Here is a 144,179-nt window from a genome sequence, read left to right on the forward strand (position 1 = left end):
TTTACTTTCGATTGATGGATTGATTGTTTCATTCATTCATTCACCAAAATGTATTTAGCACCTGCTATATGCAGATACTGTACTAAATGTTGAGGATTCAATAAGAAATGTGTCTATTGGAGAAGACAATTATGAGTGTAAGTGTTGTAAGCACAATAATAGAGGTGTGTACAAAATGCCATAAAATACAAAGGAGAGGAAATAATGCTGCTTGGGGAGTCTGGGATTGGAGCTAAACCAAAATGAGAGTCTTTTTATGTGAGGTTGTGGACACTGGGGATTTGAAGGAGATATTCCAAATAGGGGAAACATCCTAGGCAAGTGACAGGTATACAGAAGGGCATGGTGAAATCACAAAGTCATAGAGAATATAGAATTTTTCATAGAATTTTTAACTAGAAATTGGCCAGCTTTACAAGTCTGAAAAATATAAATTGATGACAAAAAGAAAAAAAACCATCAATTAATCCAACATTTCATGGTAGATCATAAATTTACAAAACTTTTTTTTTCTTTAAGAGGTGGTATAGGGTAGTGATATGCACACTTACCAGTAGGTTAAAGAGATAAATTCAAGGTTGAGAAATGTACAATGTAGAAAGGTTCTAGAGGTACATCTCTGGTCCCTTGCAATTTAATGGTTTGCTCAGAATATATTATTTGGAGATGCTGTCAAAGACATGGACTTTGAAGTCAGATAGACTTGGGTTTGAATCCTAGATGTAGCCCTTGCCAGCTCTACAGGGTGATTTTTGTGTCTTGGTGTTCCTTGTCTGTAAAACTGGGACATTGCTATTATATACTCCAGTATATCAGTTAGGCTTTGTTGCCCATAGTTTAATGGCTTAAAAATTATTTATTAGGTCATGGTTCTAAGAGTTGACAATTTCAATTGTACTCAGTTAAAGAGTTTTCCTGTTGGCCTCACCTGAATTCATGCATATGGCTATATTCAGTTATAGGATTAGCTAATGTCTATACTGACCGCATATCTGGTAATTTGTGCTGGCTGTCAGTCAAGGTCATGGGGATGAATGGACCATATGTATCTAGCGAATTAGTTTGGGTGTATTCAGATGGTGACAATCCCAAGATTCCCAAGAGTATATAGATAGGGCAAGACTCAATGCTTAAGTGATTTACAAGCCCCTTTTTGTCTCATGTTATCTCACTGGCCAATACAAGTCACATTGTTTCATTGGCCAAGCTCAGAATTAGTGTGAGAGTTGATTACCCAAGGCCATGGATAGAGGGAGAAAACACACACACACACACACACACACACACACACACACACACACTGGGACTACAACAATCTACCACATCCAACCATGGTGTTGTTGAATAAATTAAATACTATAATGTACATACTATGTTGATCAAATACTTACGTAGTAAATATTTAATAAATGGGAATGAAGTTGATAATGATTAAACATGGATCACTGACAATGTATAATATTTAACTGTCCCTTACAGTTGAGGAAAATGTCTAATGGGGAATAGGGGACCTGGATTCTAGGCTAGCTCAACTGTAATGTCATGTGAGGCAGGGAATTGGGACTAGAAGGACTAGGAGTAGTTTAGCCACAACAGTGGAAAAGTGGACAATATTTCTTTGTTAATTTCTGCATCATATAATTCTTTTACCACTAGTCCTATCACATACCACCCTACTATATTGTTCCTCAATACCTATCCCTTTCCCAGTTCGCCACAACCACCTTTTTTTCTTCCCAGCACTGTCACCATTGCACACATGGCTTACTATAGAACTTCTCACTCTATGTTAGATATCCTGGGTACTTTTTCTTTCTGAATCTGTGATTGTATTTATTAGAATGCTTATAGATACATGTAACTATATAATCAACTGAAATGGCTTACAACTGAGGAATTATATCTTATATAATAACTCTGGAGGAAATGATTCCCGAGTTGATTGATTTGGACACTCAATAAATGATGTCAGTTCTCAGAGATGGCTGCTCTGAGATTCTCTTTGGTCCCCCCTCATGCTCCCTCCTATACTGTTATTGCAAAATTGTAGCTTTCATTTCCAAACATCACAGTTAAAAGACATCCAGAGGCAAGAGAGAAGGGTTACTTCTTACTCCCACTTCTAGCCCCTTACACCCTTTTGTTTACTTATCAGAGAGATTAACTTCTCTCACAACCTCTTCCTTTATTTCACAATTGACTAGCATGTGGCCACATGATTACTTCCAAACCAATCAGAGGCAAAGGGGAATAAGATTATTGTTATCATAGTCAGATTAGATTTCTCATGATTTATTTACCAGAATAGAAAGGCAATATTCTTTGTATATATTGTTGCAGAATATATTGTTAAAGGAGAGTTGTTTTTTATTTATTTAAAAATTTTTTAACATTTATTTATTTTTGAGAGATAGAGAGAGACAGAGCACAAGCAGGGGAGGGGCAGAGAGAGAGAGGGAGACAGAATCTGAAGCAGAGTCCTGGCTCAAGGCTGTCAGTGCAGAGCCCGACGTAGGGTTCAAACTCATGGACCATGAGATCATGACCTGGACCAAAGTGGGACGCTTAACCAACTGAGCCATCCAAATGCCACTAGGATAATTTTTTTTTAAACTTTAACAATACTCTCGTAAAGATATAAAATGGATAGATGTCAAATATTTCATTTAACACATGAATTAAGAAGGAAACCAGAAAAGAAGTTACAATCAGTTCCAAAGAGATTCCAAGGACCAAACAAATATATAAGATCATCATAATTGCTGAAGTGAATTTATTTAATCAGTGCAAAACTAGCTTCTTCCACTGTAGGGGAGAAAAGTCAATTGAACCTCCATGGAACAGAATTTATTTGAATATCTATAGAAAGGAATAAAATTTTGGACTAAGGGTAACTTGTTCTAACATCTTGAGTGTTCTGCAAGATGGGCAAATGTTTCTAATAAATTTTAACTTGATAAACAAGCGATGTCTTGCAATGCAAGTAGTATGTGATGTTGAATGTCACATGACCACAACTGAGCCAATAGTTCTTGAAATTCGCTTTGATATCCAAATGCTTTGGATTACAAGCATGTTTCCAGAATGAATTACACTCACAAATCAAGGTTTTACTGTAATTTGTTTTACCATCAGTTTTCTACGAGTTAACTTCTATCTCTCCAGGCTTGTAAGATAGCTCAAAGACAATGAAAGTCACAACATAAAATCAGATGCCTTGGGAGAGTGGGCTCTAAAAAATACATAATGTGGGGCTCCCGGGTGGCTCAGTCGGTTAAGTGTCCAACTTCAGCTCTGGTCATGATCTCACGGTCTGTGAGTTCGAGCCCCGCGTCGGGCTCTGTGCTGACAGCTCAGAGCCTGGAGCCCATTTCAGATTCTGTGCCTCCCTCTCTCTCTGCCCCTCCCCTGTTCATACTCTGTTTCTCTCTGTCTCAAAAATAAATAACGTTAAAAAAATAAAAAATACATAATTTTCATTTGAAGACATCTTAGAATCTTTTGGTACATTTAAAAGTCTTTCAATTTTTTCTCATAATATGTGCAAAATCAGATTTTCTTAGCAAGGAATAAACACACATGACTCTTGGATAGACCAACAACATTGTCTGCCACAGTTACATTGCTGGAAATTAGAGAAATAAACATATTCTAATTTGCAATGAGACTTTCACACCTCCTTACAAGGATCATTTTGGAGGTAAATGGTGAAACAGGCAGTTTTGGCTGAGGCAGAGAAAGCCTGGTGATTTGTCCTTAGTCTAAGCCTGAGCCTGCAGTGGAATGGAACAGCAACTTGGTATCTTCATTCCTGAGGAGTTAGAATTGCACACTAGGAATTGCAGCCAGAGACACTTCTGCCATGAGGGACTGGACCATGAATGATTCCCTTTTGGAAGCTGCAGAATTTTAATTTTTCTAATGTGCATGACCAGTCTTTTCTCCAATTCCACCCTCTTCCTTGCTTCTTTCTGCATTTAGTGTAAATTGAATTCCAAGGGAATTATACCAGGGATCACATACTATTCATTTCAGTCTGTTGACAGGCAATTTTTTCCGTAGTATCCTGCTGGGGATTTGATAGTGAGAGGGGGTGGTGTGAAAATGTGATATCTGGTATTCTTACAGCTTTTGTCCCCAATCTGGTGTTTATGGGCTGCTTTATTCCTGTGTCTTATACAGTTTGGAATACTATATTTTTGTACCTTAATTAGTTTCAAAATTAATAAACCTTTTTTTTTTTTTTTAAGTTTCAAACCACCCAGTGTGCTTGTTAGTGGCTCAGCAAGCCTGTCCTGTCATGGGAAAGAAATCTAGTCAGGCTTTTGCTAACTGCTGCATTTCATACATATACATTTCACACATATACATCAGATTTTGACTGTAAATAAGTTGCTGCTTAAGAAAGAATTGCTCACACTTTAGAGGGATAAAAAATTTTTTTTCACTCTGTTTTATTACAACTATATAATGCCTGTTGACCATTTCCAAGCCAAAGTCTAGGTCTACCTTTGAAAATACTGATTTCTCTAGGCTAGTGGTTCTCAAACTTTAGCCTGCATCATAATCACATGGGGGGGGGTTATTGACACATAGATGTCTGGGAGTTTCTGACTCAACAGGTCAAGATAGGCTTAAGAATTGACATTTGTAAGAAGTTCCCAGGTGATGCTGATGCTGCTGGTTTGGGAACTACAATTTGAGAACCACTGTTTTAGAACATGTACCTTCAAGACATTCTTTCAGTCTCAGAGGCATCCCAAATGTACATTTGAGAGATAAGGGAAGTAATTTTATTATTTGTAAGAAATCTTTTTTTGCCCTTCAAAGGAGCCTATGTGATTTTCTATTATCGTCATCCATGAAAGTATTGATGTGAATAATCAAAAATGGCAGACCATTAAAAACTCATTGGATAGAAATCGCTCTAGTACTTCGAACTCTCTGTCAATGCATGACATAGATAGGTGAAAGAGTCTAACTGAAAATCAGCAGACATATAAACCTGAGTACTGTTCTTAGCATGCATGGCTGTGTCACTTTCGCCCATCACTGATTGTCTGTAAATTTTATCTGTAGACAAAGATTGTGGATGTGTTGATTGCTAAGTTCCCTTCCAGGGTGAATTTCCCATGAATCTGATCTTAAGCAGGCCCATCTGCTGGTATGAACATCTAGAGTAAAGGAATCCAGCAGGAGAGGGGCAGTACCTGTCTCAGAGTCCACAGCTATGGTTATGCCAACCCTGATAACAGAGAGTGAAGAGAAGAGCCCAGTGGAGTTACAAGGGACCCAGGTAAAATTGATATGATTATCATGATATTGACCTGCTCATTTGATAGAGCTGTCATCGGATTATCAATGATCTCCAACTGCCTGACACAGTTTTACACCTTCTTACACCTGTGCTCTGAGAATTGTTTCAACACCAAAGCTCTTCAATGGAAGGAAAAGCACCATTGCCTCTTTTCAGTAGAAACTCTGGGGGATTTCCTAGAAAGTGCTATGGATAACTAACAAGACTGCCTGTACTTCACTTTAGGCATCTGAAGGGTCACAGAAGAAAGGCAGAACACCTTCGGTTTCACTTCAGTATCCTTGAGTTCCATGTACAACCTGTTGTAAGTAGACAGGAGGTCAGAGACCCTTTGAAAGGATATGTATTGTGAGGCTTGCAGCTATTGCATATATGTGTATATGTGTTTCCTTTGCAAAACTGTGGGCTCTTAGGCTGCTGGCTATGCTTCCTCCATCACTGAGTGTGTCTATTGACAGAACCTGGAGCAGAAGTGCTTTATACAGGTATGCTGAATGGATAAACATATGGATATACATGCTTTGCATGAATAAAATGCTTTATGTGTGGAGGTAAATTTAAAGGTTGTTTTGTTGGTTTGTTTGTTTTTCTCAGAAAACTCTTCAGAATCAATAAAGTTATGAATGAATGAATGACTTTTATATGAAAACAGAAAGTTACATCTAAGGCAGAGCATCTGTTGTCTCAATAAAGAGTTATTTAATGGATGGATGAATAAATTCTTCAATAGAAGTTTTGATGAAAACAGGATTTTTTTTTGTGACTTGCAAAGCTAACATCTGCATATCTAAGTCTTGATAAACTTTCAGTGGGTCCCAAGATAACTATGCAATAAAAAATAAATAAGTAAACAGCTTCTCCCTGATCTTCACATGAATCATACATATTTTTATGTCTCTTCATTTTTTGGAATATTAATTTTATTAGGAAACCGTTTGATAGTTGTATTAGATCATTTAATCAGTCACTTAATTTTAATGTGGCCTGAGGACATCAATTAAAATGTGGATTTTTCATTGATTCAATAAACATGTGAGCATCTCCAAGTGCTAGGGAATGGAGATGCAGGCTAAGATCCTTGCTCTCAGGGAGCTTATAGTCTAGCAGGGAAACAATATTAAAGAAATATTTATGTTTCTCATAAATATATAAGACAGAGAAAATGGTTGGTGCTTTTCAAGAGCACATAGTGTCTAACCCAGCCCATAGAAGTCACAGAGACAAAAAGTAAGTGTTTCAGAGAAAGTACAGGCAGAGGGAATGTTAGGTGGTGGACCCTAAAGTGGGAAGGACTGTGAAGGTTTGAGGAGCTAGAAGTCTAGAACAGATGGAGCACTGAGTGTGGGGAAGAGTCAAGGAGATGAGACAGAAGAGGGGATGTGATGGTCACAATTATGGAGGGCATGAGGGGTCTGGTACTTCTACAGGGAACCCATGTGACACTGAAGCAAGGGAGCAGCATGACCAGGTGTGCACTTAGAACGGTCATCCTACTTCACAGTGATGGAGAGGCAAGACTAGCTAAGACTAGAAGCAAGTAGATCACTTCTAAGTCCTTTGGAGGTGAAAGACAAAGATAATGGGGAATTTAAGAGATAGTGAGGAGGCAAAATCAATCAACCTTGATGACTGAATCTGAGGTTCCTAAAAGACCACCAGTGCAGATATCCAGTAGACCCAAAAGATACACAGGTCTAGAGCTCAGGGAGAACAATGTCGACACAGTAATCATCTGCATTTAGATGGTTTCTGAAGCCATAAGAAGGGCTGAAATGACCAAGAGGGAATAAACATAACCATGAGTAACATATACATTTAAGAATGAGCCTGGGTGGCTTAGTTGGTTAAGCATCCAACTTCGGCTCAGGCCATGATCTCATGGTTCATGAGTTTAAGCCCCACTTCAGGCTCTGTGCTGACAGCTCAGAGCTTGGAGCCTGCTTCAGATTCTGTGTCTCCCTCTCTCTCTGCCCCTCCCCTACTCAAGTGCTGTCTCTCAAAAATAAATAAAAACATTAAAAAAAAACTAAAAAAAAAAAAAAAAAAAAAAGAATGAGCAAAGTGCCAGAGGAGGGGAAAGAGGGCATGCGGAGTTACTATTCAATAACAGAGTTCTGTTTGGAATGATGAAAAGTTCTGGATATGGATGGTGGTGATGGTAGCACAACCATGTGAATGGACTTAATGCCACAGAACTAACTGTACACCTAAAAATGGTTAAAATGATACATTTTATGTTCTATATATTTTAACACAATTTTTTAAAAACAGAACGAGGGGATACTTTCATGGTATCTTTGTATCTTTTAGAATAATGATCTATGTATGTTTTGCTAATGAAAAATCAGGACAAATAGTAAAGGGAGTAGGAGAGAAATCACCAGAGGAACAGGGGCAGGCCAAGGGAGACGTAACAAGAAGGGCCAAAGAGGTTGGCAGGAAACCTAAAGTTTCAGTCTGGAAGCTAAGGACAGCATGGCGGGGAGGAAGTATTCAACTGCACTGAATGCCTCAGAGAATTCAGTCAGATAAAATCAGAAAAGAACCCACCGAGCAACATGGAGGTAAACCTTGGAGAGGGCTATTGGCAGGGGAAGGCAATGAGGAGAAGGATGGAGAGATAATTGGTAGGAAATAGACCCCTGAATGCAGACAACAAGTCTGACTGTTAAGGGAAGGAGTAGTGGCTAAAAAGATGAGTAATAGATGCTTTTAAAAATTGTGTGTGGTAAAATATCACCATGCATAATCAGCAAAGCAATCATTTCAGAAGAAAAATGACTTTCTGTTAATAATCTCAATCATACCTGCAGTGTATAGGTTATGGGACTTTTCATGCTACTTGTGGGTTAGAAAGGATAACCGAAAGATATTCTTTTTTTTTATGGGTGGGAAAGCTGAACCACAGAAAAGTTTCTCGAAGAAATAGACAAGGAATTGAAGTTTATCAATAAATATCTTCATTGATTTTTGTTTAATGCAGAAAAGTATGATGCACTGTGTTAAGAAAACAATTTTGTCATAATAGCCACATGTTGGAAAAGTCTAAAATTTTAAGGCTACTCGTATATTAATTTTGGTACATGTCCAATGGAAGATGCTTCACACTCCAGTAACATCCTCAAGATACTGAAGTCAGTCTTCTGGATTGGTGCGTTGAAGGCTGGACTAATACTGAGACCCAGGACCAGTCTGGTGTCCACTGGATCAATAATCCTGTCATCCTACAGCCTTGCACTGGAATAGTAAGGGTTTCCTTCCTCTTCAAACTTCTTAATGATTGGCTCTTTTAAAGCTGCTTCATCTGCACTGGAGAATTGTTTTCCTTCACGTGCTCTTTGGTCCTTTGCTACTGTGGCCAACACATTGGCTGCCTGCTCTCCTCCCATCACTGAGACATGAGTGTTTGGCCACAGGTAGAGGAATCTTGGGCTATATGCTCTGCCACACATCCCATAGTTTCCAGCCTCATAGGATTCCCCCAATGATGACAGTTATCTTAGGCACATTGGCACCGGCTACGGCAGCCACCATCTTGGCACCATCCTTGGCAATTCCTTCTGCCGCATAGTCTCTACCAACCTAAATCTGGTAATATTTTGAAGGAACAGCAGAGGAATATTCCTTTGGCAGCATAACTGGATGAAGTGAGCACCCTTTTTTGCAGATTCAGAAAAGAGAACTCCGTTATTTCCGATGATACCTATAGGGTATCCAAATATTCTAGCAAATCCTGTAACTAATGTGTCTCCATATAAGGCTTTTGAATCTGCTTCCATCCATGATTCTAGCAATGACGTCTTGGATATCAAAGTTCCTCTTAAGGTTAGTGCCAACTATTCCATACAATTCACTAGCAGGAAGCAAAGGATCTTTAGAAGACTCAATGGAAACATCCAATTTCTTCTGATAATTTAGATTCCTCACAATTTTCCTAGTTATGTGAAGGGCATGAGGATCATCCAAAGCATAGTAGTCAGTTACTCCAGACTTTCTGCAGTGCAGATTGGCACCTCCAAGATCCTCAGCTGAGACCTCTTCTCCAGTTGCGGCTTTAACCAACTGGGGTCCTCCCAAGAAAATGGTACGCTGCTTGCGTACAATGATGTTTTCATCAGCCATTGCAAGCACGTAAGCACTACCTGCCATACAGGAGCACATGACCACCGCTATCTGTGCAATATTTTGAGAAGACATAATTGCCTGATTATAGAATATACGGCCAAAGTGATCTCGATCTGGAAATATTTCTGCTTGCCAATGTAAGTTTGCGCCTCCTGAATCAACCAAGTAGATGCAGGGGAGCCTGTTTTGCATTGCAATTTCTTGTGCCCACAAATGCTTCTTCACAGTCACGGGATAGTGGGTCCCTCCTTTGATGGTGGCATCATTGGCAACAATTATAATTCTACTCCTGATACTCTCCCAATGCCTGTAATAATGCCACTGGCACGCACCTCCTCATTAGCATATAACTGGTAACCTGCAAACTGGGATAATTCCAGAAATGGAGACGCTGGGACTATAAGACTGTCCACTCTTTCTCTGGCTAAAGGTTTTCCTCTTGATATGTGGCGTTCTCGGGCTTTCTCACTGCCTCCTAATCTTATTTTCTGTGCTTGTTCATGGAGCTGATTTACAAGTAGTTTCATCTGTTCATAGTTTTCCTGGTAGATGGCAGAACCTGAGTCCGGCTGGGTACCCAGTGTGGCCACTGAGTCCCTGTAATAAGTGCGCGGGCCCGGGACAAGGGCGCAAGCGCACCGCTGCAGGGCTAACCTCAGGGAAGCCCACCTGACAGCCTGTCCGGAGGGAAGAACTAGCGCAACAGAGCGGCCCGCGCAGGTTCAGAGTTGGCTATTTCCCAGCCGGCTTCCCTGATTCGGGATACAGCTCAGCTCACGTCCTTACAGACCAACGCGCCTGAAACACCCCAAAGTCTCAGGCCAGCCACAGTGTATGTCTCTTCATTTGTAACAATAATAACAACAAAAATAATGAGTTAACCCTAACTGGGCATTGTGCAAGCCTTCTTTTTTGTTTAAAAGTCATAGCAATCTGAGAAGTAGTCACTAGAATTATCCTCAGAAAGACTGTATAACTTACTCAAGGGCATCTAGCCATTGATGGGGGGAGGCAGGATTTTTGCCAAGGAAGTTTGACCACAGTGCCATGCTTCTCACTGTTGCACCATACTAGTAGCATTTATGATAAATGAGCCTGTGGGGAAACAGCTTGTGGCAGACCAAATAATGGCCCCCCAAAGATCTCTATATCCTAATGCCTTAAACCTGTGAATGAATTACCTTACATGGCAAAAGGGACTTTACAATGGTAATTAAATTAGATATTGAGATGGGGAGATTACCTTGGATTATACAGATGGTCTTAAAATAATCACAAAGGTTTTTATAAGCTGGAGGCAGGAGGATCAGAGTAAGAAAAGGTTATGGATAACAGAAGCAGAGGTCAGAGTGATGAGCAGAGGGGCCATGAGCTGAGGAATAAAAGCAGTCTTGAGAAGCTGGAAAAAGCAAGGGAACAGATTTCTCTCCTAGAGTCTCCAGGATAAATGAAGTCCCGTCAACGTATTTTGGACTTGTGACCTCCAGAGCTGTGAGATAATAAATTTACATTGTTTTAAACCACTAAGTGGTAATTATTAGCAAATATTTAGTTTTGGCAATTTGTTACAGCAGTCATAGGAACTAATACACAGCTGATGTAACCTGATGATAGTTACACCCTGCCCTTGTTAGGAAGATACCTACACAAGGCCTCAAATCTGCTTAACTGCTCCATAGACCTTACTCTGGAGTGAAATGCCCTCTTGGTTTTGAGGCTCCCAGATTTGCTTGCTGCTTTATTTATCAGTACATAAATACATGCCATTTCAGAAAGTGGATGCCATTCCCCAGCATATTCACAGCAATCAAAATAGCAAACAGACTGAAAATTGCCATAATAGCGCTTATTCTTGTCCTCACTTTGACTTATAAAATGACATGCTTACAAGATTTGTAAAAATCTCAGTTTTGCTTTGCTCCCTCCCTTTTTTCTAGATCTTTCTTTTCCCTCTCTGCTAAGAAATTTAGCCTCTTAGCATAAGGTTTCCTTACACTGACATATATTGTGAGCTTTGTTTTTCTTTCTAAGTGAGCATATTTTTCTCTTTTAATTATTTTTATGACATGTGTTGGGTTAGCAACAAAAGGGAGCTTTGAAATGGAAAACATAAACATGAGGAATGCAGAGTCTAAATTAATTTCCCCTCTGACTTAGGGGAAACCATTGTTGGTCTCTATTTGAGTATATCAAAATTATGTGGTAAAGAAAGCAGGATTATTTTAAACTTTAAAAAGAAGAGAAGGACATTAATATCCTTTGGATACCTACTATATGTCTAATGCCTTATGCATGCCATCATATTTACTTCTAATAATTTGTAAAGGTTAGGTATTTTCCCCATATTTTGGATGTGGAAGAGCAAAATAATTTACACAAAGTCTCACAGATTTGAAAGAGAAGAGCCAGATATTACATGAGGCCTAGACTATTATAAACCCCACAAAGAATGGTTTTCCTTTCTGTGCTGCCTCCAAGGCAAAGAGTGCATTTCCCTCATGGGTCACCATCAAGTAGCTTTCAGAGAATTTCCTGATACCTGGGAGCAGATGTACAACTATGGGTCCTACTTCTTCTGTTCATGCCATTTTCCTCCTACTTGGAAGTTTCCTGTCTGCCTTCAGTATCCCCTCCACTTCAAAGTCATCCTCCTGTTCTCTGAGTTCCTCATTGACTCAAATCCTTGCTTTCATTCTTTGTTTTTCATGAGCTTGTAATGTTTGATAGAGACAGAATGTTTGGCAGAGAAGGCCTTTGCAATATTACTATGGCAAACCTAGTCTATCCACAACACACTTCACCCCAAAATATCATGGTCTCCCATACACTTGGAAAACTGGATTGTTCCCTTGGCCATTAATTTCAAATGCTGGTGTCTGTTACAAATAAATCTGGTAAAGATGACACTTTTGTAATGTTATCTGATATAGGTAATATACAAAGAGGCAGAATATAAATTTGGATAATCAAGTATAAGGGGAGAGAAACAGAATAGTGGGATGAAGAAAGATCATAAATAGGCACCTTGGAAAAAGAAAAGCTTCCATGATTTTATGTTAAGCAAAGCTAGATAAGTTAAGACTGAGACACTTGGAGTTGTGGCAAATAGTCCCTTGCCAAGCATGGGGTTTTACATTTCCACTGCAGTTTGCTGGTGTAGGCCTCAGTGTTGCTTAAAACCAAAATATGATCCTGCTGAAGACAGGAAAAAGAACATTTGGTGGACAATAGCCTGCCTCAGCGTACTGTTTCCTTTTTTGTCCTCCCACATCCCCCTGATTCATGTTCTGCTATAACCTGAGCTCCTGCAGACTGAACCTATGGGGCACATCATCCAGGCTCCTTTGAACTCTCTTCTCATTGGGTTCAGCCATTGAAGGCACCAGCAGGAGATTTTAGCTTTGGAGGGCAAAGAAGTTGGGGCATTTCTTTCTTGCTGCTTCCTGTTCCATGCTATGGTTCTGGTAAGGTCTATACTATTTCATTACTATAGATACTATAGATAGGGACCGGTATATGAAGTCTCACTGGACTTCAGTAACACACTTTTCTTCCTTTGCCCCATCATATGTAGGAGCCATAATGACTCTCCACTCTTGCTAACTTCTGGGTGCCTCAACCTCTTCACTGGTCAGTTTAAATCACCCACTCTTGGGGCGCCTGGGTGGCACAGTCGGTTAAGCGTCCGACTTCAGCCAGGTCACGATCTCGCGGTCCGTGAGTTCAAGCCCCGCGTCGGGCTCTGGGCTGATGGCTCAGAGCCTGGAGCCTGTTTCCGATTCTGTGTCTCCCTCTCTCTCTGCCCCTCCCCTGTTCATGCTCTGTCTCTCTCTGTCCCAAAAATAAATAAAAACGTTGAAAAGAAAAGGAAAAAGAAGAAGAAAAAAAAAATTTAAAAAAAAATAAAAAAATAAATCACCCACTCTTAATATGAATAGTCCCCTCATCAAAACCTCTTCAACTCAACCATCTGTGTATAAGTCTATTTCCTGATGTTATCCTAACTGAGGACAATTTCCTTTTCACGACCTCCTGAATAGAGAGCTTCCCTGAAACCATGATTATTTCATTTTTCATTTTGTTCCAGTACCAGAGTCACCCATGTTTTTAAATCTCAAGATCATTTGTTTACTTGTTTTCCTTTGTATATAGGGAAATAATCCACCTGTTTCACAGGGGGAAATAAAGTAAAGTAGTACCTCCTTAAAAGTAGCATGGGTTTGTTCCTTTGGAGGATCAAATTAGTGCCTCCCTAGAAATAAAATCCACTGTTGAAACAAGACCCCACTTTATTTCCTTAGTGTAAAATCTGACAATGTTTTCCTTATCATAGAACATTGGAGTCACAATGGGGTTCCACTGTGCTTGTTTCTGAACCCTACAATGTCACTCTATGGGTGCACAATATCTATCTCCCTATATGTTCTAGACATTTTTAGAAAATTTAACATAGCTATCTGCAATAAAATGTTATGAAGAGTTGGAGTCTTACCTCAACCAGGCAAAAGCCTGATTAAAAAGATCTTGTGCTGGCCCTGAAGGTCAGTATTTATAGCACTATATTATTTATAAATAATGTGAGAATTATTATAGCAATAAAAGTTGGTGTTCCAAAGAATGGGCATATTAGGGATGGCTAAATTATGGTGACATTGAGACCATAGGTCACATCTGAAGCTTCCTTTCATACCAGTGGAAAATTACTACCAATTTGACTGCAAAGCTATAGGAAAGTCTTGAAAGACATAGAGAGCAGTGGGGAAATTTCTATACATTTAACTAGGGGGAGAAATGAGGAAGACTAGGTGGATCCAAGGGGGCTGGAAGACTTGAATGATCCAGCATTCTTGCTCAGTCTCAACGTTTCTGCCTAACTTATTTTTTCCTCTGAATCTGACTAAAGTCCTGCTTTCAAATAGAAATATGCAGCTGAAGAAACTCCTGCGAGAGGATGAGATTGGATACTGTGTCTTCTACTCTCTCAAAAGAGAACATGTCAGGTTAATCACAAATCATGAATCAGACCTTAATCCCCAAGCCCCTCCACCCCTCCCATAAAAGATCAGACAACCCTGTAGTTCCCTGTTCAAACCACTGCATGGCCAAGGCTCAGACAATTGACAAATTTAAGAGACAGCTATAGGAAAGTCTCATTCTCTTGAAGGAAAGTTTTAGAATTGTTGGAGCACTCTCAGGAACTATCCCTATGGAGATAGGGTCCACTTGATTGCCGGTGAACACAATCTTATCACAAGACCTGTGACTTTTTTTTTTTAATTAACACTCATTTTTGAAAGACTGTATTCTATATGATGTCCCTACCTCACCCCTTCTCTGATTTAAATGCTTCCTCCTCTCTTCCCGGTATCTCACCGCTGCATCAGTGCAGTTAGGCATCAGCAAATTAATGAGAGGAGAGAGGAGGCCCCTGCTCTTGGGCACCCGCAGGAACTTACTCCAGCTCCAGACACACCGTAAACACTTTCATCTAACGGAAGATAAGCTGTGAAATCGGATTTCTGAACCACAAGACACTTGTGTAAAAACTGCATTCCATGCCAGGCCTGAAATGTTCCAAAGCTCAGTTCGCTATCAGCATCCCAGGTGGTGCAATTAATAAAGAGCTAGCCTGGGGCCACTGGCACAAACAAGGCAGCTCCTTAGAACCTGAACTTCCTATTTGTTCCATTCCTTGGGTAGATAACGCCTGTTAATTACTCTGGAGGTTTTGTTAGAACATTCTATCTGGTCTTGCTGGATCAAGCTCTCCTCTCCAGATCGCCCTGTATGGGGAACTGAAAATAATCCTCCTTTCAATGAAATTATTTTGGCGAGGAGAGAGGGAAGATGGCGGCGTAGGAGGACGCTGGGCTCACCGCTCGTCCTGCTGATCACTTAGATTCCACCTACACCTGCCTAAATAACCCAGAAAACCACCAGAGGATTAGCAGAACGGAGTCTCTGGAGCCAAGTGCAGACGAGAGGCCCATGGAAGAGGGGCCCCTCCTGAAGTGGATCACCTAAGGAGAAGTGAGCTAAGCCTGCCCCTCCTGCCCATGTGCACCTTGCCTACCCACCCCAGCTAATACGCCAGATCCCCAGCATCACAAGCCTGGCAGTGTGCAAGTAGCCCAGACGGGCCACGCCACCCCACAGTGAATCCCGCCCCTAGGAGAGGGGAAGAGAAGGCACACACCAGTCTGACTGTGGCCCCAGCGGTGGGCTGGGGGCAGACATCAGGTCGGACTGCGGCCCCGCCCACCAACTCCAGTTATACACCACAGCACAGGGGAAGTGCCCTGCAGGTCCTCACCACTCCAGGGACTATCCAAAATGACCAAGCGGAAGAATTCCCCTCAGAAGAATCTCCAGGAAATAACAACAGCTAATGAACTGATCAAAAAAGATTTAAATAATATAACAGAAAGTGAATTTAGAATAATAGTCATAAAATTAATCGCTGGGCTTGATTTATTTATTTTTTTTTAATTTTTTTTTCCACGTTTATTTATTTTTGGGACAGAGAGAGACAGAGCATGAACGGGGGAGGGGCAGAGAGAGAGGGAGACACAGAATCGGAAACAGGCTCCAGGCTCTGAGCCATCAGCCCAGAGCCCGACGCGGGGCTCGAACTTACGGACCGCGAGATCGTGACCTGGCTGAAGTCGGACGCTTAACCGACTGCGCCACCCAGGCGCCCCCGCTGGGCTTGATTTAAATGCCTCTTAAACTGGAAGATCAGTTTTCATTCAAAAGCTGAGTTAACAGGTGTTTATTACTCTAGGAATCAATCCACTTTTAAAAGTTCAAGTCCACTTCTGGCTAATTCTGAAACATTTGAGATGGGAAAGAGCTCAGAAAATGATTTTCAAAACCAGTCGTCTAATCATACATACTGTTTCTGGCTATGGGCAAGAAACTGATTTGGTGAAGAAAAACCATTCTGTGGCATTTGTAATATAAGAACTACCAGGAGAGTCTCACTCTGCTGGAAGATCTCTTTGTCCAAAAAGTATCAAAGATGCAAGTACACTTCTGGGCAACTGGGGGGAAGTAAAATAACCTTCCCATCCTTTGATAGACTGCCATCTCTCTCTCTTTTTGTTTTGTTTTCCCCGTGTTTTAGCACTTTAAGTGTTTACTTTTTTTCCTTGAGGTTTGTTTCATATAGCATAAAATTTGTGTAAATATTTTTTTCTTTCTTTAGAGAAAATTCATTCTTCTGGAGGTCTGTTAAAGTTCTTAGGCAACCTTCAAACGACTAATTATGTAGAGATTATACTGGGAAGGAAGCAGATTCTCTTCAAGGGTGATTACCATGTAATCCAGACAGCATAAATAGTAATGTACTTAGTGCAGAAGAGTTTGCAAAATGCACAACCATTTTTTGGCTATGTGGCCTGGGGAAAGAAGAAGAACCCACACACTTGTGATTTATGATTCCTTCATTTCTGTTAGGAGCTATCTTATTTACATTTCTAATCTTTTCCTTATGAGAATAAAAATAATCTTTGGTATTGCATGTTTCTTCTTCCCTTGACATTCTGCATCCTTGGGTCAGTGTTGGACTGCTTAACCCTGGAGTTTGTAGGACAACATTGTGGAAGTAGAAGAAAAGCCACTAGATTTAGTTGGCTGGAAGGCAAGTTTTACCATGTATTTCTATAATCTGTATTCCTATATTATTTTCAGTTCCTGCCACACAAACTTTTGCACTTTGGAAAAACATAAAGATCTAGTTTTCCAGATTCAAGATTTAAGATTTCATGTTTGAAAATTCACTATGTACTTTCCTTTGGTTTCAAATTCCTCTACTCTTAAATTAATAGTGGATTGAAAGATACTAACAAAAGGTGTTTAAAAATTGACATTTAATTGAGACTTTTCCCCAAATGGAACCTGAAGAATTCCAAAGCACTTCCACAGAGAAAGTTGGCATGTGTCTCAAATACAGACCAAATTTTATGAATTTGCCAATCTTAAGTATTATAAATAGTCTATTCCATCTCACTTAATTAGGGAGGATAAAATATGTCTTCTATTATTCTTCATTGTGGTGACATTTAGTTGATCTTGAATTTATGGATTATTTCTCCAGTTGCTTCATATGTTTATTAACCACATGAACCATATCATTTAATATTTTGTCTCCACCCCAACACTGCACACATATTCTTATGTACTCAAAACTGACACAAACCTCTGAAGCTAAAGTTCATTGTAATAATTCTACAAAAGCATCATCAGTCAGAATAGACTAGAATATGCTGCAGCAACAACAAGTGAAAATATCATCAACTTATAACACCCTGGGATTCAAGTAAATACAGCATTCTCTAGATGGCATAGTGCTTATATCATGGCAGAAAATGAGAGATATTGAACCACGTGTGGGGTCTTAAAGCTGCTGCTTTGAGGGGACATGCATTGCTTTTGCCCACATTTCATTGCTCAAAGTCTTATGGCCACTCACTGAAGAGAGAAGAAGTGAAATACTGGGCAAACAATAACATAATCTCCACAGGAGACATAGGGGTTAGAAAGAAGACATATTGGAGCAATGTTTAGTCTGCATATCCTTCCAGCCTTAGGCCAAGCACTTAACAGCCATTATTCACCACTTCCCTGTCTCTCCTAACCTTGGGTATGATTAAATTAATTGGTTAAGGAAAGCTGGTATGTATTTCATGTGATTAATGCCTTGGAAAACAATTGCCATAGATTGCATTGATTTGTTTCATTTTACATACTTGAAATTAGAGGCTTATGAAGTCTACATGCAAATTTATGCAAAGTGGAATGCAAATTCATATTGTGAGCTATGAGTCCTGGCACTCCCCCCTCCCCCTAGAAAAAGAACTGCACCATTGAATATGCATGTGCTGCATATGGTGCTGCTCTTTTCAAATACCGACTCAGAGCCAGCAGCCAAATAAATCCCAGTGACATCGACTGAGCTACAAACAAAAGTTTAAAGTCATTTAAGAACAAAAATTGAGCTCCAAAGTCTCAATATTTTTAGGGTCAATATCTTCAAACAAGATTTGAGTTAACAAATGCACTATTCCCTGGACTGAGCTCTGTGTAGATGGGCAGAGGCATATTGTTGAACAAAAGAGGTACTGGCGGAACCCATCCTAGAATTTCATTCTCTTGATTACTTGCTTCTGGTGATCACTTGGCTGACTGGATCAAATAAATCTTCATTGCCACGAGCCAGTGCCCATGTGTGCTGACAATATTTCTCCCTCATTTGTACCCATCAGTGGGGGATTCTGGTTCCAAGATTCAGACAGGGAGTGATTATTAAGATAGTCTCAAAGAGAGGAACAAATTTTGCACCTGAGTGCTTTCAAGTCAGGCATAGGGGAAAAATTAACCACTTGTAGGAATGCCAATTAGAAACAATATTTTGATTGGCCTGCAGGTGGTACTCAGATGATTCTTTGGAGCTCATTCTGTTCTTGCGAGACCCCCAATTTTGCTTTGATACTAAATACATGTAAAATATTTTTGGTAAATGTTTATAAATAAACTGATAAGGGGCACAGCCTCAAGAGGGTTCTTCTAATTTGATGCTAATGAATTCAGTTATTTAGTTATTCATCCATTTATCAAATACTATTTTGGTTACTCTCCAAGTACCAGGCAGGGACCTGGGGGTACAAGAATGAATGACAAGCATCCCCTGTCCTTGAGGAGTACCAACCAACCTACTGAGCTACCTGAAGCTTTTCATAGTGTCAAGGACACTGTCTTTGGGTGGCTTTTAAAACTAAAGGCATATGAATCACATTAAGAAATATACTAGGTGGGAGGAGGAAGCAATGATAATTTTTTCATGTGATGTTTATGGAACAATCCTCCATTACAGCAACTGTTTTTATAAAAATCGATTCAGGAAAATATTTCTCAGCCACAGTTTAGGTTTCAAACAATATTTAGTACAACAAAATTTCAGTACAATAAATGTGTTTCAAATGTCCCCTGGAGTTTGTCATAATAGGATTTGATCTATGAATTTAAAAAATATGCCCAGTGGTTTAGATATTTTACTTATAAATAATTTCTTAGAGAGAATGGAAAAGGGAAATATAAGCTATGTTGGAAGCATAAAATGACCTAGGGGTTAAGGGACATACATCTTCTCTATTTACCTTTGGACTGTGGCCTTAAGACAATCATTCAAGGGGCTCCTGGGTGGCTCAGTCATTTGAACGACCAACCTTGACTCAGGTCATGATCTCATGGTTTCTGAGTTTGAGTCCCCACCGGGCTGTATGCTGACACCTCTGAGCCTGGAGCCTGCTTCGGATTCTGTGTCTCCCTCTCTATCTGTCCCTCCCCCACTCATGCTCTGTTTCTCTCTGTCTCAGAAATAAATAAATAAATAAAAAACATTAATTTTTTTTTTAAAAAGACAATCATTCAAAATTGGCATACCAGTGACAAATGTGGCACAGTCCCCCACAGAGATCAATTCAGGAGTGCAAGTTAAGTCATATAAGCTGAGAGGCAGTCTGATGAAAGAAACAATCAAAAGATGGCTATTTTTTTTTAAGTTTATTTATTTTGAGAGAGTGAGGGATGGGGAAGGAGTAGCAGAGAGAGGGAGAGAGAGAGAGGGAGGGAGAGAGAGAGAGAGAGAGAGAGAATCCCAAGCAGGCTCCACACTGTCAGCACAGATCCTGACATGTGGCTTGATCCCACAAACCTGTGAGATCATGACCGGAGCCAAAAATCAAGACTTGGACACCCAATAGACTGAGAGAACCTGGTGCCCCAGGCTATTATTAACAAAAGGAATAATAATCATTATAATGGCACCAAGTCATAGTGTTTAAATATACAGTAAGTACTGAGATAAGAGCATTTATTTGTTACATCAACTCAATATGTTCATTTTATAGGTTATGACACTGAGGCTCAGACAGGTATATAAAGCCTGGTATTCAGTTTGGATCCACATCCTCTTTTTTCCCCAGGTGTTAAACTTCTTCCTGAGGAGATCTTCTCTCCTTCAGCTGAGAACCAGGGAAGCTGTCAGAACAGGAAAGTACACATTAGCTTAACCTCAGTGAAGGGCAGTTTATAGAAGTCTGCTCATATGTGGCCTATTCAATGAGCTCAACTAATCCAGTCAAAGGACCAAAAAGACTACTTCTTCTTTTATTCTTTTTACTAGAAAAAAATCATGGAAGCAGGAGAATGGAAGTGACCCCTTTCTGGTTTCCCACATCTTAGCATGTTTCAAGTTTGTGGTTACCACATATAGTAGGTTGAACTGTACAAGTTCTAACTCCAGTACCTGTGACTGTGGTCTTATTTGGAAACAGAATTGTTTATATAGTTAACTAAGATGGGTTCATGCTGGAGTAGAGTGAGCCCTAAATCCAATGACTGGAACTTTTATAAAAGGAAGAAGATGGAGATTTGGACACAGGGAGAGACTACATGAAGATGGAGTCAGGGATTATTAGTGATGCAAGATATAAGCTACAGAATACCAAGGATTGCTGACAACAACCAGAAACTAGGAGACAGTCAAGGAAGGATGCTTCTCTAGAACATTCAGAGGAAGCACAGACCTACTGACACCTTGATTTTGGATTTCTACCCTCAGAGCTAGGAGAGAATAAATTTCTATTGGTTTAAACTACTTGGTTTGCGGTATTTGTTATGGTAGCCCTTGGGAAGATAATCTACCACATTTCTTGTCCCTCTCCATTATATCCTCTGTATAGCCACCATCTATTTCAGACTTTTGTCTCCATCACTTGAACTGTTGTGGTGGGCTTTTCTCTGCTGTGGCTGCAAAGTATTCTTTCCTTTTGCAGTGTATCCTTCCCACCACTGCCAAAATCATTTTTCAGAAATCCAGGTCCAACTATGCCATACCTCTACTGTTCCAAGTTTTCAGTCATCCCTCAACATTTGACATGCCCATCTGTGGACTCAAAACTCCCTGTGAGAAGGGTCTAACTCACCTGCATATTATTGTGGTCTCCCATGTCTTTGTCATCTCAGTCCTATGAATCGATGGTTAATACTCACAGTTACTATTATTTCTTAAATATGAATTCAGCCCAAATGGAAGTTTTGCATGCTGTTTCTTTTAACGTTTTATTTATTTTTGAGACAGAGAGAGACAGAGCATGAATGGGGGAGGGGCAGAGAGAGAGGGAGACACAGAATCGGAAGCAGGCTCCAGGCTCTGAGCCATCAGCCCAGAGCCGGACGCGGGGCTTGAACTCACGGACTGCGAGATCATGACCTGAGCTGAAGTTGGACGCTTAACCAACTGAGCCACCCAGGTGCCCCTTGCATACTGTTTCTATGCCTCTCATTTTTCTTCCTTGTTACTTTCCCATATTTACATACTACAATCTTGCTGAAGATGTCACCGTCTCCTTCTCTTTCAACTCTGAGGCCCATGGTTGTCCTTCCTGCTTCACAAATGCTATTTCCTCATAGCCTTTCCCAGTTGTACTAATTTGGTGGTCTTTTCCCACTAATGACACTCTCATAATTTCCCCCTCCATTAATAATAATTAAAATTTACTGAATTCTTCCCATGTACCAACCACTGTGCTAAGAATTTAACTTACACAGATTATTACACTTCATCCTCACAACAATCTTACTTGTTAATTTTACAGAAAAAAGAATTAAGGTTAGAATTAGTAAGTGTCTTAGTGGAGATCACATCTTCCTGTAGTTGGCTTAATCTCTGGGCCACTGAAATGCCAGTCCCATGCTGCTCATTATTACTCAATAACACCTCTGTGATAGCTTTCTTGCTCTTTAGTTATTGTGATATTTTGGCTCTTCTTGTCTCATATTCTCTACTAAATTTTCAGCCCCTTAAGAGTGGGGTCTACATCTAATTTATGGTGGTTTCTCTACAGGGCTTGATGTAGTGTGGAAGACTCTGGATTAGGAGGTAAGATATCAGTTTTAGACGAAACTCTGTCATGAAGCAATGGTATGACTTTGACCAATCATATCACCTCTGTAGATATCTCTGTGGGCCACTCTGCAAGATTCAGTAATTACCATGGCTCAGAGCTTGGGCTGTATTAGGAGAGCAATATACATTGATTTAACTTAATTAAGAGCATGTCTAGTCATGACTGAGACCTTTAGAAAAACTGCAAGGCAAGAGCCCTTGGATGAAATGCTCATTTGACTAATTGTTCTTTTGTCTAAAAACATTGCTTAAAGCTTAAACTGAACACTTTCATGAAAGATCCCCTTAAAACAGAGATGAATTATTTGCTAAAGGCAAGCCTGCTTAGTTTTTTCTATTGTCACCTTAAATCAGATGGATTTTCTATTTGAAACAAGTCTTAATTTATTAAACAGCTCGCAACATACAATGTAAGGCATAATATTTAGTAGTAGATTTTAAAGCCATTTTTAAGGCATCTAGGGTAGTATCAAGATGTTTAAAGATAATATTTAAATTGAAACATTAAAAACAAAAAGATTTCTCAGCTCTTCAACCATCAAAACATTTGGCATCACTTTCTTTCCTAGGCCCCAAATAGCCATGTAATCATCGCTCTGTGTTTTACATGCAATTCTACAGCTAAGTACATCATTATTTAGACTCCACAGATTATATGGTAATCATGGATTTACTGTAAACCCAATTTAATTTCTACAGAATTACTGACTTTAAGGTTGCAAAACAATATTGTTTACAAGGCAGTATAATAGCACTCAGAATGATGCTGATTACAACTAATAAACAAAGGAATGAATAGCTTTCAGGACTAAGCCTAAATAGTTATAGTGATCGATATGGCAATCAACACTTTTTAAGAGCATACCTGTTGAGCACCTGCTCTGCAGTCTCTGTACAATTTTACTAAGGATATGGACAAGAAGCAAAGAGTATTTCATTATAAAATTCAAGAATAATCTTTATAATTGGTCAGCTCATTGTCTATTCACTCATTCTAACTAATGACACTGATCCTGTGCTTGAGTTCTTGGTTGGGTTAGTATTTGAAGAATTTCCTTAAAACCTAAATGTTGCATGTTTAATCCATTACACCCTAACCTTTCTCTCACTATAATTTTCTTATGACCAAATAAATGTGTCTAAATTTAGATGCACAGGTGGGAACATGAATGAATAAATTAATACTCATCAACTCAACAAACTTTGGGATGTATTGGACAGGAGTAAGGATATGGTTTAAAGTTAGTGGTGTTTATTGGTCATAATCTCTGGTGAATAAATTTTAATTGTTGCACAGAGATGAAAATTAGCTTAAGCAAAAGTCAACCTGTGTTGGCCTTATTTAAGGGTGGGGTAGAAAACATGTGGGGAGGATCCATGCAAACTATAGGCCAAATAAAACTTTAGCAGACTTTTGAGAAATCCAGATTGCAACTTAAAGAAGAAAGGTAGTAGGTCTCAAAAGAAGGTGGTAGGGGGAGGGCAGGGGTACATTCTATAATTTTTCCAATATTTCCTATGATAGGAGTTATATTTGAAAGTATCAAGCTACTAGGAAATTCTGAGACTTTTTAAATTTAATAAGGATTGCATATGGTAAAAAGAAGTTGCAAACTGGTCAGGAATGGAAGGGAAGAGGATAAATTAGATCTTTTTTGGAAACAAGTGCCCCCTCAAGCTTTTTCACTCATCAGGCTAAAATATTCCTAGAAATCAATGGCAACAATCCAGCTGCATTTGAGATAGTGAATCAATTCTAAGCCAAAACATCCTTGAGTATGGGTATTCTATTTTTTTTTCATGCATTTACTCAACCAATATATAATGAGCTTCTACCACATATCAAGCACTCTGCTAGACACTGGGGATTTAAAAATCAAAAGACAGATGTGATTCCTTAAGTCTTCAGCCTCATGGAGAAGACAGATATCCATTGAGTTATCTGAAAGAAAAATTATAAATGTTGCTTTAGTCAAATTCTTTTAGTTATAAGAGACCAAACAAAACAAAACCCCAAAACCTTGGCTAAATTAGAGAATAATTTGTTCACAGATCAAAATGGCCCAATCTGTTGGTCATGGCTAAAAGCAGAGGGTTTAGAGTATATATTCTGACTTGATCTCATTCTTTCCATTATTCTTCTGTAATGGTTTCAAACTCAGACAGACTTTCTCCTTGTGTTGACAGAATGGCTGCTAGTAGCTCCATTCATGGCTTTTATCTTCTTAGTGTCCTTATATATATATAAAAAAAGGCTTATTTCTTTCCCTGCAGTTCCACAGAAATCTTGAACCTAATTTGTGTTGTTCAAAATTGGTTCAGTTGCTCATTCCTGAATCAATCATTGTAGCTAACAGGATGCATATGTTTATTGGCTCAGGCCAAGGCTCACCTTGCACTAGGGCAGGATAAACTCCAATCAAATCATATGAAATGAGAAAAGAAGGGATGATTTCATAAGGAAAATTTGGATGAAGTCCTAGGCAGGCAAAAATGATGGACATCTACCACAAATCTTATGATGGCAAAAAAAAAAAAAAAAAAAAAGGTCATTCTCCATGCTCTCTCCTCTTTCTCATATGAAGCATCTTTTCAAATATGGTTATATTAAAATAATTTTAAAAGGTATTTTGAGCACCTCTTATAGTGTGTAGTGGTTAAATTTATGTGTCAACTTGGGTGGGCTAAAGGATGCCCAGACAGCTGGTAAAACATTATTTTTGGGTGTGTATGTGAGACTGTTTCTGGAAGAGATTAGCATTTGAATCAGAAGACCAAGAAAAGAAGATGGTCCTCCTCTGGAGGAGGTTACTGAGAGGACTTGACAGCTGCACCTGCACCTGGGCAATTGGAGGTCCTCATCCTTCCCCAGTTCTCGAAATGTGCATTCTGCTTGTCTTCCCTGCACCAGAAACTGCCTTAAGGACTGCACCAGAGCTGTCTTGAGTGAGTGCCATGTTGTTGACACCATGTGGACAGTGTATGTGAGTAAACCCAGTTAAGCCCTCTATTTAACTTTTAATATTCTGGCATGTGGGTGCAGAGATCTATTCATCTTGAAGTTGTTCCAGTAAGTTCCCTCTCTGGCTTGTTAAAACTGCTACCTACCAATCTGGAGTGGCCTGCCTCTTTATTCATCTCCTTGCCCTCCATGCAGCAGGGCTAATTTGTAAATTAATACCCTCACTAATGTGGATGAGCATCATCAAATCTGTTGAGGACCTGAATAGTACAAAAATAAAGAAGAAGGGCAAATTTGTTCTCTGCTTGGGTTGGGGTGCACACCTTTTCTTGCCTTGGGACATCAGTGCTCCTTGTTTTCAGGTCTTCAGATATGGACCAGGACTTTGTACACCATCGATTTCTGGTTCTCATGCTTTTGAGTTTGAATTAGAATTATACCACTGGCCTTCCTTGACCTTCAGCTTACAGACAGCAGATCATGGGATTTCTCAGCCCCTGCAATCATTGAGCCAGTCCTTCATACTAAACCTCTTTCTAGTTATTAATGTATACTCTACTCATCCTGTTTCTCTGGAGAACCCTAATATACAAAATATCAGTTTTTAGTTTATTACCCAATAAATAAGAGCCAAGGATCTTGGGGTCTATTTTAAACATTAAATATGCTCAACTAAACAATCTAAGAAGTTCCAATATATGTATAACATGATACATTAGAATTTAAATGTTTAAGTGCTAAATAAGGCATGAAGACATTATGTTCTACTATAATAATTAAAAAAGACAACTTCTATTTGTCCTGTATTTTGTGTTTTAAAAGCATTTTTTTGTGTTCTTTCTCAGTTGATTTTAAAATCATCCTTGTCAGTTTGTCGGGGAATATATTTTCATGACCTACATTTTCCACAGGAGACAACTGAGACAGGAAGGGGCACCAAATTCCAAAATAGAGGTTAACAGATGAGAAGGGTATTTCAGTCCTGGATGTAACTTTTCCTCTGGTCTCAGGTGGGTCTACTCTCAGAAGTTCCTTGCAGTGGAAGTTCCTGGGTAATCACAAGCACAAGCCAAAGTGGCCTGTCATAAAAAGTCTAGCTAGCTATGTGCAGTTGTTTTCTATTCCATAATATAACTGTACTTCTTTTAGTGCTAAAGACTTTTTGCCTCTGTCTTTGAGTAACCCTGACCCTAGCTTATTCTGTGACTGTGAGTATCCCCATCACACTTCTGACCATGGGCCCATCACCTGAATTCATAGAGCACAGCACAAGGTTGCAGGGATACGGAGACCTGAGATGTGATTCCTAGAACTGTCATTTTAAGGCTTGAGGAATTCTCTCTTTAGGGGACAGAGAGTGTTGGGTCATAAAGTAACACTCTTCTTTGTGAACAACAGTGACAAGAGAATTATTCAAGTCTTCCCCACCTCAAAAATTCCTTGAAAAAGAAGCATATCCTCAGTGAGAAAAAAAAATATATATATATATATATTTGGCAAGTTTCAGATATTATGCACAGAAAACCCATGTGCTTCTTTGTGTGATCACGTGTTGAGTCCCTTACACAAAAATATGAATCATACAGAATGGTTCTACAGGTTTTAAGTTTGCTAAAAACAAACACAATTTCATACCTTTCCAAAATACTTTATTGTTTAGCATCTTCCATGACTTTGTATTCACTAAGTACCTTACAGTTTATTCCTTAATCATCACAGAATCCTTGAAACAGTTTGGCCTGATATATTGCTGTTTTATTCTTTTTTTATGGATGGGGAACCTAAAAGGAAGTCATGTTCAAAGTTACACACAAGGACCAAAGTTAGAACCCATAAGTCTTAATTACAAATATATTCCAATGAGTCTGGCTTCCTCTCTGCATTTAACCTTGGGTCATTTCATAACCTCTTTAAGTCAAGTGAGAAAAAAAAAATGTCTTTGTCTGATTTTGCCCACTCTTTATTCTGACCTTGTCACTTAGTAGTCTGGTGATGAAGGGCATGCCACTGAACTTGGACAAGCTTCAGTTTTCTCACTTGTTAAAAGGGGAAATTAAGCCATGTTTTGGGTTGTGATTACTTATAACAAATGTAACAAATGGTAATTGTTGCCATTAAGAATCTTCCCACTCTTCATTCAGCTATTTCTAATCAACATAATTTATCCAATTTTCTCATTTTACTCTGTATTGTTGTTGATGATAACCCCCTCGAGGACACAGGCTTCCCCTTATAAATTGCTTTAAAGAGTGGTTCTCAACCTTAACTGAACCTTAGAGTCAGCTGGGTAGCCTTCTGAAGTTATCCACTCTTTTCTTTCACTCCAGAGCTATTAAAGAAAAATAAATAAAGGGTGGGTCTCAAGCATCATACTTTTTAAAATCTCCCCAGATGACTCTACTGTGCAAGCCAGGTTGAAAAATCTCTGCTTTATAGACATGTCTGTCATTCCTACCACCTACTTGTAAAGCCATAGCTCTCTCATTATCCAAGATGTGAGTCTTCAGCAGTTCTGGACCTATTAAAAGATAAATAAATGCATAAATTAAGACATATATACTAAGTATAACTCCTGTCAAAGTTTAAAAAAAAAAATACTAAACACCCCTGGGATTAGCTCAAGAACCAGAAGGAATGGAAGCCATCCTGAGGACTTGTTTAAGCTGAATCTTTGCCACAATAGATTCCTCTAGATCTCAAGATTTCCTTATTTGCAATGCTTTTCCAGTAAATAAGATTCTACCATTAAGAGGTGTTTTTAAATTAACAACAACAACAAAAAAAATCTATACCCTAAAAAAAAATATGAATGATTTAAGATGGGCTTATGAAAAGGACTGAGAGTGATCTTACATGGGGTAGGGCTGCCTGGAGCCTCAGGCATGCTGGATACCCCCTCCTCCACCACACCTTTCTGAGGTGGAGACTGGCCTGCCACCCCAGTGGGTCTGGAAAGCAGAGCATTGAGCCAAACAGGATTATTCTTAAGAGTTCAGGTAATTGGCCTTGGGGGTTTTAGACTTACTTGGGATCCATTACCCCTTCCTTCTATTCTACTTCTCTCTTTTGGAATGGGAATGTCCTCTGCCTGTCTCAGCACTGTATTTTTGTGGAAGCACATAAATTGTCTGGTTCCACAGGTTCACAGCTGAGCAGTTTGCCTCAGGATGAGTCTACCTCACTCTCACCTATATCTCATTTAGAGGATATTTTGGATGATACTTTGGGCTTTAGACTTTATAGTTGATACTGGAACAAGTTAAGAATTTGAGAACTGTTGGGTTGGAATTAATGTAGTTTGCATTTGAAAAGGAAGGGGAAGAAAGTTAGACCAAATGTGTCTCTCCAAAATTCATATGTTGAAATCCTAATCCCCAATACTCTCCCTTTGGGAGGTAATTAGGCCATGTGGGTAAGGCCCTCATGAAGGGAGTTGGTGCCCTTACAAGTCTGTCTCTCTCTTTGCCCTGTGAGGAAATGAGAAGGCAACTGTCTGCAAACCAGAAAGAGTGCCCTAATCAGACACTGGATCTGCTGGTGCTTTGATCTTGGACTTCCCAGTCTCCAGAACTATGAGAAATAAATTTCCATTGTTTAAGCAGAAAAAAAATAGTAATCTGGGAATACTGGGCCCTTTGGTGGGATTAGGAGGCCTGTAAATAAAACTTTAGTCTCTACTTTTACTCATTATTTGCTTCATGGGACTTTTCACACTTTGTAAATATCATGCAAGTTTATTTTACATTTACTTATTCCTCATCTCCCTCACCAGTGGATGCTCAATGCCTTACACAGTGCCTGGACACAAATTAGTAGCTAAATATATATTTATTGAATGAATAAATGAGTACATTAATGAATGAAACCAGTGAGCTTGAAGGGTTAATGAATTAGAAGACTCATTTATCTTTTGTCAAGATCCCTCTCACTTCTGAACATACTGAGAAGCAGTCAATCACTGCTCAAAGCTAGTGAGGAGATGTTCCCTTTGAATCCTTCATCCTTCAAACCCTTGAGGCTGGGGAGCAACTTTCTACAAGTTCAGAAATATCATAAGCACCAGGCATTTGTAAGGCATTGTTCCCAGGCCTGAAGGTGGGGAATAAAACAATCAATAAGTCAGGATATATGCTCAGGTTTTTTTAAATGTATCTCAAGAGTCAAGAAAGAAACTGAAAATAGCTTAAACCCAAGGCATAATATGAAACATAGAATAGGGCGTTGAGAAATGCTTTCCTGAGGTTGCTTTAGTTTTTTTTTTTTTTAATTTTTTTTTAACGTTTATTTATTTTTGAGACAGAGAGAGACAGAGCATGAACGGGGGAGGGTCAGAGAGAGGGAGACACAGAATCTGAAACAGGCTCCAGGCTCTGAGCTGTCAGCACAGAGCCCGACGCGGGGCCCGAACCCACGAACTGTGAGATCGTGACCTGAGCCGAAGTCGGACACTTAACCGACTGAGCCACCCAGGCGCCCCGAGGTTGCTTTAGTTTTGATGATTGTTTATTAATCCTTATTCTGATGATGTACTATCTTGTCATGGATCAGGCTGATATACGGTGTGCAACAAAAAGTCTCACTCTTCCCTCTTTTCCTTACCATCCCCCAAAACTAAACAAGGTAGTCTCATGTCCTTCTAGAGTTTCTTTCTGCAAATCCAAGAAAAAAATGCAAATACATGTATTCTTATTTTTCCCCTTTCTTGCTCAAAAGTGGCATATTATATATAATTTTCTTCATAGTGCTGTTTGCAAGGAACAGTGTATCTTAGAAATCTTTGCATTTCAGTACACATAGAACTTTAGAGTTTGCTTTCAAGCCGACTCTTGTAAAATAAGGAGTCTTATAAAAAGCAGGGGAATGGGGCGCCTGGGTGGCTCAGTCGGTTAAGCGTTCGGCTTCGGCTCAGGTCATGATCTTGCAGTATGTGAGTTCGAGCCCGGCGTTGGGCTCTGTGCTGACTGCTCAGAGCCTGGAGCCTGTTTCCGATTCTGTGTCTCCCTCTCTCTCTGCCCCTCCCCCGTTCATGCTCTGTCTCTCTCTGTCTCAAAAATAAATAAACGTTAAAAAATAATTAAAAAAAAATAAAAAGCAGGGGAAAGTCATTTCAGAGGAATGGCTTGGAGCCTTGGAGGTTGGGAGAAAGCAATGTCATCCTGTTTAGTGGTCATACAGAGTAGGGGAAGGAAAGTTATTTTAGATAAAGCTAGTGGGAATACCTCACAGGTGCTGCAAATACCCTGGAAGGACATTATAAAATGAACAAGGAAGTGATGGATCATCAGAATTACGCTCTAGGAAGATTAATCTACAGCCAGGTCAACAGTGGGTTGCAGATGGGACAGAGAATAGAGAAAAGAGGCAGAGAGATCAACTAGGAAGCAAAATTGTCTAAATCCAAACCAGGCATAGTGATGAAGAGAATGGAAGGGAAAATATATAATTATGAGAGACTTCATGGAGATTCATTCTATAGCCACGGTTCTCTCTACCCTTTCTGTCCAGCTCTCATACATTATAAATAAAGTTCAACTGTACTACTTAATCCTGTGGGCATATTTAGTGATATATACAATTCCAAGTGTGTTAACTTCACTTCCATCTATTTCTCTATCATTAAAGGAAAAAAAAAATCAGAATTCATATGAGTGAGAGTGATGACTTCTATAGAGTTGATTTGTACCCCCTCTATTGTATATACTAGTTAAGAAGTAAATTACTTATAAACTTTGGCATTGTATCATTATCAATAGTGAATTATTTTGCAGCTGATTGACAGGACAGTTTAACATGTTAATTCAATTGGCACCACTGAATTCCAGAACTTGTAACTAACCCTGAGTGGGGTTTGGGAAAAAAGTATGGGCAGAAGAAAGGAGTTGATGCAAATCTGAGCACCTAGATGCATAATATATAATTAATAGAAATGGAAAATGCAACAAGAACAGGGTTTTGTAACAATGAAAGTATAGAACAGTAGGCATAACCAGCTATGCCTGGTTGAGTGATATTTAGGAATGGGGATACTAACATGCTCAGAGTAAAGATATGAATAAGCACATGACTGAGACCCCTTTATTTATTGTCTATTCAGCAAAACACAGTGGCTAAAAGAATAGTTCCAGAGTCAGACTGCTTGGGTTTAAGTACTATCTTTGCCACTTCCTAGCTTTGTGACACTGTATAAACTACTTACAGTTTCTTTACCTCAATTTTCATATCTTTCAAATGGGAAAAGTATAGTAACTGTTTTCTAAATTACTGGGAGAAAAAAATGAGCTAATTTATGCAATGTGCTTAGAACATTCCCCTGCATATAGTAAGTGCTCAATTAGTCACTACTTGTGAGAGGAATATTTATTTAGTGTTTACCATGTACTAGGCACTGTACAAGAAGAGCCTATGCACAGTGCTAAACAAAGCACATTTATTTCCCTCATAGAAGTTTGAGAGGAATGATGATTGATTCTGAAGAGGAAGAAGTGTATGTTTTAAGATATATAAAGATGCATGTATAGAGGGAGAGGAGTACACATAATAGAGGCAGATGCATAAAGGAAATAGTCAAAGAAGCTAAAGTCCAGAATAAGGTAAGAGTTGCAAAACTTGCAAAGACAACTGAAAGGACCCTTAGTAACATTTTCAGAGCAAAGCAACTCACTAAATACAGTATAGAACAAATACCAAAGCCAGACAAAGATTCTACAAGAAAAGAAAACTACAGACAAATATCCTATGAATACAGATACAAAAATCCCCAACAAAAAAACTAGGAAATGAAATCCAGCAACAAATTAAAAGGATATTATATAAGGGTGCCTGGGTGCCTCAACTGATTAAACATCCAACTCTTGATTTGAACTCAGGTCATGATCTTATGGTTCACGGGATCTAGTTCCATGTCAGGGTATGCTGACAGTGCAGAAGCTGCTTAGGTTTTTCTCTCCCTCCCTCTCTCTCTGCCCTTCCCCCCTTCTCTATCTCAAAATGAATAAACATTTTTTTTTAAAAAGGATATTATACACCATTATTAAGTAGGATTTATTCCAAGAATGCAAGTGTGGTGCACCATAAGAAAATCAAGCAATGTAATAAACTGTAAAAGGAAAAAAAAAAACACATGTGATCATCTCAATAAACATGGAGAAAACATTTGAAAAAAAACTCAACACATTTTCATGATAAAAACACTTACCAAACTAAAAATAAAAGGTAATTTCTTTAACATGATAAAGGGCATTTATGAAAACCCATAGTTGATGTCATATAAAATAGTGAAAGACTGAAAGCTTTTCCCTTAAGATCAGGAACAAGAAAAGTATGACCATTTTCACCACTTATTCAACATTGCACTGAAAGTCCTAGCAAGAGTAATTAGGCAGGAAAAAGAAACAAGAGATGAAGCAAAAGAAATTCAAATTGGAAGGAGGAAGTACAACTATTTTCAGATGACATGATTCTGTATATGAAAATTCCAAAGAATACACACACACACACACTACTAGAACTAATAAATACATTTAACAAAGTCGTAGGGTAGAAAGTCAACAGACAAAAATCAGTTGTGTTTCTATACCCCAGCAATGAGCAATTCAAAAAGGAAATTAAGAAAATAATTCAATTTACAATAGCATCCAAAATAATAAAATATGTAGGAATAACTTTAAACAAGGAAGTATAAAATTTGCACAATGAGAACTATAATACATCGGATGAAAGAAATTAAAAAAGACCTAATTAAATTGTAAGACATCCCATGCTCATGGATTGGAAGACATATTATTGTTAAGATGACAGTACTCCTCCAAATAATCCACAGATTCAGTGCAATCCCTACCAAGATTCCAATGGTGGTTTTTTCCCCCCTGAAATGGAAAAGCCAATCCTCAAATTTATATGGAATTGCAAGTAGCCCAGAATAGCTAAAACAATACTGAAAAAGAAAAACAAAGTTGTAGGATTCAGACTTTTCAATTTCAAAACTTACCACAAAGCTAAAAGAGTGTGGTACTCGCATAAGGATAGACATATAGACCAATGAAATAGAATTGAGAATTAAAAAATCAACTTAAATATTTATGGCCAATTCATTTTTTATATGGGCACCAATACCATTCAATAGGGGGAGAATAGTCTGTCCCTTTGAAACTGGTACTGGGGCAACTGGATAAAGACATTCAAAAGAATGAATTTGGACATTACTTCATTTACAAAAATTAACTCAACATGGATCAACAACCTAAATATAAGAGGGAAGGAGGAAGGGAAAGGACAGCTACCTGAAAGTAAATAGTATCAAATTAACAAGGAGTGGAGAGGTGGAGAGATGTCAGGCCTGTTCAATTGTAAAGCATAAAACTGAGGTTTCTTTTTTTTTCTTTTTTGTTTAAGAGAGAAATGGAAACTGATCATAAGATATTGCCTAGTTTCTTAAAGTTAGTTCAAGTTGTCAAACTCAAGAATTACCTCCCAAGTAACCAAAAGAATTGCCTGATGTGATATGGGACCACTGTTGGTTGTCTCTGAGAAATCATGGACAATGAGAAAGGTGCTGGGACAGTGGGGACAGACAACTACAAAGTTTTCAGAGGGGGAAAATTGTCCCTGGATTTGAGGCTGCTAAACTAGATGGTGTTTCCCAACAGAATTTTCCAACAGATATTATATGAGCAGTTTATACAAGGTGACATGAAGGAACCAACATAGACTCCCTACATAGAGATAACAAGTCAAACCATAATTCACATTTTGCATGTAGTTACCAGGCTAGGAAATTAGGGGATGCTATAAAAATGAGGAAGCTAGATTTATGAAGGCATTAAATAGAGACTTATCTTGCTAATAAAATAGAAAACTGTGGATTGGGATAATAGGGTTAACTGGTTTGATTGCTGGTTGAATAATTGCTAGTTTAATTGTTTGCTGAATATCCAAAGGATTGATTAATGGATGTGTACCAGTCTGGAAGGAGACCTCAATGATCACATTCTAGGGCCCTATTGGATTGCTTCTTCCAGTTCAACTTATTTAAATTTAAATCCAAAGAGTATAGAATTCTAGTAAGAGAACTTTGGAAGAATAAAAAGAAAATTTTTAGCTTAGTTGATCAAAAAACTATTAGTGAAGTTACAAATGGGAACGATTTAGTTTGATAACCTTTCTTGTGAAAAATGTGGTCAAGGTCAAGATGCTTTCACTCCTTGCATGTCAATTGAGTGCCTGCTATTTGCTAGGCTAGCTGGTGATCACATGAAGATATTGTGGTCACCCCAGGAGCATACAGCAAGCTAGCTACTGCAAAATCCTCCCCCAGATCTTTGTGGTTTGTGTCTTGCTGAAGCCCCAGAACAATGTGGGTCAGTAGTGAGAGACACTTTTTCAAGTAGGCTTCCAGGGATCTAAGCTTTACCATCTCTAGAACCTTGGAGTTCTCCACTGTTTCTGCATCTGGCCAGCAGACAATGGAAGAGAGAGCACATGGAGGACTATGCCTCCTTCTGTTTGGTTAATATCACTCTATGGTCATATCTAACTGCAATAGTGCTGTGTGCCTAAGTGAAAATCTGGGCAGCAACTAGCCAATCCCTGCTACAAACAGGGAAAGACAGACATATAAAAAGACACTTGTAAAACAACATAAAAAATAAAATCAGTATTCGAGATATATAGAAGGTGCTATAAAACACCATGAAGGACCACTGAAGCAGCCTGAGCCAGAGTGGTCAAAGAAGATATCCAAAGGAGATAATGGCCTGTGTAGAGTCTCTGAAGATGAGTTTGAAATAATGAATAGGGGTCAATCAGGAAAACAGGAGAGGGTGTTAAAACACACACACACACACACACACACACACACACACACACACACTTAAAAAATGTGAAGGAAAGAAAAAGAATGAGAAGGAATGTGGAGGGACTCTGAGCCTAGAGAGAACTGGCAGCCTGCCAGGGGGTTTGGATGCCTCCCTTGGGGATCATGTAAAACCTGGCATTTGAAACACATGTCTGCTTGAATAGGCAGGGGGCATCCTCTTCTGTTCCATGAGCCAGTTTACAGAGCTCCTTTTGGAGACAGACACAAGAAATTAGTCCCTTTTTGTGCTGCATCTTACCTTATAAAGTGTCATGTAACTTCTCCCAAAACCTTGCCTTGTAGGTTTCAGTAGCTGCTGTTCTATCAGCCAAAGCTGTGAAGGCAACTTGATACAAACCCACCATTGTGTTTCATTTAAGTCAGATGCATTTTAATTCCCACTCCCCAAGGAGAAGCAACAGATGTTATTTGCATCTCAGTTGAAAGCCATCATATCAGGGCACTTTGGTGGCTTGGTCAGTTAAGCAGCTGATTCTTGATTTCAGCAAAGATCATGGTCTTGCAGTTCGTGAGATTGAGCCCGGTGTCAGGCTCTGAGCTGACATTGCAGAGCCTGCTTGGGATTCTTTTTCTTTCTGTCTGTCCCTTCCCCACTCATGCTTTCTTTCTCAAAATAAATAAACATTAAAAAATTATAGAAAAATTAAAGACAAGCCATCACATCTTTGAGGAAAAAAAGCATCTGAAAGCAGAGGAGTCTGCACTTATCTCAGATTCAAGGTTTGGCGGGAGGACCTCAAAGTGATGACAGAAAGTACACTGTGACTGTCACCAAACCCCAAGAGAAAAACCTAGGGCCCACAGAAGCTCTGCCCAGTCTTGGTACAAACCCAGAAGTCTATTATGCTCAAGCCCTCAGACAAGAGACCAAAGCAAGTGTTGTACCCATGCTAGGGTGGTCTTACTAGCAGCCAGCTATTAAGCTTACTACCAGACAATCTCCCAAACCACTGGTTTTGAGCTTATTTCTAGATCTTTTGTCCTTGGTCACTTGGCTGATTGCTAGGTATAAAGATATTTTAACGAACAGAAAGGAGCAAACCAGCCTCAAACTTTTTGCTCAGGCTTTCATTTCCCAATCCCACTGGTTTCCACGTGGAAAGCCAAGATCCTGACTGCTGAGGAGTGCTCAAACTTTTTGTGTTTCAAAACCTGTAATGCTGATTCTCAGCTCTGTATTAAAATAAAATATAAATAGTATGTTTGTAGAGAATGAGGATTATAAGACTTGATGCTTAAAACACAACACATGTGCAGACCTCAAGACCTTTTTTTTCCCCCTGACAAGGCAGACAGAGTATCGTGGGAAAGACACACGTCTTGATGTCAAGGTGATGTATATCCAAATCCAGGTCTTTTGATCTGTGACTGAATTTTCCTCCATTTTGATTTCCTGTCTATGAAATGGCAGTAAGAATACTTACTTCACTATAGCATTTACTGAGAATGCTGATGAAACATGCCTGCTTCAGACATGGCATGAACACTAGTAAGTGTTCATGAATAATACTCTGCTCTTTTGCTTTTCAAGTAAACCTTTGGCTTCCTCTAATCGTCCAGCTGTGGGAAATTCCCAAATCTCTGTCTTGTTGGTATTTTAGATTCAATAGGTCTGAAAGCAACATCATTTTGTTTAGTTATAAATCAGCTCTCCCTCTCAGCATCCACTCACAAATAGCACCACCAGTTTCTCAATTAACTAGACTCACTTCTTTGACTCTCCTTCTTCAGTCACCAAGATCTGTTGGGTTTTTCTCTCTGGTATCTAAAACAGCCTCATTATACCTTGCAAATCCATAATTTTAAAGTTATAAGAACATCACAAATACCATAGAAATCACTGAAGTGTTTAGCATAGAATCCTGACGAGGAGAAATCAGTATTTAAATATTTCTTTTTATTGCACTGCTGTTAGGGATGTGGCTTCAAACTGCTAAACAGAGGAAGATCAGAAGTGGAAGAGGGTAGAGTTGAGAGAATCCCACAGAAACAAAACCAGGCAAATGGGGCATCAATATTAGGAGATTTTCTGTTTTACTGGAAGTTAAGGGGTTGGATGGGCTTCAGATTCTGATTAATCCAATGGTTCTCAGATACTTTTTGGTAAAGTTGCACTCCACCCTTTGTTCTGAGCCTTTTGCCTACTGGGTTAAGGATTATTAATTTATTTCCACCTTCCACCCCATTTAATATTTGAGAATGCTGGGGCGCCTGGGTGGCTCAGTCGGTTGAGCATCCAACTTCAGCTCGGGTCATGATCTTGCAGCTTGTGAGTTCGAGCCCCGTGTCGGGCTCTGTGCTGACAGCTCAGAGCCTGGAGCCTGTTTCAGATTCTGTTTCTCCCTCTCTCTCTGCCCCAACCCACTCGCATTCTGTATCTGTCTCTCTCAAAAATAAATAAACATTAAAAAAAATAAAAAAAAAAATTGAGAATGCTGAAGCTCCAGGAAGTAAAATGCCCTGTCCAAAGTTATCTAGTAGGTCAGCCAATAATGCTTTGGTTGCCCTGTTTCTTCTCTCGTCAGAGTTTTGCTCACTGCAAGCCAATCTACAATAAATTGATGTCATCAATTTCTGAGTATATATGAACATTAATGCCCAAATTTGAATGAGTGATATCCCCAACCTAAACAATTTGTAGAGGCTTTGCTGACAGCCCCAGAAGGCTTTACTGGTTATCTCCAAGAGGACTAAGGAGAAAGAGTCAGCTTACAAATGTGCAGAGGCAAATCCATTCATGCCTGTGTCAGACTTCATTAAACTGCCTACCAGGCATTTCAGGAAGTCATGGCCTTTCTGTCACTGCTGGGTACTGCATTCCATCCTGCTCTTGCCTTCCTGAGCCTTTGGGATTCCATGTCTGCAATGAAACCTGAAGTGGAGTATGGATGGTGGGAGAAATTCCCTTTTCTCCAGCTCAATTTCACACTAGCTTTCCTCAGCCCTGAACTAAGATGACTGTGCCTAAGATCTTACATGTTTTCCAAGAAACTTCCAGATTATGGCTCTAGTCTCTCCTCCCTGTCTTCCAATTGAAACAAATAAGCAATCTATCAAATAAACAAATGCCAGTCCTCAAGGAAGAACAGATACCACATATCCCATTGGCACCATCTCTCCTCCATGTTCTTCAAAACAAACAAGTTATTTTTCCTTTTTTCCAGATACATACTTGAGCAGAGAGGTGTCCCCAACTCCCTCTTCAGACACATTTAGATTCTCAGCTCCAGCTCAGCCAGGATTCCTTATCATGTTGCAAAACTTTGGTGTGAAAGCAAAGATGCATGATCATGGGTTAGTATTTGCTATTCTTTCCCAATGCTAAGCCCAGTTCCTGCCCTACACATAGTAAAAGCTCAACAAAGACTTGCCTCTGAGAAAAGGTCTCCTAGTGGTACCATGTCTTGCAAAGGAATATCATTATCTTTGGTATTTTAGTTCCATAGAGACCAATCATGTAGACAATAGAAAACCATGAGTCGGAAGCCAGATCCCACACTTTTACCAAAGTATTTGAGTAGGCCTGTTGGGATGGACAATTATATATGTGAAGTGTTGTGATATTGTGACCTATAATAAGAAATATATATTTTGTCCTCATCCCTGTTTCTGGCACAGAGTTCCTAAAACTCTTAGAATTTCCTAAATATTGAGATTGTGATAAAAGTGTCTTTTGTTAATGAGGTGACTTTTGGAAAGCACCTAAGGATGGGAATTGGCTGCCAGTGGAGCCAACCGTGTATTAGAGATTTGGAACTTTCAGTCCCTACTCCATGACCTCTAGAGAGGACTGAAGATGGAGTTCAACACCAATGGCCAATGATTTAATTAATCATGCCTATGTATTGAAGCCTCCACAAAAACTCAAAAGGAATGAGTTTAAGAGCTTCTGAGTTGGTGAACATGTGGTTATTTCCTGTATGTCTGGAAGGGGCATGGAAACTCCCTGCCCCTTACCATATAATTTGTTCTATGTATCTCTTCCATCTGTCTATACCTGAGTTGTATACTTTTTTTTTTTTAGTTTAGTGCAGTGATTTTATTTTATTTTTTTTTATATATGAAGTTTATTGACAAATTGGTTTCCATACAACACCCAGTGCTCATCCCAAAAGGTGCCCTCCTCAATACCCATCACCCACCCTCCCCTCCCTCCCACCCCCCATCAACCCTCAGTTTGTTCTCAGTTTTTAACAGTCTCTTATGCTTTGGCTCTCTCCCACTCTAACGTCCTTTTTTTTTTTTTTTCCTTCCCCTCCCCCATGGGTTCCTGTTAAGTTTCTCAGGATCCACATAAGAGTGAAACCATATGGTATCTGTCTTTCTCTGTATGGCTTATTTCACTTAGCATCACACTCTCCAGTTCCATCCACGTTGCTACAAGAGGCCATATTTCATTTTTTCTCATTGCCACGTAGTATTCCATTGTGTATATAAACCACAATTTCTTTATCCATTCATCAGTTGATGGACATTTAGGCTCTTTCCATCATTTGGCTATTGTTGAGAGTGCTGCTATGAACATTGGGGTACAAGTGCCCCTATGCATCAGTACTCCTGTATCCCTTGGGTAAATTCCTAGCAGTGCTATTGCTGGCTCATAGGGTAGGTCTATTTTTAATTTTCTGAGGAACCTCCACACTGCTTTCCAGAGCGGCTGCACCAATTTGCATTCCCACCAACAGTGCAAGAGGGTTCCCGTTTCTCCACATCCTCGCCAGCATCTATAGTCTCCTGATTTGTTCATTTTGGCCACTCTGACTGGCGTGAGGTGATACCTGAGTGTGGTTTTGATTTGTATTTCCCTGATAAGGAGCGACGCTGAACATCTTTTCATGTGCCTGTTGGCCATCTGGATGTCTTCTTTAGAGAAGTGTCTATTCATGTTTTCTGCCCATTTCTTCACTGGGTTATTTGTTTTTCGGGTGTGGAGTTTGGTGAGCTCTTTATAGATTTTAGATACTAGCCCTTTGTCCGATATGTCATTTGCAAATATCTTTTCCCATTCCGTTGGTTGCCTTTTAGTTTTGTTGGTTGTTTCCTTTGCTGTGCAGAAGCTTTTTATCTTCATAAGGTCCCAGTAATTCACTTTTGCTTTTAATTCCCTTGCCTTTGGGGATGTGTCGAGTAAGAGATTGCTACGGCTGAGGTCAGAGAGGTCTTTTCCTGCTTTCTCCTCTAAGGTTTTGATGGTTTCCTGTCTCACATTTAGGTCCTTTATCCATTTTGAGTTTATTTTTGTAAATGGTGTGAGAAAGTGGTCTAGTTTCAACCTTCTGCATGTTGCTGTCCAGTTCTCCCAGCACCATTTGTTAAAGAGACTGTCTTTTTTCCATTGGATGTTCTTTCCTGCTTTGTCAAAGATGAGTTGGCCATACGTTTGTGGGTCTAGTTCTGGGGTTTCTATTCTATTCCATTGGTCTGTGTGTCTGTTTTTGTGCCAATACCATGCTGTCTTGATGATGACAGCTTTGTAGTAGAGGCTAAAGTCTGGGAATGTGATGCCTCCTGCTTTGGTCTTCTTCTTCAAAATTCCTTTGGCTATTCGGGGCCTTTTGTGGTTCCATATGAATTTTAGGATTGCTTGTTCTAGTTTCAAGAAGAATGCTGGTGCAATTTTGATTGGGATTGCATTGAATGTGTAGATAGCTTTGGGTAGTATTGACATTTTGACAATATTTATTTTTCCAATCCATGAGCAGGGAATGTCTTTCCATTTCTTTAAATCTTCTTCAATTACCTTCATAAGCTTTCTATAGTTTTCAGCATACAGATCCTTTACATCTTTGGTTAGATTGATTCCTAGGTATTTTATGCTTCTTGGTGCAATTGTGAATGGGATCAGTTTCTTTATTTGTCTTTCTGTTGCTTCATTGTTAGTGTATAAGAATGCAACTGATTTCTGTACATTGATTTTGTATCCTGCAACTTTGCTGAATTCATGTATCAGTTCTAGCACACTTTTGGTGGAGTCTATCGGATTTTCCATGTATAATATCATGTCATCTGCAAAAAGCGAAAGCTTGACTTCATCTTTGCCAATTTTGATGCCTTTGATTTCCTTTTGTTGTCTGATTGCTGATGCTAGAACTTCCAGCACTATGTTAAACAACAGCGGTGAGAGTGGGCATCCCTGTCATGTTCCTGATCTCAGGGAAAAAGCTCTCAGTTTTTCCCCGTTGAGGATGATGTTAGCTGTGGGCTTTTCATAAATGGCTTTTATGATCTTTAAGTATGTTCCTTCTATCCCGACTTTCTCAAGGGTTTTTATTAAGAAAGGGTGCTGGATTTTGTCAAAGGCCTTTTCTGCATCGATTGACAGGATCATATGGTTCTTCTCTTTTTTTTTGTTAATGTGATGTATCACGTTGATTGATTTGCGAATGTTGAACCAGCCCTGCATCCCAGGAATGAATCCCACTTGATCATGGTGAATAGTTCTTTTTATATGCTGTTGAATTCGATTTGCTAGTATCTTATTGAGAATTTTGGCATCCATATTCATCAGGGATATTGGCCTGTAGTTCTCTTTTTTTACTGGGTCTCTGTCTGGTTTAGGAATCAAAGTAATACTGGCTTCATAGAATGAGTCTGGAAGTTTTCCTTCCCTTTCTATTTCTTGGAATAGCTTGAGAAGGATAGGTATTATCTCTGCTTTAAACGTCTGGTAGAACTCCCCTGGGAAGCCATCTGGTCCTGGACTCTTATTTGTTGGGAGATTTTTGATAACCGATTCAATTTCTTCGCTGGTTATGGGTCTGTTCAAGCTTTCTATTTCCTCCTGATTGAGTTTTGGAAGAGTGTGGGTGTTCAGGAATTTGTCCATTTCTTCCAGGTTGTCCAATTTGTTGGCATATAATTTTTCATAGTATTCCCTGATAATTGTTTGTATCTCTGAGGGATTGGTTGTAATAATTCCATTTTCATTCATGATTTTATCTATTTGGGTCATCTCCCTTTTCTTTTTGAGAAGCCTGGCTAGAGGTTTGTCAATTTTGTTTATTTTTTCAAAAAACCAACTCTTGGTTTCGTTGATCTGCTCTACAGTTTTTTTAGATCTATATTGTTTATTTCTGCTCTGATCTTTATTATTTCTCTTCTTCTGCTGGGTTTAGGCTGCCTTTGCTGTTCTGCTTCTAGTTCCTTTAGGTGTGCTGTTAGATTTTGTATTTGGGATTTTTCTTGTTTCTTGAGATAGGCCTGGATTGCAATGTATTTTCCTCTCAGGACTGCCTTCACTGCATCCCAAAGCGTTTGGATTGTTGTATTTTCATTTTCGTTTGTTTCCATATATTTTTTGATTTCTTCTCTAATTGCCTGGTTGACCCACTCATTCGTTAGTAGGGTGTTCTTTAACCTCCATGCTTTTGGAGGTTTTCCAGACTTTTTCCTGTGGTTGATTTCAAGCTTCATAGCATTGTGGTCTGAAAGTATGCATGGTATGATTTCAATTCTTGTAAACTTATGAAGGGCTGTTTTGTGACCCAGTATATGATCTATCTTGGAGAATGTTCCATGTGCACTCGAGAAGAAAGTATATTCTGTTGCTTTGGGATGCAGAGTTCTAAATATATCTGTCAAGTCCATCTGATCCAGTGTCTCATTCAGGGCCCTTGTTTCTTTATTGACCGTGTGTCTAGATGATCTATCCATTTCTGTAAGTGGGGTGTTAAAGTCCCCTGCAATTACCACATTCTTCTCAATAAGGTTGTTTATGTTTATGAGTAATTGTTTTATATATTTGGGGGCTCCGGTATTTGGCGCATAGACATTTATAATTGTTAGCTCTTCCTGATGGATAGACCCTGTAACTATTATATAATGTCCTTCTTCATCTCTTGTTACAGCCTTTAATTTAAAGTCTAGTTTGTCTGATAGAAGTATGGCTACTCCAGCTTTCTTCTGGCTTCCAGTAGCATGATAAATAGTTCTCCATCCCCTCACTCTGAATCTAAAGGTGTCCTCAGGTCTAAAATGAGTCTCTTGTAGACAGCAAATAGATGGGTCTTGTTTTTTTATCCATTCTGATACCCTATGTCTTTTGGTTGGCGCATTTAATCCATTTACATTCAGTGTTATTATAGAAAGATACGGGTTTAGAGTCATTGTGATGTCTGTATGTTTTATGCTTGTAGTGATGTCTCTGGTACTTTGTCTCACAGGGTCCCCCTTAGGATCTCTTGTAGGGCTGGTTTAGTGGTGACAAATTCCTTCAGTTTTTGTTTGTTTGGGAAGACCTTTATCTCTCCTTCTATTCTAAATGACAGACTTGCTGGATAAAGGATTCTCGGCTGCATATTTTTGCTGTCTAGCACCCTGAAAATCTCGTGCCAATTCTTTCTGGCCTGCCAAGTTTCAAAAGAGAGATCAGTCACGAGTCTTATAGGTCTCCCTTTATATGTGAGGGCACGTTTACCCCTTGCTGCTTTCAGAATTTTCTCTTTATCCTTGTATTTTGCCAGTTTCACTATGATATGTCGTGCAGAAGATCGATTCAAGTTACGTCTGAAGGGAGTTCTCTGTGCCTCTTGGATTTCAATGCCTTCTTCCTTCCCCAGTTCAGGGAAGTTCTCAGCTATTATTTCTTCAAGTACCCCTTCAGCACCTTTCCCTCTCTCTTCCTCCTCTGGGATACCAATTATGCGTATATTATTTCTTTTTAGTGTATCACTTAGTTCTCTAATTTTCCCCTCATACTCCTGGATTTTTTTTATCTCTCTTTTTCTCAGCTTCCTCTTTTTCCATAACTTTATCTTCTAGTTCACCTATTCTCTCCTCTGCCTCTTCCATCCGAGCCGTGGTGGTTTGCATTTTGTTTTGCATTTCCTTTAAAGCGTTTTTCAGCTCCTCGTGACTGTTCCTTTGTCCCTTGATCTCTGTAGCAAGAGATTCTCTGCTGTCCTGTATACTGTTTTCAAGCCCAGCGATTAATTTTATGACTATTATTCTAAATTCACTTTCTGTTATATTATTTAAATCCTTTTTGATCAGTTCATTAGCTGTTGTTATTTCCTGGAGATTCTTCTGAGGGGAATTCTTCCGCTTGGTCATTTTGGATAGTCCCTGGTGTGGTGAGGGCCTGCAGGGCACTTCCCCTGTGCTGTGGTGTATAACTGGAGTTGGTGGGCGGGGCCGCAGTCAGTCCTGATGTCTGCCCCCAGCCCACCGCTGGGGCCACAGTCAGACTGGTGTGTGCCTTCTCTTCCCCTCTCCTAGGGGCGGGATTCACTGTGGGGTGGCGTGGCCCGTCTGGGCTACTTGCACACTGCCAGGCTTGTGAAGCTGGGGATCTGGCGTATTAGCTGGGGTGGGAAGGCAAGGTGCACGGCGGCAGGGGGGGCAGGCTTAGCTCGCTTCTCCTTAGGTGATCCACTTCAGGAGGGGCCCTGTGGCAGCCGGAGGGAGTCAGATCCGCTGCCGGAGGTTTGGCTCCGCAGAAGCACAGAGTTGGGTGTTCGCGCGGAACGAGCAATTTCCCTGGCCGGAGACGGTTCCCTTTGGGATTTTGGCTGGGGGATGGGCGGGGGAGATGGCGCTGGCGAGCGCCTTTGTTCCCCGCCAAACTGAGCTCTGTCGTCCGGGGGCTCCGCAGCTCACCCTCCCTTTGTCCTCCAGCCTTCCCGCTTTCCGAGCAGAGCTGTTAACTTATGACCTCCCAGACGCTAAGTCGCGCTTGCTGTCGGAACACAGTCCGTCAGGCCCCTCCGCTTTTGCAAGCCGGACTCGGGGGCTCTGCTTGGCCGGCGAGCCGCCCCTCCGCCCCAGCTCCCTCCCGCCAGTCCGTGGAGCGCGCACCGCCTCGCCGCCCTTCCTACCCTCTTCCGTGGGCCTCTCGTCTGCACTTGGGTCTGGTGACTCTGTTCTGCTAATCCTCTGGCGGTTTTCTGGGTTATTTAGGCAGGTGTAGGTGGAATCTAAGTTATCAGCAGGACGCGCGGTGAGCCCAGCGTCCTCCTATGCCGCCATCTTCCCAGAATCCCCCCTGAGTTGTATACTTTTATAACAAATTCATAATCTAGTAAGTAAAATGTTTCTCTGAGCTTTGTGAGCCATTCTAGAAACTTAATTGAACCCAGGAGGAAGGTAGTGGAAACCTCTGATTTATAGCCAGTTGGTCAGAAGTACAGGTAACAGCTTGGACTTGCAACTGGCATCCTGGGTCCCAGAGGTCATTAGAATTTATAATTTGTAGTTGGTCCATCAGAAGCACAGGTTACAAACTGGGTTTAGGACTGGTATCTGAAGTGAGGGGACGGTACAGTCTTGTGGGACTGAGACTTAACCCATGGGATCTGATGCTATCTGTGGATAGATAGAGTCAGGATTGAGTTAAACTGTAGGACACCTAGGTAGTGTACCAAGAATTGCTTACACTTGTGGGGAACCTGCTCCCCTATGTGATTGGAATTGGGATCTGGACAACTTTAGATGTGTACACTTGACACCCTGTTCAGGTAGTACTTTCTCCAAGCCTGGCATGACCTTCCAGTATAAGTTAGGAGACCTTCACAGCATTCCCACTGTAATCTTTACTTGTCTCCATCATAGTACTTATAGTTCTGTGCCATGATTATTGTTTAAGCACCCATTATCTCCCATTGGACTGTGAGCCCTTGTCATTAAGGAAAGGATCTACTTGCCTTTGTCAGTGCAGAAACTTATGTAAGACTTACCACTTGAGGATTTTGGCTTTCATTGATTTTACAAGAAATTAAAATTAAAGCCCCCAATCTGGATTATAAATTACCTATATTCTTATTCTTGCCTGCTCCTCCACCTTCATCTTCCTCTTTGCTCATTTTTTCAAAGCTCAGTTATATTGTCTTCCTTCAGATCCTTGATTATGCCCTGGGCCCTCCTGACAAAGAATTTTTTTCCATTTTTGTCTCCATCAGCTAAGATCTCAGATGATGTTTTACTTTCATGAGAAAGCCTTCTCTGACCCCACCTCATTCCAACCCATACAACCTTATTGCCTCTTGTCTCCTAGAGTGGAAGAAAACTTTCTTCTTCTTCCCTTCTTGGTTCTTTGGCTGGTCTTATAAGTAAATTGACAGAGACAACAGAGAATAGCAAATTCAATTTTGTATGTAGGGGAGCCTATAAAGAGATATGAAACTCAAAGAAGTGACCAAAGCTGGTAGCTTTTACACCTTTTAGCCAACAATAACATCCATGATGAGGACAACAATAACAACAACAAAAACAAAACAAAACAAAACAAAAAAACAATAAATTTGTGAAGAATTAACAAGACAAAGGGGTTTGGGCTTGGGTTAATAAATTAGTGAAGTAACAGTTTTGTTTATATAGCATTTCATCCCTGAATTCCCTACCTCTGCCTTTACCGTCCTCGTACGGGGAGGGTACCTTCCGCATGGGAGATATATTTCCTGTTTCCAAGGGGCCAGAGGAGGGCTGCAGTGTTTTTCTTGCACTGTTTCTTTAAAAACTTTAATTCAAAATAATGAACATGTCAAAGAAGAGTGGCATATTTTGTTTCCCCTCATTTCCCTTCATTTCTGATCCAAATTTGTTTCCCTTCATTTCTGATCCAAAATTAAGTTTCTTTGTGATGAGAGTCAGAGAACTATGTTCTTTTCCTTCTAAGCACTCACTTTGTAACACTGCACTTACTGGTATGCTTTTGTGATAGATCCACCTGTTACCCCCCCCACCCCATTCAATTGTAATTCCCCAAGAAGAGAGAATTTCATAGTATATGCTAAGTGTTCAGCACAGTGCCTGGCATACAGAATATGTCAAATTATTACTGTGCAATATGATATGTTTGATGAATGGGTGAATGAATGAATTAAATTCAGATGGAGTATACTAGGCATCTGAAGGCAGACAGAATGATTAGAGCTCAGAATACACTGGGTTTCACCATATCATTTTGCTAAATCCAGATAACTGACCTTTGATGAGCACTGAAAGCAAATTTGCTTAGTTATTGTAGTTGCACCATGAAAACATTTATGAAATGTATTTTCCAGGATGAGAAAATAAAACTCAGGTTAATTTTTGAATTAATATCATGACTAAAGCAAGGACCTAATATAGTTATTATCTACATATAAATATATGCAAAAAGTGTGCAGATAGAATTAATGGTGTGTTCATGATTTTCAAATGCTTCCTACAGGTACATGCAGACAAAATGAAAGAACATTTAATTGGATATAATTAAACTACTAAGATACTTAAAGTCATGATACTTTAAGAATAAAGGCACAGAGGTATCTGAGGAGCCAATTCAAAGAAATTACAACTTGGTGATTATATTGGCAGAGCTAATGCTTCATGACTAAAATAGAATATGTGTATTTCACACAACAAAGACCTATAATACCTGGGAGAAACTCATAATTTGTTAGAAAGACAGACTTCAGTGTGAGACACACCCAGATTTGAATCCTGGTTCCATTACCTTCTGGCTGTATAAATTTGGGCAAGACAGCTATATTGGCTTCCTTTCTTTTCCTTGAAATTTGAAATCTCCCCCTTGGCTTCCAGCCTTTTTGCCTTTCTTCTCTTGTAAGTAGCTGGCTTCTTCTCATCTTTCAGATTTCAAATCATCTATTCTCTCTGAGGAGAGGCTGTTTATAGCCATGTTCCTTGGGCAGCAGATTCTGACATGTAGGTGCATGTACAGAATGATGATTGGGGAATGTCCTTGGGAATAATACCCGTGAAGTGTGATGAAAATCAGGTTGGACAGAGGTAAAAACTGAGCTGCGATACAGTCATGACAGAGGCCACAGCCAATCTCTGAGGGAGCTCAAGAGCCAGAGTGGCCCTTCAGAATTGTCCTATATTAAGGAACAGATCTGGACCTCTGTACCCCACATCAGTCAGGTTTTGGATGCAGAATGATCCTGGGAAGGGGGAGTAATGTGGGTGAGGCAGCTCCTTTCAGCCAAAGACAGTTCCTAGAGTGACTCAGCAATGAACCCATGGCAGAACATCCCCACAGCTGGGGAAATGAGAGCTCAGGTCCTGGAAGGGGGTGTGAGCATCCACTGTACACTGCAGAGGACTTGACTAACCACACTATACCAATTCTTATAATTATGCTTGTACATAGCATTCTACCAAGCCACATTGTTCATCTCTATTCTATTACACCATAAATTTTAAAATTAATTTGTTCTTTTGTTAATTTTCTGCCTTCTTCCCTCAGGTAAGGACACCTCTTAAGGGTAAGATATTGTCTGTGGTAGAACAATGTGTAGTTGATAATGTGTACAAATAAAAGTACTTAGTAAATACTGATTGAATAAATGAAGATGTGAATAAATGATGCAAATTGATAACATAAGCTTGCTGCAGTAATTAGGATATCCAAAGTTACTGCATAGAATGAATGGTCATTTAAATCTTTTTTTTAACGTTTTTATTCATTTTTGAGAGACAGAGAAAAAAGGGCGTGAGCAGGGGAGGGGTAGAGAGAGAGGGAAACACAGAATGTGAAGCAGGCTCCAGGCCTGAACTGTTAGCATAGAGACCCATTGGGGCTCAAACCCAGAAACTGTGAGATCATGACCTGAACTGAAGTTGGTTGCTTAACTGACTGAGCCATCCAAGTGTCCCAGAATGAATAGTCATTTAAAAAGGAGGTAAGTCTGCAGTGTTTGGAAAGAATAAAAGAGTATTACGATCCCATCTTCATTCTGAAGGTAGGGCAAAATATGCTCTCAAATTGTAACATCAGATGTATTAGAATTTCTAACCAAGCTTTTCAAACAAACCAAAAAAAGTTAAATGTTTTGTTCTAATTAGTATAGTAATGATATTTAATGTGGAAAATGTATACTAAATATGACAATAAAATTCATCTATGAGCACAACACAGAAAATGATTGCCACTGTTAGCATATTCTGGTATGTTCCTTTCTCCATTCATATTTTATACATAATTGAGATCATATTGCTGCTATACTTGTATCTTGTATTTTTTTTTCTACCTCAGTATCATGGCAAGTTTTGAGGTCAACAAAATCCTTTAGGAAACTTATTTTTAAAGGACTGTCATAAAGTTACAATATTATTTTTTAACCATACTATCATGATTAGATAATTAGATTGTTTCTAAATTTTGTGTGATTATAAACAACTCCACATAAAGGTTTTTTAATAATAGGATTCATTAATGATTATCATTTTAAATACTCAGATGATTTAATTTGCTAGTCATATGCCTCATTTGTCAGATCAAATCACTTTTTTTCATTAAAGTCTTTTATCAGAAATAATTGAGTAGAACTAGTCACTAAGCTAAAAGTAATAAATCCTGGGTTCCAGCTCAAGTTGGCATTTTACTAGTGATGTAGCCTTGGGAAAGCAATAGGCTATTGTACCCTGAGCCTCAGTTTCTTTGCTTTTGAATGGAATGGTTGGGCTAGATAATTTTTAAAATGCCTTTAAGCTCTAGTATTTTATACCATCATGACTGCTTCTTACTTTTCTCCAGGAAATGGCTTCATGGGCTCAATTTCAGCCTTTTTGACATTCTGAGTTTCCTACAAATCTTCTCTGATTTCCTGTATTTCTGATTTAATTTCCTTCCCTTTATCCAATTTTGGCTATTCCTTAATCTTCTTATCTAGGTCTTACTTTTGTTCCTTCTTTAACTGCCGTCCATTAAGTTGAGATGAACACTCTCTTCTTGATCTTTTACTCGCTCAGTACCTGATTTTCTTTTAAATCTTTTCTCAACACTTAATTCTTTTTCTGTTAAACCTCTTGATGTTCAGTACTCACAAAGATTGCTCAGCCCTCTTCTTTCTCTTTTTCTGTAAAAATAAATGGAAATAATAGGTTGGCTAAAATAATGAAAGTGAAATTAAACCCAGTAACATGATATAGCATACATATGGTGTTATCATATATTTTGTCTGTAACAGACAGTATGGGGTTTGGTGGTGTGGAGAGGGCAGTATGGGCTAAAGACTGGCTGAAAGGCCAAAGATTATTGTCACCAACAAGGTCAATAGAGACTCATATGCTACATTACTCTTAATCTCATAATAAAAATGATGATAGTAATCCGTAATTAGTAACATTTTAAATTGCTTTTTATGTGGCAGACATTATAAAAGCATATTAATATACAATGTCTCCTCAGATGTTTGGAAACCCCTGTGAGGTAGAAATTATTATTATCTCCAATTTGTAGATAGGGAAACTGATGTATTGAAATCATCTTGCTATATTATAGTAAACAAATTTACAATAATTATATCAAATCCCTGGAAGGTGTTCAGTGTAATAGTTTGGATTTATCAGTTAGGATGTTGCAAATTGCCTTGGTTTGGTTTTGTCCAAAATTCAGAACTTCAGACAAGGATTTAGCAGGTGATCCCAAAAATCGAGAAGGAGGGAGTAAAGAAAGCAACCATGGAGTTTGTTGGAGGGTGCTTACTGGGCAGCTGTTTGGGTATCATTGGAACCGAGATGTGTTTTTAGTATACAATTAGTTCATAGGTCAGCTTTTTTAATACTTTGTGGAACTTGTCCCAAGTATGAATTTTGCACACTAACCACTGCACTCCTGCTCTGTGCTGGTTGTCCTCATCTGTATCTTTCTTCTGTCTGGGCTAGTCAAGGGTCAAATACTTCTTGTCACATCAGTGCTTTTCAAAAATCTAAAGGGAAAGGAACTCCTGAGTAAATAATGGCAAAATCTGTCATATTCCTTTCAAACTAGCTTCTATATTAAAACTTACCTGATTTATTTTTATTCCGAGATGTAGAGAGACATGGGTGTCTCTCAGATGCTTCTCAGATGGTCCAGAAATACCATTTAGGGCCCTGATTTCAATTTCTCCTTGGCCAAAACTTGAACTGAGTTGGCTAACCAGAAAACCCCAAATAAGCTTGAATTTCACTTTCTTCTTTTCAGAGAGAGTGGGCTTCAGACAAAGTTAATCATGATTTCAAATCCTAGCTCTGCCTATGACCTGTTGCATAACTTTGGGTAAATTAATTAAGTTTTCTGCTTTGTCAACATAAGGCGAGGATAAAATGGTAATGTTCATATTTACTTGAAAGTGCTTCTTTCTGAAGATAAAGGAAGCGATGTGTATTCGGCCAGTTTCCTGTCGCCAACAGATACTCAAAAAAGTTAGCTTCCATTCTGCTCCCTTTAATCTTTGCCCCTTATCCTGATGAAGTAGGTAATAGATTTTTAAGAACGTGTTTTTAAGGGGTGCCTGGGTGGCTCAGTTAAGCATCCAACGTCAGCTCATGTCATAAGTTCATAAGTTCAAGCCATGTGTCAGGCTCTGTGCTGACAGCTCAGAGCCTGGAGCCTGCTTCAGATTCTATGTCTCCCTCTCTCTCTGACCCTTACTGGCTCACCCTCTATCTCTCTTTCTCTCAAATAAGTAAACATTTAAAAAAATGTTTTTAAGACAGTAACAATGACTTTAAATTTTTACTGTGCTAGATTTTGCTGTATGGCTAACATTAATGCCCAGATTAGGAATAAATTTCGGTGAAGTAAAAATCCAACTCAGAGACTCAGATTGTTTGTTTCTGAGACAGAATTGTGTATCTTATTACATACCAACTACCGTGCTATTCTCTCTGGAAAATCATTGGTTGAATTAGATGGCCAGGAAGTAAGAATTGAATAAAGTCAGGAAAACAGCTGTGTCTGGATGGGGACAGCAACTTCTAGCTCTTGCTGATTCATTTCTCTGGCAGTTTTTACCTAAGAGAACCATCCATAATGCATGGCTGCAGGACTATATTGAAGGCAAATCACCCAAACTGTGAGCATTACAAGCATTGCACATTGACTTTTCCAATTCTTGGAAACTGCATGATGAGCTACTTACAATTTTTCTAGCAGGAGAATGAAAGCAAAAAGAAATGTAACTATTCAAACAAAAGAGAGAGAGAGGGAAAGAGAGAGAGAGAGAGAGAGAGAAGTGAAAGTCAGTGATTTGCTCTTTTAGTGCAACTTCATTATCCTTCCAATAAGATAATTGTTACTCATTTATCCTACAAACATTTGCTAAACATCTACTATGTAGCAGGTACCAGATTAAGTCTTGGGTATTCAGAGGGCAGCTAGATTACCATGATCCCTGCCTTTCATGGGGCTTGCAACCTAGAGAATCCAATAAACATGTCACTAAATAAATAAATAAATATGTATTTTCAATTAGATGAAAGTGCTATGAAGATAGTAGATAGTGGAAACCTGTTTAGAGGTGCCAGGAGCCATTTAAGCTGAGACTACAAGATGAGGAGGACCCAGCCACATAAAATGCCAAGAACAGGACACCCCATCAGAAGAATGTATAAAGTCTCTGGGAGGGGAAGAGCTTGGCTTGTTCTGGGAACTAAAAGGAAGGAAATATGGCTAAAGCAAAACAAGCAGGGGAAGGTGGCATGAATGAGAAGTTGGGGAGGAAAGCAGGGGGCTGGTAGACCATGTAGAGAATATGTTTTTTATTGTAAAGTTACTGTGAAGTCATTTAAAGTTTTGACTAAGAGGAAGAGCATAATGAGATTACAATTTAAAAGATTGTTTTGGTTCCTTGGTAGAAGAAATCTTGTGCAAGGAGAGTACAAAATGATTCATAGAAAAATACTAGCTGTTTTATATTTCAGATGTGGAATTATGGTGGGGATAGAGAAGAGATGGGAAAGTTATGACAGTGCAGGTGAAAAACAGAACAGTGAGGGATGCACACTAGAGGTAGAATTGACTTGGATGGTATGAAGGGTGATTAAGCATAACTTACTAAGTTAAGAAATGGTTTAATGGAATGGATGTGTGGTGGTGCCATTTACTGGGTTGGGAAAGACTAGGAGAAGCAGAAAGACAATTCAAAGTTCCTCTGGGCTCCTTGAGAACCTTGTACATATCTTTGTTATAGAATGAACTAAATTATGCTTTGGCTTGTTGTCTGCATGACTGCCTTCTCTGCCAGCTTTTCCATTCTTTTGGGCAAGAAGCACAAGGATTGATAACATGGACTTCTGAATGGAAGAGAACAGGGGTCAAATCTTTGGTCTGTCACTCACTCACTGTGTGACCTTGACCCAGTTACTTGACCTCATAGAGCCTGGGTTGCAGCACTATGTAGCACTTTGTAAATAGGCTCTAATAATACCTATCTCAAGGGTTATTAGATGAAATAAGATAAATTATATAATGCGTCCAATGCTAGTGTAAAATCAATGAATGTTAGCTATTGTTTTCATTAGTGTTGTTTCTTAAGGAGCTTCTAAGTGTAAAAACTTCTAATAATATTTTAGTTCTTTGTTTTAATGCACATATGTGCTTAATAATTCATTTTCATCTGCTTTCTCATTTGATGCTCACAATAACACTCAAATAAACAATAGTTCAGATGATATAACTCTTGTTTAACAGGTGAGAAAATTGAGTTTAAATGACATGTCCATGGTCATTACTTGAATGCAGACCTCATAACACTGACTATGATCATTTTCCCACCATACCACATGGCTTCTCAGAGTAAGTAGTAATCCTCAGATGCTTACATGGAGAATTTATTTCTAAGAACTGTATTATCTTTCAAACCAACGTCTTAAAAATGTTGAGTCATCCTAGGCTTAATATCCATTCTAGAAAATAATTCAAATGGGATTTCAGAGCCATGAGAAATCCAATAGACAGCAATTCCAGTGTGCACTTACTTAAATCTTCTTGTCTCTATTATGTTGTCCAATTGAAATATAACATTTTAAGATTTTCTAGTAGCCACATTAAAAAGTTAAAAAGAGAGGTGAAATTAATTTTGCTTTTATATTTCATTTAATCTTACACTTCCAAAATATAAACACTTAACTATGTAACCAATTTAATCATTATTGATGTATTTTACAATCTTTTTTTTCATTCTAAATCTTTTTTTTAATGTTTATTTATTTATTTTTGAGACAGAAAGACAGAGTGAGTGGGGGAGAGACAGAAAGAGAAGGAAATAGAGAATCCGGAAAGAGAGGAGACAGAAAATCCCAAGCAGGATCTGCTCAGAAGTCTTGAGATCATGACCTGAGCTGAAACCAAGACGTTTAACTGACTGAGCCACTCAGGTGCCCCTAATTCCAAATCTAAGTTTTAAAAATCCAATGTGGTTTATATAAGCGGTGAATCACGGGAATCTACCCCTGAAACCAAAAGCATACTGTATACACTGTATGTTAGCTAACTTGACAATAAATTATATTAAATTTTTTAATTAAAATATAAAAACCCAACAGGCATTTTACACTTCTAGGATATCTCAATTCAGCCTAGCCACAGTTTAAATATTCACTAGCTAAATGTGACTCTTGGCTACTGTATTGGATGACACAGGATGTACAACCAGTATAATCACCCAATTACCAGTCAAACTTTTAAATGTTTTCACATTAACCTTTACAGTAAAAGCCGCATTGTGTATATGGCCTACCAGTTCCTGCTTTCCTATCCGTCTTCACATTCATGCCATAGTCCTTTGCTCACTATTTCCCTGAGGATTAATCAGATCAAAGTTGGGGCGCCTGGGTGGCTCAGTTGGTTGAACGTCCGACTTTGGCTCAGGTCATGATCTCGCAGTTTCTGAGTTTGAGCCCCGCATCAGGCTCTGTGCTGACAGCTTGAAGCCTGGAGCCTGCTTCATATTCTGCGTCTCCCTCTCTCTCTCTGCCCCTCCCCTGCTCACAGTCTGTCAATCTCTCTTTCAAAAATAAATAAACATTAAAAAAAAAACAATCAGATCATAGAATGGTGTCATAGTCTTATAGCATCCTTGGGTTGTAAGGTGCATCAGTTAATGTGACTGTACTTCTTAAAAAAGATTGATTTAGCTGGTCAAACTTGGCATTTTACGTCAAACGGGTTATATGAGTCCATTCTAGGATTATATTAGTCTGTTCTGTCTCAAGTTAAGTTATATGAAAAATATTTTCATTCAGGAAATCTAAAGGTCAGTAACAAAACACTGTGCATAGTAATTCTGAATATATGTACCTCCCTGCAAAAAGACCCTTAAATACACTCATGCATATATTGCTTATATATACATAGAGAACATCTGAAAAAAATTTCAAGCAACTGGTCTCAGTAGTCAACTTGGCAAAGAAGACAAGCATGATGGATTGGAAGAAAAATTTTTTTAATTATGTATGATTTCATAGTGTTTGAAATGTTTACCAGAATTTTCAACAACAGTGATAAAAGTTGGTTTTTCAATCAAAATTACTACAATATAATAGAATTAAATTTTTAGCAAAGGTAATTATCAAATAAAAAATATAAATATGCACCAGAGAGGAGGAAGATTCCATTGGTTATTTACTTTTTATTTTTCTCAGCAGGTCCCATTCTTCAGCCAGAAACTTGGAAATTGCAGTGGCATATTATCAAAGGTTATAATCAATATAAACCCAGATAGGGTTCAACCATATCACTGCAGTGTAGGAGGCAGACATAGTCTGTTGAAAAGTTCCTGTGAATTTGATGGGATTTGTAGCTCTACATCACCCATGGGCTTGGCTGTCAAGCAACCACAGAAAATCAATAAAGACTCCTTACTTGTACTCTGAATTGCAGGGCATGTTTTATGTGTTATCAGCCACCTGGCTTGAACCATATTCTGGCAGATTGTGATCATGTCATTGCACTGATTCTAGATAGATCAAATCCCTCTTTTTTTTCTTTTTTTTATCTTTTTGAGGCAACGTAGTTTGGTGTAGTATTTATTTCCCAAAGTGAGTAATTCACTGAACACTAATTATAGAAGTTACTCTTAAAAAAAACAAAAAACAAAAAACTAACAAAAGTTTCTGCTTACTATATTCTTGGACAATGAAAGTCAACCTCATCATATTAAAAACTCAGAAAGTCCTATAGTGAAGAAACCTTCTTGGTGTTGTTTAACCCAGCATTTACCAAGCTTATGTGATAAAGCAACTAATTCTTTGGGACAGACTTAATTGACACATCTAAGCACACTTTGGAAACCTATGGTGTGGTTATAACTGGACCTCTCTTATCATTTATGTGATCTTTGTCAAGTAACTTAATTTTCTTAAGCTTTCTTTATGAAATGGGGATAATATATAAAGACTAAATTAATTTAAAGAAATAATATATGAAGGAAAGACCTCCATAATGGGTCTAGAAGAGGCACATAGGAACTCAACTGACATTAATTCTATTCTTTTCTGTTCTTCTGCCCTTACTTCTTTCTCTTTGTTATTAAGCAAACTCTTGTAGAAAGGATGTGAATATTGCTAAAATATGATCACTAGAAAATGAGAAGACTTTTTTTCTTAGACTATGACACACATTTCCAGTAAGGCTAAGACACAGAGGGGTGCAGATGAAACAGAAGAAAGGAGTGGCATAAAAAGTGAACCACCCTAGGAATGCCTGCGTGGCTCAGTTGGTTAAGCATCTGACTTCGGCTCAGGTCATGATCTCACAGTTTATGAGTTTGAGCCCTGTGTCAGGCTCTGTGCTGACAGCTCAGAGCTTGGGGCCTGCTTCAGACTCTGTCTCCCTTTCTCTCTGCCCCTCCCTTACTCATGCTCTCCATCTCTCAAAAATAATAAAATAAACCATTATTTTTTTTTAAGTGAACCACCTTTGTATGTGTTGCTTTAATCAGGTTTTCAACACACAAAAAAAGACTTTGGTCTATAGAAACTCTTTAAAGTAGGGATTTCTTTAATTTTATACAGTTTTCTTTCTCTCTCTCTTTTTTTTTCTTTGTTTTTTAACGTTACAATTAGAAATCCCTAAACTAAAATAAGAATATGAACTCTATGGGGGTGCCTAGGTGGCTCAGTTGGTTAAGCATCTGACTTTGGCTCAGGTCATGGTCTCACAGATTGTGAGTTCAAGCCCCACATCAGGCTCTCTTCTGTCAGCACAGAGCCCACTCCAGATCCTCTGTCTTCCTCTCTCTCTGTCTCTCCTCTGCTTGCATGCTCTCTCTCTGTCTCTCTCAATGTGGATAAATAAACTTAAAAAAAAAAAAGAATATGAACTGTATGGAATCCTGGATTCATTCATTTGGTCTTAAACATTTAGTGGAAGCTCTGCTTGTTAGTGTCATAAAAAGCCTAGGTCCCCAACAATGTTTCCAGCCTAAATTACCAGACACTGTCTTCTTGTGTGATACATACCCCCTTTTTTTGAAGTTAAGTAATATGTGTATATTTTGGGTTTAAACATAAGTTTAAAAACCAAATGTAGGTTTATTTATTTAAAATTGAATACTCATCAGTTGGAGTCACTGTTTCTTGAGATCTAAGTAAGATCAATTCAAAACCCCACTGTGCATTCTGTGGAAGATTCAGTGCCATCAGAAAATGCTTTGGTGAATTCCTAGAAAGATTTGCCTTTCATGGCCACTTAGGTTCTTCTTCTGCTAACGTAGTTCAGTTACACATTTTTCTGTCATGCCAAATGTGCTGTTCTTAAGACTCACTGTATCAATCCAGATGTAAAATGCAATCCCTTTACTTGATTTTCAGAATATAAACAACAAATAAAAATTAAAAACAAAATTTGTTATGAAGCTTTTATGGATATAAATGAATATTTAGGGAAAAGGAGAGGATTACATTTCAGAAATGTAAGCTATATAAAAATTAAGGTAGGAAATTTTTTCTTAAAGTCTTATAGCTATTTCTGCAAAATAGGGCTTCAGGCTTCCTCCATATGGCTGAATTCTGTGCTTTCATGGTTTACTCTCTCATTCTCTCTGTTATTTTTCCCTCAGAAGCAAAGGAGAAACAAAAGTCCCTATGCCCTCAAAATATCCTAGTAAATATTAGGTGTTTTCCCTATTGTTCAGGATGATAAGTAAATTCCTATTGTCATTTGCACTACTTAAAGGGTCCTATGTGAGCAGCTTCAAGTTAGAAACCAACCCTTGATTATAGCATTTGTCCCTTACATTTGTATTTTCATCTTGGGCTTCATATTTGAACCCATTGCCTCTGACATGTCAATATGGAAGCTCTGTCTGTACCTAGAAGCAGTTTTAGTTTGGAGACTAATTATTTAACATGTTCCCCAGGGGCCTTCACATTGAATTTTATATGAGTCACATATATTTTAGGCTAGACACAATCCCAAATTTACTTTTTCAACTTGGTGAAAGTCTATCCAAGTTTTTTAAGATGATACAGACATAGTTGGAAATTTAACTATTATATTTATATTTGTATATATTAATGTGTAAATACTAGAATTTAAAAAATTGTTATTTAATTCTGTTGCATGTTTTTTTTTATATTCCTATTTTGTTTATACAAACTTATTTATCTGGCATCATAAAGGAATGAGGTATTTATTGCCAAACAATGAATGTTCCTCTTCACTGGAACATGACAAAATTTTATTAAAACATGTTAAATAAAAGCATTTCTAAAAAACATGTGTCTCTGGCAAAATACATTGATCATATTGCACTCTAAGTTGGGATAAAAACAAGGAGAAATGGAGTGGGAGACATACCATTTGAGGAATCATACAAAGGAGCATTATTTAAATGTGCAGGCAGGAAGTCAATTTGGTGAGTCTTGACCAGTAATGAAATATAATGGCATAGAGTAGAATAGAAAAATCGGAGTATATCACATATAATGTGAATAAGTACTTTTCTGTGAAGTTTTGTTTGTTAGGGGTGTTGTGTATGTGTGTGTGTGTGTGTGTGTGTGTGACCTTGGATGTAATGTAAAATAGAATTCTTACTGTGGGTGACAAAGGCATTTGAAAGTCACTAGTATAAAGGCCAACCTGTGCTGTGAGTGTTGGTCACCACAGTACAGAGTCTGGTCCTTCCCCTTGCAGGTAAGAAATTGAATGTTTGTATTGCAATGATTCTCAACTGAATCCGATTGCTCCCTGAATAAAGGCCTAAAGTCAGGCTCAAGTTGGGAACTAAATGAATCAGACCTTTGTATCTTTTTGTTTGGAATCGGACAACCATGTTTCAGATCTTGGCTCTATCATTTACTAGTTGTATGACCTTAAGACACTTAACTTTTTCAAACCTTGGATTCTTTCCTGGAAGATGGAGATAACAATAATTCTCATTTCCAGGGGTTACTGTGAGGATTATATAAGATCATTTAGCAAGTCTTCAACATAAAACCTTCATATATTAAGCTATGTTAACTATGATGATAATTTTTTTACGTTCTACAGCCGTAGTTATAATAAATATTTATTATATTTATTATATAAATAATAAATATTTATCATGTGAATATTGATCCCTACTCTGTTTGTGTTGAGGGGTGTGATGGAGCAGAGGTCTTACTTACTTAAGGAGGTCTTACTTAATAGAAAAAAATCATAAAATTACATAATTTTAAAATTATAATATTTTTATATAAAATTAGGTCTAAATTCAGTCATTTTTCTTTGAAGATCTTATATATTCAGTGATGATTCTTTCTTTGGAGTTGACCAAGGCTATAGATTTGGGGTCAGTGGGGAAATTGTGACTCATTTACATTAATTGTAAATATATATTTCTTAATTATTTATATTAGATATTAATTTTTAGTGATCAGAATCTTCATGCCCCCTAAAGAGGACATTCCTCCTTGATTATTAAGGTGTCTGAGATGTCTCAAATCCTAATTGAGAAATTTATTGTTGTATGAAAGAATAACTATGCAGGGATTATTTAAGCCTAAACTCTAAACCTCCAAAATAACACTAATGACAGAACATTTCTCTGAAGAAATTTGTCTCATCTTTAAAATTTAGGATATCCTTTGAAAATGTTATCTACTGATAAAGTTGGCCAATCTTGGACGGGTTCCATTATAGTAATCCCTACCTCCCTTGACAGTTTTTGTATGTGTATTGATATCACTAATTGAGCTATGGTCAAGCCCAGGATAGATAAATATACAGAGGCAGCCCCTACTAGCTCTGAAACTTGAAGTGTACATTATTGATATGCATTAACACTCTCTTTTCTTAGAGTATAGAATATAGAGTAAGCCTTAACACAGTACTTAACACAGTACTCGCCACAGTTTATGCCAATCTATTAGAGCTGGCATCACAGATGAAAATTATTTCCTATGACATGTGAAAAAACTCTTCTAACATGTCATCATTTAATTACATTGACTTTTGGAATTTTAGGAATTCTATTATACTCTAGGGATCATAATAAAATGTCCTTGATGATTCAAGGTCACTATCATTAATCACTGCAAAGATTATCATTCAGCCAAGTCTTACACTATGACTGATATCTATTACACCTATGCTAAATGACTCCAAAATCTTACCTTTTAAGTTTTACTTACTTTTTTTCTCCCAAAATATTAGAAGTCTTCCCATCCACTGAGGCTGTTGGTTATCACTTGTTAAATCACTATGGTATGACTATTTAATTATTGACTGAATAATTAAAAGACTATCTCCTCCAGTGTCTCTTTTCCCAATTTGTTGCTTCTTATCAACTTTGAACTGAAAAATTAGAGCTTGTTAGATTGTGTCAAGGAGAAAAGTAGGTCCAAAATAGCTTATCTATTGGGATTTATGAGCTTTAGCCTATTAAGCTTATAAACTTTATGTTGGGTTTTTCCACCTTTATACTGACTACATTCTAACAGTTGGAAAGGCTTTTCAGTACTAACTCAGAAATGCAAAAATGGCTTTTATTAGAAGACTCTCTACTAAAATGTTAACAGTGTTACATTCTGGATACTGGGGATGTAGGTAGTTTGATTTACTTATATGTTCTTTTTGTGTTTTACAAATATTTTAGTTATTTGCTATATTTATTACTCTATTTAAAATTAATAGCATTTATAATGACAATAAATATTTAATTAGGACTTAGTAAATATCAGGTACTGTGACTAGATTCCTTTAAGTGGTTTATAACTCATTAATTCTTCATAGTAACCTACTAATATTGGTGCAACTGTTATCTTCATGTTATTCATGAAGAAATTATTCCTGGAAGAAGTAACTTAACTTGCTAAAAGGTCACATAGAAAATATGTTAACGAGCCTGGATTCAAACATGGATCTTCCTTAATATTCTCTTTCACTTCCAATCTCTAGTAGATACTTTTAGAGAATATCTACTCAACTTCTAGTGACCTCTTTTTGTGAGAACTTCTTACCTCTCCCCATACACCCACTCTTTTATCTTCCTAAAGTTATAGTTCATATTTGGCTTTCTTTTCCCATGCCACATCCATTACATAGGTTATTGGATAAGAAGAATATGCCTGATCAGAGCCAGGTAAACCAGATTCTTCTTTCCTTCTTCTCCTTCTCTTCATTCTCTTTCTCCTTCTTCTCCTCCTTCATCTTTTTAAATTGGATCAGTGTGGAACACTTGTCCTCTTACCAAATAAGTGAAGTGTCAGAGAAAGCCACTCTTTTGAAAAAGAGAGAGAAGTGAACAGAGGCACAGAGCAAAGTAAACTCAGGAGACAGAGAGAGAGAACATGTGTTGGATTCCTGGCAGCCTTCCCGTGCTTGGTATAGTCCAAGTGGCTTTTGGATTTCATTGACTCGCATTGTTATAAAGTTGTAATCATTATAATAATTTTCCCATTTTTCCTTAAAAAAAATCAAGTTAGATTCAGAATGTGTCCATAATTCACACTAGAGTTATTTTCCTAAAATAATTTTTTATCATTCATTACTCTGCATTGAACCACCACCTTGGTGTGTCCTAGGTTTCCCTTTGTTCTCGAGATGAAACCCTAACTCCTTAGTATGATTTTCCCGGCCCTTAACATTTCCCATTCTGCTTTTTGTTTGAATTCCCACCACAAACCTAGGACTCACCCTAGCAAACTACTTGTGTCCTAATTTACCATGACCTCACAACTTCTGCAGCTGTTATACCAGCGCCTGACAACCTACCTCCTCTGGACACAGTTAGTAGTGAGCTTCTAAATCATTTTGTTAGTACCTTTTCAATGGTGTGCTAGAGGTGACTTATGCTACCTCCTAAGGGCTGATTTTTTAAGTGTTTAGAAATTTTGTAGCTAGTTGGTGCAATATTGGTTACTTGAAATCAACCAAATGGGAGTATTTACACCATGAAAATTGGCAAGCACTACAAATCAGGGCACCTACCTAACCCCCAGAGTTATTAAACATTTACTGGCAAACCACAGCCTATGGCACTTGTATTTTGATCATCTGTCTTCTGCTTTCAAGCACTGTGAACTTCGGTGGGGCAGACAGATGGCAGATGGAAGCTGGAAAAAGAAGGGAATAAGGACTCAAAGTAAGGATTTTAATGTCTTACATCAAATACTCCATTCACACAATGAGTGAAATCAAAGGATCAATGAAAAGCAAACTGCAGTTTTTTTTTTCTTCTGTTTGGAATAGACCATTTAAGAGATAATTACATATTGAAAGTTGTCATAAGAAGAGTTGTACATTCTTTCCCATTACCTATTGCAGCTTTGACATCCAGTGCAGTCCCTGTTAAAACTAATTTCAGCAGAGAACATTTGCTCTCATGCTAAAGTTAAGATTAAGTCCAGATGATCTTCATCTTTAAAAAAAATCACTTTATTAAAATAAAGACCATTATTTGCTCACTTAACCATTTCTATAATCTAACTACTTTGAGTTTTCCCTAATGAGCTCATTTTCTCCAACTTCCATTAAAATTGAGGCTCCTTCCTCAATAAATGTTTAAAAAATGTTAAAGCAGAAATGACTCCAAAAATCTTATAGTCAAATGTTATCGTTCATACAGGAAAAAAATAAAACTCAAAAATGGAAAAATTTGCCAAAATTACATAACTAAGCTATTGGCAGAGCTAATACCAAAATTCATGCTTCTTGAATACTCAATTTAGTGTTATTTCTGCTTTTGTCATCTACTTTCATTTTAGGACTGTGGTAGTTAGAAAAATTAAGAAAATATTACTTTAAATCAGTCTCTTTTTTTTTTTTTTACTATCGCAAGCCATACATATTTTATTTTATTTTAACATAATTTATTGTCAAATTGGTTTGCATACAACACCCAGTGCTTCTCCCACCAAGTGCCCTCCTCAATGCTCATCACCTACTTTCCCCTCTCCCCAACTCTCCATCAAGCCTCAGTTTGTTCTCAGTATCCAAGAGTCTCTTATGGTTTGCCTCCCTCCCTCTTTGTAACTTTTTTCCCTCTTCCCCTCCCCCATGGTCTTCTGTTAAGTTTCTCAAAATTCACATATGAGTGAAAACATATGGTAGCTGTCTGTCTCTGACTGACTTATTTCACTTAGCATAATACCCTCCAGTTCCATTCATATTGCTGCAAATGGTCAGATTTCATTCTTTCCAATTGCCATGTAGTATTCCATTGTATATATAAACCACATCTTCTTTATCCATTCATCAGCTGATGGACATTTTAGACTCTTTCCATAATTTGGCTATTGTTGAAAGTGCTTTTATAAACATTGGGGTACATGTGCCTCTATGCATCAGCACTCCTGTATCCCTTGGGTAAATTCCTAGCAGTACTATTGCTGAGTCATAGGGTAGTTCTATTTTTAATTTTTTGAGGGACCTCCACACTCTTTTCCAGAGCGGCTGTACCAGTTTGCATTCCCACCAACAGTGCAAGAGGGTTCCCATTCCTCCACATCCTCGCCAGCATCTATAGTCTCCTGATTTGCTCATTTTAGCCACTCTGACCAGCATGAGGTGGTATTTCAGTGTGGTTTTGATTTGTATTTCCCTGATGAGGAGTGACATTGAGCATCTTTTCTTGTGTCCGTTGGCAATCTGGATGTCTTCTTTGGAAAAGTGTCTATTCATGTCTTGTGCCCATTACAAAATATTTGCTTCCCTAAGGCACCTGGCTGGTTCAGTTGGAAGACTGTAACTCTTGATCTCAGGGTCATGAGTTCAAGCCCACATTGAGTGTAGAGATTACCTAAATTATATATATATATATATATATATATATATATATATATAAAATTTGCTTTCTGAAGACACCATGTCTCTTTGCTCTCTAGGAAGAACTGTTGGGGGCTTCTAGTCTCCTTGGAGTTTTCCCACATAAATACCACATAAATAGTGTTGTCCCAGTGCCTATTTCTGTTTGTTGTCTGTCCTGCTGGTTCATTTTGATTTCACCTTCATGTTTTGTGTAGCTTACATGGTTGTGCTTTAGCCAGTAGGGTTCTGCTTTCAACATTCTGGCAAGAAAATGCAGGGATAATCTTAAGTGAGTTCTGTTCAGGGTTAGTAAAAGGAAGGATGAGTTGTGGCAGAATTAATTGTGGCTGCTGAAAACACAGCTGGATGAAGAGTGTCAGGTCACAGACAGTGCACAATTGCACACATATACTCATTCTTATTGCAATGGAGGGTGGTGGTTCTTCTGTGGTAGGAAGTGTGTGTGTATAGGACAGCTGAGACATGTGGGCATGTGTGGCTGGCATAGAGAAAGGTGGAGACCCTGAGGATGGCATCTGGGGCTCAGTCTGTCAGTAGCATTTAAGGCAAAGACTTGGGAAGTGCAATGACAGAAAAGGTAGCAGAGGACAGGGAGAGCTGAAAAGGCAATTGGATTTATTAGTTGTGTTATTCTTCTGTCTACCCTATTTTTAAAATTCCACTACTATTTTTGACTTAAGAAGTGGTGTTTATTAATTTAAACCTTTCTGAGCATTGTTACATGTGAGACTCTTTTCCCCTACGTTAAAACCTTGTAAACACTGTAAAAGATGTCACAGACTCCATATGATATTACAGGAAAAAGAGGCATTTGCTGTGGGTATATTTTCTATAAGGTCATAATATATAAAATGATCAATATCCAACTTTTTTAAACTATAAAAATGACAATATCATATCATTTTCCCTTTATTTCTCCAAGGTTAGTGGGATAGACAATACCTGCAGTGGTTGCTGTGTGGGAAGCCATTTAAAAGTGACTTTTATTTTTATTGTCCCCTTTCCAGAATATGCATGTATAGTAAGCAGCATAGGGCTTTGAAATCTAAAAGAGTTCCGTTTTAATCCAAGCGCTCACACTTATTTTCTTTGTGGTCTTGAGCTCGTTTTATAACCTCCATAAAACTTAAAATTCACCTATAAATTGGGGATAGCAGTAGAAACAACTGTATTATTTCTCTTTTGCTGCATAACAAATTTCCCAAGAATCAAGTGTGTTAAAAAAAACCCACAAAAATTATTTCATAGTTTCTGTTGGTCAGGAATTTGGAATCAGCTTAACTGGATGGTTCTGGTTCATGTTCTCTCATGAGGCTGCGGTCAAGGTGTTGGCTAGAGTTTTAGTTATCCAAATTTTTGTTAATGTTTATCTTTATTTTGGAGACAGAGAGAAACAGAACATGAGTGGTGGAGAGGCAGAGAGAGAGGGAGACACAGAATCTGAAGCAGGCTCCAGGCTCTGAGCTGTCAGAACAGAGCCCGACGCTGGGCTCGAACTCATCAACTGAGAGATCATGACCTGAGCTGAAGTTGGACGCTCAACCGACTGAGCCACCCAGGCGCCCCTGGAGTTTTAGTCATCTAGAGGCTAGACTGAGGCTGAAAGATCTGTTCACTTTTATACATGATGAATTGGTGCTGGCTGTTAACAGGACATCTCAGCCTTCCACTGTGTAGACTTCTCTGCAGGGCTACATAAGTGCTCTTACAACATGCAGCCAGTGTCCTCGGGAGTGAGGAATCCAGGAGAGGGCAAGGTAGAACCTGCAGTATATTTTATGGCTTAGCCTCAGAAGTCATACATCAACCTTTCTAAAATGTACTGTTGGTTTCATAGGTCAGTTCTATTCAGTGTGGGCAGTGACTATACAAGAGTGAGAATACCAGAAGACAAGGATCACTGAGGTCATGTTGGTGTCTGGCTACCACACCAATCCTACTGGGCTGTTGTGAGGAATGACTAATGTACATAAGTACTTAGCCTGGCATGTATCAAGCACAATTTAAGTTCCAATTACTTATTATTAATATTAATTTATTAAAAGCAATTTAAAAGTGGGGCACCTGGGTAGCTCAGTTGATTAGGCGTCCAACTTTGGCTTAGGTCATGATCTCACAGCTCATGAATTGAAGCCCCAAGCCGGGTTCTGTGGTAACAGTGCTGAGCCTGTTTGGGATTCTGTCTTCCTCTCTCGCTGTTCCTCCCCCCCTCTCAAAAATAGAGAATAAACTTAAAAACAAATAAAAGCAACTTAAAAGGTAATGCATAATTCCTGGTTAAAGTTTGGCAAATGCAAAAAAAAAAAAAAAAAGCACAGAGAAGAAATTTTAAGTAAATAGAAATACCCACTTCTTACTTGTTTTTAAACTTCTCATCTAGAATACTGCATATAACACAAAACATGCAGTGAGGTTTGTCAAAATAAAATAAAATATTAGAATCCTTGTAGCTCCATATGTAGTTATGTGGCTATTTGAAAAAAGTTTTATTAACTACAAAGTTTGTAGACAACCTACAGTATAATCTCATATCTAGTTTACATGGTTCTTTTGAGAGTATAAATCAATAAGGAAGAAATTAGGAACAAGTTCTTTTCAATATAGTACATGCTTTTCATTGGTCTATTATTTTATAAATTCCTCATGTTCTGAAAACAATTAGAGTTTGTTTAAAAGGTATCTTTTTGTTCTAAGTGACAGAAATGAACTCAGTCTCTTTTAATACAAAAGGGAAGGTTTAAGCTCAAACTAATAAGTGTGGAGTGGAATAGTGTGTGACATAGACCCGGGAGTTCAAATGATATCTTCAGGTCATTTTTCATCTTGTCTTGCTTTCCCCCATGTGGTAAGCAGCATGGTCACCAGTGTACCCAACCCCCTACATTTATAACATAGCATTAAAATAGAAGAAAGATCATTCCCTCCCAACACCTCCCTATCAATCCCAAGTCACATGCTCACTCCTGAGCCAATCACTATATTTAGGAAGATGAGTACTTTGATTGGCCTGCCTGATTGATGTCTGTACCCTGAGATGACAGTATTGACAGTGGTAGGCAGTAGAGTGGGTGGGGTTGGAGTCAGGAAACACCACGAATTTTAGTCCCATCAGCTCACCATAGGATCCAGAAAACATCTGGTGGGAAAGTGTGTAAAGAAAAGGAAAATTATAGCTAGTATAGTCTACTATGAATAAGTAAAATTTATGATAGAACCACTCTGTAAAAATTAAATTAAAATTAAATGTTTAGAATGGCTTTGTTTCCTATTATAATATTTTATTTTGGATTTTATAAAGGAAGAAAGCACAGGGTGTACATTCTATAGACAGAAGATTTAAATATTTCTCACCTGTGAGGGAAAAAAATAGGCTACACAAAAGTTAGTTTTTTTTAATGTTTATTTAATTTTGAGAGAGAAAGAATGTGAGTGGGGGGGAGGACATATATATATATATAGAGAGAGAGACAGACAGAATCTGCAGCAGGTTCCATGTTCTGAGCTGTCAGCACAGAGCATGATGGAGGGTCTGAACTCCTGAGCCTTGATCATGACCTGATCTGAGGTCAGACACTTAACTGACTGAGACACACAGGTGTCCCTAAAAGTTAGTTTATTAATAATCCATGATACTAAAGTATAAAATACAAAAGTATAAAAAGCTGCCAAAGTATCTTGTGAAGATTCTACAGACCAATAGTTTTAAAGTAGGTTAAAAGGAATTGGTTCATGTGCAAACACCCAATGCTGTGCTTCTGCAGATCCATCCCTCCGGTGGGTCTGACTCCCTCCCGGTGCCTCAGAGCCCTTCCCAAATCGGATGTCCAAAGGAAATGCAAGCTGAACCTGCCCTTCCTTCCCCTGTACTTTGCCGATCCACCCCAGAAATATGCCAGATCCCCAACACACAAGCCTGGCAGTGTGCAAGTAGCTCAGATGGGCCAGGCCACCCCACAGTGAATCTCGCCCCTAGAAGAGGGGAAGAGAAGGCACACACCAGTCTGACTGTGGCCCCAGCGGTGGGCTGGTGGCAGATATCAGGTCTGACTGCGGCCCCGCCCACCAACACGAGTTATTCAAGACAGCACAGGGGAAGTGCCCCGCAGTCCCGCACCACTCCAGGGACTATCCAAAATGACGAAACGGAAGAATTCCCCTCAAAAAACGTCCCGGAAATAACGACAGCTAATGAAATGATCAAAAAGGATTTAAACAATATAACAGAAAGTGAATTTAGAAAAATAGTCATAAAACTAATCACTGGGCTTGAAAACAGTATCAAGGACAGCAGAGAATCTATTGCTACAGAGATCAAGGGACCAAGGAACAGCCAGGGGGAGCTAAAAAATGCTATTAATGATCTGCAAAATAAAATGGAGACAACCACGGCTTGGATTGAAGAGGCAGAGGAGAGAATAGGTGAACTAGAAGATAAAATTATGGAAAAAGAAGAAGCTGAGAAAAAGAGAGATAAAAAAATCCAGGAGTATGAGGGGAAAATCAGAGAACTAAGTGATGCACTAAAGAGAAATAATCTACGCATAATTGGTATTCCAGAGGAGGAAGAGAGAGGGAAAGGTGCTGAAGGGGTACTTGAAGAAATAATAGCTGAGAACTTCCCGGATCTGGGGAAGGAAAAAGGCATTGAAATCCAAGAGGCACAGAGAACTCCCCTCAGATGTAACTTGAATTGATCTTCTGCACGACATATCATAGTGAAACTGGCAAACTACAAGGATAAAGAGAAAATTCTGAAAGCAGCTAGGGATAAACGTTCTCTAACATATAAAGGGAGACCTATAAGACTCGTGACCGATCTCTCTACTGAAACTTGGCAGACCAGAAAGGAATGGCAGGAGATCTTCAATGTGATGAACAGAAAAAATATGCAGCTGAGAATCCTTTATCCAGCAAGTCTGTCATTTAGAATAGAAGGAGAGATAAAGGTCTTCCCAAACAAACAAAAATTGAAGGAATTCGTCACCACTAAACCAGCCCTACAAGAAATCCTAAGGGGGACCTGTGAGACAAAGTACCAGAGAAATCACTACAAGCATGAAACCTACAGACATCACAATGACTCTAAACCCGTATCTTTCTATAATAACGCTGAATGTAAATGGACTAAATGCACCAACCAAAAGACATAGGGTATTGGAATGGATAAAAAACCAAGACCCATCTATTTGCTGTCTACAAGAGACTCATTTTAGACCTGAGGACACCTTCAGATTGAGAGTGAGGGGATGGAGAACTATTTATCATGCCACTGGAAGTCAAAAGAAAGCTGGAGTAGCCATACTTATATCAGACAAACTAGACTTTAAATTAAAGGCTGTAACAAGAGATGAAGAAGGACATTATATAATAATCACAGGGTCTACCCATCAGGAAGAGCTAACAATTATAAATGTCTATGCGCCGAATACAGGAGCCCCCAAATATATAAAACAATTACTCACAAACATAAGCAACCTTATTGATAAGAATGTGGTAATTGCAGGGAACTTTAACACTCCACTTACAGAAATGGACAGATCATCTAGACACATGGTCAATAAAGAAACAAGGGCCCTGAATGATATATTGGATCAGATGGACTTGACAGATATATTTAGAACTCTGCATCCCAAAGCAACAGAATATACTTTCTTCTCGAGTGCACATGAAACATTCTCCAAGATAGATCACATACTGGGTCACAAAACAGCCCTTCATAAGTATACAAGAATGGAAATCATACCATGCATACTTTCAGACCACAATGCTATGAAGCTTGAAATCAACCACAGGAAAAAGTCTGGAAAACCTCCAAAAGCATGGAGGTTAAAGAACACCCTACTAACGAATGAGTGGGTCAACCAGGCAATTAGAGAAGAAATCAAAAAATATATGGAAACAAACGAAAATGAAAATACAACAAGCCAACGCTTTGGGATGCAGCGAAGGCAGTCCTGAGAGGAAAATACATTGCAATCCAGGCCTATCTCAAGAAACAAGAAAAATCCCAAATACAAAATCTAACAGCACACCTAAAGGAAATAGAAGCAGAACAGCAAAGGCAGCCTAAACCCAGCAGAAGAAGAGAAATAATAAAGATCAGAGCAGAAATAAACAATATAGAATCTAAAAAAACTGTAGAGCAGATCAATGAAACCAAGAGTTGTTTTTTTTGAAAAAATAAACAAAATTGACAAACCTCTAGCCAGGCTTCTCAAAAAGAAAAGGGAGATGACCGAAATAGATAAAATCAAGAATGAAAATGGAATTATTACAACCAATCCCTCAGAGATACAAGCAATTATCAGGGAATACTATGAAAAATTATATGCCAACAAACTGGCAACTTGGAAGAAATGGATAAATTCCTAAACACCCACACTCTTCCAAAACTCAATCAGGAGGAAGTAGAAAGCTTGAACAGACCATAACCACCAAAGAAATTGAATCAGCCATCAAAAATCTCCCAATAAATAAGAGTCCAGGACCAGATGGCTTCCCAGGGGAGTTCTACCAGACGTTTAAAGGAGACTTAATACCTATCCTTCTCAAGCTATTCCAAAAAATAGAAAGGGAAGGAAAAGTTCCAGACTCATTCTATGAAGCCAGTATTACTTTGATTCATAAACCAGACAGAGACCCAGTAAAAAAAGAGAACCACAGGCCAATATCCCAGATGAATATGGATGCAAAAATTCTCAATAAGACACTAGCAAATCGAATTCAACAACATATAAAAAGAATTATTCACCATGATCAAGTGGGATTCATTCCTGGGATGCAGGGCTGGTCCAACATTCGCAAATCAACAAACATGATACATCACATTAATAAAAGAAAAGATAAGAACCATATGATCCTATCAATCGATGCAGAAAAGGCATTTGACAAAATTCAGCAACGTTTCTTAATAAAAGACCTCGAGAAAGTCAGGATAGAAGGAACATACTTAAAGATCATAAAAGCCATTTATGAAAAGCCCACAGCTAACATCATCCTCAATGGGAAAAAACTGAGAGCTTTTTCCCTGAGATCAGGAACACGACAGGGATGTCCACTCTCACGGCTGTTGTTTAACATCGTGTTGGAAGTTCTAGCATCAGCAATCAGATAACAAAAGGAAATCAAAGGCATCAAAATTGGCAAAGATGAAGTCAAGCTTTTACTTTTTGCAGATGACATGATATTATACATTGAAAATCCGATAGACTCCACCAAAAGTGTGCTAGAACTGATACATGAATTCAGCAAAGTTGCAGGATACAAAATCAATGTACAGAAATCAGTTGCATTCTTATACACTAATAATGAAACAACAGAAAGACAAATAAAGAAACTGATCCCATTCACAATTGCACCAAGAAGCATAAATACCTAGGGATAAATCTAACCAAAGATGTAAAGGATCTGTATGCTGAAAACTATAGAAGGCTTATGAAGGAAATTGAAGAAGATATAAAGAAATGGAAAAACACTCCGTGCTCATGGATTGGAAGAATAAATATTGTCAAAATGTCAATACTACCCAAAGCTACCTACACATTCAATGCAATCCCAATCAAAATTGCACCAGCATTCTTCTTGAAACTAGAACAAGCAATCCTAAAATTCATATGGAACCACAAAAGGCCTCGAATAGCCCAAGTAATTTTGAAGAAGAAGACCAAAGCAGGAGGCATCACATTCCCAGACTTTAGCCTCTACTACAAAGCTGTCATCATCAAGACAGCATGGTATTGGCACAAAAACAGACACATAGACCAGTGGAATAGAATAGAAACCCCAGAACTAGACCCACAAACATATGGCTACCTAATCTTTGACAAAGCAGGAAAGAACATCCAATGGACAAAAGACAGTCTCTTTAACAAATGGTGCTGGGAGAACTGGACAGCAACATGCAGAAGGTTGAAACTAGACCACTTTCTCACACCATTCACCAAAATATACTCAAAATGGATAAAGGACCTGAATGTGAGACAGGAAACCATCAAAACCCTAGAGGAGAAAGCAGGAAAAGACCTCTCTGACCTCAGTCGTAGCAATTTCTTACTTGACACATCCCCAAAGGCAAGGGAATTAAAAGCAAAAATGAACTACTGGGACCTTATGAAGATCAAAAGCTTCTGCACAGCAAAGGAAATAACCAACAAAAATAAAAGGCAACCAATGGAATGGGAAAAGATATTTGCAAATGACATATCGGATAAAGGGCTAGTATCCAAAATCTATAAAGAGCTCACCAAACTCCACACCCGAAAAACAAATAACCCAGTGAAGAAATGGGCAGAAAACATAAATAGACACTTCTCTAAAGAAGACATCCGGATGGCCAACAGGCACATGAAAAGATGCTCAACATCGCTCATCATCAGGGAAATACAAATCAAAACCACAGTCAGATACCACCTCACGCCAGTCAGAGTGGCCAAAATGAACAAATCAGGAGACTATAGATGCTGGAGAGGATGTGGAGAAACGGGAACCCTCTTGCACTTTTGGTGGGAATGCAAATTGGTGCAGCTGCTCTGGAAAACAGTGTGCAGGTTCCTCAAAAAATTAAAAATAGACCTACCCTATGACCCAGCAATAGCACTGCTAGGAATTTACCCAAGGGATACAGGAGTACTGATGCATAGGGGCACTTGTACCCCAATGTTTATAGCAGCACTCTCAACAATAGCCAAATGATGGAAAGAGCCTAAATGTCCATCAACTGATGAACGGATAAAGAAATTGTGGTTTATATACACAATGGAGTACTACGTGGCAATGAGAAAGAATGAAATATGGCCCTTTGTAGCAACGTGGATGGAACTGGAGAGTGTGATGCTAAGTGAAATAAGCCATACAGAGAAAGACAGATACCATATGGTTTCACTCTTATGTGGATCCTGAGACACTTAACAGAAACCCATGGGGGAGGGGAAGGGGGAAAAAAAAAGAAAAAGAGGTTAGAGTGGGAGAGAGCCAAAGCATAAGAGACTGTTAAAAACTGAGAACAAACTGAGGGTTGATGGGGGGTGGGAGGGAGGGGAGGGTGGGTGATGGGTATTGAGGAGGGCACCTTTTGGGATGAGCACTGGGTGTTGTATGGAAACCAATTTGACAATAAATTTCATATATTGAAAAAAAAGGAATTGGTTTAGACTCTTTATTGCTGATGGGCGATACAGACAGGAAGAATATTCAACTTCCAATCTCTCAATTTTATTTTTGTCTGTCTTATCTGGAAGGATCCTGCATGAGTTTTTATTTGAAAGGACGGTTCTGTTACTAGAAAAATAGTTTGTAAACCTAATGTCATGTAAAAGATGACTATAAATTTTTAGGGTTGCTATACCCTCACACATTCATTCAGTTATTCAACAAACATTTATTTAGTACCCACTATAGAGAAGGGTGGGCAAATAAATGAAAAACATTTATCTTCCCTTCTGGAGCTAAGGATTTAGTGTGTTGCTATCTTAGGGTTACTATAAGCTCAGATCAAAGACTGTGGCCCAAGTCCACTAACATTTGACAGGTATTTAGCAAGTTCCTGTAATGTGATAAGTAGTAAGTAGTACAATGTCACGAGTGGGTGCTGGAAAGGCAAAGATGGATAGCTTCCTCTGCTCTCAGAAAATCACAAATAAATACTTTGCTTCTTGGTCTCAAGCAAGGATGATGGACTTTTGACCTCCTCTTATGCTTCCACTTGCTTGAGGGAAGAAATATGTAGTGAACGTTGTCTTCCATATTTCTCATTCCTAACAACAACAAAAACAACAACAACAACAACAACAACAACAACAAAATTCCTTCTGTAAGTTAAGGAACCTCTATGAAGAAAAATGATGGCAATAGAATAGCTCTTGGGTGGTTGAATCACAACCCATGGACTATTTGTAGATCCCAAGAGGACTATTCAGGATCGACCTCGTTCCTAACTGTGGAACAATTTTTCAAACGCAAAGCCTACTTGGAAGGGAAAGCTACATTTATTTATAACATCTGCACTTTAATGCAGAATTCTTAGAGCAGAGTTTCTTAAAGTGGGACCCACAGATCACCTGTGTTAGAGTCACATGGGGAACCTAGTAAAAATTCAAGTCCCTGGGCCCCAACTCAGGCCTCATGATGAGAATATGCAGACTCCAGAATTCAGCAGTTTAAATGAGAACACTAGGTGAGTCTTAGGCACATTAATGCTTCAGAAACAATACTTCAGAAACTTGAGTTGTATAAGATCTCAAATGGGTAACCAGTCTTACTCCGGAATTCATTCATTGATTGTGTTAGGAGTAAGCAACATTAATGAACTCCATTAAAAAACAGCAACCACAAGCCACCAACATACCATTAATCAGAATTTTGCCTGGTAGATCTGAAGGAGTGTCTCTCCACACATCAGTTTTCTGTTCTAACCCAAATTAAAGTGATTATTGGCTTGATAACAGAGAACCCTGTTTTTTCCTTGTCACAATTATCTGGAGATGCAATAAAGTTAACAAAAGAATAGCCCTCTGGCTGGACACCCAGCAATCCCAACTTCAAATGCCTCCCAATGCAACCAGTAAGTCTCTAGAAGGTACTTGATATGTGCTCTCATGTGGTCCCTAGATGGGCTCCCTAGATGGCCTCATCTTTCTTGCTCTTCAAGTTTGCATTAATATTGCTCTGAAACTATCTCGGATGTGTCCTGGCTCTGCTACTGATGAAAGCAGCTCTCAGAGCTGCTGTAGTTTTCTTCTCTCAACCTCCCAGACCAGGAACTCAGTTTGGTCCTGCTTTCCTGCTTTTAGTTCCAAAAGGCTACCCTCCCAGTGACCAATACTTTGTTCATCTAGTCCTGTGTCGTCCTCTGCATCCAAAGCTTTAAATGGATTCAACTTCTAGCTGCACTATCTTGCTGGAGAGTAGGTGACATGCTTCTCATTTGGTCATATCTTCCTATGCACAGAAATTGATCAGAAGTCACTCATGATGGAGTTTAGAAGGTTGCTAGGGAGCTAATGACACTCAAATATATATATATATATATATATATATATATATATATATATATAAAACTTCTTCAACTTCATATCAAGTTTATTGACTTCAACATGCTCTCTGGTAGTCTAAGATTGTTTTTTGTTTTTTTTTTCCATAGAAGGTTTTAATTGGATGTTTTTAATTGAGTTAACAATGTTATCAAATATATAGATTTCTGTCTTCCTGCTGTGCCAACCAGTTTGTTGGCTAGTTCTCACATTGTTTCATTGTATAGTCACAGGACAGCTACAAGAGTGTCAGGCATCAAATACAGACATAAGAATCAAAAGAAGAGAAGGGTTCATCCCTTCCTGTATGTCTGTATCAATACTGAGGAAACCTTTTTCACAAGATTCTTAGCAAATTGACCCTTAATCTCTTGGACAAGAAGTGGATCTCATGCTCACTCCTAATCTAATCACCATCAAGGGGAATAGATTAACCTTGTGAGGCTTTTATTTATTTGTTGCTAGACTATTCAATACTTTCTCCCTCAGGGCTAGACACATAAATAAAGTCGGAGTTATTAGCAGAGAAGAAAGAGGTGGGTTTGGGACAGGGAACCAACTGCTAAAAGACTCCTCACCCTCCATGATGAAAATCTCTGGAAGACTAATGGAATTTTCATATTCTAATCTCTGGCATGTCTACAACTCTTAGATTCCCACTCTGGAACCATAGAACAGCCAGAAGCATATCTGAATTTGGCTTACAATGATGAGGTTTCAATTCAATTCAATTCAATTCAATTCAGTTCAATTTTACTGTTTTGATTTTTGATTAGTTATCCACAATCTACATTGTCTGATTTTTCAATTTCTAACCAGCTCCTGCCTTTTTTTTCCTTTCAGTAGAAAACAAAACTAAGAAATTTCAACAGCTTTGCAGGTGGGTATAAGTAACATGAGAGTTTAATAATGAAACAATTGAGATAAATGAAACATTGATGTTTGATATCTTTTAGGTTTGCCAGTCATTTAAATTCTGCTGATCAGAGCTCTCTAACTCTCTCACTTTTCACAAACAGCCAACAACTTTAATGGTGCAAATAACATGAGTCACAGACCACAGCCTCATTTCAAATGAAAAATGCCAAAGCACCTGCATCAAATGCTTGTATCAAATGCTTGTATCAACAACATTAATCCTGCATCAAATGCTTGTATCGACAACAATTTAAAAAAAAAAAAGAAAAAGAAAAAAGGAGGGAGGGAAGGAAGGAAGGACGGACATAAGAGGAAAGAACTCTTCCATATCTCTCAAATGAACAACTGCAACCAACCATTAAAGTTAATTAGAACCAAGTGTCAGAAACAGAACTTGAGGGTTTCATTGATGTTTACTCTAAAACCTACTTTCCCCCAAAGCTTCCTTGTGCTTCTTTATTTGGTTTTATTTCTAGGACTTGTGCTCGCAGCAGCAGATGTGGGAGCAAAAATGAAATCAGAAGGACTTTGGTATTCTGGAGTAAATTGCTCTCCACTGCATTAGCGAGAGAGAACAGATTGTAGCTAGGATAAGAGCAGTGTAAATAATTTTAAGTGTGCAATAGCACACAGCATCGATTTAAATGACCTGGTAACTCGGCACTATCCCAGGCAATTATTCCCTAAGCAGGATTTATGTCGTGGGTTGTCAAAAAGCAGTACAAACCTTGGACACAGATATACGTTTAGATATATGTTTAGAAGTTGCTCTTCTCAGTTGGAAAAGACCTTTGCATTGCTTTGTTATAAAAAGCAGAAAAGCCATTTTCTCTTTCTTTTCCTTTAAATTTAATAACACTTAGTGGTGTGAGGGAATAGTTCACTTTTCCCTAGTCATTTAAAATTTTTTGAAGATGCACATGCACATTTATTGGAAAAGTATCTGAAACAATGATAACATTTGATATTACTAATATATGAATGAAATTATAAAAATGCTTACACTTTTATTTTTAATGATACCTTTTATATATACTTAAAACTATTTCTGGGCTTTTAGAGAAACTGCAGAAGGAATTAAAATATTTTGGGTTTTTCCCTCTTACATTTCTTTTCTGGGAAGCAGCAAGGCTTGGATTCACATAAAGAACTGCATGTTAATGTCATAGCCTCAGATTGTCTGGGTAAATGCCAAAGAGCACATCAGAGTTAGTAATGAACCTTCCAGTGACAACTCAGTCAGCCTTTTGACTTCACGTTTTATGGCTCCCTACTCTGCCTGACGTTATATTTCAGTACTATAGTTGGAATGCTGAGCACAATGGTTTGCACATTCTAATCTCAGGTGCTCAGATGTGTTGGTGGATTGTTCTTTTCAGTTCACAGCCAATACACCTCATGAACCTTGGGCTTAAACTTGGCTGTAATTATGGCAACAGAGCTGCCAGTCAAGAGCTGATCTAACCCTTGCATTTGCTTTTCTTTTCTCTCACTTATAACTTGCTAAAGCAGAACCAGATCTCTGGGACATTCTCAGGTGGGATTTTGAGCTAATGTACAAAATCTATACACCTACTACATTGACCATAATATAAGAAGAAAAAGCTAGATTGTAAAGCTTTGTCTCTAGCTTCTGTAACTTTTGTTGTTTGTTGTTGTTGTTGTAGTTGTTGTTACTGTTGCTTAACACCTTTGCCTTGGTTTTCTCTAAAATCCATCTTCTGAGCAAGGCTCCTCCAAACCCTCCACCATCTGATTTTGCTAATTGTGATATGATAAACTTATTTCCATCTTCCATTATTTCTCCTTCATGGGGAATAGACACATTAAAAACAGAACAGCATAAAGAGGAATTTGGAATTTGGAGACACAGAGGGAGACCTGAAGCAGGTCATGGGCTCTGAGCTGTCAGCACAGAGCCCAAAGTAAGGCTTGAACTCATGAACCACAAGATCATGACCTGAGCTGAGTCCAATGCTTAACCGACTGAGCAAAAGCTAGTGGCTTTCTTATAAAGCATCTCTGATTGAAACTCTTATTTTACAGAAAAGAAACAGGCCCAAGAGTCTGCATATCTTCATTAATTGACAATTATTCCTTTTGCTCTTAGTGAATACCTGGCACTGTTCTAGTTATTAGGAAAAGGGTTATAAACTTAACAGTCCAAGTTTCTGTCCTCATGTCACTTACATTTGACTGAGGAGTGAACAAGTGTGCATATATGTTTGAGCAGAATGCCAGGCAGTGGTGGGTATTAGGAATAAAAAGAGTGCAGAAGAGAGATAGAGTACTGGGAGCAAATGCGGGAGCTCTTCTGGATTGGATGGAAAACACTCTGAGGGAGTTTGAGCAGATATGACTGATGTGAAGCACAAGCTATGTGACTATTTGAGGGGAGGAGTTCTAGGCAGAGGGAACAGTGAGTGCACACTCTGAGATGAGAGGATGCTATGTGTGCGTTTGAAAAACAGCAAGGTGTATATTTAGAACTCTGCGAGCAAGAGGGAAAGTGTGAAATGAGATCACACAACTATCCAGGGCTCAATCACATAAGATCTGGAAAGCCAAGAAAAGAAGCTTAGAATCTATTCTAAGTGTGGATAGGAAACGATTGGTGATTGGTGGGTTTTCGGAAGGAGGAAGACAGGATCAAATTTACATTTGAATTGGTCATTGTGGCTGCTATGTGGGGTGAAAGTGTAGAAGATATAACACAAGAAGGAAAATCAGTCAGGTGAGGATTATAATTGTCCATAACAGCTGCAGTGGCTTGAAGCAGGATGATGTAGGTGGTGATAGGGGTCAGATTTTAGAAATATTCTGAAGATAAAACTAACAGGACTTATTGTGGGGTTGTGTGTATTAAAAGATAAACTGAGGCTTATTAAAATTTTTAAGAGTTTATTTGAATAAAAATTAATTCAAATCAGACAGTGTTAAGAAGCAAATAGGAGCACTCATGGACAGAAGCCAGGGAAAAGATTCATATAGGAGAAAGTGTGCGAGCAAAGAAGAAATTATTGATTGACTATAGCTTAAAGCATATTTGGCTCCTTGTGATTTGTTGCCCATTGTGTTTTGATTTCGTAACCTTGAGGCTTTTACAAGTTTAGATTTTCATTTGTTTGTGTAAGCCACCATGACATTAAAGCAACCTCAGTCTAATGGTCTCTTTGTTTAATTAATTTAACAGGTATGTAGTATAAAAGGAAGGGAAAAGTCAAAGATGATTTCCAGGTTTTTGATATGAGCACCCGAGAGGATGGAGATGCCACTTCTTAGGAAAGGGACAGAGATAAAGCAGATTGGGGAAATAAAAGGAGAAATCATAAGTTTCTTGATTTTGATTTTGGGAATATTAAATTCCAGACATTGATTAGTCATCCAAATAGCAATGTCAAAAGGAAACTGAACATATGAGTCTGGAGGTCAGGAAGAATTGGGGTCCCAAGGTGTAAATTTGAGAATCATTACCATAGATTTATCTAAGATCACTGGTGGTGACCTGAGTCTTGACATCTAAACTTGTACCTCCTGGTTGATCAGAGGATCATGATGGAGTAGTAGGATCCTAGGTTTGTTTTGTCTCACAAACACCACTAGATAACTATCAAATCACCCTAAATACCCAGAAGTTGACCTTAAGAATAAAAGAGCAAACTCCACCACTAAAGAGAGAGAAGAGGCCACATCGAAGAAAGTAGGAAATGCAGAGACATGGTTTAGGGGAGAAACAGATCACAGGTGCTGTGGAGGGGAAGGAGCTCTGGTTGTGAAGGAGTAGAGAGAGAGATTACACAGGGGGACATACAAGGAGACCATTTCCCCAAAGCCATTGGCTTGGAAAATGAGAGGGGCTGAATTTCATGAGTTCTTGCAACCAGCAGGGCTTAAAGTCTGGAGTTTTAAAGGTCAGCAGGCTGGGCTAGGATAGATCCTGGAGGGCACTTCCCTGATCCTGGGGGCAGATGACATGGAAATAGTGATTTGAAGAATGCCTGGGGCACACAGTGTGGAGATTATGTGTTCTTCTTGGAGCTCATCCCTGAGAGGCCACTGTTCACAGAGATGTTTCTCCAGGAGCAAAGGAGCTGGCTGGCACCATTTCCCTCCCCTACCCCTCAGCATAAATACAGAGCCACCAGCAGGAAGCAGCCCAGTGTCAATACTGGCTGCCTAACTTGCACATGCAAAGCCCCACATCCCTGTGCTCTGTAGGGAATGCTCTTCTCAGTCAAGCTTGCTTCAGTCCCAGTGTGATGGGCCCATACCCAAGAAGACCAGTGCAAACCTCTACACGCACCACATCTCCTGACCAGAGTTCTGCAGAGCCCTAGTTCTGGTGGAGTTGGTGTCAGGTCTCAATTTACAAGTAGACCAGAACACATCTTGTTAAGAGTCATCACATTCAGGCCTTGGACCAAACGCTGCCTATAGCAGGCAAGGAGAGCCTCTATAGACGATTGGCCTGAAGGATACAGCAGCCAAAACACAATAGCAGAGTACATGCAGAACACACCAGAGACACTCTCTGAAGTTCCAGGCCCAGGGTACTACATGACCTCTTCTTCATATAGCCATTACTTTCAGGAGCTTCACTAATTCCGAGAAGAAGGCAGAGACATATACAAAATGTCAAGATAGAGGAATCTGTCCCAAATTAAAAATACAAGATAAGGCCATAGCCAGAGATATAAGTGAGACAGTTATAAGTAACATGCCTGATGAAGAATTTAAAGCAACAATCATAAGGGCAGTTCAATAAATGAGATTAGAAACAGACCTGATGCAATGAACAGCAGGCTGGAAGAACCAGAAAAATGAATTAGTGACCAAGCAGTGGAATACAATGAAGCTGAATAAAAAAAAAAAAAAAAAAAAAAAAAAAGAAAGAAGAATTGGGGAACATGAGAAAAGACTTGGGGAGCTCAGTGACTCCATCAAACATAATAAGATTCATATCATAGGAGTCCCAGAAGAAGAAGAGAGAAAAAAGGGGGCAGAAAATTTATTTGAGGAAATAATAGCTGAAAACTTCCCTAATCTGGGGAAGGAACAGATATCCAGATCCACGATGCACAGAGAATTCCCATCAAAATCAACAAAAGCAGGCCAACACCAAGACATATTGTTATTAAATTTGCAAAATATAGTGATAAAGAAAAAATCTTAAGCAGAAAGAAAAGACAAAGTATTTAATTTACAAAGGAAGACCCATGAGGCTAGCTGGAGATTTCTCAACAGAATCTTTGCAGGCCAGAAAGGGTGGAATGACAAATTTAATGCTGTGAATGGGAAAAATCTGCAGCCAAGACTACTCTCTCGAGGAAGGCTATCATTCAGAATAGAAGGAGGCACAAAGAGTTTCTCAGACAAACAAAAACTAAAGGAGTTTGTTACCACTAAATCAGCCTGGCAAGAAATAAGAGAGAGGAATCTGAGTGGAAAAGAAAGACCAAAAGTGACAAATACAAGAAAGGATCAGAGGAAATCTCCAGAAATAATGACAAACAAGTAATAAAATGGCAATATATATGTATATCAAGAATTACTTTGAATGTAAATGAACTAAATGCTCCAATCAAAAGACATAAGGTTTCAGAATGGATAAACAAACAAACAAACAAACAAAAAAAAACAAGACCCATATATATGCTGCCAACAAAAGACTTATTTTAGACCTAAAGACATCTGTAGATTGAAAGTGGTGGGTGGGTGGAGAAACAATTATCATTCAAATGAATGCCACAAGAAAGCCAGATTAGCAACACTTATATTGGACAAACTAGACTTTAAAACGAAGACTGTAACAAACAAAGACTGTAACAATAGATACAGAAGGAAACTATATCATAATAATCTATCCAACTTTAAAACAAAGACTGTAACAAGAAATAAAGAAGGAAACTATATAATAATAATCTATCCAAAAAGAAGATATAACAATTGCAAATATTTATGCATCCAACATGGAGGCACTCAAATATATAAAACAGTCAATAACAAACATAAAGGAACTAATCGCTAGTAATTCAATAATAGTGGGGGACTTTAATACTCCACTTATATCAATGGATAGATCATCTAAACTGAACATCAATAAGGAAACAGTGGCTTTGAATGACATGCTGGACCAGATGGATTTAACAGATATATTCAGGACCTTCCTAAAACATTCCTTCTTAAAACAGCAGAATACACATTCTTTCCAAGTGCACATGGAATATTCTCCAGAATAGATCACATATTAGGTACTAAATCAGGCCTCAACAAATGCAAAAAAAAAAAAAAATTGAAGTCATACCATTCATGTTTTCTGATCACAACACTATGAAGTTAGAAGTCAACCACAAGAAGAAAAATTGGAAAGACTACAGATACATAGGGGTCAAGTAACATGTTATTAACAATGAATGGGTCAACCAGGAAATCAAAGAAGAAATTTAAAAAAAAAATACATGGAAATAAATGAAAATGAAAATACAATGGTCCAAAACCTTTGGGAGGCAGCAACAGTGGTCCTAAGAGGGAAGTATATCACAATATGGGCCTACGTTACAAAGCAGGAAAACTCTCAAATAAACAACCTAATCTTACACCTAGAGGAGTTAAAAAAGAAATAGAACCAATTGATGAAATCATGAACTGGTTCTTTGGAAAGATTAATAATATTGACAAGCTTCTAGGCAAACTTATTAAAAAAAGAGAAAGGGCCCAAATAAATAAAGTCACAAATGAGAGAGGAGAAATAACAAACACCATAGAAATACAAATAATTGTAAAAGAATATTATGAAAAACCATATGCCAACAAATTGGACAAACTGGAAGAAATATATAAATTCTTAGAAACATATAAACTACTGAAACTGTAATAGGAAGAAATAGAAAACTTGGACAGACTGATAACCAGCAAAGATATTAAATCAGTAATAAAATAACTCCCATCAAACAAAACTCCAGGGTCAGATGGCTTCACAGGTGAATTCTACCAAGCATTTAAAGAATATTCTTAAAACATCCCAAAAAGATAGAAAAGGAAGGAAAACTTCCCAGCTCATTCTATGATGTCGGTATCACCCTGATATCACATCCAGATAAAGAATCTACTAAAAAAGAGAACTACAGGCCAATATCCCTGATGAACATGGATGCAAAAATTCTCAAAAAAATACTAGCAAACTGAATTCAACAATACATTAAAAAAATCATTCACCACGATCAAGTGGGATTTATCCCTGGCTTGCAAGTGTGGTTCCATATTCACAAGTCAATCAACATGATACACTACATTAATAAAAGAAAGGATAATAACCGTTTGATCATTTGAATAGATGCAGAAAAGGCATTTGACAAAGTACAACATCCATTCATGATAAAAACCTTCAACAAAGTAGTTTTAGAGAGAACATATCTCAACATAATAAAGGCCATATATAAAAAACCCACAGCTAATCACATCTTCAATGGGGAAAACCTGAGAGCTTTTCCTCCATAGTCAGGAACAAGACAGGGATGTCCAGTCTTACCACTGCTATTTAACACAGTACTGGAAATCCTAGCCATCTCAATCACACAATGACAAAAACAACAAAAATAATCAAGGAAGAAGTAAAATTTTCACTACTTGCAGACGACATGATACTCTCTATATAAAACCTGAAAGACTTCACCAAAAACTTGTTTAGAAGTGATACACAAATTCAGTAAAGTCACAAGATACAAAATCAACATACAGAAATCTTGCATTTCTATACACAAATAATGAAGCAGAAGAAAGACAAATTAAGAAATCAATTCCATTTACAGTTGCACCAAAAGCAACAAAATACCTAGGAATAAACCTAACCAAAGAAATGAAAGACCTGTCCTCTGAAAACTATTAAACACTGATGAAAGAAATTGAAGAGGACACAAAAAATGGAAAGACATTCCATGCTCATGGATTGGAAGAACAAATAGTGTTAAAATGTCTATACTACCCAAAGCAATATATACATTTAATGCAACCCCTCTCAAAATACCTACAGCATTTTTCACAGAGGTAGAACAAACACAACCTAAAATTTGTATGGAACCACAAAAGACCCCAAATAGCCAAGGTGACCTTGAAAACAAAAAGCGAAGCTGGAGGTGCCACAATTCTGGACTTCAAGTTATATTACAAAGCTGTGGTGACCAAAACAGTATGCTACTAGCAGAAAAATAAACACATAAATCGTTAGAACAGAATAGAAAACCCACAAACAAACCCACAAGTATATAGTCAATTAACCTTCAACAAAGCAGTAGAGAGCATCCAACGGGAAAAAGACAGTCTCTTCAAAAAGTGGTGTTGGGAAAACTGGACAGCAACATGAAAAAGAATGAAACTGAACCACTTTCTTACACCACACACAAAAACAAATTCAAAATGGATTAAAGACCTAAATATAAGACATGAAACCATAGAAATCTTAGAGGAGAACACAAGCAATAACCTCTTTGAATGTCTTCCTACTTATGTCACCTGAGGCAAGGGAAACAAAAGCACAAATAAATCATTGGAACTTCATAAAAAAAAATGTATGCACAGTGAAGGAAACAATCAATAAAACTAACATGCAACTTATGGAATGGGAGAAGACATTTGCAAATGACATATCTGATAAAGGGTAAATATCCAAAGAATTTACAAAAATCAACACCCCCCAAAAATGAATAATCCAATTAAAAATGGGCAGAAGACATGAACAGACATCTTTCCAAAGAATACCATACAAGCCAACAGACACATGAAAAGATGCTCAGTATCACTGATCATCAGGGAAAGAAATATCAAAACCATAATGAAATACAACCTCACACCTGTCAGAATAGCTAAAATTAATGACACAAGAAACAAAAGGTATTGGTGAAAAATGGGGAGAAAGAGGAACCCTCTTTGCATGTTGGTGGAAATTCAAACTGGTGCAGCCACTCTGGAAAGCAGTATGGAGTTTCTTCGAAAAGTTAAAAATATATAACTACCCTACAATCTAGCAATTGCACTACTATGTATTTACCCAGATAACAAAAATACTAATTCAAAGGATACATGCACCCCCTATGTTTATTGCAGCATTATGTACAATAGCCCAGTTATGGAAACAGCCTAAGTGTCCATTGACTGATGAATGGATAAAGAAGTGGCATATATATACAATGGACTATTACTCAGCCATAGAAAAGAATGAAATCCTGCCTTTTGCAATGATGTGGATGGAGTATGAAAGTATAATGGTAAGTAAAATAAGTCAGTCAGAGGAAGACATATACCATATGATTTGAGTCATATGTGGAACTTAAGGAACAAAACAAGGAAAGGAAAAAAAAAAAAGAAAGGAAGGAGACAAGACAAGAAACAGACTCTTAACTATTTAAAACATACTCATGGTTACCAGAGAGGAGGTGAATGAGGGGATGGGTTAAATAGGTGATGGGGATTCGGGAGCGTACTAATAGTGATGAGCACTAGGTGTTGTATGGAAGTGTTGAATCACTATATTGTACACCTGAAACTAATTACACTGTATGTTAAGTAACTGGAATGTAAATTAAAAAAAAATAAGTTGTACCTCCTTTGATCTATATTGGCTGTATCTAGATAACTACTAAAACAAAACAGACTTGTAAGATATTGGCATATTATTTGAGTATTATCTTAGTTAAAAATACATATCTTACATAAAATATATGTAACATATTTATCACACATATATAATCTGCATTCAAGAAAATAAGTAAAAGTCACATTCAGTAAGAGAAAATCCTGAATATAAAAGATCTCATAAAAGTTTTTAAAAACCAGTAGAGTTTTCTAAACTGCAAAAGAAAGGCCTCAACTAGACATGATGTTTCAACTAAAGTTTAAACAGAGAGAGAGTATCACCTGGAGCTTCCTAGCCAACTCTAACCCTGGAAGAGAGTTGAGTTTGAGGAATGATATCTGTGTTAACTGGTTTCAAGATCGCATATGCCTTACATAGGTAAAATGTCATGAAAGTGCACCTGGAACATAGAGTGGCTTAGCAAGCCCAGGTGGGATGTTTCATTTAACTCCATTTTTTAAGGGAAGAAGTGGCCATGCCCCTGAACAGCTGGGACTCTGAACGGGAACCCTGTGGAAAGAGCTACCCTATTTCACATCAAAGATCAGAGGAAAGGAAGGGGAATCATAGGACAGTATGTGAACTATCAGGAGAAGGAAGGAGCAGACCTGATGTTTCATCCTCTAATTTGAGGGATTTAAAGCTCTAAGTCTTCATTAATTAAAATTATCTCTTAGAAAGCAAGTTCCAATAAATAATGACATTTATTCAAGAATTGATGTCAGTGGTGTTTTTGAAGAGCTAAACTAGTTGCAAAGAAAAATGGCTAATATTGCACAGCAAACAGGATAGCTTGGAGAGTTTTGGATTCAGAATGCCTGGTAACACCATTCCATTTCTGAAGAGTTGCACTGCATATTTTTGGAAAAGTACTACTGAATGAGAGAAGTGAGTAAAACTGGTAGGTTGCCATGTACAGTTTCAAAGACTTACATATCCACTTACCGTACTTGATCTATGTGAAAAAGCCATAGACAGGGAGGACAGGGAAGATCGTCCTTGTTTGCCAAATGGAACTGAGACAGTCAATAAATAGTGGAGAAAGGTTTCAGCCTAGGGGATCTTTAGAGCTCATGTCAAGGAAAAGCATGTCAGTCCCACAAGCAACTTGGTGAAATTGCAGGAAGCATTGCAGGAAGCCAAAGCTGCTGTCAGTTGCCCTCCTCCCCCTCAGCCATGGATATATTTAAATCAAGTAATAATAAAACAAACTAGCAGCTGGTACTTCTGTAGATCCAACTCTGGAGCCCCCTCAGAAGAGAACTTTTTTTTTTTTTTTAGATAGAGTTTGTCATTTCTCTTTTTTTATTTTTCATTTGCTGTTTATTTTAAAGTTACATTTCTAACTAAATGAAACATTTTAAAATAAAAAAATTGGAATGAACTGAGCCAAATAGCAAGTACAGACATGCCTTGAGCAATGTGCAGGCTTTTAATTTTGAAAATTTCTGCCTTCTTGGGCAGAATTCCTGCTTGTGATACATGATGTGATCAAAAACACTCAATTCCACAAATAGTAACAGAGAAGTCCCTTCCCCATGTCCAGATGCTGAGTCTTCAATCAGCAGGCAAGGGGAGTGGTGGTACATTATTTGTATTTTTAAAAACTATGTTAATGAACCACAATTTCTTTATCCATTTGTCAGTCGATGGACATTTAGGCTCTTTCCATAATTTGACTATTGTTGAAAGTGCTGTTATAAACATTGGGGTACAAGTGCCCCTATGCATCAGCACTCCTATATCCCTTGGGTAAATTCCTAGAACTGAGAACAAACTGAGGGTTGATGGGGCGTGGGAGGGAGGGATGGGTGGGTAATGGGTATTGAGGAGGGCACCTTTTGGGATGAGCACTGGGTGTTGTATGGAAACCAGTTTGACAATAAATTTCATATAAAAAAAAAACTATGTTAATGATCACCAATAACTGACTGCTTACTATATCAAAGTCATTCCCCACACTTTCAGTCTCCATAAAACTTGGTGGGTATGACTTTCCACATTTTATGACTTTAGGGAGCTGAGGCTCAGAGAAGGTAGCTTGTTTAGGGACAGACACTTCCAACTGGCTGACTTTAACAGCACACCTTCTGCCTGCATCATTCTAGTCCTTGTGAATCTCAGGCTTCCAAAAACAATTGATGTACTTCAACTAAGGGAGACAAATTGAATTTCTGTTGCTTTGACTACTTTCTACATGGGAGGTTAGAATTCAAGTAGACACACCTTCTTGAATTCTTTGACAACCAATGTCCTGCAACAAAGCCAGATACCTTTACTCACATGATCAAATCTGCTTCTTACTCGTGATTGTATAGTCCCTCAACTGCCTGAATCCACCTTCATTTCTTTATCTGTAAAATGGGGACTATGTGAGATGCCTTGCCCATTCTCTCAGGTTGCTGTATAGCCAACTGTATAAATTCATGAAGGTGTTTGCCAATTGAAAAACTCCCCACAAATGGCATTAGTGTGATTTTTCTCACCTCAGAAAGAATGCTGTCAACATCTTTGGCATGGTTATATTCAGCCATGGTAAAACCAGCTTGAGTTTTCTTATCTCTCCCCCTCACTTCTAATAACTATACAGCAAAGAAAACTGAAATGGGTTTTGTGCAGCAGAAGCCACAGAAAAAGGATCACATCTTCAGTAAATCTTGAGGAAGGGCTGATTCTGCTGGTGCTGCCAACATGTGCCAAATGTGTCTCTCAGCTTGCTCCATCAGTAACAGGTGTTCACAGGCTGGTGAGGATGGAGAGAAACCTGCTTTCCCCATCCCAGTTTGCCTGTCTTTCACTTGTCAAGGGTTTTGACAGGCATTTTGCAGTTTCTTGTCACAGTTCTAAGCACGGCTGCACAGCATGCTGCTGAAAGCAACCCCAAGTCAAGGAACTCTGAGAATTCTCCCTTAGAGTTTCTGTTTGATGACTTGCCTAGATATGAGCGTTGGTAGCCCTTTCTCTTGACATGTGTCTGCTTTGTTCATCCTCATGGGGGTCCAGAGTTTGTCCTACTGGTGATTGGGCTTTGTTTGCTCCAGGTAAGGTATCAGACTTGATTTGTGCACTTGTTTAGTAAGATCTAAAATGTCCCTTTGCCTTGCTCCCATGTACGTAGTGTATAACCTTACTTATATCATAATCACTTTTTAAAGCATCTGTCTCTCCCACTACACTCCCAGCTTCTAGGAGAAGGAGCCCTGTAATATTCCTAACACCCCAAGTAGAGTGTCTGGTATATAACAAAGGCTAATAAATGCATATTGGACTGAATCTTAATTCAATGCAATTGAGATACTTGAAAATGAAAATCCCTCTGAAGGAAATGAGGCCATATTTCTTCTAGTTATTGAAACTTTTTTGGTGATAATACCACTAGAATTTAGGGATTTCACCAGTACTGGCTTTTGGTCGTAGGCCTAAAGGCTATTTTTGTAGTTGGCTGTTACAGTAACAAAATCACTTGTTAGACTCACCTTCACATATAGGTGGATATCATTTAAGACATATATATACACATACCTATATGATATGATAGGATAGATATATAATACATATTTATAAAATATATTTCAATGATTTATATATAATGTTTATTTAAAATATATATTCAGATTAAATGTGTATTATTTTATATATTATGTACTTTTGAAATATATATATGTGTATATATATATATATATATATATATATATATATATATATACTTGAAATATACTTCTAGGTACAGGGCAGAATGTGTAATTTTTATTGGTTTGATTTGCACACCCACTGATAGAATATTCTCTTTTGCTGAGGTTTGTTATTATTCTAGACACAGCCTGGATAACAGAATGTGTTTAATTTAATTCACATCAGTAAAACATTATTATGCAAAGTGAAACTGAAGGAAAGGTTTTCCTATTTGTGTTCTTGGGAAATAGGGATCCGACACACATACACCACCACCAATCCTAATCCTTCTTGACTTCCCATATTTATTTTGAATGTCTGGGAAGTTATGCATACCAGGACAGGGTAATCACATTTCATGCTTCCAAGAATGATCTGATCACAAGAGGGTCAGAAAGGACTCTGTTCTCCCCTACAGAATTGTTTGGTTGGTCAGGTGCACTAATTGGGGTAAGAGATTATGAAATTCCTGTGAAGTATCAAGCAGTTGCCATTTCACAATGCTAGAGAGTGAACTTGTAGGAGCAATGTTAAGGAAGCTTCACACAATCACTGCACAGAGTGCTGTTTCAATTTTCCCTGTTCTCCACTACTATCTCTGTCCTCTGGCATTAGACAATACATCTCTTTCATACATAGAGGGAATCTCCGTGCTAAAAAGGAATTTAGATTGCCTAGTCTTCTGACTTTACAGAAGGTAACATGTTCTAAAAGTTTAAGCGGCTTGCTTAAGAGCTTATTACGAGCTAAGAACCTAGGCCTCATGGCTTCAGTCATATTTTTTTTCCATGACATTACAGCTGAAATCTGCTGTACACAGGTCAGTCAGGTTCAAACACATCCATAGTTCTCAAGCTTAAACGTTCATTTGAATCACCCAGATGGCTTGTTAAAATAGATTGGTGGACTCCACCCCCAGGGCTTCAGACTCAGTAGCAGGTCTGGCATGGGGCTAAGAATATACATTTCTAATAAGTTTGCAGGTGATGCTCATGCTGCTGGACCAAGGACCATACCTGAGATACACTAAAGTTATCTAACAGAACAAAAATTGCCCTTTCTTTCCTCTTAATTTGTTCAACCTAAAAGGTTGAATAAAATTTTCTTACTCATCAATATGTACTGAACATGAACCAGATACCTGGCATGTTTGCTGCTGGACCAAGGACCATACCTGAGATACACTAAAGTTATCTAACAGAACAAAAATTGCCCTTTCTTTCCTCTTAATTTGTTCAACCTAAAAGGTTGAATAAAATTTTCTTATTCATCAATATGTACTGAACATGAACCAGATACCTGGCATGTTTGGTGCTAAGGACCAGAAACATGAAGATGACAAAAGCACAATCCTCTTTTTGAAGAGTTCACAATCAGTGGGGAGGGACAGATACATAAATAATTACTGAGCAACCTAACTGTTAAGTGTAGTGATAGAGGTTCATACAAAGTGTAATGGTTGCCCAGCCCTGAAAGTAATGACACCAAGACTTTTCAGGGAAGGTTTTGCTAGAGAGGTGACATTTGGGCTGGGCTTTGAAGGACAAGTGGGATTTTCCCAGATGGAGCAGACAAAAGAATATCCTTTTAGGCTGAAGGAAAAGCAGGTGCAAAGGCATGGAGAGTGACATTTTTAGGAAGAATTGGCTAAGTAAGAGTGGCAGAAACATGGGGTGTGTGGAACAGAAGTCAGGGAGTGAAAGATAAGGATGGAAAGATATTGAGGGTGAAGGGCATTCCCTATTCTGCCAAGGAGTCTGTAGATCACCTTGTATGTCGCAGGGATACTGAAAGCTTTTCAGCTGGGACATGCTTTAAGGTTACTGTGGCTAGAGTGTGGAGGACACATGAGAGGGGTTTCTTTGAAGCAAATAGAAGAATCTATTACAGCTATCTACATTAGAAATGAAGGTAACTGGGGACGCCTGGGTGGCTCGGTCAGTTGAGTGTCCGACTTCAGCTCAGATCATGATCTCACAGTTTGTGAGTTCGAGCCCTGTGTCAGGGTCTGTGTTGACAGCTCAGAGCCTGGAGCTGCTTTGCATTCTGTGTCTCCCCCTCTCTCTGCCCCTTCCTTGCTCATACTCAGTGTCTCTCTGTCTCTCAGTAATAAATAAATGTTAAAAAAAATTAAAAAAAAAGAAATGATAACTTATCCAAAACAATAGCAATGGAAATGGACAGGAAAGAGTATTACAGGGTTAAAATAACTAGGACTTGCTAACAGATCAGAGGTAAATAAGAGTAAAGAGAGCCATAGATAATTCTATTGTTTCTAGCTTGGTCCGCTGATGAATTGGAAATGCTATGAACAGATACAGCAAATAGAAGTAGGTTGGAGTGAAATCAGTTCATCTTGGACAAGTTGGGATGCTGGTTTCTTCAGAGAGGTAGGTAGGATGCCCTACTGTGGCTGGGAAATAGGGTTTAAGTTCAGGAGAATGGTCAGGAGAGATTGGGGTAAAGTCATGGAAGGGTATGAGCCTGCTAAGGGAGATATGAATTTCTTGTCCTGGATTAATATGTAAATTGCTTGTCAGAGTGATAAGTGATATAACCTCAATTATAAAGAGGAAACCAAAAAAAAAAAAATGATACATGTTAAACTAAGGGATAACCAAGAAAAATGGAAAATCAGAATTCAAAATTTCTAATTTTGACATCTGAACATTTTGAGAATGAATGCTAAGAAAAAGACTATAGCAACATGAATCTGCACTTCCCAGATCATGCTCTTCACCAAGCCACTACTGCTTCATCACTTGAGGCTTTGGAAAAACTCTTCTCTGTTCCAGGGCTCAGTTACCTCAACTGTAAAACAGGGCTGCTGGAGAATTTGACAATTCCTACAAAGCACTTAGCATGTTTGGCACATCAAAAGGGTGCTGTAATTTTTTTTGAAATATATATTCAGCAGTGGAACAATTTTGCTAGAAAATAGAAGATAAAAACTGTCCAGAAAAGCCACCAGTAAAAACAAGTGAAGACAGTAACTGTAAAGACAAATGCTATTCAGATGGCTTCTTCTTGCTAATTCCTGAATATCCAGAAAGGGGGTGCATAATTGGTTTGGCATGCCATCTACCATAACTGTGACACCATAAAATATTCCTGATTCGTTGTATTAGTTTTCTATTGTGTAACAAATTGCCAGGAACCTGGAGACTTAAAACGGCACAAATTTATTTCATGGTCTCACAGCATGACTAGATACTCTGCTTAGGGTCTCATGAGGCTGAAACCAAGGTGTTGGCTGGGGCTGCAGTTCGTTTCTCATAAGGCCCTCTTCCAAGCCTACAGGTTGTTGGAAGCATTCATTTCTTTGTAGTTGTAGAACTGAGGTCCCAGATTCCTGCTTAGCTATTACTCTCAGCAGCTCCAGGCAGCTGGCAGTTCCTAGCCACATGGCCCCCAGAGGTAGTTCATAGGAATGTTTGCTTTCTTCTAGTACTGCAGGGACTTATACTGAATCCTCCTCTTCCTTCTAATCTCCAACTTCTCCTGCCTCTGACCTCTAGAACAAGATTTAATGGGCTTGTGTGATCAGCCCATCTGGATAATCTCCCGATCTTAAGATCAACTGATCTGGGACCTTAATTACATCTGCAAATTTCCTTCACAGAAGCACCTAGAATGGTCTTTGAATAACTGGAAGAAAGTGTGTGTCCAGGGATCTGGACCATCTTAAGAATCTTGTCTACCACATTCCTGAAGCAAATGCAAGTTCAGTCCCATGACTGAGCAGTGACTTTTAGCAGCATTACTACATTTAACATTTGCCCTTTGGGCTATTTCTCTATGTTCCTTCTACATTTGAATGACAAGTTGCTGAATATCTCAAAGGCCAAGAGACATGGATTTAGAAGAGTGACTGATTTTCTCCCCATGCTCTTGGGGTACTTCTGAATGATGTGTAATTATAAGTCTTTCCCCTCTGACTCTGTGCCCCTAACACCTATATAATCATTGGGTCAAGGCAAGGATTTATCTGTCATTGAAAGGAAAAAAAAAAAAAAAAAGTGGCTTTTCAACTCAAAATTGCTTACTATCCTAGACCAAGATTTGAGAAGTATTAGTTTGATCAATGCAGTCCTGGCAATAAATCAGTTGAGGCCAAGCCTGGTTTGGGGCGGAGAGGGAGTACTTGAACATATGCTTGCCCTGAACATGTATTTAAATTTAATTTAGGAGCAATTTATTTTATGTTGTCAAATCAACTGGCTTCATTCAAGAGGCCCCTAATTCAGACACAGTCAGGCTAAGAAACCAGTAATAAGAAGAAGCAAGGAGCAAATGCTGATGGTAGAGGTGAAGTACAAATCATGCCCAAGATGCTTAACCTCTAGGGCGCCCCAGAAACCATGGTCTCAGCAACTAGTCTCAGCCAGGTGAAACTCCATAACTTTTTAGATAGATCTGTACTTGAACACTCCAGTGTTGCCGGCAATAGCAATCGGCCTAGAAAGAGAGACCCCTCACCTCTCCTTCCCAAAATATATCAAGATCCTGAAGATCAATCTACATTAGGGTGCTTTCATATGTTGATATACTGTTAGCTGGTCAAAGGATTACAGACTAGTCAATACAATACACAGAACAAGAGATGGTGTAATAATTTCTTGATTATCTTGAGCTACCAAAGTTTACACTATGTAAAGGTTAATAGATACCCTGGACATTATGAACATTATCAGCGATTACATGTATGTTCACATTTTGGTATGTGTTTCAAGGAAGACTCTAAGTTAATTTTAAATTGCCTTTATTTGTACTTTTTCTCTTCTGCCAAAAGTAATTATGAGCCTTTATAAACTCGTATTTCCATGCAATAAAGAGATTCCAAAACCCATAAATATGGGTGTTCTTACATTACTGAGTAATAATCCACTTATTCTTGCGTCTGTTTATCCTCACTCTACTTCATCCCCAACAAAAGGGATGATAATAGGGGCACTATATGTACTCCTTGCATTGTAAGACTAAAGTGCTCTTTTCTTTCTGAAGATCAGACTCATCTCTAAAAGAAACTGGATTTCTGACTGCACTGGTAGAAATCAAAGCAAGTTTTTGAAGTTTATTTATTTATTTATTTAGAGAGACAGAGACAGCATGAGCAGGCGAGGGGTGGGGAGAGAATTCCATGTAAGCTCCATGCTGCTAGCGCAGAGCCAGACACAGGGCCTAAAACCCACCAACTGTAAGATCTTGACCCAAACCAAAACCGAGAATTGGATGCTTAACCGACTGAGCCACCCAGGCGCCACTCAAAACAACTTTTGGAATACACTTCCAAAGTTAAAGAAAAGAAGAAAAGAAAAACAACTATTCATTTTAAATTTAACTAATCTATTTTTTTTGGGGGGAGGGGTGTTATTCCTGGTTTACTGCCCATAGACATAGTAGAGCATTATTTTGCTCAAACCTAGTTAAACAGACCCAAGTTGGGAAGAACCAAATATACCTTGGCAATATTCTAGTGAGAAGGCAAGTTCATTTGGAAAAAAAATTCTTATTTGCTTACACATTAGTACAAATTCTGAGAAAGATGTTAAAATTACATTACATATATAAAAAATTTTTTTAAATGTTTACTAATTTTTGAAGGAGAGAGAGATACAGCGTGAGCGGGGGAGGGGCAGAGAGACGGGGAGACACAGAATCCAAAGCAGGTTCCAGGCTCTGAGCTGTCAGCACAGAGCCCGATGTGGGGCTCGAACTCACAAACTGTGAGATCATGACCTGAGCTGAAGTCGGACGCTTAATCGGCCCAGGTTCCCCTACATTACATATATAAATTTTAGTTACTCTGTTTATCCAGAAGGTCAAGCCAAGACCAACAAGTTAGATTTATGTAGTTTTGGTTTAACCTAAGAAAATGTTGGGAATACAGACATCCAGCATTAAGCTTAGGCACTTCCACATACATGATAGTAAAAGCCTTGAAAGTACTTGCTCAACATTATCTTTCAAAACTAACACACTGTGATTAGCAACTAAACTTGACTATGTTTCTGCTCTGAACAAAAAGCTATGTATAACTTTATAGAAAAGGGAAGCATAGACTTCTCTCAGAAATGAACTATCAAATTTTAAGTCATTATCTCAAAAGCATCTCAATTTCATCACAGGAATAATTCCAGTGGTTGTGGACAAAATCTGATTTTTGTTCTTAATGACAACGTTGTGAATTTCTCTCAAATATTTTGGTACTTGTCTTTTATTGTATGCTCATTTTTGTTTCATCACAAAATCATCCTAGTTCTAAAAAACAAGAACTAAACAAGAACAAGTCCTAGCTATATCACTGACTTGCTGAATGACCATGGGCAAATCACTAGAACTATTTTCAAGTTTCACTTACCACCAGTGAAATAAGCACCTTACAGTAGTAGCTTTGAAACTCTCATAAGGTAATTGATTTGACAACACCTTAGAAATCATTAGCAGTACACATGTAAAGTTTTATGTACTTCTGCACATTGTATGATACAAACCCAGTGTTAAGTTGCTAATAAGTGTTGATGCCATTATAGGAGAAGTAAAGAGAACTTTTTTAAATAATAATTTGGTTCGTTTTCCAATTTGGTTTATCATCTCGTCTTCATTTTTATTATATCTTCTTCCTCTGGATAAGACACAGAACTTGTTCTCTTCTCTGAGGGATTTAATGGTCCCTGTGGAGTCTGAGAAGAAGGCCACAAATATTCATCGCCAAAGAATAACAACCTACATTTGTCTTTTCAGTCTTGTCGTATCTGCAGGACTGAAGTCTGCCAATATCCATTTGTCTGTACAGAACATCTGTAAGTCCGATGCTTGTTCTGGTGTCGTGGGGACACGGACAAAGATGACAACTTCACTGGCGGTACTTTCAATCAGCACGGAAGGCTTTCCCTTTGGGGTCTGCCAGGATGATTACACCCCAACAAGCTATGCCTAAGGAAAAAAAACAACAGTACCTCATATGTATGTTATACTTTAGTTTACTAGGTGCTTTCATATATGCCATCTTATTTAATCCTCACAACACTCCTAGAAGACACATCATCATTACATTTTTTTTTTTTTTTATAAAAGAGTGAAATTCAGAAAAGGAAAAGAAAATTTAGAGAGAGAGAGAAAAAAAAAATCTGTTACCTCCCCAAGCAAGAAAGGGATTTAAGGAGAACCGATTTGGGGAATCTAATTAGAAAGTTAAGAGATCTGTAAACCTAAAATCCTACCCATTCAACTGGTTTAAAGAGCAAAAAAAAAAAAAAAAAAAAAAAAAAAAAGGAAAAAAAAATCACTGCATTTTACTCTAAGACATCTTAACATCACTTATAATAATCAGTCATTATTGCTACAGCTAAGGACTGTGGGCCAGCCATTCACCCATAGTACACCGAGAATGTGGGTTTGCACCGAACCTAAGACGTGACTTCAAAGCCCTAGTTTTTATCTCACTAAGGCTTTCTCCAGAATCTGGAGAACAAAGCATGGGTCTGGTGACAGATAAACTTGGATCAAAAACCAGCTGTGTCATATCCTAATTATCTGACCTTTAACATCTTACTCTCTATGCCTTAGTTTGTTCAGCGGTAAAAAGAGATTACTATAATCATACCTATCTCTAATAGTTATCGTTAGGATTAACGATTGAAGCTAACAAGAGTTCTCAAGAAATATTGTCATTTAAAAAAAAAAAAAAAAGAAAAGAAACGCCGTCCCAAGAACTTCCTCTCCCCGCCCCTGCTCCTAGTTTGGTGTGCCTCGGCCACGTGACCAGCCCCGCAACCCGCCCGCATGACTGCGGCCCACTTCTCCCTATCCCCCTGCCCAAAGGCCCTGAGATCCCCCGACTCTCACTGATGCCGATGACCATCTGCGTAATAGTCCCTGGACTCGGGGCGTATCCCAGCTTCATGGGCTTCCGCGCCACCCAGTACACGTACCCGCCCGCCCCTATCAGCCCCGACCCGGAGAGCACGCGACAGCTCCAGCAGTTATTAAGTAGAGGCGCTTCCGCTGGAGAGGTCGGCGCTCCAGGTGCAGCGAGGGGCAGGGGCTCGGCGGAGTTGGTGACCTCAGGAGGCGCAGCTACTTTGATGGGCTCCAGAGGTTGGGACAAGAAAGAACCCATATTCAAGAACTCGGTCTCAACTGCGGGAGTCTTCCGACCGAACTGACGTCAAAGATACAACCGGAAGCAGAGCCTCGGCTCACTGCACCGGAAGCAGCCTGAGGGTCGCTGGGAAATGTAGTTCTGGCCTGCCTCGAACGGAAAAAAGATGGTGGCAGCCCGTGTTTGTGGATTTCTGAGGCAACAAACTTGGCATTGCCAGAGGCCATTCCCCGCTACACCCTGCCCCAATCATTTTAAGAATTATGACTTAGTAAACCCCTAAATGTCTCAACTCTTACTTTCCTTAGAGGAGGAATCTGGATTTCTAATTTTTTTTGCCTAGCAAACAATGTGAGATCTTGAGCATGCCATTTCACCTGTCTCAAGAAAAGAATTAGGTTTTGTATGTGCTTAACTATATGCTAGACACTTTGCTAAGCGATCATCTGCATCATGCCATTTAATCTTTCCAATCCAATGACATATCAGTTTCCCAATACATGACAAAACTGGTGAAATGACATAGCCATATTTGAAACCAATGTCTGTGTCAATACAGTTAAATTTCTTAAATGTCACCTGTACATATTATCGATGCAAAATGAACAAATCTTTTTCTTAAATTTTGAAGAGAAAGGAAAAGCGTTGTATTCGAGCTCAAGAGGGAACAGCTGCCTGATATACACAATTTTCACAAAGAAGAGAGTGTTCTGGGAAAGGAACATTTGGTACAAGATTATATATGTTTTTACAGAAAGAGTTACAAATCATCATGATGAAGAACATTCCAGAAAGTCACAGCTTTTTTTTTTTTTTTTTATCTTATGTTTTTAGGATATTGGCAAGTTGCATGACTTTAAACTTATGGGAACCAGGGAAATTTCTTTATTCTTATGTTCAGAATACTCATTTTATTTTATTTTTATTTTATTTTATTTATTATTATTATTATTATTATTATTATTATTTTATTTAAAGCAGACCATGTGTGCTTAGGACAGAAATAGAGCCCATTCTTTGAGGTTTTGACAAGTCATTTTGACCTTGATAAATGTTAAAATATAGCTTCCCTAGGATCTCAAGAGCAGGAAACATTCAAAGTTGAAAATTTCCTTTATTAATATTGTGAGGAGATTACACAAATATAATCAAGGTGTTAAAAATGTGTTTGAATTACCTGGATAAATACTTTTCATTTTCTCTTTAGCTTTTTTCCTGAAGTCATGATCTCAATGTTGTCATACTCACGATATTGTTCTACTTTGAGGGCCCTGGAGATAATTCAACTCAGAATCAGGCTAATAGACTTGAAGAGTTAATGTAGGATCTATTCTTGCGGGTTTACAATTTTATCATCCCTTAAGAATGGACTTTTAATTTTGATTGCTTCTTTGCAAGTCAACTGCTATATCATCCACTCCCATCACATTTCACCTTTCATTTCTTTTGGGTAGAGTTGCATATTTTTTTTTTTTTTTTTTTTTTCTTCCCTGGGTTGGTCTCAGAGGATTACTGGTAAGAAAAAGGCATTTAGAGTTCAGAGATAGTTTCTGTTAAAGGAGGTGGATGAAAACAGGATTAACTTCAGGTTTGACCTTTTTCCTTTAGAATGGCTTAAAAATTAACATGATTAAAAAAAGAAATTCATTATTTCACTTTACAAAATGGGATGTGATTTTGGGAAGGTTTTAAAAAAGATAAAGGTTTGGATAAATAGGAGAAAATAAAATCATGAGAACACAGGTTGGCCTGATGCTAATTTCAAAGACCCTCTCCATTTACACACACACACACACACACACACACACACACACACACATATATATCTCCATGTGTTGTCCAGTAGAAAGACAAAGAGGTGGGAAATTTGGGTTCTGTAGTGGGCTTTGTCACCATGAGTTAGCCATATGACATAGAGAATATTATTTACTCTCTCTAGCCTGTAGTTACCTCATGTTTGAAATAAGGAGATTTGGAATGGTAATATCTAACACTTGTTCTTAACTTGTAAATGTTATTTACTAAACATTTCTCTTTAGATAGCATTGTCCTAAGTGTCATACTAAATGAATTCAATAGCATTTGACTTAGAAATTAATAATTTATAGCTGCTTCTTTTCACTATGCCTGATACAATATTCTACAGTGCACATGGTTTCCCCTTATTTATGAAGAAAAACTCCACCATTTACCAGCAGTTACTAAAAACATTTTAACTACACACTTCTGTGGATAAGAATGATTGAACACACAATAGCATGTATGCATACTTTATTATTTATAAATTATGTATTAATATATTATTTTTTACATTATGAAGATAAGATAAAATAATAGAAATAGGAATTTTATATTTTCCCATATCTCAATACATAGGCTCTGCATCTTCATGGACACCATGGTTATATGACTTGTGACTTTATTAATTCATATTTTATCTAAAAGCTTTCTTTATTGTGCTTATTACAGTTAAAGATGCCAGGAGAGGACATCTTTAATTCTCTAAACAAATAATTAAAATGCCCATGACACATTTTCCAAACAGGCAAGATTTTATTTTAACTAGTATTTGTTTTTCCTTTATTGAAACAAAGAGAGTACACAGGGGAGACACAGAGAGAGCACAAGAGCTGTCAGCACAGAGCCTGATGCAGTGCTCAATTTCACAAACCATGAGATCATGACCTGAGCCAAAACCAAAAGTCAGATGCTTAACCAACTGAGCCACCCAAGAGCCCCTGTTTTTTTTTTTAAAGCACCTTCCAAAAGATGTGTTTCTTCTCTTATGATTGCCTCAAATAAATGATTTCAGTTTGTTATTACTCATAGAACATATTGAAATTGAGATGTTAAAATGAGATTGAGATATAACTTTCATTGGAAAATTATTAGAAATGTTAAGACACATCTTGAGATAAATGAAATAGTAGGGTCTGAGGATAAAGCTAGAGGCTAATGAAATCAAGCAAAATTATAATTGGAGGAAGATGTGTGCATTTTGGGGGAAAGAAATAGGAGAAGAAGGCTGAAAGATTATTTTATTTTTTCTATTATATATATATGTGCATATATACACACATATACACATATATATACACATATACATATACATGTATGTACATATATATACATCTATACATATACATGTATGTACATATATATACATCTATATACATACATGTATATGTATATGTGCGTATATATGTATTATGTATATATGTGTGTGTATATATGTATGTGTGTGTATATTATATATATATATACTATTTATCATCACCATAGTTTACTTTGGCACATTTGACTCAGAAAGCCTCATGGTCTCTCTTATTTATTTATAAATTTTAAAAATGCAAAAGGCATTTTTAGTGTCCTTCACACTCCTGTCCCCCAACCACTCAGTTTCCCTTCCTTAACATAGCCAGTCTTATGAGCTTCTTGTGTATCTTTTCAGAGATGTCAGTATGTATGTGTATATTCTTTCCTCCAGTGACTTTGGGGGTCATTCCATATCAGTTAATATGTAAAGAGCTTTATGCATTTGTAGCTCTGTAGTATTCCCCTGTATGCCTGTACTGTACAGAATTTGATAGGTCTCATATTGATGGACATTAATAGGCTGCTTCTACTCTTTTGGTACTACAAATAGTGTCACAGTAAATAACTTGCACATATATCATATCACAAACATATGAGTATATCTTAGAATATATTTCAAAAGGATAAAGTATTTATAAACTTGATGGATATTACCAAATTGCCCTTCACAGAAGATGTACGAATTTACACTCTTACCAACAAGTATGAGATCTGTTTATCTATTCTAATTCTCACAAACAGTGAATTATATAACTTTGATCTCTGCCAGTGTGATAGGTAAAAGTGGTTTAATTTTCTTTTTCTTGTTATTAGTTCCTTAATATATGTTTAAGTGCAATCCACACTTCCTTTTCTGAGAATTGTCCATATTTTTGCCCATTATTTTCATCGGACTGCCTTATTCTCATTAACTCCTAAGAACGCCTTATACATTAGACAGATTAACTATGTCGGTGATATAAGTTAGTATTTTTCCCTCCCAATTTGGTATTTGCCTTTTAATTTCACTTGTACTTCTTATCATTAATATTTTTAAAACATTTAATTGAATTTAACAATCTTCTTTTTTATAGCTTCTGAGTTTCGTGTCATAATTAGAAAGGCCTTCTACTTTCTATGCTTTCCCCTGGTATTTTGATCTTTTTAAAAAACACTTAAAATTTTAATACAACTGGCATTTCTCCTACAATTAAGTGTTAGAAATGGAGTCAGATTTTTCTTCCTTTTCTTTTCTCTAATTCATTTTTCTCAATACTATTTATTAAGTAATCCATCTTTCTTCATCTGTTAGAATATGCCACCTTTTCTAAAATGGCATATATAGATGTATGTCTATTCCTGGATTTCATGTTCTGATCCATGATTTTTCTATTTATTCATGTGACAATATAATAGTATATTACTTACTGAAGCTTTCTAATGTATTAATGCTTGGAGACTGGTTCCCCCTTATTAAACTTCTGTTCCAGACCTTTCTTGGATATTTTTACATGTTTATTTTTCCACATGAACTTTTGACTTAGCTTGATTATTCTGGCAAAATGATGCTGACATTTTTATTAGACTTGTGTGAAAATTTTAGGTTAATTTAGGGAGAATTGACATTTTTATGGTGTTGAGTCATCCTATCCAAGGACATGGAACAATTTTCTTCTTTGCTCATATCTTATTTTGTGTTCCTCTGTAACATTTTAAAGTCTTTTTTTATAATGATCTCACATATTTCCTCTCAGACACTTTATCTTTTGTGTTGTTATTGAAAATAAGGAATTTTTCCTTCTGTTGTGTCTTCTAACTGGTTGTTGTCTCAATAGAAGAAGGCTATTGATGTCCACATATTCTAATATTGAATTATCAGTGCCTTGTGGTGAGCTTTTGATATGTGATTGTTTTCTATTTTTGCAGTTTTTGTTGACTTTGGGGGACACTTTTATACTCACTTTGTAAACAAAATTTGCAAGCTTTCCTTCTTTTTCTGTACTCTAGAATAGTTAAAATATCATTGGAATCATCTGCTTTTTAAAGGTTTTGTTAGAATTTCCCTATGAAATTGTCTAGTCCAGGCACTTTATTATTTTGGTGGGAGAGGGAGGGGATGTGAAAAAGGAGGTTATTTGATACCTTTCTTTATTTGTATTTTGGAAATAAATCTAAATTTTCTTCTGGAAATGGTTTTGGCAAATTATACATTTCTGGAATATTATATATTTCACCCCCATTTTCAAGTTTATTTGCATTAAATTGAGAAGAATAGTCCCTTACAATTCCTTTAATTTTTTGTAAACTGTGTGGAACCTAGAAATAGTTTTTGCAGATGTGATTAATTAAGGATCTTGAAATGGAGTGATTATACTGGATTATGTGGGAAGCCGTAAATACAATCATGTGTGTCCTTATAAATACCATGCAGAGAAAAAGGGTACACACAGAATGGAAGGCAGTATGACCAAGAAGTGATGTGGCTACAAGTCAATGAATGTGGGCAGTTGCCAGAAACTGGAAGAGGCATGGAACAAATTCCCCGGCCCCACCCGGCCCCAGAGCTTCCAGAAGTAGCATGACCCTGTGAACATATTGATTTCAGTTCAGTGATACCAATTTCAGATTCTGGCCTCCACCATTGTGAGAAAATAAATTTCCGATCTTTTAAGCCACCAAGTTTTTGACAATTTGTTATAGCAGCGGCAGGAAACTATTATGTGTGCTTGATTAAACCTTTGCCCCAGACTCTATACTCTGAAGAACCTGAAGGTAGCAAAGTGTAACCACTTGGCATAGCACTTTCTTTTCTTAAGGGTTTTGTGCCACTCTACAGTTTTCTAACATTGAATATTGCTGTGGAAAATTATGAGGCCAGGCCAATTTATTCTCTGATATAGATGACTAGGTCTTTTTGCCTAAATGCCCAAATGATTTTGATTTTCTTTTCTCCTCCCTTCCCTTTCCTTTCTAAATTGTCAAAGTCCAACAACATCTTCCAGTCAACATCTTTGTTGACTATTCTAGTTAAGTTTTCCAGGCATAAGCAATAATATACATATTATTACATAATATGTATACACACATACACATTCTCTTATCTTTGTTTCAAGAATGTCTATCTGAATTATATCTTTTAAGGCACAATTATTTTATTGTTTTGTCGCCAAATGTAGCCAACTAACATTACTTCCATTCATTCATCCATCATTGAAGACAAAAAGATAATTCATTTAATATTTTTTAAAATAATGCACTATACAACAAACAAACAAAAAGTTAAATTTACCAAGGTATCCCGACTAATTATGTAAACTGTTAATTGAGAGAAAAACTAATCATTTGTTTCTTATATAATAGAAAGTTAAAGAGTTCTGTTAGTCATAATGTAAACTTTATGGTTAAAGTAACTCAAAGGGAGGTATGTTTAGTTTTATCTAGAAAGGTATATAATTTAAACACCTCATATGAATGAATAAAATTTTCATAACAAAATGAATACAGAAAGCCCTAGGTTTTCATTATAACTTGGGTGTTGAATGATCCTTTATGACATTATAGATTAGTACGCAAAATACATTCTTATACATTTATAACTCTAAGAAAAGGAAAACAGGTGTTCCTTGGTAAAGATCTCCTAGCCATTTGGTTTACACTAGGATATATTGAACTCTAAGACTTCAGTGTTTACCAAATTTGGAATCCTTAGCTTGAGTCAACAAATCAGATACACTGATTATTTCTTTCTTTTTTTTTTTATATGAAGTTTATTGACAAATTGGTTTCCATACAACACCCAGTGCTCATCCCAAAAGGTGCCCTCCACTGATTATTTCTTAAATTATGGGTCTGCCTTTTCTTCTGAAATCTTGACAGATTATGCATTCACTTCCAGGGAATTTCCCTGGCATGGTAGTTATCTGTATATTGTTGTTCTGTATGAACTATATTATTTCCCTTCCTTTTCTCCTCTCATGTGCTCTTCTATTTTACTTAAATATAAGTTCTTTTGGAACTTTCTAAAGAAGAATATTCCTCGCAGGAAGGTTTAGAAATGGAACATTAAAGACAAGAAGATTGGGTATCGGCATGTCCTTGGATGTCCCTATATTTGCTTCAGACTTCAGCTAGATAGATGTATTTTTAAATGTGACGACAAGCCCCATCACTATGATTTTTCTTTTTCCGAGAAAATCAGCATCTACCTATGGTTCCTTTTCTATTGGTCGTTTTTAAGGACTGACCTTTTTTCATTTTTGGCCTCAAGGAATGCCATATGTCTCTTTATTTTTTATATTTTTCCCCCACATGCATCTGTAGATATACAATTTTGGTTATCTGATCATTTATAACTATTTAATCATCTTTTGAAGGTCTGTTTCTAATGCATGGCTCTGCTGGCTTATTCATTGCTGAATTTAAAACACAAGTTTGTATAACTTCCAACCCCCTAAATTTCTGGAGATGTCTTTGTTGTGCGCCTCCATTTCCAGAAAAGAAAAGGACCTGGGCTTTAAACTTCCACAGCAGAGGATTGGAGATACCTGAAGATGAGGAGTAACATCCCTGCCCGTATTCTGCTGGATTTTCATACTTTCACATGCTTCTCTGTTTTCCACCTCTCCAGAATGAGCAGTGGCTGCTTTGTGCTATTGTCCATTTACAATTCCAATGAGAAATGGGCCTGTTTAGACCATGTCAGCTCATGGATGCTGCCTTTTTGTGACAAGAATTAAGCTCCACATATTTTCCTGCAGCTAGCAATGTGTTCTCCTTCGTTGATGAGTGTGTTTGTGGGAATCTACATTATTTCCATAGACCTTGGGATGGGCAGTGGCCAGAGAATCATATTAGCATGTGGAGAACAATAAGGCAATGTAACCCACTGCATGCAACCCCTCACCTGGGCCCTGGAAGTCTGGTGTGGGCTCAGCAGAGTAACCATTACAGTCCTTCTTCCTCCTCTCCTGTTGCCAGTAAGGGTCTGCTCTTTAATATTTTTTCTATTTTTTTCTTTTTTTCTTCCAGGATTCAAATTATATGCCTTGTTGTATCTTCTTTCATTTTCTTACGAATTATTTTCATTGTTTTCTTATTTATTTTAGCTTTGCTCCTTAATGTGTTTATAGCAAACAATGCCAGTTATCTCTTATACTCCTCTACTTTTTTTTTTTTTTTTCAACGTTTATTTATTTTTGGGACAGAGAGAGACAGAGCATGAACGGGGGAGGGGCAGAGAGAGAGGGAGACACAGAATCGGAAACAGGCTCCAGGCTCTGAGCCATCAGCCCAGAGCCCGACGCGGGGCTCGAACTCACAGACTGCGAGATCGTGACCTGGCTGAAGTCGGACGCTTAACCGACTGCGCCACCCAGGCACCCCTATACTCCTCTACTTTTGTCGCTATAAATTGGATGCTTTTGTTTTCTTCTCCCACTGCTTCACTTGAGTTCTGAGAACTTATATATATATATATATATATATATATATATATATATATATATATATAAAATATATATATATTTATCTTTACCTGCTGTCTAGTTATCTTGTCTGTAAGTTGTTTTATTTGTATTGAGAGATCTTGCTTCATAGAATTGACTAGTTTTTAAATTTTTGAAATTCAGGGAGAAATATTTGGGCATGATTTTTATATACTTCATGACAATATATTGCTGGATGTCATTATGAATTTACCATTTGTTTTTCTTGTTTCTTCCATTTTTTCCCCTTTTTTATTTGGTATATCTTTGAACATCCTGTTTTGGTTCCCTGTTTATTAAGCATCTTTGGAAGAGTAGGTTTTTCCACCTATATTAGCAGCAGATTACATCAGGACAAAGCCAGAACTGAATTGCAGGCCAGTTGAGATTATCCTCTAGGCTGAGGGAGTCTTATGTGAGTTCATGTAGCCTTATTTTCTCCCCAGTGAATGGAATAGACAGGTTTGAGGGTTTTCTTTTTTACTTTCAGAGTCTTTTTTCTCCTACACTGCCACAGAGACAGTGTGCTTCCTGCATATGTGGCTTCTTGGTGGGTTTCTTTATTTAACTTTACCTTCTTTTGTTCGTGGAGCAAAACTAGGTCCATAGAATGTAGGTATTTAAGTTTTGCATCTCAAAGTGTGCCCATCACCTTCAAGAACTGTACTTTGCTTACTCATCCTGATATCTGCAGCTTCAATGCCCCTGCTCCACTCTCTCTTCTCCGCAACATACCCTAGCATGATCACTGCCATAGTAATTGCACATGTACATATTGCAATGGAGCCTCATCAGCTTTGGTCGCTGGTCATTTTAATGAGCAGAATGCTCCTCTTGACTTGCTTTGGATATGTAGGATAAAAGAGAAATAAACTTTTGTTGTATTAAGTCCCTGAAGTATGAGGTTGTTACTGTAGTAAAACCTAGCCTATTTTAACTGATGCAGTTTGTTCACCACTGAGGGTGCTACCCTAAAGGGCATTTGGAAATAAAAGGAGGCACTTCTGGTTGTCACAGTGACAATGTCCAAAGGCCAGGGATACTAAATCCCTGTAATGCTTACAACAGCCCTATGGGATAAAGTATGCTTTGTTGAAATGTCAATAGTTTCTTCATTGAAAAACTCAGTAAATGGCTTAACAAGTACAGCCAAATTGCCTTCCTTAAATGAGTGCCCATTATTAAAACCATATCCAAATTGTTGTGGTTTTTTTTTTTTTGGCTTTTTTTCCCACACTTTATTTTTAAGTAATTCAGATAATTTCTAATATTTATAAATGTATCTCCTGGATATAAATATCCATAAGTGGACTGTTAGAGTTTATTAATTTTTATATCATTTTCATAAAGTTACTGGTACTCAGTAATATCTGTGGATTTCATTAGACTGAAATATCTTCTTGGGCCCAAGTTTAATAAAGTAGATTGCATATTGTGGGAGCAGATAGTAAAATGTGGGTTCCCCTTTTGTTTTCTGTAGTTTGAACTGACAAGAGGCTTGGAAAATAAACAATTGAAAAAGACATTCCCTAAAGGTAGCCATCAAGTGTAATAAGACTCAAGTCAAATGGCCCAGCTGTCACAGTAAAATACAGCCTATTGACTTCCTTCTCACTAGGGAAAAGCACTGCTTGCCACTTACCACAGATAGCATGGAGAGAAAGTATCACCCCAAGAACTGCAGGAGGGAATGTCCCATGTAGCTGAGAGAAAGGCACAAAATAAATCTGGTTTCATGTGTCCCCAGTAGATAACCATATGTTTTTAGAAGGGGTGAGAGTGGGTTACATAATTATCTTACTTTAAGGATCAGAAAATAAATAGCAGCATAGTTAAAATATAACTGACACAACCAGCAACATTTTTTTAATCATTAAAAAAAAATCATTACATTCCAGCTAGGTGCAAACTCCTGGTAGACAGAAGTAGAGGGATGGCTTACACAAAGATGAGTGGGATAGGAACTACCTTTTAGTCTTTGTGAATCTTATCTGGAAGCTAAACATATACAGAAATAAATCTAATGCATGTAGACTGTGGCAAATGTTATAACAGAGGCAGTGATGAATTTAGTGAGAATGTAGGAAAAAAAAAACATTGTTTCTAATTGGGTGGAGGTAAATAAGTTAAATTTAGGAGGAAAAAATACTTTAAGTTGAGCCTTAAAAACAACCTAATGGGTGGACTGCTGAATGATATGTAAATATTATTGATTCCATTGTCCTAGGGCAGGGCTAAGAGGTATAATAACTGACATTGGTAAAATGTTTTGCAGTTAAAGAGTGCTGTTACATACATTATTCATGTGGCTGTATTAATATTAACAGATGGTTTATGTAATTAAAACCTGAAAAGTAGTGAGTGTTAAAGGCATTAAAAATTGGGGCATACTAAAAATTATGACAATTTCCCACTGATTCTGCAACTTATGATTACATGCATACATATATGTAGAATGTGGCAGCTAGGATACCCTCCACATTGCTTCATTCTACTGACATTGACTCCTTGCAGCATCTCATTCAACTGGAACCAAGTACTAAACATGTCATTCAAAACAATGTTTAAGTAATTTTTTTTCTTAGAAATTAACCACTCTTTATAGCCTAGTACTAATGTTTATGTTTGTCAAGTTCAAAAAGTTGCATATAGGTTATTAAGCAGTATATTTGTCTGGATACTGGTATTGATTAGATGAAGAATAAATAGCTTGGCTTTTCTTCAAGAAATGGCACTTCATTGTGTCTTGAATCTTTTTAACTTCTTTAGAAACGTCTAATGTATATACACAGCTAAGGAGGAAAAGTTGTTCAAGTACATGTCAGTGAGTACAGACCTTCAGACCTGTGAGAAAAAAAATGATTTAATTATTTCAATTCTTCCCATAACACTTATTCACTTCAACAGGATGCCTCTCTAACTCCCTTGCTCCTTATTAGCATCATGAGGAAGGAACTTTTATTGATCCCTCTTGTAATCTTTTTAGTCCTGGTAGGTATTGCATGGATGAACATCTGGGAATGCTGTTCTTTGCTTTCCAGTGGATCATCAGAAGTGGAGATGTGCCCCAAGTGTTCTGCAGCCCACTGCATCCTAAGGATTGCTGACACTAATCCACATGGCATCATACTGTCAAGTTAGATGGCTCTGGTGCTGCTGCTGACATAACCCAAGAGAGGTAACTTCTCTTGGTGATAAAATGCACAGTTTTCTTGGAATTTTAATTTATTCCAGAATTTCCTTTCTGAAAGCATACCCTGGTCATTTACTGCGGTTAGTATAAAGAATAAAATAATAGAAAAGAAAGAGAATGAGGTGATAATATGAATTAAAATAGCTGCAGTATTTTCCAGATATATACTAATTTAATACAATAGAATAGTAATGAAAGAGTTATTTATTATTTTTAAATTTTGTTCTTTATTTTAGAGAAAGAGAACATGAGCAGAGAGAGGGGCAGAGGGAAAGAGAGAGAGAGACTCTCGAGCAGGTTCCATGCTCAGCTCAGAGACCAATGTAGGGCTCGATTCTATGACCCTGGGATCATGACCTGAGCCAAAACCAAGAGTCAGTTGCTCAACCCAGGCACCCCAGTAATGAAAGTATTATTATCTCCATTTTACAGATAAGGAAATTGAACTCTGGAGGTGTTAGGTAGTTTGCTCAAAGTAATTTGCTAGTAGGTGGAAGAGATGAGATGGGAAGAAAAAACTACCTAATATTGAGTCAGACACTCTGCATATTGAATTCAATTCAGTTAAAAATGAAACTAATTCAGGGACACTTGGGTGACTTAGTCGGTTGAGCATCCAACTTCAGCCCAGGTTATGATCTTGTGGTTCACAAGTTTGAGTCCCATATCAAGCTCTGGGCTGACAGCTCAGAGCCCGGAACCTGGTTCTGATTCTGTGTCTCCCTCTCTCTCTGCCACTCCCCAGCTCGCGCTCTGTCTGTCTGTATCTCTCTCAAAAATAAATAAAAACATTAAAAAAATGAAACTAATTCAGTTCAATTCAATTCCATTCCATTCCATTCACTCAATTAAGTTCAATCTTGACAATAACTTTATGTGCAGAGACTAACAACAGTTCCCCCCCCCTTTTTTTTCCCAATGATGAGAAACCAAGTATCAGAAGTCACTTAGTTTAAGAGATAAAGACTAGATCTGAATCCAGGTCTTCAGATGCAGAACCCATTCTATACTGTAGTGCACTCCAAATCATGTGGCATCTTGTGACTGAAATTTGAGGTTTACTGCTTTGCACATGAAAAAATACTGTAATTAAGAGCTTCTATTAATATGTGAGTAGCAAGGGTATATTTGCCTATTACCTTTATTATAAAGATTTCTGAAGATTTTGCAACTATTGTTAGGATCCTGGAATGCTGGATTCCATTAAGCCTTCACTTCTATAAAGTCTCTTTTCAGGTTGTGTGCAGAGAGGTAAAAATCAATGACAAAATTTAAGTTTTTAAAATTGATATGGTTTCAGTGGCAAGTAGGGCTGGGAAGTCATAGCAGTAAGGCAAATTCTTATTGTCTATTGTCCTTGACTACATGCTACCCTTCACCCACCTTACATGGCCTGTGAAATCACAGTATTATTTTTTAAATGGTTTGCAGTTTGGGGGGTGCCTGGGTGACTCAGTTGGTTCGTTGGTTCGGTGTTCGACTATTGATTTCTGCTCAGGTCATAATCTCCCTGTTTATGAGTTCAAGCTCTGCGTCAGGCTCAGCACTGACAGTGAGAAGCCTGCTTGGGATTCTCTGTCTCACTCTCTCTCTTACTATCCACCACTAATGCATGCATGCACATACTCTCTTTTTCTCGCAAACATAAATAAATATTTAAAATAAAATAAAATACTAAAATGCTTTGCAGTTTTCTAAGTGCTTTCGACTGCATTCTTTCATTTGTCCCTCACATCAACGTTGTCAGGTGGTTATTAACTATCCTTGTTGTACAAATAAGGAACCTGAGACCCAGAGTCAGAGGTTAAGATTCACTTAACTAGGAAATGGAGGAACCAAAGTCCAGCACTGATTCCCTGATTCAAAGCTCAATGCTTTTATCTCTATACAAATTGTTCCCTCATATTTTTATTAAGATTTCTGTGTCCTTATATTAGTTATGAGCCATCAGAATCTGAAAATGCAGATGTAATAAAGTATTACAGTGGGTAGCTTTATGAAATGCATAGCAAAAAGGGAAGTTTAATGGGCCTAATATTGAAATCTAAAAATTTCTTTTAACAAATGTTTATTTAACACATATTTATTTAGTTCCTACTTTGTCCATGACATCATGTTGAATTTCTGAGGTATATATAGCAGCAGGGGCAAAGACTCCTGGGAAACATCTTCAGCTCAATTTAGAAGGTTTTAAATCTAATGTGTGTATATATATATATATATATATATATATAATGTATAATTATATAATATAATGTATATGTAATATATATAAGACCTCATATATATATGATCTCATAGTTGTGAGATCAAACCCCACATGGGGCTTGATGCTGAGCATGGAGCCTGCTTGGGATCCTCTTTCCCCCTCTCTCTCTGCCCCTCCTTGCCCTCACATATGCATGTACACTTTCTCTCTTTCAAAATTAATAAACTTAAAAACCTTTTAAAAATAAAATAAAATCAAATTGATGATGGTACCTATGTCTTATTTATGTTTACATTTCACAAAATGCTGTCTCAGTACCTTTCCTGTTGAACAAATAAGTGAATGTATGGTGGATGAATGGATAGATAGATAGACAGATAGATCATAACAGACAGAACCATTGTTTTCCAGGAGCTTATGGACTAAATTAAAAGATAAGATATAAAACTAAATAAAACACAAGATTGATATATGACCATATGGTATTGAGAAGAGGCATGGTTTCTAGCTGAAATGATCAGGGAAGGCTTTCATGGAAGAGGCACTTTTGGAATGAGAGGTAAGTAATAAAGATTTTTCCTTTTTTAGAGCAATGTGGATAAACTAGTCTAGTGGATATTAGAAGTAGGAGATTTAAATATTTTTGTAGGTAGACATAGTGGGCATTCAAAACACTTTTGTTGAATGAATAAATGAATTTCCCAACAAAAATTTTAATGTACTAGCTTTTAAAAGTAAAGTTCTATTGAGATATTTTATTGTTACTTGAAATCAGCCAGATAAGAAATGTTGAAACACTGTGATCAAGGATCTTGCCATACTCAGTTTGGCCCCTCTAGAATTCACAGAAGTATCTTAGAGAGTGCTTTACTCCGTTGTAGAGATTTACTGAGTCTTTACAATTCAGAGAAGCATTTTGGATGTATAATCAAACAGCGAACCAAACATCTTTGAGAGGTTGCATCATTTCCTGGGGAGGGAGAACACCAAGCCAAAAGTCTTAAGTTACATCCTCACTTCTCACCCCATTTAGTTTTAACATCTTTTGGCAGCCTGGCCATAAAAACTAGGATATGAGAATTCCTGCTTGATTCTGATCTGGGTTACACTCTAGTCTCCACATTGATCATTTGGTTTTATTTCTTTTCACAGGAAATCACTTGCAGTGCCTCCTAGGTTACTCTTAAGAGCTGAGATTTTTTTATACCAACAATAAAAGAAAGCATAATTTACCATAGGATTTTTTTTTCCATTTGATCACAATGATTCACAGTGCTTTCCTTTGCTCAAGAGTAAAATAATAATGCTTCTACCTGAAATTTAAGTTTTTAAAAATGTTTTCTAAATTTTACCCAGGTTGTAATAATCAAAAGTATAAATAAATAAGAGCTTAAAGCATTAATTATAGAGGTGGAAGTTTAGCTTGTTTTTATTATAACAATAAATAATAAGCACATTCAACCGGCTTTCCAAATACTATACTTTTATCTGATTCCTTTTAGAAACATTTTGAAAATTAGTATTAAAGAAAATGTCAACAATGTTAATATTATTAATATAAATTATTTAATATTTTTGGTGATCACATTTGATAATTTCTCTATATTCTCATTGAGGAGAAGCCTCATTTGAACTGGATGCCTATATATGTCTAATAAAGTTCAAATTGTTTAAAACTTGACTTACAAAACTATGATGAACACTTTTCCAAAAAATAACTTTTAAAATTAATTATCTACGACTGTAAGGTGAATCCCATCTCTTGAAAGTGTATATTGTACATTTTTTAAAACTTTGCACGTAGAAATCATTGAAAATTTCTGTATGATAAAATGTGAGCCTTTTTAGAAAACTTCTCAGAACATTGTAAAGTTCAGAGATTTGTATTATCCCCCTTCCTTTCTTAGAACTATATGTCATGGTGCTATGTATGTATGATTATGATGATATGGTTACCTTGACTTGGAATTCCTAAAAATAAGAGAGTGATGAGAATGGCTGAACATATACATATATCACAAAAATATAGGAAAGAAGGTTTTTTTTTTTTTAAATTTAAGGAGAGAAGAAAAAAAAAAAAAGATGTGCTTTTATGGACAGAAGCCCCAGTTGAGAATGTTTCCAAGAAGATATAAAGTTCTTTCCTCAAGGCAGTGGTTTTCAAACCTTGGTATGTAGGGGATCATTTGGGGAGCCAGTTAAAAATAGGCTTTCTAGGTCCCATTCCCAAAGGATGTTCACATCCAGTACATATCTGCAATAGAAAAGGGGTGCATGAGAAAGGGGAAAGATGGAGGGATTAAAAGTGCTGGAGAAAACTTTAGAGGACAACAGATATGGTCTCTATCTTAATTATGGTGATGGCTCCTCAGGTGTGTACATAAATCAAAACATCAAATTGTACATTTTAATTAGTACTGTTTAATGTATGTTAGTTATACATCAAAAAGCTTTCAAAAATCAAAGTGAGCTATAGGCAAAGGAAGGAGGGGATTCTTCCATTTTCTGAGGCATTTACTTTTAGAGGATTTGTGTCTGATACTGAAGCTCCTTCTGACCCAATACACTGTAAGGTGTGTGTGTGTGTGTGTGTGTGTGTGTGTGTGTGCGCGCGCGCGCGTGTTATGAAGAAGTTTGTTAACAGGAAGCAGTAGCACTAGGCCTCAGGCTGCTTTTATTTGTGTAAACTAGCAAGACCCAGAGAGAAGACTATCTTTCCCTGCCCCTTGAGGAGCCAATCTCTGTGGGTTTGCCATTGTGAATACAGTCTTGCTTTTGACTTCTAGGCCCCTCTGGTGACTGTGGAACCACAAAGAAGTTACCTTTTTTTCACATTTCCCAAGTTTTCTGAGTTGTGATGGCAGTGGTATGCAATAATGGTAGGGAACAAGGTCAGCAATCCTAGGGAACTTTCTGCAAAACAGTCTGAGATTTCTAAGCAAATGACCATGTATGAGCTAAGAAAATGACTGATTCATAGGCTATATGAGCATTCTGTAGGTTTCCTAGTACTAACTTGAGCTGAGCAACCTCAGAATAGGAGAAAAATAATGGTGGCTTGGAGCCAGCCTCTTGAATATTAAAAGGGATATGACTAAATTGGAAAGGGGGAGGTACATTTTCTGAGGACAAACATGGAAGAAGAATCCAAGAGCTGACTATTCTTGCCTCTACACAGATGAGCCAATACTGATTGGGAGCTTTGCCTAAAGTCACACACAGTGGAACTGTCTGAAGTAAGAAAAAAAAAAAAAAAAAAAAAAACAACAACAGCTCACTTTTCCAGTTCTCAAGTATATGCTCTTTTAACTGCTCTTTTTTTAAAATTAAGTTTTTATTTTAATTTCAGTATAGTTAACAGTGTTATATTAGTTTTGCATGTAAAATATAGTGATTCAACAATTTTATACATTATTCAGTGCTAATCATGTTAAGTATACTCTTTAATCCCCTTGACATTTTACCCATTCCCCCACCCAGCTCCCCTCTGGGAGCCATCAGTTTGCTCTCTATAGCTGAGTCTGTTTCTTGTTTGTTTCTTTCTTTTTTTCCCTCTTTGTTCATTTTTTTTTCTATCTGACACTTGACATATGAGTGAAATCATATTATTTGTCTTTATCTGATTGACTTATTTTGCTTAACATTATACTCTCTATCTCCATCCATGTTGTTGCAAATGGCAAGATTGCATTCATTTTTTTTATATATATATGAAATTTATTGACAAATTGGTTTCCATACAACACCCAGTGCTCATCCCAAAAGGTGCCCTCCTCAATACCCATCACCCACCCTCCCCTCCTTCCCACCCCCCATCAACCCTCAGTTTGTTCTCAGTTTTTAACAGTCTCTTATGCTTTGGCTCTCTCCCACTCTAACGTCTTTTTTTTTTTTCCTTCCCCTCCCCCATGGGTTCCTGTTGAGTTTCTCAGGATCCACATAAGAGTGAAACCATATGGTATCTGTCTTTCTCTGTGTGGCTTATTTCACTTAGCATTACACTCTCCAGTTCCATCCACGTTGCTACAAAAGGCCATATTTCATTTTTTCTCATTGCCACGTAGTATTCCATTGTGTATATAAACCACAATTTCTTTATCCATTCATCAGTTGATGGACATTTAGTCTCTTTCCATAATTTGGCTATTGTTGAGAGTGCTGCTATGAACATTGGGGTACAAGTGCCCCTATGCATCAGTACTCCTGTATCCCTTGGATAAATTCCTAGCAGTGCTATTGCTGGGTCATAGGGTAGGTCTATTTTTAATTTTCTGAGGAACCTCCACACTGCTTTCCAGAGCGGCAAGATTGCATTCATTTTTATGGCTAACTAATATTCCAATATGTATTTATGCCATTTCTCTATCCATTCATCTGTTGATGGACACTTTAGTTGCTTCCATAATTTGACTATTGTAAACAATGGTGCAATAAACATAGAAGTGCATGCATTACACTGAATTAGTATTTTTGTATTTGGGGGCATTTACCCACAAAAGAGAGGGTAGAGAGACTACTGGATGGTAGATTACTTCTACTTTTAACTCTTTGAAGAAACTCCACATTGTTTTCCACAGTGGCTGTACTAATTTGCATTCTCACCAACAGCGAATGAGACTCCCTTTTTCTCCATACCCTGAATAACAATTGCTATTTCTTGAGTTTTTGATTATAGCCATTTTGACAGGTGTGACATGATATCTCATTGTGGTTTTGGTTTTCATTTCCCTGATGATGAGTGATGTTGAACATCTTTTCATGTATCTGTTGGCCATCATATGTCTTCTTTGGAGAAAAGTCTGTTCATGCCTTCTCCCATTTTTATATACGTAATTTATTATCAAATTGGTTTCCATACAACACCCAGTGCTCATCCAAACAGGTGCACTCCTCAATGCCCATCACCTACTTTCCCCTTTCCCCACTGCCATCAATGCTCAGTTTGTTCTCAGTATTTAACAGTCGCTTAAGGTTTGCCTCCTTACCTCTATGTAACTTTTTTTCCCCTTCTCCTCCCCCCTGGTCTTTTGTTAAGTTTCTCAGGATCCACATATGAGTGAAAACATATGGTATCCGTCTTTCACTGCCTGACTTATTTCACTTAGCATAACACCCTCCAATTCCATCCATGTTGCTACAAATGGCCAGATATCATTCTTTCTCATTGCCAATCAGCATTCTATTGTATATATAAACCACATTATCCACTCATCAGATGATGGACATTTAGGCTCTTTCCGTAATTTGACTATTGTTGAAAGTGCTGCTATAAACATTGGGGTAAAAGTGCTCCTATGCATCAGTATTCCTGGATCCCTTGGGTAAATTCCTAGAAGTACTATTGCAGGGATAGATCTATTTTTAATTTTTTGAGGAACCTCCACACTGTTTTCCAGAGCGGCTGCACCAGTTTGCATTCCCATTAACAGTGCGAGAGGGTTCCCATTTCTCCACATCCTCGCCAGCATCTATAGTTTCCTGATTTGTTATTTTAGCCACGCTGACCAGTGTGAGGTGGTATCTCAGTGTAGTTTTGATTTGTATTCCCCTGATGAGGAGTGACGTTGAGCATCTTTTCATGTGCCTATTGGCCATCTGGATGTCTTCTTTAGAAAAGTGTCTATTCATGTCTATTATACAAAAGTGTCTATTCTGTCCATTTCTTCACTGGATTATTTGTTTTTTGGGTGTGGAGTTTAGTGAGTTCTTTATAGATTTTGGATACTAGCCCTTTATCCGATATGTCATTTGCAAATATCTTTTCCCATTCTGTCAGTTGCCTTTTAGTTTTGTTGATTGTTTACTTTACAGTGCAGAAGCTTTTTATCTTCATGAGGTCCCAATAGTTTATTTTTGCTTTTAATTCCCTTGCTTTTGGAGATGTGTCAAGTAAGAAATTGCTGCAGCTGAGGTCAGAGAAGTTTTTTCCTGCTTTCTCCTCTAGGGTCTTGATGGTTTCATGTCTCACATTCAGGTCCTTTATCCATTTTAGTTTTATTTTTGTGAGTGGTGTGATAAAGTGGTCTAGTTTCAACCTTCTGCATATTTCAGTCCAGTTCTCCCAGCAACATTTGTTAAAGAGACTGTCTTTTTTCCATTGTATATTCTTTCCTGCTTTGTCAAAGATTAGTTGGCCATACTTTTGTGGGTCCAATTCTGGAGTTTCTATTCTATTCAATTGGTCTATGTGTCTGTGTCTCTTTTGTGCCAATATCATCCTGTCTTGATGATTACAGCTTTGTAGTAGAGGCTAAAGTTTGGGATTGTGATGCCTCCTGCTTTGGATTTCTTCTTCAAAATTACTTTGGCTATTCGGGGTCTTTTGTGGTTCCATACAAATTTTAGGATTGCTTGTTCTAGCTTCAAGAAGAATGATGGTGCAATTTTGATTGGGATTGAATTGAATGTGTACATTGGGGTAGTATCGACATTTTAACAATATTTGTTCTTCTGATCCATGAGCATGGAATGTTTTTCCATTTCTTTGTATCTTCTTCAATTTCCTTCATAAACTTTCTATAGTTTTCAGCATACAGATCTTTTACATATTTGGTTAGTTTATTCCTAGGCATTTTAAGATTCTTGGTGCCATTGTGAATGGGATCAGTTTCTTTATTGGTCTTTCTGTTGTTTCATTATTAGTGTATAAGAGTGCATCTGATTTCTGTACATTAATTTTGTATCCTGTGACTTTGCTGAATTCCTGTATTAGTTCTAGCAGACTTTTGGTGGAGTCTATCATGTTTTCCATTTATAGTATCATGTCATTCTGCAAAAAGTGGAAGCTTGACTTCATCTTTGCCAATTTTGATGCCTTTGATTTCCTTTTGTTGTCTGATTGCTGATGCTAGAACTTCCAACACTATGTTAAACAACAGTGGTGAGAGTGCACATCCCTGTTGTGTTCCTGATCCCAGGGGGAAAGCCCTCAGTTTTTCCCCATTGAGGATGATATTATCTGTAGGATTTTTATAAATGGCTTTTATGATGTTTAAGTATGTTCCTTCTATACCGACTTTCTCAAGGGTTTTTATTAAAAAAGGATGCTATATTTTGTCAAATGCTTTTTTGCATCGATTGACAGAATCATATGGTTCTTATCTTTTCTTTGATTAATGTGATGTATCACATTGATTGATTTGTGAATATTGAACCAGCCCTCCAGCCCAGGAATGAATCCCACTTGATCATGGTGAATAATTCTTTTTATATGCTATTGAATTAGATTTGCTAGTATCTTGTTGATAATTTTTGCATCCATATTCATCAGGGATATTGGAATGTAGTTCTCTTTTTTTGCTGGGTCTCTGTCTGGTTTGGGAATCAAAGTAATGCTGGCTTTATAGAATGAGTCTGGAAGCTTTCCTTCTCTTTCTATTTTTTGGAACAGCTTGAGAAGGATAGGTATTATCTCTGCTTTATATGTCTTGTAGAATTCACCAGGGAAGCCATCTGGTCCTGGACTCTTATTTGTTGGGAGATTTTTTGATAACTGATTCAATTTCTTCACTGGTTATGGGTCTGTTAAAATTTTCTATTTCTTCCTGTTTGAGTTTTGGAAGTGGGTGGGTGCTTAGGAATTTGTCCATTTCTTCCAGGTTGTCCAGTTTGTTGGCATATAATTTTTGGTAGTATTCCCTGATAATTGCTTGTATTTCTGAGGGATTGGTTGTAATAATTCCATTTTCATTCATGATTTTACCTATTTGGGTCCTCTCCCTTTTCTTTTTGAGAAGCCTGGCTAGAGGTTTATCAATTTTGTTATCGGTTTCATTGATCTGCTTTACTGTTTTTTTTTAGATTTTATATTGTTTATTTCTGCTCTATCTTTATTAATTCTCTTCTTCTGTTGGGTTGGGGTATCTTTTATATTCTGCTTCTATTTCCTTTAGGTGTGCTGTTAGATTTTATATTTGGGATTTTTCCTGTTTCTTGAGATAGGCCTGGATTGCAATGTATTTTCTTCTCAGGACTGCCTTCGCTGCGTCCCAAAGCGTTTGGATTGTTGTATTTTCATTTTCGTTTGTTTCCATATATTTTTTGATTTCTTCTCTAATTGCCTGGTTGACCCATTCATTCTTTAGTAGGGTGTTCTTTAACCTCCATGCTTTTGGAGGTTTTCCAGACTTTTTCCTGTGGTTGATTTTAAGTTTCATAGCATTGTGATCTGAAAGTGTGCATGGTATAATCTCAAATCTTCTATACCTATTAAGGGCTGTTTTATGACCCAGTATGTGATCTATCTTGGAGAATGTTCTATGCGCACTCAAGAAGAAAGTATATTCTGTTGCTTTGAGATGCAGAGTTCTAAATATATCTGTCACGTCCATCTGATCCAATGTATCATTCAGGGCCCTTATTTCTTTATTGATTCTCTGTCTAGATGATCTATCCCTTGTTTTAAGTGGAGTATTAGAGTGCCATGCAATTACCACATTCTTATCAATAAGGTAGCTTATGTTTGTGATTAATTGTTTTATATATTTGGGGGCTCCTGCATTCTGTGCAGACATTTATAATTGTTAGTCTTCCTGATGGATAGACCCTGTGATTATTATATAATGACCTTCTTCATCTCTCATTACAGCCTTTAATTTAAAGCCTAGTTTGTCTAAGTATGGCTACTCCAGCTTTTTTTGACTTCCAGTAGCATGATAGATAGTTCTCCATCCCTTCACTTTCTATCTGAAGGTGTCCTCAGGTCTAAAGTGAGTCTCTTGTAGACAGCAAATAGATGGGTATTTTTTTTTTTTTATCCATTCTGATACCCTATGTCTTTTGGTTGGAGCATTTAGTCCATTTACATTCATTGTTATTATAAAAAGATATGGGTTTAGAGTCATTGTGATGTCTTTAGGTTTCATGCTTGTAGTGATGTCTCTGGTACTTTGTGGTTCTTGCAACATTTCACTCACAGAATCCCCCTTAGGATCTCTTATAGAGCTGGTTTAGTGGTGATGAATTCTTTCAGTTTTTGTTTGTTTGGGAAAAACTTTATCTCTCCTTCTATTCTGAATGGCAGGTTTGCTGGATAAAGGATTCTTGGCTGCATATTTTTTCTGGTCATCAGATTGAAGATTTTGTGCCATTCCTTTCTGGCCTGCCAAGTTTCAGTAGATAGGTCTGCTACTACCCTTATGTGTCTACCTTTGTATATTAAGGCCCATTTATCCCTAGCTGCTTTCAGAATTTTCTCTTTATTCTTGTATTTTGCCAGTTTCACTATGATATGCCGTGCAAAAGATCTATTCAAGTTACGTCTGAAGGGAGTTCTCTGTGCCTCTTGGATTTCAATGCCTGTTTCCCTCCCCAGATCAGGGAAGTTCTCAGCTACGATTTGTTCAAGTACACCTTCAGCTCCTTTCTCTCTTCTTCTTCTGGAATTCCTATGATACAGATATTGTTCTGTTTGATTGAATCACTTAGTTCTCTAATTCTCCCCTCATACTCCTGGATTATTTTATCTCTCTTTTTCTCAGCTTCATCTTTTTCCATAATTTTATCTTCTAATTCACCTGTTCTCTCCTCTGCCTCTTAAATCCTCACTGTGGCTGCCTCCATTTTATTTTGCACCTCATTTATATCATTTTTCAATTCATCATGACTATTTTTATTCCCTTGATCTGTAGCAATAGATTCTCTGTTGTCCTCTATGCTTTTTTCAAGCCCAGCGATTAATTTTATGACTACTATTCTAAACTCTTGTTCTGTTTTATTGCTTAAATTAGTTTTCATCAATTCATTAGCTGTCTCTACTTCCTAGAATTTCTTTTGAGGAAAATTCTCCCGTTTTGTAATTTTGGCTAGTTTTCTCTCCTTTATGCATTTTAAAAGCTTGTTGTATGCTCTACCTGTGAGCACTGCTATAATAAAGGAGTGTCATACACTGTCCAGGGCCTTGCCTTTTAGGAGGTGTTTTTTGGAGAATGTGACTTGCTCTCTGTTGTTGTGGCTTTGGTTATTCTATTATCCTACTTGTAGTAATATTTTGGACCCTCCACCAGGTGCTTTGATTTTTTCTTTGGAGTAGCCCTGTAAAGGAAAACAGACATACAGGAGACAAAAACACATAAACACACAAATAACACAAACAAAAAAAACAAAAACAAAAAACTAAAGACTAAAAACAAAAAAACCCAAAACACCGACTACAAGTAAAGAAGAGGGTGGAGGTGGTGCTGATGGAAGAGCACATACAAAGAGATAAATGACAGGAGCTGGTGCGGGGGTGGAGGATAAATATTGATTAGGCAGACAGACTGAAAGGCTTAATCCAGAAAGAGAGAAAGGAAAATAAAGAAGGAGGTGTGGAAAACAAAACAAAGTTAAAGTTACCCAGAGAAACTATATGGCTTGATTATTCCAGAGAGAGAGAAAGGAGTGTAAAGATGGAGGTGTAGAACATGTATCAAGATAATGGATTAAATATGTCTGTTGAGATAGACCAATAACCAGAGTAACCAACCTAGGGGAGGGAAGAGATAAGAAGGAGAAATGGGGAGGCGGGGAGAATATATCTATAGATCCAGAATTGCCCTAGAGTTAATCCAGGCAATGCTGCATCACTTGTCAGGAGTCTCTGTCCACAGGGTCTGTGCCACTTAGGTGGATACGCAGTTACCCAGTGCAAAGGGGCATGGTTTGGTATTGTCTTGACCCACCTCCCCTATGGGCCCTGGGAGTGATCCTTGAGGCCCCTTCTTGGTGGTGGTGGTGGGGGGGAGTGGTGATTCCCCCAGTCTCTTCTCCACAAAGCTGGACCTGGTGGACTCAGTTTGACTCATCCTCACTGTGCTGTGGCCACAGACAGGGCAGTCTTTCTCTCTGCACCAACTCCCCTGACCCTGTGCTTGGCTAGGATTCAAAGTCCTGCTATGTGTACTCTGGCACTGGGGAAGCACCTCTCAGTGCAGTGATATGTGGTCCCAGCTGGCTTTGTCTGTGCCACAGCACTTCAGAGAGGACAGCCTTCTCCTACTGTGGACTGAGCCATTGTCCTTGACGCGAGCCCCCCCACCCCCACCCCTGGGGTGGTGAATGCAGGCAGCCTTTGTCTTTTCCCACAACACTCCAGGGGGACGATTGCCTTTTCCTCCTGCAGACTGCCCTCGGCCCAGCCACTGCGCCCAGGGGTGGCAGATGCAGGCAGGTTCTGTACTATTGCACAGTCCTTCAGGGAGGGAACCACTTTCTCCAACTGTGGACTGAGCCCCTGACCAACTACCACACCCAGGGCTGGCTCCCCTGCTCCCCAGGTGCGTGAACAGGGAGCCGGCCCCAGTCCGAAGAAAGCCCACAGTTAGAGATCGGATCCCTCTCAGTCTCAGTCCAAGGTCCTTCTCCTGTCCAGATATGGTCCTACACTTTCCAAGCTGCTCTTTCTCTTCCCTTTGTCTCTCTGCAGAAGGGGGTCCCTCTCCTCATTGCCCATACGGCCTTTTTTTTATTTCCCCCAGTTCACAGTTACCCACCTATCTTTTTTCCAGTTTTCCCATTTTCTTCCTATAGATTCAGTCTCTTTTCTTCCCAGGCTCTGGTGTTCAAAGTCCTTTGGCTTCTACACTTCTTTGTTTGAGAGATGCAGGAAGTATGGATTCCCCCTACTTCTCTGCCATGTTGGCTTGAGCCTCCCTTCTGTCAGTTTTTAATTGGATTATTTGTTTTTTGTGTGTGTTGAGTTGCATAAGTTCTTTATATATTTTGGATATTAACTCTTTACTGGCTAAGTTGTTTGCAAATATCTTCTGCCATTCAGTAGGTTCTCTTTTAGTTTTGTTGATTATTTCCTTTGTTGTGTAGAAATTTTCATTTTGATATAGTTCCAGTAGTTTATTTTTGCTACTGTTTCCATTGCCTCAGAAGACATATCTAGAAAGATGTGGCTATGGCTGTTGATAGAGAAATTACTTCCTGTGCTCTCTCTAGGATTTTATAGTTTCAGGTCTCACATTTAGGCCCTTTGAGTTTATTTTTGTGTATGGTGAATGGTGTTAGAAAGTGATCCAGTTTTGTTCTTTTGCATGTAGCTGTCCAGTTTTTCCAATACCATTTGTTGAAGATATTGTCTTTTTCAAATTGCATATTCTTTCCTACTTTGTTGAAGATTAACTGACCATATAATTGTGGGTTTATTTCTGGGCTTTCTGTTCTGTTCTATTGATCTATGTGTCTATTTTTGTGCCAGTACTATACTGTTTTGATTACTACATTTGTAAGAAAACTTGAAGTCTGGGGTTATCATCCTTCAGTTTGGTTTTTCTTTTTCAAGATAGCTTTGGCTATTCAGGGTCTTTTGTGGTTCCATACAAATTTTAGGATTGTTTGTTCTAGTTCTGTGAAAAATGTTATTGGTATTTTGATAAGGATTGTATTAAATGTGTCGATTGTTTTGTGTGGTATATACATTTTAAGAATATTTGGTCTTCCAATCCATGAGCATGGAATGTCTTTCCATGTCTTTGGGTCATCTTCAAGTTTTTCATCAATGTATTATAGTTTTCAGAGTACAGGTCTTTCACTTTTTTTTTTTTTTTTAAGAAGTTTATTGACAAATTGGTTTCCATACAACACCCAGTGCTCATCCCAAAAGGTGCCCTCCTCAATATCCATCACCCACCCGCCCCTCCCTCCCACCCCCCATCAACCCTCAGTTTGTTCTCAGTTTTTAACAGTCTCTTATGCTTTGGCTCTCTCCCACTCTAACGTCCTTTTTTTTTTTTTTTTTTTCCTTCCCCTCCCCCATGGGTTCCTGTTAAGTTTCTCAGGATCCACCTAAGAGTGAAACCATATGGTATCTGTCTTTCTCTGTATGGCTTATTTCACTTAGCATCACACTCTCCAGTTCCATCCACGTTGCTACAAAAGGCCATATTTCATTTTTTCTCATTGCTACGTAGTATTCCATTGTGTATATAAACCACAATTTCTTTATCCATTCATCAGTTGATCGACATTTAGGCTCTTTCCATAATTTGGCTATTGTTGACAGTGCTGCTATGAACATTGGGGTACAAGTGCCCCTATGCATCAGTACTCCTGTATCCCTTGGGTAGATTCCTAGCAGGGCTATTGCTGGGTCATAGGGTAGGTCTATTTTTAATTTTCTGAGGAACCTCCACACTGCTTTCCAGAGCGGCTGCACCAATTTGCATTCCCACCAACAGTGCAAGAGGGTTCCCGTTTCTCCACATCCTCTCCAGCATCTATAGTCTCCTGATTTGTTCATTTTGGCCACTCTGACTGGCGTGAGGTGATACCTGAGTGTGGTTTTGATTTGTATTTCCCTGATAAGGAGCGACGCTGAACATCTTTTCATGTGCCTGTTGGCCATCTGGATGTCTTCTTTAGAGAAGTGTCTATTCATGTTTTCTGCCCATTTCTTCACTGGGTTATTTGTTTTTCGTGTGCGGAGTTTGGTGAGCTCTTTATAGATTTTAGATACTAGCCCTTTGTCCGATATGTCATTTGCGAATATCTTTTCCCATTCCGTTGGTTGCCTTTTAGTTTTGTTGGTTGTTTCCTTTGCTGTGCAGAAGCTTTTTATCTTCATGAGGTCCCAGTAATTCACTTTTGCTTTTAATTCCCTTGCCTTTGGGGATGTGTCGAGTAAGAGATTGCTACGGCTGAGGTCAGAGAGGTCTTTTCCTGCTTTCTCCTCTAAGGTTCTGATGGTTTCCTGTCTCACATTTAGGTCCTTTATCCATTTTGAGTTTATTTTTGTAAATGGTGTGAGAAAGTGGTCTAGTTTCAACCTTCTGCATGTTGCTGTCCAGTTCTCCCAGCACCATTTGTTAAAGAGGCTGTCTTTTTTCCATTGGATGTTCTTTCCTGCTTTGTCAAAGATGAGTTGGCCATATGTTTGTGGGTCTAGTTCTGGGGTTTCTATTCTATTCCATTGGTCTGTGTGTCTGTTTTTGTGCCAATACCATGCTGTCTTGATGATGACAGCTTTGTAGTAGAGGCTAAAGTCTGGGATTGTGATGCCTCCTGCTTTGGTCTTCTTCTTCAAAATTCCTTTGGCTATTCGGGGCCTTTTGTGGTTCCATATGAATTTTAGGTTTGCTTGTTCTAGTTTCGAGAAGAATGCTGGTGCAATTTTGATTGGGATTGCATTGAATGTGTAGATAGCTTTGGGTAGTATTGACATTTTGACAATATTTATTTTTCCAATCCATGAGCAGGGAATGTCTTTCCATTTCTTTAAATCTTCTTCAATTACCTTCGTAAGCTTTCTATAGTTTTCAGCATACAGATCCTTTACATCTTTGGTTAGATTTATTCCTAGGTATTTTATGCTTCTTGGTGCAATTGTGAATGGGATCAGTTTCTTTATTTGTCTTTCTGTTGCTTCATTGTTAGTGTATAAGAATGCAACTGATTTCTGGACATTGATTTTGTATCCTGCAACTTTGCTGAATTCATGTATCAGTTCTAGCAGACTTTTGGTGGAGTCTATCGGATTTTCCATGTATAATATCATGTCATCTGCAAAAAGCGAAAGCTTGACTTCATCTTTGCCAATTTTGATGCCTTTGATTTCCTTTTGTTGTCTGATTGCTGATGCTAGAACTTCCAGCATTATGTTAAACAACAGCGGTGAGAGTGGGCATCCCTGTCGTGTTCCTGATCTCAGGGAGAAAGCTCTCAGTTTTTCCCCGTTGAGGATGATGTTAGCTGTGGGCTTTTCATAAATGGCTTTTATGATCTTTAAGTATGTTCCTTCTATCCCGACTTTCTCAAGGGTTTTTATTAAGAAAGGGTGCTGGATTTTGTCAAAGGCCTTTTCTGCATCGATTGACAGGATCATATGGTTCTTCTCTTTTTTTTTGTTAATGTGATGTATCACGTTGATTGATTTGCGAATGTTGAACCAGCCCTGCATCCCAGGAATGAATCCCACTTGATCATGGTGAATAATTCTTTTTATATGCTGTTGAATTCGATTTGCTAGTATCTTATTGAGAATTTTGGCATCCATATTCATCAGGGATATTGGCCTGTAGTTCTCTTTTTTTACTGGGTCTCTCTCTGGTTTAGGAATCAAAGTAATACTGGCTTCATAGAATGAGTCTGGAAGTTTTCCTTCCCTTTCTATTTCTTGGAATAGCTTGAGAAGGATAGGTATTATCTCTGCTTTAAACGTCTGGTAGAACTCCCCTGGGAAGCCATCTGGTCCTGGACTCTTATTTGTTGGGAGATTTTTGATAACCGATTCAATTTCTTCGCTGGTTATGGGTCTGTTCAAGCTTTCTATTTCCTCCTGATTGAGTTTTGGAAGAGTGTGGGTGTTCAGGAATTTGTCCATTTCTTCCAGGTTGTCCAATTTGTTGGCATATAATTTTTCATAGTATTCCCTGATAATTGTTTGTATCTCTGAGGGATTGGTTGTAATAATTCCATTTTCATTCATGATTTTATCTATTTGGGTCATCTCCCTTTTCTTTTTGAGAAGCCTGGCTAGAGGTTTGTCAATTTTGTTTATTTTTTCAAAAAACCAACTCTTGGTTTCGTTGATCTGCTCTACAGTTTTTTTAGATTCTATATTGTTTATTTCTGCTTTGATCTTTATTATTTCTCTTCTTCTGCTGGGTTTAGGCTGCCTTTGCTGTTCTGCTTCTAGTTCCTTTAGGTGTGCTGTTAGATTTTGTATTTGGGATTTTTCTTGTTTCTTGAGATAGGCCTGGATTGCAATGTATTTTCCTCTCAGGACTGCCTTCGCTGCGTCCCAAAGCGTTTGGATTGTTGTATTTTCATTTTCGTTTGTTTCCATATATTTTTTGATTTCTTCTCTAATTGCCTGGTTGACCCACTCATTCGTTAGTAGGGTGTTCTTTAACCTCCATGCTTTTGGAGGTTTTCCAGACTTTTTCCTGTGGTTGATTTCAAGCTTCATAGCATTGTGGTCTGAAAGTATGCATGGTATAATTTCAATTCTTGTAAACTTATGAAGGGCTGTTTTGTGACCCAGTATATGATCTATCTTGGAGAATGTTCCATGTGCACTCGAGAAGAAAGTATATTCTGTTGCTTTGGGATGCAGAGTTCTAAATATATCTGTCAAGTCCATCTGATCCAGTGTCTCATTCAGGGCCCTTGTTTCTTTATTGACCATGTGTCTAGATGATCTGTCCATTTCTGTAAGTGGGTGTTAAAGTCCCCAGCAATTACCACATTCTTATCAATAAGGTTGCTTCTGTTTATGAGTAATTGTTTTATATATTTGGGGGCTCCGGTATTCGGCGCATAGACATTTATAATTGTTAGCTCTTCCTGATGGATACACCCTGTAACTATTATATAATGTCCTTCTTCATCTCTTGTTACAGCCTTTAATTTAAAGTCTAGTTTGTCTGATAGAAGTATGGCTACTCCAGCTTTCTTCTGGCTTCCAGTAGCATGATAAATAGTTCTCCATCCCCTCACTCTCAATCTAAAGGTGTCCTCAGGTCTAAAATGAGTCTCTTGTAGACAGCAAATAGATGGGTCTTGTTTTTTTATCCATTCTGATACCCTATGTCTTTTGGTTGGCGCATTTAATCCATTTACATTCAGTGTTATTATAGAAAGATACGGGTTTAGAGTCATTGTGATGTCTGTATGTTTTATGCTTGTAGTGATGTCTCTGGTACTTTGTCTCACAGGGTCCCCCTTAGGATCTCTTGTAGGGCTGGTTTAGTGGTGACAAATTCCTTCAGTTTTTGTTTGTTTGGGAAGACCTTTATCTCTCCTTCTATTCTAAATGACAGACTTGCTGGATAAAGGATTCTCGGCTGCATATTTTTGCTGTCTAGCACCCTGAAAATCTCGTGCCAATTCTTTCTGGCCTGCCAAGTTTCAAAAGAGAGATCAGTCACGAGTCTTATAGGTCTCCCTTTATATGTGAGGGCACGTTTACCCCTTGCTGCTTTCAGAATTTTCTCTTTATCCTTGTATTTTGCCAGTTTCACTATGATATGTCGTGCAGAAGATCGATTCAAGTTACGTCTGAAGGGAGTTCTCTGTGCCTCTTGGATTTCAATGCCTTTTTCCTTCCCCAGTTCAGGGAAGTTCTCAGCTATTATTTCTTCAAGTACCCCTTCAGCACCTTTCCCTCTCTCTTCCTCCTCTGGGATACCAATTATGCGTATATTATTTCTTTTTAGTGTATCACTTAGTTCTCTAATTTTCCCCTCATACTCCTGGATTTTTTTATCTCTCTTTTTCTCAGCTTCCTCTTTTTCCATAACTTTATCTTCTAGTTCACCTATTCTCTCCTCTGCCTCTTCCATCCAAGCCGTGGTGGTTTGCATTTTGTTTTCCATTTCCTTTAAAGCGTTTTTCAGCTCCTCGTGACTGTTCCTTAGTCCCCTGATGTCTGTAGCAAGAGATTCTCTGCTGTCCTGTATGCTGTTTTCCAGCCCAGCGATTAATTTTATGACTATTATTCTAAATTCACTTTCTGTTATATTATTTAAATCCTTTTTGATCAGCTCATTAGCTGTTGTTATTTCCTGGAGATTCTTCTGAGGGGAATTCTTCTGCTTGGTCATTTTGGATAGTCCCTGGTGTGGTGAGGACCTGCAGGGCACTTCCCTTGTGCTGTGGTGTATAACTGGAGTTGGTGGGCGGGGCCGCAGTCAGTCCTGATGTCTGCCCCCAGCCCACCGCTGGGGCCACAGTCAGACTGGTGTGTGCCTTCTCTTCCCCTCTCCTAGGGGCGGGATTCACTGTGGGGTGGCGTGGCCCGTCTGGGCTACTTGCACACTGCCAGGCTTGTGATGCTGGGGATCTGGCGTATTAGCTGGGGTGGGAAGGCAAGGTGCACGGCGGCAGGGGGGGCAGGCTTAGCTCGCTTCTCCTTAGGTGATCCACTTCAGGAGGGGCCCTGTGGCAGCCGGAGGGAGTCAGATCCGCTGCCGGAGGTTTGGCTCCGCAGAAGCACAGAGTTGGGTGTTCGCGCGGAACGAGCAATTTCCCTGGCGGGAGCCGCTTCCCTTTGGGATTTTGGCTGGGGGATGGGCGGGGGAGATGGCGCTGGCGAGCGCCTTTGTTCCCCGCCAAACTGAGCTCTGTCGTCCGGGGGCTCCGCAGCTCACCCTCCCTTTGTCCTCCAGCCTTCCCGCTTTCCGAGCAGAGCTGTTAACTTATGACCTCCCAGACGCTAAGTCGCGCTTGCTGTCGGAACACAGTCCGTCAGGCCCCTCCGCTTTTGCAAGCCGGACTCGGGGGCTCTGCTTGGCCGGCGAGCCGCCCCTCCGCCCCGGCTCCCTCCCGCCAGTCCGTGGAGCGCGCACCGCCTCGCCGCCCTTCCTACCCTCTTCCGTGGGCCTCTCGTCTGCACTTGGGTCTGGTGACTCTGTTCTGCTAATCCTCTGGTGGTTTTCTGGGTTATTTAGGCAGGTGTAGGTGGAATCTAAGTGATCAGCAGGACGCGCGGTGAGCCCAGCGTCCTCCTACGCCGCCTACTTCCCAGAATCTCTCACTTCTTTAGTTAAGTTTATTCTTACTTTATTATTTTGGTGCAATTGTAAATGGGATTGTTTTCTTAATTTATCTTTCTGCTGCTTCATTACTAATATATAGAAGTGTAGCATATTTTAATATACATTGATTTTGTATCTTATGACTATCAAATTCAGTTCTAATAGTTTTTTGGTGGAGTCTTCTGGGTTTTCTATATATAGTATCATGTCATCTACAAATAATGAAAGTTCCACTTCTTCCTTACCAATTTGGAAGTCTTTAATTTCTTTTTGTTGTCTGATTGCTGTGGCTAGAACTTTCACGGCTATGTTGAATAAAAGAGGTGAGAGTGGACATCCTTGTCTTGTTCCTGACCTTAGGGAGAAAGCTCTCAGTTTTTCCCCTTTGAGTATGAGGTTAGCTGTGGGTTTTTCATATAAGCCCTTTCTTATGTTGAGGTGTGTTCCCACTAAACCTACTTTTTGAGGGTTTTTATCATGAACAAATGTTGTTCTTTGTCAAATGTTTTTTCTGCATCTGTCGAAATAATTGTATGGTTTTTAGCCTGTCTCTTATTTATGTGGTGTATCACGTTGATTGATTTTGCAAATATTGAACCACTCTTGCATCCTGGGAGTAAATTGGGGTGAATAATTTTTTTAATGTATTGTTGGATCTTGTTTGCTAATATTTTGTTGAGGATTTTTGAATCTATGTTCATCAGAGATATTGACCTGTAGTTCTCTTTGTGATGTCTTCATCGGATCCGGGTGTCAAGGTAATGCTGGCCTCATAGAATAAATTTGGAAGTTTTCCTTCCTCTTCTATTTTTTTGGAATACTTTGAGAAAAATAGGTATTAACTCTTCTTTAAAAGTCTGATAGAAATTGCCTGTAAGGCTATCTAGTCCTGGACTTTTGTTTGTTCGGAGCTTTTCATTTTTGATTCAATTTCAATGCTGGTGATTAGTCTGTTCAAATTGCCTATTCTTCCTGATTCAGTTTTGGGAGGTTACATGTTTTTAGAAATGTATGCATTTCTTCTAGGTTGCCCAATCTGTTGGCATATATTTTTCATAATATTCTCTTATAATTGTTAGTATTTCTATAGTGTTGGCTATTTCCCTCATTTGTTATTTTGTGCACTTAAGTCTTTTCTCTCTCTCTCTTCCTCTCTGAGTATAACTAGAGGCTTATCAATTTTGTTGATGTTTTCAAAGAATAAGCTCCTGGTGTCATTGCAACAATATTGTTTGTTTTTTAGTTTCTATATGATTTATTTCTGCTCTAATCTTTATTATTTCCTTCCTTCTGCTGGTTTTGGGTTTGGTTTGTTGTTCTTTTTCTAACTCCTTCAGGTATAAGGTTATTTGAGATATCTCTTGCTCCTTGAGGTAAACTCATATTGCTGTAAACTTCCCTCTTAGTACAATTTTTGCTGCATCCCAAAGATTTTAGACCATTATATTTTCATTTTCATTTGTTTCCATGTAATTATTTATTTCTTCTTTGATTTCTTGGTTGATCCATTCATCACTTAATAGCATGTTATTCAGCTTGTACCTGTTTGCACTCTTTCCAAATCTCTTGTGGTAGATTTCTAGTTTCATAGCATGTTCAGAAAAGATGCATGATAAGACTTGAATCTTTTTGAATTTGTTGAGACTTGTTTTATGACCTAGTATGTGATCTATTCTGAAGAATGTTCCTTGTACATTTGAAAAGAAAGTGTATTCTACTGTTTTAGGATGGAATGTTCAGAATATATCTGTTAAATCTATCTGGTCCAATGTGTCATTCAAAGCCACTGTTTCCTTATTGATTCTCTGTTTTGATGATCTGTCTATTGGTGGAAGTATGGTGTTAAAGTCCTCCACTATTAACTTTATTACTACTGATTAGTTCTTTTATGTTTGTTATTGATTGTTTTATGTATCGGGTGCTACATGTTTGGGCGCATAAATATTTACAATTGTTGTATCTTCATGTTGAATTGTCCTCTTTATTATGATATAGTGTTCTAGTCTTTTTTCCTTATCTCTTGTTCAAGTCTTTATTTTATTTTATTTTATTTTATTTTATTTTATTTTTTAAATGTTTATTTACTTTTTATATATAGAGAGTACAAGCTGGGAATGGGAAAAGAGATGGAGATGGAGGATATGGAGCAGGCTCTGTGCTGATAGCAGCAAGCCTGATGCAGGGCTCAAACTTATGAACCACAAGATCATGACCTGAGCTGAAGTCAGATGCTCAACCTATTGAGCCACCCCAGGAGCCCCTGTGGTCTTTGTTTTAAAGCCTATTTTGTCCCATACAACTATTGCTACACTGGCTTTCTTTAAATATCCATTTACATGATAAATATCTCTTCATCCCCTCACTTTCAATCTGCAGGTATCTTTAGGTCCGGAATGAGTCTCTTATAGGTAGCATATGTATGGGTCTCAGTTTTTAATCCACTTTTCACCCTATGCCTTTTTATTGGAGCATTTTGCTCATCTACATTCAAAATAATTATTGATATATATGTATTTATTGACATTTTGTTGCTTATTTTGTGATTGTTTTGTAGTTTTTCTCTGATCCTGTCTTCTCTTTCTCTCTCTCATGTTTGCCTGGCTTTCTTTAGTAATATATTTTAATTACCTTTATTTTTTGCATGTCTCTTACTGGTTTTTCATTTGTGGTTCCCACTAGATTTGTATGTAACATCTTCTGCAGGTAACAGTATCTATGAAGTTGATTGCTGCTTACATTTGAAACCATTCTTTACTCTTCTCCCCTCTACGTTTTTGGTATATGTTGTCATATTTTTAAATCCCTTTATTTTGTGAATTCTTTGACTGATTTTTACAGATATACTTAGTGTTATTGCTTTAGTGTTTCCTACTTTTCATACTCTCACTTATGTTTTTTTCCACTCAAAGAGTCCATTTAGTATTTGTTGCAGTGCTGATTAATTGGTCATGAAATCCTTTAGTTTTTGCTTATCTAATAAACTCTATCTCTCTTTCTATTTTGAATGATAGCCTTGATGGATAGAATATTCTTGGCTGCAGATTTTTCCCTTTTCACACTTTGAATATATTATGTCGCTCCCTTCTGGTCTGCAAAGTTTCTGCTGAAAATCCTCTGATAACTTTATGGCGTTTCCCCTTTATGTAACTGTCTTCTTTTTTTCTAGATGTTGTTTAATTTTGTCTTTGTCACTACTTTGTGCCACTTTAGTTACTACTTGTCTTGGTGTAGACCTATTTGGGTTGATTCTGTTGGGTATATCTGTGCCTCATGGGTCTGGATATCTGTTTCCTACCTTGGATTAAGGAAGTTTTTATCAATTATGTATTCAAATAAATTTTCTCTCTCTTCTTCTTCTTCTTGGTTCCCTATAATGCAAATGTTATTGTGCTTGAGGAGTCACTGAGTTCCTTAAGTTTATTCTCATTTTGCGTATTTTTTTTCCCTCTCACTTGCTCAGCTTGATTACTTTCCATTAGTCTGTCTTCCAGATCATTAATTTGTCCCTCTGCTTCCTCTAGCCTGTTATTTATTCCATCCATTGTTGTTGTTGTTGTTTTAATTTCCAGTATTATGTTCTTTATCTGTGATTGGCTCTATCTCCTTATTAAGGGTCTTAGTGATGTCTTACACTCTTTTCTCAAGTCTAGTGAGTATCTTTATGATCATCACTTTAAATTCTCTATCAGGCATATTACTTTTCTCTGTAATTGGGACATTTTCCTCTGTCTCCTCATTTTGCCTAACTCTATATGTCTGTTTCTTTGTGTTAGGAACACCAGCTATAGCTCTTGCTCTTGAAAGTAGTGAGTGGAGTGCACACTTTTAACAAGTTTGCATTGGTCCTCCTCCATGGGGCACATTCTGATGCTGCTGAGAATGAGTTGGCCAGGTTGTTCTGCAAAGTGCTCAGGAAGTGGGGTTGTGCTGCTCACAAGCTGTGTGTGCCAGTCACATGGCCAGTGAGGAGACTAAGGCCAGCCAGGGCTGCTCTGCTAAGCTTGTGTGGGTGAGGGGTGCAGATTTAACAAAGCACATGTGTCCTCTGAGGAGATGGAGTATTGGTAATATTTGTGCTTGTCTTCTGGAAAAGGGGACCTATAGATCTGGGATTGAGGCAGGCCTAGCTGGAGAGGGCAGAGCATGGTGTAAGCAAGTTAGGTAGTGTACACCTGTGCCACGCTGGTTCTCACAGGTGGTCATCTGATTTTACTGGGTGAGGTGTAGGAAAATGACACCTGCCAGCACCTTTGTTCATGGAGAAGTCTCTCAGTGAACTCATATTAGTAACTCTCCTATATGCCTCAGGAGTTTTTCAAACTGCTGCCTCTAAGGTGTATCTTCCTGGTTTGTTTTACTGCCTCTTTCAGGGCAGGACTCTGCTTCTTATTGCCCTCCAGGCTCTTCCAGAGCTGAGCCTACTGATTTTTAAAATTCTAAGCTTTAAGTCCTGCTGGTTGTAAGAACTCACAAAATTCGAAATTCAGTACCTCTGATTTTTAAAGCTAAATGCAGTGGGGATTCATCTTCCCCATGCAGACTCCCTGGTGTGAGAGTTTGTTTCTCACCCATGTCTATGTCTGTAGCTCTGTTTCTCCAGTGGCCAGACCTGCGGGATTTAGCTCTCAACCATGTCTCTGCCCTTTCTATCCTCTTCAATGTGGCCTCTTATCTACATTTAAATGTGGAGTCTGTTCTGCCAGTCTTTGGTCCATTTTCTGGGTTATTTGCACTGATGTGAGTGTTATCTAGTTGTATCTGTGGGATGAGGTGAGTTTAGTTTCCTCCTATTCCACCATCTTCCCCAAAGCAAGCCTGCTTGCTAACTGCTCTTTATACTAATGGCAGACCCCCCCTCCCCTTTTCAAATCTGAAGAAATGAACATTAAACTGGAAAGAGTAGAACAGACATGGTGAAGGGATATTTGAATTTCAAGCAAGATCAGATGTGGGAGAGAACTTAAGTGTCATAAATTAGCATATTTCTTCAGAGTTGCAAAAATTACATAGCAAGATCCTGAAAGATCTTATAGATATAAAGTCAGAATCACAGTTTTGGGTAAGCCCTAATGAACAACAGTTATTTTATAAAATGAAATTGGAAAAGATAAGATTTTGGGAAGTCTGAAAAATCTGATTACACACTCCAAAAATGATCACACTATACCATCTCCCATTTATAAATGGACAAGTTTTAGTTAGATGACCATTTTCAATTCTTAGATAAATCTAAGCATAATTGAACATTCCTGAGGTAAGTAAGTGTTGTAGGATCAAGCTAAGGAAGATCCTAGTAGGCTCTTTTAAAAAACATGAGAATTGGAGAAGTGAACTGAAACCTGGAATAAAAACATTGTAAGTAATTTAATAAGAGTTTTTATATGAAAAGAAGCTATGGATGAATTGTATCTTTTTCTTCCTAAAACTGTACTTCAGAATATAGATTTAAACTCTGAATGAGGTTGGCAGAAGGATGACTACTGCTCACCATTGGAATATGTAAATAGGTTTAAAAAAACCCTCTAATTTATACAGGATTCTAGCTTGAGTTTTACATCAGGAAAGATGTTTTCTTTTATTTACATAAGCCACATTTATGTGATCTTTCTCTGAACTTTTATTGTCTTCAGAGTTAATAGCATGCAATAATTAATTAAGTTTTACTTATGTCAACTATGTACAAAGATCAGGTTAGATATTACAGGAGATATATATGAAAGTTAATTGGGTTATCATCTTCTTGAGGTCATCAGGAGAAGGCTTTATTTCTTTGAAAGTTTAATTAGAGTTTATGAAGTAGAGAAAAAATTACAGCTAGAATTTATGGATTCTAAATAGAAGGCCAGGAAGTAAGCCATGGCTATACCATAGAGTTCATGATGGTAAGAGGAAAAGCTGGCACTGTAGGTTGAGGTCTGATTGTAAATAAGCCACGACATGGGGAAAAAATACCAATCATATATCTTATAAGAAATGTATGTCTAAAATATACAAAGACATCTTAGAAATCAGTTATGAAAATATAAATAATACAATTTTTAAAATAATCAAAGGATATGAATAGGTTTTTATCCAGGGAAGATATAAAAATGGCCAATAAAAATGAAAAGATGTTGGGGCGCCTGGGTGGCGCAGTCGGTTAAGCGTCCAACTTCAGCCAGGTCACGATCTCGCGGTCCGGGAGTTTGAGCCCCGCGTCAGGCTCTGGGCTGATGGCTCAGAGCCTGGAGCCTGTTTCCGATTCTGTGTCTCCCTCTCTCTCTGCCCCTCCCCCGTTCATTCTCTGTCCCAAAAAAATAAATAAACGTTGAAAAAAATTTTTTTTAAAAATGGAAAGATGCTCACCAACATTAGTCATCAGGGAAATGCAAATCCAAATGACAACGGGATACAATTTCACATTCATCACAATGGCTATAAGAAAAGAGTCAGTTAATGATAAATGTTGTCAAGTATCTCAAACACTGCTGGTGGGAATGTAAATTGGTGCAGTCACTTGGAAAATTATTTGACTATGTGCCAAAAGTTAAATATAGAGTTACCATTTGATTCAGCAATTACCCTTCTAGGTATATATCTAAGAGAAATGAAACATATTCAGATAAAAACTTGCATATGACTATTCATAGCAGCATTATTACTGATAGCCAAACAATGGAAATAACACAAATATTCATCAACTGATGAATAAATAAACAAATTGTGGTAAATCCATTAAATGGAATGTTATTCAGCCATAAAAAGGAATGAAGTACTGAAATATGCTGCATATATGGGTGAACCTTGAAAACCTGATACTGATTAACAGAACCCAGCCACAAAGACCACATGTCATATGACTCGATTTATATAAAGGGTCCAGAATACACAAATATATATTTGTTGCTTAGGGCTAGTGAGGGACAGAGAGAGTGTGAAGATATGGGTGGTGATAGCTAAAGGTTTTCTTTCGTGGTAACAGCAATGTCCTAAAATTGTGGTGATGGTTATGCAACTGTGAATATATTAACAAGCATTGAATTGCACATTTTAAAAGGATAAATTCTGTGGATGTGAATTAGATCTCAGTGATGTGATTATCAAAAAAACTCCAAAACTTTATAAACTTGAGTCTGAATTGTAATTATCGATATGAACTGGTAATGTATTTTATCTTTAAAAACTTTTCCTACCTCTGTACACTGTAAATGCCTAAAGGTAAAGACTAACCCAATAGCAAAGTTTACCCTTAGTGACGAGATTGTGATCTTGTCCTCTTACATTAAAAGGCACTTGTGTTTTTTTGAAAATGGCTGATTCCAGACATAGGACAATAAGAAATGTACAAAGTAAACCTGAAACATTCTCTAGTTATTGGAAAAGAAAGTGACTATCAAAGACTTCTGGATCATATCAAAAGAACTCAGCAGACAACCTGAATAAGCTCCCACTAGTGAAGATGAAATAACTTGAGCATTAGTTAACACAAAAATTATGTGGATTGTATCACATCAAGTACGTTTAATTTCACGATATTAAAAGCAAATCATTGATGACTTTTGGTGATCTTTATTTATTTTTGAAAACTTCAAAAGAGAAAGAAGTGAGCATTTGTCCTCCATTCTTATATAACTGTATTTCAACAACCAAATAATTAATGAAAGGAAATTTCCCTTTGTGGAAGTATTCTAGCTAATAAGTGAAGAAGACATAACAAATATCAATATTTTGCCCCCCGCCCCCATGAATTAGTGTGTCTGAGTAATAAGCATTACTGGTTGATATCAAAAAAGAAAGATAATGATACATTATCCTGATTTACATCCTGATAAAAGCATGAAATATTACCCATGAAGGATATGTTCCCAGAAAAGAAAAAAAAAAGTAATCTGAATCTGATCAAGCATCTAGATTTACCTTCCAATTTATAGGAAATACAGGTAACAAAGGAACTCAGTAAATGACAACACTGGAATACAATTAGCATAATAGACTCTAGAAACCTCTACAGGATAAATGCCCTACTATCTTTAACAACATAAAGAAATAGAAGAAACAGAAACAAAAGGAGAAGGATTTAAAAGACATATTAGACATCTCAATATATGGACCTTATTTACATCTTGATATTTATAGAATTTATAAGACAAAATCAATGATATGTGAACAAATAACCTCTGGTTTTCTGATGATATTAAGGAACTATGGTTAATTTGCTATTATTATTATTATTAGATTTTATGATATGATAAATGAAGTATGAATATATTTCATATCATAATTTATTATGATTATATCTTTTATGTTTTCTAAAAGGAATTATTGTTAATTAGGTTTGGTTATTTTTTTTATGTTTTCTAAAAGGAATCTCAATTTAGAGACACATGCTGATGATATATATCTATGATATGAAACCATCTGATATGTAGGATTTTCTTTAATTGAGGGAGTGGTGGGTAAGAACACAGTGAAACAAGCTTGTCATGTGTTAATAGTTTAGACCTCATGATAAGCAAGATGTAATTTGAGGAAAGGGAAATAAAGGAACAATCTTTGGCAGCTCTGCATCTTACCTCACAGAACCACATTTCTACTCTGCTGGGCAACAGGTTTAAGTCACTAAGCTCAACTCAGCCTAACCAAGGATGTATCAGAGCTAATGAATTAGTAATTCAAAGTCAGAATGTGTCAAAAGTTAAACTGTTTATGTTTACTTGTTTGATATGTTCAATTCATTCATTTCCCATGGGTGGCAAGGATTTTGCCTGTAGGTAACAGCAGGCAGTGGGTGTTTCAGCATCAGTGAAATTCTATTTTAAAAATTAACTGGAAATGGGAAGGGCTGACTTCATTAAAAACAAAGGAAAAGAGAATGGAGAGCACAGATTTAATGAAATGTGGAAGAGCAGAAAAAGGGAAAAAAAGAAAAAAGAAATCTCCATTTTTTATTGTAGAAGAATGTAAGCTAAGAAATAGGCCACAGTTTTCATGGGTATGAAAAAAGCCTATATATTTAGAAAATGAGTAAGCTTACTTGATATTTAATTAGCCCTTTTCATAGGAGGATAATTTATAAAGATTGATGTTGATTTATTTCTGCAAGTCCAGGAGACATACTGGTTTTTAGTATTCTGATATTTTAATATACTGAATTATTTTTAAGTAACTAAATGCTTATACTTACATTGATGTAACTGAAAAATCATTTGACGGTTTGAAAAATCTGAATTCTTAACAATTTAGGTGTTATGCCATAGATGATGATTTTCAAACCAACAAAATATATTCAAAATTTTCTGAATATATTCCTCCCTTGTTTAAAACTGTTCCATAGTCCAACTGTTATGACTTCCATTTCCTGGGCTGCTAATGAATTTGATAATCTTTTGTCATGTGTATTTCACCAGAGTTACTTTGGGCTTCTATCTGCTATATTTGTGAGGCAGGCAGAATTCTAAAATGATCTCCAAGATTCCCACACCCTGGAGTTCATGCTTTGTATAATCCCTTTGAGTGTGGGTGGGAATTATGAATATGATTGGGCAATCACTCCCTTTTTTAGGTTACACAATAGGACAAAGGTGATGGTCATTATCATGATTACCTTATGTTACATATATTTCTACCATAGTAGACTGGAGGGAGATGTTCCTGCTGGCTTTGAAGAATCAAGATGCCATACTGTGACATGGCCATAAGATATATTGCCAGATGGCCTTGTGATATATTGCCACATGGCTATAACTTGAGGGCAGCCTTTAGGAGCTAAAAGTGATCACTGGCCAACAACAGCAAGAAAATATGGACCTGTACTATAACTATAAGGCACTGAATTCTGCCTACAGTGTGAATAATCTTGGGTGAAGACTCTAAGATCCAGATGAGAACAAAGCCCTGGCCAACACCTTGATTTCTGTCTAGTGAGACCCTGAGCAAGGAACCTAGCTATGCCATGTCTGGACTTCTAAAGAATTCTGAAATAATGAGTGTTATTTTAAACCACTGAATTTGTGCTAATGTTAAACAGCAATGAAAATGAGTATAGTTTATGTTTCCTTAGAATGAGGGAAGTGGTGTGGACGGTGGAACATTATGGAACATAGGTGTGGTTAGTGGGTTATGTGGAGTATAAGAAGAAAAGAGGAAGGGGGTTCTCAGATCTAATTCCCAGCTGTTCCCTGGGACCAACTGCCTGTGTTTGCTCATAGCTAGATTCCCTCCACTTTATGCCTCTGATTTTTTTTTTCCTTAAGGAAAAACCCATGTGAACCTGACTAATTCATACTTTAAATAGTTTAACCAGATCCCTATTTAATTAGTTTCCCTGTCATACTGGACTCTGGTTCTTATTCAAGTAGGAATGACATCTGAGGGTTTTGCTTTTAAATAAAAAGTGACACTTTTATGCAATTGATATTTACCTAATTAGTTGAATAATCTTGTGTGTTGAACACTTTGTATGTATCTGCTTTTTTCCACCTTAGCACATATATGCATATCATAATACAAGATTTGGATATCAAGATTTGGATATCATGTTACAGGAAATAAATAAAAGCCTAGTATTGCTATTTTTTGTTTGTTTCAATATTGTGATCACTAGAGACATTTACTAATACATCTTCTTACCACTAGAGAACAAAAGGGCTTATTTTCTTTCTATTCATTAATTTAACAAGCAATTATTTAGTACTTATTACCCCATGGTAGATGCAACATAGGAGCATAAAAATGAATAAGAACATAGTATCTGCCTAGGACAGCAACTGGTAAGAAGGCAACTGCATTTACCCTTAAATTCACTGACCTTAAATTCACTGCATATCATTTTGAGCTCTGGCATGTCCTCTGACTTCTTTGGGCTTCACTTCTAAGGTGTAGATGATCCCAAAGTGTCTGTCTTAAATGTGATAGTGATGGGTCAAGTTGGCAGGCAGATCAGCAGGAGACCTGGGCTGGAATTAAGATGCAGTACTAATAGAACTTCATGGAGAAGTAGAATTGAAACTATAATATTGAATTTTATTAATATTTGATGAAATATGAGTAAAACAAAATTTTTTGAATGCTTATTACACTGTCAGAAAAAGAAAACATTGATTATATCCAAGGTTAGAGAATATGTTGGCGAAAAAACACTCTCAAATACAATGGATAGGTGGATGATTTGACACTGTGTCATTTCTTTGAATCAGCAATTCCACTTCTAGGAATTCATTCTATAAAAATAACAAGTACTCAGATACATTCAAGGATATTTATTGCAGTGTTGACTATAATAGCTTTTACACTGGAAACAATGTCCATCAGCAAGAAACTGGCTAAATATGGGACACTAATTTAGAATATCATACTGTTAGAAGAAAGAATTAAGGAAACTAGACCACTTTCTCACACCATTTACAAAAATAAACTCAAAATGGATAAAGGACCTAAATGTGAGACAGGAAACCATCAGAACCTTAGAGGAGAAAGCAGGAAAAGACCTCTCTGACCTCAGCCGTAGCAATCTCTTACTCGACACATCCCCAAAGGCAAGGGAACTAAAAGCAAAAGTGAATTACTGGGACCTTATGAAAATAAAAAGCTTCTGCACAGCAAAGGAAACAACCAACAAAACTAAAAGGCAACCAACGGAATGGGAAAAGATATTTGCAAATGACATATCGGACAAAGGGCTAGTATCTAAAATCTATAAAGAGCTCACCAAACTCCACACCCAAAAAACAAATAACCCAGTGAAGAAATGGGCAGAAAACATGAATAGACACTTCTCTAAAGAAGACATCCAGATGGCCAACAGGCACATGAAAAGATGTTCAGCGTCGTTCCTTATCAGGGAAATACAAATCAAAACCACACTCAGGTATCACCTCACGCCAGAGTGGCCAAAATGAACAAATCAGGAGACTATAGATGCTGGAGAGGATGTGGAGAAACGGGAACCCTCTTGCACTGTTGGTGGGAATGCAAATTGGTGCAGCCGCTCTGGAAAGCAGTGTGGAGGTTCCTCAGAAAATTAAAAATGACCTACCCTATGACCCAGCAATAGCACTGCTAGGAATTTACCCAAGGGATACAGGAGTACTGATGCATAGGGGCACTTGTACCCCAATGTTCATAGCAGCACTGTCAACAATAGCCAAATTATGGAAAGAGCCTAAATGTCCATCAACTGATGAATGGATAAAGAAATTGTGGTTTATATACACAATGGAATACTACGTGGCAATGAGAAAAAATGAAATATGGCCTTTTGTAGCAACGTGGATGGAACTGGAGAGTGTGATGCTAAGTGAAATAAGCCATACAGAGAAAGACAGATACCATATGGTTTCACTCTTATGTGGATCCTGAGAAACTTAACAGGAACCCATGGGGGAGGGGAAGGAAAAAAAAAAAAAAAAAGGACGTTAGAGTGGGAGAGAGCCAAAGCATAAGAGACTGTTAAAAACTGAGAACAAGAGAACAAACTGAGGGTTGATGGGGGGTGGGAGGGAGGGGCGGGTGGGTGATGGGTATTGAGGAGGGCACCTTTTGGGATGAGCACTGGGTGTTGTATGGAAACCAATTTGTCAATAAACTTCATATATAAAAAAAAAAAAGAAGAAGAAAGAATTAGGTATTGCAATATGTATTGACATAGACAGATGTCTATAAACAATATACTGTTTATTGAAATAAAAACAAGTTAAAAATCTATGATTCCATTTACCTAAAAGAAATTATATATGTATACAATATATTGTATAGTATACAAAACTATGTACTATATATACATATACAATGTATGATATATACACATATACAATAACATATATATATATTTATATACAATTGGGTATATTTTATATACAGAAGGATTCATATGAAATTGTTAATAGTATTCAACTTCAGGAAGTAGAATAGGATTAGGAGGGTAGACTTCCATTTTTGTATATGTACAGTTTGAAAAATTTCCAAGAAGTATATTCTATTTTACTACAATAAACCCTTTATACAATTTTTAATATGTACAAAAAATATAAATAGGAAACTGCACTTGGTTACAGGGGGTATCAGACCAGAGTTTAGATGCTGGGTATAAACATCAGTGAAAATATAGAGCTCAGAGTAAGGGATAGGGTACTAGGATGATATTAGCATAAACCATATGACCATCGTAAAGAGCAACATTTATGTTTAAGGAGTATGAATTGTGTTCAGAGGAGTGACTGGACAAGAAAAAAAGATTCAGCAAGCTAATGTTGGGAATGGGAGAAATAAGTCCACATTGAACTATTCCTAAGACTCAAGGGCAGACACCTGAGGATAAAAGTTTTCCTTGTGGAGTTTGATGTTTTATTGAAGTCACACCTAAGGATAGTTATTATCACCTATTACTATAGGTACTCTTGATCTCAACTTCTGCCTCAGGAAACAAAGGTGGCTGCAGAGACCAGTGAATCTCAGCCCCTGACAGAAACGATTGCAAAGCAAACTTAGTCATGAAAAGATGGACACAGTGGGGTATGTTTGTGGGAAAGCAAGTGGCACTTTGTGTGTGGCTAGACTCTGGAGAGTGAAATGGAACCAACTTATACCTATTCCCAGTTGCTTACATTTATTGGAAAGGTTATTGGACCCAGAGTCAGAAGATCTTGCTGGGCTTATATCCTTGTGGTGTTAATTATAGTTCTATGGCCTTGGGGCACCTGGGTGGCTCAGTTAGAGGAGTATGTGACACTTGATCTTGGGAGTCATGAGTTCAAGCCCCCCATTGGGTGTAGAGATTACTTACATAAATAAAAATTAAAAACAAAAAATGATCTATGGCTTCAGGTAAAATATGCAGTTTCTCTGAGCTCAGAGTCCTCATTACTAAAATAGGACTTTTAATAGTATCTTTTTTTTTATTAAATAAGTTATTATAGTGAAGTGTTTGGCATTATGCCTTGCATGTTGTAAATTCACAAAATGGTGACTAATATTAATCTCTGAACATCTACCATGTAACAAGTACTATGAAAACACTTTTATATTATTTTTTTTGCTTAACCCTTACAAAATCTTAAGGTTAATGTGATATATTTGACATTTTACAGGTGAGGAGACTGAGGCTAATTAAACTTAAGTAACTTGCTTGAATTTAGTAAATGGCTGAGTGGAAAGTCAAGTATAGGCTTCTAAGTTATTATAGCACAGTCTTTGTTCCTTCCTTCTTTTATGTGAGAAAGCAGTGT

General features: G+C 38.0%; 1 protein-coding gene and 1 pseudogene across 1 annotated transcript; both read right to left on the reverse strand.

Moving 5' to 3' along the window:
- Positions 1 to 8,376: 8,376 nt before the first annotated feature.
- On the reverse strand, positions 8,377 to 92,859 carry LOC124524237 (methylcrotonoyl-CoA carboxylase beta chain, mitochondrial-like; annotated as a pseudogene).
- A 2,782-nt stretch (positions 92,860 to 95,641) lies between these two features.
- Positions 95,642 to 97,604, reverse strand: DMAC1 (distal membrane arm assembly component 1). The gene is made up of 2 exons (XM_047097917.1): positions 97,302 to 97,604; positions 95,642 to 96,389 (listed from the first exon to the last, which is right to left on the reverse strand). The coding sequence occupies exons 1-2, from the start codon at positions 97,573 to 97,575 to the stop codon at positions 96,325 to 96,327; spliced, it is 339 nt and encodes a 112-aa protein (XP_046953873.1). The 5' UTR covers positions 97,576 to 97,604; the 3' UTR covers positions 95,642 to 96,324.
- Between the last annotated feature and the right edge of the window lie 46,575 nt (positions 97,605 to 144,179).

The sequence above is a fragment of the Lynx rufus genome, unplaced genomic scaffold, assembly GCF_022079265.1.
Source record: "Lynx rufus isolate CCGP_SWC_20201006 ecotype Redwood Valley unplaced genomic scaffold, mLynRuf1.p SCAF_10, whole genome shotgun sequence".
NCBI classification, from domain to species: domain Eukaryota; kingdom Metazoa; phylum Chordata; class Mammalia; order Carnivora; family Felidae; genus Lynx; species Lynx rufus.

Excerpts from the sequence above, each read along its gene's own strand:
- DMAC1 (XM_047097917.1), bottom strand. The coding sequence starts at position 97,575 with ATGGGTTCTTTCTTGTCCCAACCTCTGGAGCCCATCAAAGTAGCTGCG. Across the intron at positions 96,390-97,301 it reads GCAGATGGTCATCGGCATCA|GCATAGCTTGTTGGGGTGTA; the intron begins GTGAGAGTCGGG and ends TTTTTTCCTTAG.